Source organism: Telopea speciosissima, chromosome 5 (genome assembly GCF_018873765.1).
Source record: "Telopea speciosissima isolate NSW1024214 ecotype Mountain lineage chromosome 5, Tspe_v1, whole genome shotgun sequence".
Taxonomy (NCBI): Eukaryota; Viridiplantae; Streptophyta; class Magnoliopsida; order Proteales; family Proteaceae; genus Telopea; species Telopea speciosissima.
In genome coordinates, this window is record NC_057920.1 from 65808922 (window position 1) to 65953100 (window position 144179).

The following is a 144179-nucleotide window of genomic DNA, read 5'->3' on the forward strand; positions in this document are numbered from 1 at the left end:
AACCAATCACCTGAAGGATGCCCGCAAAACATCATAATATTGACTTTCGGAGTTGAATACAGTCTATAAATTCCATATATACTAAGATTACTGAATTTAAAATATCCCAAGCAAAATGGTAATTCAAATATTAAAAAAAAAATCAATATCGGTTTCAAAAGCAGCAAGGTGACTCTGTCGTCATACCTAAAATAAATCAGGTTCAGTAAGAATGAACTGTAATAGAGAAAAATAAAAAAACCAAGGAAACATTAAGATTCATATTGAATTTTCAAAATTTTAATATTTTCACAATAGTTTCCTTCCACTGACTTCCTCAGATCCATATCCTAGTTCTGGCAGACCAATCTTCCCTTTGTATACATCCAACAGTTGAGGAACTTCTTTCTCGTACTTCTTCACAAACTTCTCCATGAAGGACTCATTACTCTTTATCAACACACTTCCTATACTCTGATCTCTCTCCACTAGACCTTTCAATTGCAGAACTCGAAGAACTGAACACCTTGGGATAACTCTCTTCTCCAAGCTAAACCCGAGAATTTGTGGGGTCCTCATAATATCTGCCAATTCCCAACCCATTTTATTCAGCAAGAAGTCCATCTGTCCCATTATCTTCTTCTCAGACAGCAACATACACCAGGGATACTTCCTAAACGCCGAGACAGTATCATCTTTAGACAAACCCCAACTTCCAAAAGCTTCCAATTTCTGCTTCCATGTCGATTCATTCATTGATGATAACCCAACAAGAGCAATCACAAACGGGCATCTCGAAGGGTCAAAACCCATTTGCTTAATTTCCCCAACTCGCTGTTTGAACCTATCATTTTTAGGTGTGATAGTTTTGGGATAGTAAGTTAGTAACGTCAGGATATTAGACTCAGGCACTCCATTTTCTCTCAAAGTTCCAATATTTCGAGCCAGATTCTGCATATCACATTTGAGGAAACGGGTTTGACGTTTTAAAGCAATAACAACATTCTCCACAGTCCCAACTAAACTCTTGAAGAAAATAAAAGCAGGGATGATTTGGTTTTCTAAGCTAGAGTACAAGACCCCTGGGTCTCTGGAGAGGATTTTGGCAAGGTCAGAGTTTTGAACACCCACGGAATGGAAGAACTCAAGTTTCGGAAGAAGGGTCTCCGTAGGTTTGGCCAGGAGCAAAGTTGGGCACTTTCTGATGAGCATTGAAATCTGTGTTTCGGTGAAACCATGGTTTCTAAAGAGGGTAAGAATCATGTCTGGTCTGTCGGCTGTTTTAAAACTTATTTTCTTGGATGCAGAGATGGCAGCTGTGGGTGAGAACCCACATGAGCTAATGAGGTAAGAGACCACGAAATTGTTCTGAATCTGATCTATGGGGCTTTTTGAGGAGATGAACCTGAGAAATAAAGAGTTTTGAAGAAAACCCAATTGGGCCGTTGAATCTCGCACAGTCCTCCTGATTGGGAGAAGATTCTTCAAGAGGAGATTGAACATTGTGGATTGGATGTAAATAACTTACCGATTCTGAGTAGATCGATGGAGGATTTCCAGTTGCTTTCTGGTCCTTTTGCTCAGTCCTCTGCAAGACTCAGGAACTCTCGTCTCCCCGAAAGCCGTTGGACGTTCGGACCCTAAAAGTGACGCTTAAGCGCTTTAAGGCTGAGCCCTGAGGTAACCCAAAGTTAAGGGTCCGGTTAAGGATGTTAAACGGTAAGGTTTCAGCTAAACCGTTTAATTAAACGGTCTCCATTTTGAAACTATTACCAAACTATTTCTTATACGGTTTTACGATTCGGTTTCAGTAAACGGTTTTTGTTTGATTTTTATATATTTATGTATATCTAAGAGACTTAAATGGTTCAATTCGATTTAAACCATTTAATTAACGGTCTCAATTTTGAAACATAATCGAACCATTTATTAAACGGTCTCATTGTTTCGAATTACGATTTGATTCAATTTTGATAAACAGTTTCTGTTTGGTTTTTACACCCTTACTTGGTTGGTAAACGGTTGCTAAAATCGATACTCAAAAATAGTTTTCCGCACACGAACGATGTGTCTGTTTCTCTTTCATAAAATAAATACAATTTGGCAAAATGTTAGTTGGATGGTATAAACATGGTTTTAGGTATCATTTTGGTTCATACCCTTTTGACTAAGGATATTTTTGGGATTTCGGACTAGGTCAAGATCCAGTATTGACTAGTTATTAGTATAGGTGTCAGCCAATATCAATACCTAAAACCATGGGTACAATTTGCCACATGGAAGGACAGTCTCATGTATCAAATTCAATCACATATCCCTTGCATGCCATTCACCCTGTCCTAATAGTCCCAAGTATTGGGGTGCACATTTTGCGAGTTAGAGAAGACTGAGATTGTCTCAAGGATAGAGTTTTCCTTCAGCCGGCTAAGGGTGGTTGAAGCCTTTGAATGGTGTTGAAAGGGTATCTCGTGGGTGTTAATTCTGATCATTCGTGAATAAGGGACAAACTTTGACAGCTATTGATGTAAGGGTGTTAAAATCAAACTGAACTGTTTATCAAAACCAAACCAAGCTGTTTATACCAAAATAAATATTAGTAATACATAATGACAATAACTAACCATTAGTGGTAACAAATAAACAATTATTTGAAAAAAACATATAAGAATTTAATTCATAAATCCATTTCTAAAAAAAATTAAATTAAATTAAAGACATGTAATGAAAAATAGTTTTTTAGATAAAAAAGTTTGAAAAAAAATTATATTAAACCGTATAAATGGTTTCAGTTTTATTAAATGGGTTCCGTTTCGGTTTTACCTAAAAATATTGCACCAAACCGTATAATACCATTATATTGATGATTGTACAATTCTGTCAACATACAAGGAAAACTTTCCCCTTGTTTTAACCAAGGAGAAATTGAGAAAGTTTTCCTCCACCATGTTGAAACATTCACCACACCATTTTAGGATTTACAAACCCCTACAGGGTTTTAGTATGTTTCTCAAAATACCATTTCGATACCACTCTATGTAGGAACCTTCGGTTTTACTTGTTGAACAAATTTCAATTCTATATCACATATCATGTGGCACATTGCAAGAGCTTCTCACAATCAAATCTTGTGTAAGAAGAGCAACAGCAGCAACAAGTCTTTTTCACGCAATTTAGAGTTCGAAATCCTAGATTCAAAAAGAAGGAAAGAAATAGAACTCTTGCTACCCTATGTGAGGAGGCGCTGGGGGGTGGTGGGATTTCTGATTTTCATAGGAGGCGGGGTGATCATTTCGCTTCCCACTGTGTTTGAGCATGGGCGGCACACTCCCCCAAGAGAGAAGTTTTCTCCATAAAGAATATTTCATATCAGAATTTATCACATGATAAAACATAGTTTTGAAAGCCAACAATTGCTGACTCGTATCAGTATCGATATCGGTAAAGAGATATTGATCCAATACCAATATATATCATTAGGATCCATAAAAGGTGGTGCATGGTGCTTCTTGACCGATATCTGCGATGACCGAAGCCGACACCCTTCTTCTTTACCCTTTTTTCTGGAGAGGAAAGGTTGCAGAGCATGCGGAGACCTTTGGATCTCCTTCTCCTTCTCTTTTCTCCTTCACGAGGCAGCATGCCTCACGCGATCTTAGCTAATTTTCCTCAACTAGTTAAGGATAGTTTAGAAACATAAAAATTTTGTTGTCAGATGCATAATTTTTTTTAGGGCAAATTTCACAGATACCCCCTGTAACTATTCGAAATGGCAAATACACCCTAAATTTTTGTCAAAATGGCAACCTTCCCCCTGATGTTAAGCAAGGTTACCCACTAAAGATAAAATGACAATTTTACCCTCTTAGTAATTTAAATAAAAATTACTAAGATTTCATCATCCTCCCAAATCGAATTTCCTCATCACCGACCACCAGTGTCTCTCCGACCGCCACTGATTTCAGATTTCTACAATTATTACTCCAACGTTGACTATTGAGAAGATCGATTAGAGCTTAAAAGACTATTTATCTTCCGAGTTCAATTCTCTCGGTGGAATCCACGGTTGATTTCACGGTGCTTCAGACTCCATCGCTCCCTTCTTCTCTGCAACGGTGAATAGGACTGGAGATTTAAAATGGTGAGAGCCCGACGGTGAATAGGACTGGGGATATTGGAGCAGTTGCGATGGTTCAGAGCGTCGAAGGAAGAAGACTGGGATTTGTTAAGGTTTCAGTTCAAATCGATTTTGAATCTAACCATTTTAGGTTTTATGTCTGAAAACCAAACAATTTTGGGTTGCAGAACGACGATGGAACAAGTCTTTGAGTTGCAGAGAGGGATTTGGGTTGCAAGTCGACGATGGATTTGAGTTGGAAAAGAGAGGAGAGGAAGAAAACGATGAAATGAAGGAAAAAAGTTGGAATTTTTCAGATTTCTTTGGGCTCTGGAGAAGCTGAGAAAGATAAAGCTACATCACTACTACTTTTTTCATTTTTTCCCCCTTTTTTATGTCATTGTGATGTGTACCAGGGTTCCTCCGTTATAATGATTCTGACTCAAAACCCGTGAACATTTTCTGAGTTCCAGATAACTTGGAGTTGGATATTTTTAAGCTTGGGATTTTCCTCACGGTGGTGTGTGGTTGCGCCATATGAGACCGATTAATGAATCTTTTCCATTGGATTCACTCTGTTTCTTTAGTGATTTTTTCTTCCGCCTTAGATAAGGGTTTTGCCAAAAAAAATTTAATGGAATCAACCATGAGTAGTTTTGCCCGTAATAAACTTAAAAGCATGATATAATGTGGAAATTTTCTTTGATCTTTATGAACGCTGCGAGAAAGTCTGCTCCGACCACCGGTGTTGCTGGTTTGTATTTGGGATATTGGAGATTTAACCGTAAGGGTATAATAGAAAGTTCACCCTATGGTAAAGATAATTTCACCATTATAAAAGAGTTAACAGCCACTTAACTGCACAGACCTAACAGAGTGGACTAAGTTGAAATAAAAATATAAAATAAGGGTAGTCTGTGCTATTTTGACAAAATTTAGGGTGTACTTGCCTTTTCAAATAGTTATAGGGGGTGTCCGTGAAATTTGCCCTTTTTTTTAATTTCAAAATGAAGCTTTAAATGGCCTATAGTGGAAACCAACCCTTAAGTAGAACCTTGAGTCTATTGTTGCAGACATTCGAACTATAGGAGAATTTGTCTCAAAACTCAGCTTGTAAAATGAGGGAACCCAAGATCATATCAATTACTTACACCAAATCTGTCATGTATCAGGCCATCGAGTCTCTTATTCCGTGCAAGGATTGGGATCGAATATTGACTACTTTGATATACTTTGATACCATTGACACCAACCTAAAGATAACTCACCTTAAAAAGTTTAAAGATAAGAAAATCCAAGACCATATCAAATCTTCCTACAAAACCATTGTGAGATCGACCTACCTCCGCATGACTGATATGGAATCATAAGATATGGTTCAAGAAATCAGTTGGATGGATTTCAAAAAGCACAAAATACCAGGCTGACCCCGAAGTGGAAGCTAACCTTTTTACCTTGACACAACAAGGCCAATAGGTCATCAACCCATGAAAAGCCACTGAGTTTGAGTGTCTTTCCCCACTTGGATGGTAAAGGCTACACTCTTTGGAATTTGGATTTTGGAATATGTAATCTACTTTCACAGCAGAGACAGATCTGACAGTCCTTGCCATAGTCATGATTTTACATCTCCGGTAAAAGGTTATACAGAAGGGTTCAGCACAGAGCCATGGTCTGAGAAAGGGAAAGGGATTCTACTAAAGAAGATTAAAGATACTCCCTACTTTAATGGTTTCTTTTGTAGTGCATGTGGGTTGCAGGGAACCACAATCTTCTTCTCTCTTTTTTTTCCTTTGGGTTTCTTTATTGGTACTAAAGTACCACATAATCTGATAGATAATATTAATCAAAATCTCATATACAGACAAGAAGATGGGGTAGAAACAAAAGGTAAAGGACAGAAATTAAAAAAAAAAAAAAGAAAAGAAAAGGGACCCCCCATTTCTCTGTCAAACAAGCACTTGAATCCAAAAATGAAATCAAAGTCTTAGTTCTTGTAATAGATAACCCCAACCTCCCTTGTTCTTCTTTTCCAATTATATCATTTTTTTTATTTTTGCTTTTCTAGTTCTACAAACAAGTAACAACTTGGACCAACCCTCTTCCCCTCTTGACAACTTCTCTTTTTTTTTCTGTTCATAATTCTGTTATGATCTCTCTCTCTCTCTCTCTCTCTCTCACACACACACACACACACACACAAACACAAACAACTTAGAGGTGGTGGTTATTGCAGGGGAAGCAACCACAGGAGGTGTGGTCTGAGAAATATGAATTGTGTTGGTTCATCTTTTCTACATGTTCAGTAGCTTTTTGGATTTGCTGAGAGTGCCGTAGTTGGGCTTGTGCTCTCCATTCTTCAGCTTTTCTATGAACCATAGCCATCCTCTTCATTAGCTTCTCTTCTAGATTTGATCTCATCTTTTGTATTTTAACCTGGAGATATAATCCAACTTTGCTTAGAAGAGACAAAAATTTAGAAGACAAATCATCTTAGGTGTCACTTCAAATTAAAAGGGCAAGATATAAATTGAAAGGTGGACATTATGAGCCATAATGTTCTAGCTCTTTTCTGTCTGTAAAAGACTACAAGAGAGGGTGTCCTCTGGGTTTAACTAGAAAAAGGACAAGCAAGGAAAGTGATGGGAAAAAGAAATGGAAAAGTGGTGAGAAAGTTGGGGGGCTCGAGGAGGAAACAAGAAAAGAACCCAACAAGGCTTTCCAGCTAGCCAACAACATAAAACGAATATATAAGTACATGAAAGATGGATAAGCTTGATATAGAATATGAGAGCTCTTCTGTGTTTTGTCAATGTGGAAAGATCAAGAAAAAAATGCATCACACTCCTACACAGCCCTGTTCACCAAACCTTAATCTTAACTTCAAAACACCTCAGCCTTTCAATGTGTGTGTTAACAACTCAGAAAGTACAGTGACACCGACCACTAATTAGAATAGAATGTCATTCATGGAACTATTAGCAATTGGATTGTAACTTCAAAGCAAATCAAACAATTTCTCAAGTTTAATGAATTTCTGTTGTTTTCATGTCTATGGTAAGGGAAACAAAGTTGTATAGCATTTAGTAGAAGTGTTAGAAACCAAACATGTGATAGGATTGGTTAGGAAAGATAAGACTCTACTTGAAATATACCTCAAGCTTTTTTGATTGAGCTTCTGCTTTTGCATTTTGAAGGTTCACCCATGCTTGTATCTTTGCTTCTTCTCTCTGATACCTGCTCAAACACATCACAAACCAGATTTAATTAAAAGGGAATGAAGCAAAGAAGAAAAATTAGGAATACTACAACAGAAACCACCAAATTTCTCCAAATTCAAACACCATTAATTATTCACCTGAGACAGCTCTTGGTTTTCTCTTCTTCTTCCCATGCAGAAGCTCTAGAGTCTGCAATGCTCTTGGGACACCCACTGCCCATCTCAAAATGTCTCAAGCTTTTTGATACCTCCTTTTCTTCCTCTTCCCTTGAGCTCCAAGTTGACACAACTGAATCAAACTGTGTCCCAAGCTCAAGCTTTGCAAAATGGCACTCCTGCAGCTCAGTAATATCAATAGTGCTTCCATTTGTAGCCACCAAGGGACCAGACCTGTTAGCAGGAGTGTTGTGCCTTGCAGGCGAGGGGCTCTTGATGGGTGTGTGGCATCTTGAAGTAGTGGAGCTCCCAAGAGGAGTCATTTCAGTCCCAATGTCTCTGTGTTGAACCTCAGGAATAACTTCTGTGGCAGCATCTTTCATAGTCTCACGAACCGAATTTCTGAATAGAAACCCTTCTTTCATTGCTTCAGAGCATCTAAAACTGGGGAAGATTTGCTCTACATCGTCTGTGAACTTATCTGCAGGGTTGGAAATCCAAATGAGTGTTCAAGAAAACATTTTCAAACAGATTCATCATATCAAGAGGTCAAGAAAAATCCCACCTTTTAGAAGTAAACTTGCAGAGACCCCATTGAAAGCCGAATTTGGATGGTCGACAGGCAAGGAACCAAGAAAGTTTGAAGCTGCTTTTGAGACTTTCTCCTCAGAGACTCTGGACTTCTCTGAGAAAACCTCTGCCTTCTGATGGAAAATCACATGTTGTTTGGAGAAGTTTGAGGCTTCAGGAGGTTTAATGGCATGGGCAGGTGAATCATGGCAAGAGCTGTTGATAAGCCATTTCTCCGCATCATCCCATTTGGAAGGGAAGCTCTTTCTGGGGAGATTTCCAGCACTAAAGCTGAAAACAGGCCTACCAGGAGTTGGAGGAGCTTCTAGTCTCCTCTGTGCTACTGAACTCGTGCCCTCTATCCTCCTCTGAGCAGAAGCCTCAAGAACACTTCTGCTTTCCCCATCGCCGTTACCCATTGCAAATGCCTTCACAAACTCAGAGGTTTCTCTGAGATTAACCTTGCAGAGTGGATCAGGGAAAGTATCCTCAAATGGGTTCTCAATACTTCTGTTGCAGAAGCTTGCATTGCCCTCTAGTGCCGATCCCTGAAACAAAATAGCCCAAAACAGAGACCAGAAAAAGCAAAAGATAAGAAAAAATGAATTCAAAAAAAGCGAAAAACATATCAAAGGTGGGATTTTAAACCTTGTTATACGAAAATAGAGATGAAGCTTGCAAGTATTTGGGGCTCTTAAGATCCATTATAGTGAGGTTAGAAGGGATTACTGATTTGGGAATACAAGAATCTCTCCTTTCCTCATCCAGTTTACCAACTTGAATCATTTTGAAATAAGACAGCCCTTTTGTCTCTCTTGGGAAGACTCATTGACCTTAAGAACTAATCCAAAAAAAAAAAAATCTGTAGAACCAACTTCAGAATCAGCTTTCCTTTCAGCCTGAGAGAAGAAGAAGAAAATAATGATGGTGGAGGCCAAGGAAGACTGAAGCAGTCTTCCTCGTGAAAGCATGGAAAGAAACCTAGGGAGGGAAGTCACAAGTCAGTACTGCAGAGAACCCAGAAAACATGAGGAGTGGAGGAAAAAAAAGTGAAAACAATATCAGTAATTTGAATTCTTGGGAAGCTTCTTGTTTGTTTGATTCTTCTTATGAATCAGTCCACAGTCCCTCAAGGGCCCCTCACACTCACAGACTCCACAGTAGAGAGAGAGAGAAAGAGCCTACACAGCTACAACCTCTGTGGTCTCCTGACCTCTAGCTTTCATGCACGGTTTCCACTGTTAGAATATATGATTACTTACTTTGATGCTTACTATTATAATTAGATTAAGTTGAAACTTGCAAGCATGGTACTAATATCAATGATAAATAGTAATAAATAGAAATACAAAATAAGCAAACAAACAAGAAAACCATCACTGGAGATCTGTAGGATTTGGCTTTGGGATACCTAAAATAATATAAATAGTTATAAGGGCTAGTGTGTTTGCATGATGGATGAAAATAGTGTCTTTGACTGCATTGGAAGAGTAAATGTTTCCTACTTCTTAATACCTAATGGCTATTGCCCACCACTCTATCCACCATATGATAGAATGGTGACTAAAGGACTTATTTTTATGAAACTACCTATTAGAAGGCCCCCCAGACTCTCATCCCAACTTTTACTGGCAAGTTGGCATGATTCCCATCCATACAAGGCGTACCTAGTGAACGAGGCTCCCGTCACTATAAGATTTGGGGAGGTTCATAATGTACGTAATCTTATCTTTTTACAAAGAAGTTGTTTCCATACTCGAAAAAAATGTATCTGTGTCGACCGAGTTTGATATTGATACTTGTTTGATCATGTATCAATGGAATGATTTTTATTAACGGTAATCAGAAAAGATTTTTTTATTAAATTTGAGACTTAATCATTCGATTTTTTGTCGATATGGCCAATCCATATCTTGGCCAATACTGATCCTGATTTTGTTTTTTCGTTTTGTTCCCCCTGATCTAATGAGCAAAGCTATAGTTGGGGGGGGGGGGGAAACTTTATTTTTTCCAGTTTTCTATCAGTTTGGTATCGAGTTTAGTCTGGTTTTTGGTTTCAGCCAGTCCAATCCAATTCGCTTTTTACCGGTTTTGCAAAAATACAGCCTACAATTGTCTGCTATTTGGTTCTAAATGAACCGATCGATTTTGATCATTTCAACTGGTTCGGGTGGAAATTTGACAACCCTATTGCACCTTCATGTATCAGAGAGGCCCTCATACTCATGGTTTTAGTGCACGGTATTGGATTGCGTATTGGCTACATTCAAAACTGATACAGTAGCAATATAGATCAGCCTGTATCGGACAAGTTTGCTCTTGTATTTCTTAAAATTTTGGTTTTTTTGACTGCTTTCCCTCGATCACTACAGTTTCACAAATACAATATCGAGATCGATGGCTAGTGACATCGATACAAATCCCCTGATACTGATACCGATACATCAAACCATGCTCATACCAATTGAATTTAAACTTTTTAGAGCTGCATGTTGGGATGGGCCACCCTTAGGCTATCCCCTCATAGGCATTGGGGGTTATGCTTTAAAACCCAAAATGGGGGGTATTCAGAGTGAGTCAGATCCAGTTTGGCCCAGCCTGGACCATATAGCACAAATTTATAGAGTTATAAGCAAGAGTTTTGTTTTTTTTGGGTAGAAAGTTATAAGCAAAACTGGATGAAAAGGAAGGGACAAAGAGCAAACCAGGCTAGACTCTAGAGTAACTACTCCAAATTAATGGGGTCCTCCAAGTAGCTAGCCAACATGCATTATAAGCTTTGTGTATCAACATCATCTAATGTAGCTCATTGTACGTGTGTTCTATAGGAAATAGCCCTTTAATGTCCTTGAGTTGTTGAGGGTTTTTTTTTTTTGCCTACTAATTATTTGTTAATCATAGAGAAGGCTTGAAAAAATGGCTTTTTGGTACCAAAGGAAAAAAAATGGTACATTTTGTCATATAGAATAGCATTCTCTTACAAAGCTGAAAACTTGTCACATGGAAATTGGATCACTTAGAAGTCATAACCCATGTACCAACTCATCTACCACATGTTATGCATTAAGGGAATGAAATTAGTAAGAACAAGGGAGGGGATCATACTATATTGAAATTGTTAGAGTATTCATGTCAAATATATGAAATTTGTAATTGTGTTGGGTCCAAATTTGGTAGTTCAGACTTCAAAGTCTTTAAACCTACCTAGTATGGTGTCCTTAGCTGTTTAAAATTATTTTTCTATGTATTGTTATTATATGTCATGCACATATGCTAATTGATTTAAAATAGATACTACAAATATTAAAAATAACATCCCAATTTTTTGCACGATTTGGATAATTCTTGAATCTAAGTCTGAACCCGAAATTTGTTTTGTCTGATTCCTTAAATTAACCAAACGAATTATCCCGAATAATTCACGAATCCTAATTTGCTAATTATGATGGAGATTTAATATGTCCTGAAGAAAATTGCTCATTTACAACTAATTTGTCCTTAATAATGTAAGAATTCAAGCATCAACCATGTATAGTGAAATATATTTTGTGTTTGGTAATGTTTTGTGGGTGTATTTCTATCACTTTTTACTCCGTGAGAGTACAATAACACCCAAAACATGTTTGGATGTGATGGTTGATTTTTGTAATCCCACGAAGTGAATCGGCCCTCAATAGTGGAAATAAAAAAAGGGCAAGAGTTCTCTACCTGGTCACATGGTCTCTACACAAGTGTCTGGGCCAATGGAGAAGCACATCTGGATATCTACCCAGGGGGTAGAGGCATCATCTCACGGTGCGCGATGAGAGGGCGTAGGAAACACCACCAAGTAGAGGTCTTTTTCCCTAAAAAAAATCATTTTGAAATTGCTACTATACTCCAAGGACACTCATGCAAAGGCAAGAAATATGAAACACTTAAGTTTTGGGAAATCTCAGTTTTGAGTACATACATTTATTCATTTTTTATTTTTATTGTTCAATCTTAGCCGTAAAAACTAAAACTCAATTGAAACCTTAATCTAAACTTCTCTACGATTAAGATTAAACAATAAAAACCTAAATCATACAGTTGAAAATTCGTAGAAAAAATAAACCTAAACAATGTAACCTTTACTAAGATTGGTTCGTTGGCATAAAATATATACTAAAATAAAACTAAATTAAAGGGCAAGTTTTTCAAAATCGTCCAATAGGAGTTGCTCCTTGATTATGATCTTCCAATAAATCAAACTCCTCCTAGAATTAAGAATGGAGATAAACTTTTTGTTAATTTGGTCACATGTAGATATGAGGCTAAAATGGCTTGTCTTTCCATTGATAGATGATAGGCTATTTATACATAAAATAATAAGGATGTGGTGGCATGATTGCCTCCCTAATCTGGGGGATAGGATTCCCTAGGTTAATGTATTGTAGCTATTCAATTCAAATTCAAATATTGTACACTCATGCAGTCCAAAAATATCTACAAGATAAGGCAGAATTTGATGCCATGCGTTGGCATAGATAAGACTCCCCCTCAAGTTGGAGCATGTAGATTGCGAACGCCCAACTTGGATGCTAGGAACCGGAATTGATCCTGACCCAAGGTCTTTGTGAATATATCTGCTATTTGTTGGCCTGTGACAATCTTTGTTGGTTGTCTCAAACCGGCTTGTAATTTTTTGCGAACAAGGTGGCAATCGATGTCGATATGCTTTGTTCGTTCGTGAAACACTGGATTTGCGGAAATGTGGAGGGCTGCTTGATTGTCACAATGAAGTGGGATGGGGAGAGAATGTTGCAGACCAATGTCTCGAAGTAGGGATGTCAACCATGTTAGTTCACAAGTTGCATTGGTCATGGCACGATATTCGGCCTCAGCTGAGGAACGAGAAATCTTGTGTTGTTTCTTAGTCTTCCAAGAGACTAAGCTTGGTCCAAAAAATGTACAATACCCAGTGGTTAATCGGTGAGTCATTGGACAACTTGCCCAGTCGGAATCACAGTATGCACAGAATTGAAGATCTGACTCAGCTTGGAAATAAATGTCTTGCCCTGGAGTAGTCTTCAAGTATCGAAGCAAGCGATTAGCAGCATCAATATGAGGTTTCTTGGGCGCGCTGATGCATGAATTGGCTAAGGATATTCACAACTTGAACAATATCGGGCCGTGTCACTGTGAGATAAATTAAGCGGCCCACAAGTCGACGATAAGCTGAAGGATCATCTAATAAGTCACCATTGTCGTTGGTGAGCTTGAGATTGAGTTCCATAGGTGTGTTTGCTGGGCATACACCGGTATAACCACTGTTTTGAAGTATATCAAACACATACTTGTGTTGACATAAAAAAAAGTCCCTTTTTGGAGCAAGCAACTTCAATGCCCAAAAAATATTTGTAAGGTTCTTGATTTTAAAATCTTGACGGAGCATGTCTTGTACCTTGGTGATCAACGAGGAGCTTGATCCTGTTATCACAATATCATCAACATATAATAATACAAAGATTGTTTTCCCATCTCGGGGTAAGATGAATAAAGAATGATCTGCCATTGAGTGAACAAACCCATAAGCACATAATGATTCTGAGAATTTTGAAAACCATTGGCGAGATGCCTGTTTAAGGTCATATAAAGATTTGTGGAGACGGCATACTAGAGTCTCCCCATTCTAAGATAACTAGGGGGAGGTAGCATGTATACCTCTTTATCAAGATCGCCATGGAGGAAGGCGTTATTGACATCCATTTGAGGTAGAGGCCACTCCTTAGCAGTTGCAATGGTAAGCAAAACATGAACAGTTACCAATTTTGCTACAGGGGCAAAGGTGTCATGATAATCAATTCCTTCAAGTTGGGTGTATCCCTTAGCCACAAGGCGTGCTTTATAGCGCTCAATAGTACCATCGAATTTCCATTTGATTTTGTAGACCCATTTTGATCCAATGGGTTTCTTTCCTGGTGGAAGGGGAACAAGAGACCATGTTTTGCTGGTGGTCAAAGCATCTATTTCAGCCTGCATGGCTGTGCGCCACTCTGCAAATTTCATAGCTTCAGAGAAATTATGAGGTTCACTTTGAGAAATAACAGATGAAAGAAAGGCCAAATGAGAATTCTTGAAACGGTCATATTGGAGAAAAGAACTAATGGGGTAGGGTGTTGCGGTACCTGAAATTGAAGAAGACATTAGTGATATGGGAAGAGCACATTTGTAATCCTTGAGGTGAACTGAGCATTGCCTGGTGCGTTGGGGCCGGGTGGTAGCACTTGGGTTTGGTTGTTGTGGCATTGATGGTGGTGTTGGGGCTGTTTGAGTATCAAGGGCTAGTTGGTTATCAAGGGTTGAAGACATGCTCCGTCAAAATTTTAAAATCAAGGACCTGGAACATTGAAATATTTTTTGGGCATGGAAGTTGATCGCTCCAAAAAAAGACTTTTTTTATATCAACACTAGTACGTGCTTGATATACTTCAAGACAGTGGTTATACCGGTGTACGCCCAGCAAACACGCCTATGGAACTCAATCTCAAGCTCACCAACGACAATTGTGACTTATTAGTTGTTCAAGTTAAGATTACCTAGAAAATATAACTGGTGAAAATATTGCAATTTTCCATAGACCAAAGATATGAAAACATCTTTGATGGGCTTTTCAATTTGCAACCTTGCATTCCATTATACATTAGGATTTTTATGTGATAAAAAAACTATTCACAAAAAAGTTATAAGACAAGCAGTTATAAAAAAAAGGGATAAAGTTTTCCTCCATCCATAGAAGAAGGTACACCCACCATCCTAGGGTTTTTGTATGTTTTCAAAATACCTTCTCGATACCCATTCCCATCTTCTCCTCCTCCATTCATCGTGGGTGGAGGAATACTCGACCCCAAAAAAACAAAAAAAGAAAAAAAAAGGAAAAAAACTACTTATTTTGTAATTAATTTTCTTGTTGTAGGTCTTGGTAATTATTCTAATTTTTTTACTGTTAATATAATATATGGTCTTGTGAACACAAGGTAGCCGATTAGATAGTTAGCTTTTTTATCAAAAAAAAATAGATGGTTAGCTTGTCCTTGCAGCTTAAAATATGGAAGTTGCCTTGAACTGTCACCGCCTTCTCGTATGCCAAAAGCATTTTCTTATTAGACTTCCGCCCTTCAAACTTCCCTCTCTACGCAAAATCAAATCTCTTGTCTTTCATTCGCAACAAAACGTTAGACCTCTCAGGGGTTTTAGTTGCAGAACCATGGCCTCTTCTGGTACCACTCCTTGCATTCAAGTGAAGGATAAGATTGATCTCAACGATAAAGAGAAGGAGATTTTCGACCGATTACTCCAAGTGCTTCGGCATTTCAATCTTCAGACTCAGCTCCGTGTTGCCGGCGGTTGGGTTCGGGATAAGGTGAGAGAAAAGCCCTTTTGATTCCAATTTGTTTTTCCAAAGATTTTTCTTTTTGTTCAATCTGTAATGGGTTTTTGTTGGAAGTAACAGTTTCCACTAGCTTTAATTGCTTACTATTGTACTCTTTTTGTTTACTATGTTGATGGCCGTGTACACTTAACATGTCTAGACTAAGTATATAGACACAACACGGATGCATCTGATGCATACAGTTTTTCCTATTTTGCTGCTGGTTATTCTGTTGATTCCTCATAATTTCCTAGTTTCTTTTGCATTTATTGCGACGATTCTACCTTTACAAACTTTCTTAGTCTGGAAGTTTTATTGCATTTCCAGTTTACCAGTGCGGGAAAATTGCTTGATAGTTGACTGTGTCCCTAATTTTCATTTTCCCCCTTTCTCTTTGTCGATTAATTCCATGCTTTAAATCCATGTTTTACTGTTGTGGCTAAGCCACTACCACCACGACAGACCGGTTTGGCGGGTTTGTGGAGATTGAACACTGAAGCTACAAAATATAAATTTCAGTCAGCAGGACCCAGAGAATGTACATGGAACAATTGCAAGTGAACATGAAGCAAAAATGGTTCAACACGAATAACATGACAGAGTATATGTGGTCTATGTTCAATGGCATTACATCCATCGGGAACCTTTCAGGCAGAGAGTATAAATCATTATTCAAGATAGAAACTAGCAAAAATGGAGGCTAATTCTATTAAAAATAGGGCCAATATGTGCCTTCCCAGAACTGGTGGAACACACCAAATTCCTCTATGTATCTCTAAGCCCAATCTGAGTAAAACCCTCAAATACTGTTGCTTCACAATGTGTTGTGTCCTTGCTCTTGTTGTCAGAAAACTACAACAGTGTGATGCCAATCCCCAGTGACGTTGGTATTTAATGGTTCTAGCAACCATCTAAAGAAGGGGAAGGGGTGGATAGACATTTTGTTAATGCAAACGACTTAACCATCCTCAATAGTAACCCCATGTTGTGGACTATGACATTCATTTATTAAACCCCCTTTTTCTCACTTCAACTTAGTGCAAATGCATTTGTATGTAATACCAATGGAGAGTAATGACACCCAGCAAATCTACGAGTAGCATGGTGATTTGGTCACCCAAATTATCAATCTCCATATTAGTAGAAGATGATTGCCATGCCATTGCCAAGGTAGACGAAACATATTTCAATAATGACTGTACTTGATTCATTTCCTTACGAGTGTCCACTAAGTTCTTGTTGGTTCCCACTTATAACAATCACACCTCAAATTCTCCAAAAATTTCTGTGTTCAAGAAATGATATTGAGCTGCAACGTGCTTTCTTTTAAAGTGAAAAACTGGGGTTTTATTGAAGTAAATAGTGCTCAACTATTGCAAAATAACTCGATTGGTCTAGATTCTAATCCTGTAATGATCTCATCCAAAATGTTATGAAGCTTTGCCACTACCTTATTAGCACTTTTAATGACATTTACTTGGCTTCTGTAGTCAACAATGGTACTGCTGGTTGAGGCTTTAATTTTCAACTAATTTGATAGTGTATTCAATAAAGTACATAACCCATAGTAGATCTCAGTTGCCAATTGTTGTAATATGTGTATAAGGGTAGATTTGTCCTTCGTCCTTGAAGGGTATTACTGTATCTGGACTCATTTCTATTCTATTATAAATAAAGCATGGCTGCTGTCACACTGGCAGAAACCATCATGCCCCAAATCACAACATGATATTAGAGCAAGGATCCACCTTGGGATCCAAACTCTAATACTACAGAGCCACCGTCACCTCCGTAGCGTTGCCACTTTTTCGGCTCCTTTTTTCATCGAGCCGCAACACCCCAGCAACCCTCGGTGGTGATTTCTTCTCCACCGAGGGTCTTTCCCTGTGTTTGTTCTCTCCAGCCTTTTCCTATATGGCTTGAGAGACTTTGTATTTGGCCTTTTTTGATCATTATGAAGATTTGATGCTGCAGCACTGCACTTCGCTCAGGCTTTCAGGATTCTGTTTAGATTGCTGCCCTTGCTTAGCACGTGTTAGAGATATTTCTTCTCACGGTTTGTGGTTCATCTGAGATCAGCAGTCATGTCGGATGTCACTACTGCATCAACTTGAACTGACAGAGTAAATCATGGATCTCACAGTGACTTTGTTTCATATTAGCTCTATCAAATTGGATGGGAGCAATTACATGATTTGCTCTCGATCCTGTTTACTGTCTATCGACTCCCGCGGTTTTTTCGGGTATCTTATAGGTGAATTTGAAAATCGTACTACTGCTGGTTCGTCCCAGAAAAATGGAGTTCTGACAACTCCCTGTTTATGTCATTCCTTATCAATTCTATGCAACGTAATATTGCACGGGGTTATCTTTTGTTGGATACTGCTGCAAAGGATACAAATTCTCAAGTTGGGAATGACGCTCAAGTCTATGAGCTGAGGAAGAAAATTCATGAAACCAAATAGAAGGAGATGTTGTCCCAATATTATTTTGATTTACGTGGGATATGACAGGAACTGGATTTTTATGAGGACTTTCAGGCTACTTGTTCCACAGATGCCGCAAACTTCAAGAAGCGTGAAGACAAGCTCCATGTGTATGATTTCTTGGCTGGTCTCAATGTTGAGTACGATCAGATTCCTGCTCATGTTCTTAGCCATGATCCTTTTCCATCTTTGGAGCAATCTTATTCTATGGTTCAGTTAGAAGACAACCGCCGTACTGCGATGCTGCAACCCATATCACAGGAGTGATCGGCTCTGTACTCTTGGCCTGGATCTCAGTCTCGGGGTTGTTTCACACGCTCGAATGATCGGTCAACTACTGACAAGGCAAGGAACCAGTTAGGTGTGATTATTATGGTAAAGAGTGCCATACCAAGGAGCATTGCTGGAAACTTCATGGTTGTCCAACCACTTCTTCTCGTGGATGTAGTCGTGGTTGATCCAACTAGGCTCATGCATACCATACTGAAACATCCGATGATGCCACCATGGGTGCTTCTTTATCACAAGATGAGTTGCTGCTTCTCAAGTGTCTGATGACCGAGTGAGAGTCCATATCTTCACCTTCATTGTCTGCTGCCTCTGTGCCAGACACATTCAATTCCAACTTTGCCCATTCAAGCATATCTCTTTCAGTGGTCACTATGCCTCAGTTGTATCTGTTCCTTGGATAATTGACTCGGATGCTACTGACCTTATAACTGGGTCTTCCAACCAATTCTTTACATATTATCCGTGTTCAGGTAAAGATAGCGTTCGGGTTGTTGATGGTATTCTCTCCAATGTATTTGGAAAGGGCTCCATTCAGTGCTTCTACTTGTTATTTTTATCATCAATGTTACATGTTCCCAATTTCTCTACTAATCTTCTTTCTATTAGTAGTCTTACTAGGGATCTAAATTTTAAAGTGACTTTTTTCCCTTCCCATTGTGTCTTTTAGGACTTGGTGACGGGAAAAATGGCTGGCAATGGCAAAGTGCATGGTGGTTTATACTTGTTAGACACTGATCTTCCTTCAACTTCCGCTATCAGTACATAGGCTCATCAAACAGATTCCTCTCCATCTGCTTTATCCGAGTTACATCTGTGGCATCGGCTTCTGGGTCACCCTCCTCTTGGCACTCTAGCTTAAAATTTTTCCTAGTTTATTTCAGCAATGTAATCCAAATGATTTTTTTTTGTGATGCTTGTGTTTTTGCCAAGCAAACTCGTAATGTTTGTCCTAGTTTTGATAATAAAAGTTCTGCCCCATTTCTTTTAATGTATTCTGATGTATGGGGGCCCTACCCATTATGTCTCTATTTCTGGTTATCGTTGGTTTATCACTTTTATTGATTGGCATATCCTGACTACTTGGGTCTATTTGATGCACCATAAAAATCAAGTCTTTTGTTGTTTTTAGTTGTTTCACATCATGGTTCAGACACAATTTGATGCCAAGATTATGACCCTTTGCACTGACAATGGTAAATGATATATGGAAGGACCCTTCTAATCTTGTCTTGCCAATAAGGGTATCATCCACCAAACAAGTTGTGTTGATACCCCTCTTCAAAATGGTGTGGCAGAATACAAGATCGGTACCTGTTGTAAGTGGCAAGGTCACTCATGGTTGAGATGCATGTCCCTCCTTGTTATTGGAGTGAGGTTGTCCTCACTGTTGCCTATCTTATCAACCGGATGCCTACCCGGGGGTTGGATTCTCGTTGCCCGCTTGATGAGCTCTTAGGTTCTTCTTCCTTTATAGTTCCTTTTAAAACTTTTGGCTGCGTTTGCTTTGCCAAAAATCATCACCTTCATGGCAATCTTGATCCTTGGGATCTCAAGTGTAGTTTCATTGATTACTTTGCTACCCAAAAAGGATATAACTGTTTCATCTACCCTCTCGTCTTGTTTTTGTAACCATGGATGCGGTTTTTCATGAGTCTGAAGCCTATTATTCTTTGTTTGCACCTCTTTTGGGGGAGAGTGCTATCCATAGGGAAGATGTGCCACTGGTTGTACCGTTTTACAATCCGATGTATTGTTGTTGAGAATGATGTTGAGAAGGATACTATTGTTGAGAAGGAGGATCTTCCAGTTCGGGGGGAGACTAGACCACTACAGGTGTATGTTCGTCCTCGAAGAAAGCAAGTAGATACCACTATCATTGTGCCCATGAAACCGTCACGCTGTGATCAAGGATCCACTCCGCCTTTTGGTAACTTATCCCGTCATAGTGATATTGATCCTTCTCTTGATTTACCTATTACAGTCTGAAAGGGAATTAGGTCTTGCACTCAACACTCTATTCTCATGTTGTTCCATATAAATCTCTTTCACCCTCCTAACGTGTTTTTGTGTCTTCCTTGCCTTTTGTTTCCATTCCTCAGAACTGGTAGGAGGCTCTAGCATATTCATGATGGAAAGACGCTATGATTGAAGAAATGAAGGTACTTAGGAAGAATGACACATGGGAATTGGTTTCTCTTCCTCCAAACGAAAAAACCTGTGGGATGCAAATGAGTTTTCATAGTTAAACAAAGAATGGATGGCACAGTGGACCGTTATAATGCCAGGCTTGTTGCCAAGGGCTTTGCCCAAACTTATGGGATTGACTACCAAGAGACTTTTGCTCTGGTTGTGAAGATGAATACTATTCGATTTATTCTCTCCTGTGTAGTCAACTTGGGTTGGGAACTACAATAACTTGATGTCAAGAATACTTTTCTTCATGCCTAGCTTGAGGGGAGGTTTATATGAGATTCCCCCTGGTTTTTCTTGCAAGGATACTCAAGAGAAAGTTTGCAAACTGAAATGGCACTATGCGAGCTGAAGCAATCACTCAGAGCTTGGTTTGCACATTTCCATAAGGCTATGGTCTCAGTTGGATATAAACAAAGTAATGCCGATCATACATTGTCCATCAAGAAGTTAGGTGATCACATTACCATTTTTATCGTATATGTCGATGATACTGTTGTCACTGGGAGTGACCCCGTCGAAATATCTCAACTAAAGGCTTATTTGGGGAAGAGTTTGAGATTAAACATATGGGAAAACTACGGTATTTCCTTGGCATTGAAGTTGCTCGCTCCACACAAGGTATTTTCCTCTCTCAAAGGAAGTATACCCTTGATCTCTTATCCAAGACTGGGATGCTAGGCTGCAAACCTATAGATACACCTCTTGAAGCTAATGCTCATCTCAAGAGTAAGGATAGTGAACCAGTTGATAAAGGCCGATATTAGAGATTGGTTGGGAGATTGGTTACCTTTTGCATACTCGGCCAATCATAGCCTATGCTATGAGTTTGGTTAGTCAGTACATGCACGATCCCTATTCCACACACTTGGAGGCCGTGTTTCGTATCCTGCGATACTTGAAGTCAGTGACTCAGTTCTAGGCAAAGGTGTGCTTTTCTCTCCTCATGATCATGTGTATTGAGGCTTTTATAGTTGCGGATTGGATTGGTTCTTCTGATGATCGGAGGTCTACATCTGGTTATTGTACCTTTGTTGGTGGTTATCTTGTCACCTGGCGCAACAAGAAACAAGTTGTGGTTGCTCGATCATGTGCCGAGGCAGAGTTTCGTGCTATAGCCCATGGTATTTGTGAACTGTTGTGGTTTCAGAATCTTCTACATGATCTCTGTGTTATTGTTCTATACCTATGATACTTGACGTATTGTGACAGTAACTCAGCCATTAGCATCGCTAATAATCCAGTTCAACATGATAGGATGAAGCATGTGGAGAACTGGAGATTGACCGACATTTCATCAAGGAGGAGTTAGAATATGGTGTTATTTGTGTTCCATTTGTTTAGTCCGGTGATCAATTAGCTGATGTGTTAATAGTAAAGCATTTCATCCTAGTGTGTGCAAGTTTGGCTTGTGTGACATCTATGCACCAACTTGAGGGGGAGTGTTGTAATATGGGTATAAGGGTAGATTTGTCCTTTGTCCTTGAAGGGCATTACTGTACTTGTACTCTTTCTATTTTATTATAAATAAAGCATGGCTGCTGTCGCATTGACAAAAGCCATTATTCCCCAAATTACGACACCCATATCTGTTAAATGCAAGATCCTGCTATATGTGGTTGCTTATAATCTGTAGTTTTTAAAACTTGACCCCAGGCATTGAACTGAAAGGATCCGGTTCCGGTCTGTTCAATACAGTTTTGACTGATCAAACAAAGGGTACCAAAGAAGAATTAAAAAACAATCAATATTTGGTGAAAATAAAGAGTTAAAAAAATGAGAACACACTCAAACTTAATTGGTGGTTTTCTGAAGACCAGATGCCCTGATTCCAGTTTTAGTCCACAGAGGTTCTATGTTCAGACATAACCGAGAAAGGGGACACATCCAATCTAGCCCGGTTCGACCGTCTGGTCTGGTTTATAACACTACGGTTTAGTTAACCATTCAATTGTGCATATTAGGTAATGAAGCACAAGCACCCACCTGGAAGCCTTTCGGTGAGCATTCTTCCATTGTGAATCAAGTATGATACTTATGTTTGAGGAGAGAAAAGCGTACTATCTTTAGGGATGAAAAAGAAAAATTCCAAATCTTATTCAAAGGTTCTTCATTCAGAATTAGGTTCTTAAAATTCTTCATGTTTCTTAGACTATGTAATAGGTCACTGAATATTCTGACATTTGGCCTCGCCAGGGACTATGAAATAATCATACACTGGACAATTATTGATGCTCCTACTTAGACAAATTTTATCTATCATATATTTCTTTTACATACCTCCAACTTGGAATCTTTACAAATCTTGCTCAAATCCGGCAAATTGTTGATGTAGTTATGTTGTAGTATTCCTCAATACCTTGTTCCACAAAGAAATGTAGGTGATTTGAGAAAAATAACCATATTTGTTTTTATTTTCTTTTTAACTTATCCCTTCTTACTGTTTTTTTTTTTTTTTTTGTGAATAAAAAATATATTACCAAAGCGAGGAAGAGCAAAAAAGGGGAAGGGGAGGATACACAGGGAGAGGGGGGGGAGAAACTATACAAAGACTCCAACCCTAAAAGCCCAACAAGGGCGGGCTAGGAGGCTGAAAGAAAAGAAATATCAAGACTCCAGAAAGTAACAATGTGCCTGTTCCTGGGAGAGTCCACGGGAGAACAATGGTGGAGCAAGTGAAGCTTGGAGCCAACATCGAAGAAGATGGCTTTCGAAATCTTGTTGAAAGAACGAGAGTTGGAGGTCCATCTTCTAAGATTTCTCTCCATCCAAATATGAAAAATAGCCGCCCCGAACACAAGCTTGCCCGCTGAGTCACAAATAGAGTTGCCAGAAAAAGACATATTTAACCAAGGCCACTCTCGGGCAAAGGGTAAGGTCTTCTAGAAGGGGGCCAGATGGAGTGAAGGGCTTTTTTTCAGATGGTGGAGGTGAAAGGGCAAGAGAAAAAGAGATGGTTAACGTCCTCAATACCATCCCAGCAAAGGATACAGGCTGGGGAGACAGGAATATGCCGGTGAATGAGAAAGGTTTTTGGGTGGGAAGGCAGTTGTTTAGGGTTCTCCTACTGTTGAAAACCACAAAATATGTGATTGAAATAAAGTTGTTTATAAGCACTGTATTGTAATGTTTCAATCAAAACTAGACTGATTTGGATGAAATGCCAAAATTTTGATCCGAACTTTGCATGCCTAGTGAGTCGACCTATGTTTCGTTTCGACATGAAATAATTTGTGAGATTTCGGCTGTTTTGATGGAAATCTTGAACCATGCATTTCTTCAAATAAGGTACTTGCTTTGGGTGCTATGGCCTGGCCTAGACGCCTGGCAGTTGCCGTGGCGTGCCTTGGTACAATGCCAACTATGTCTACTAGTTCTGTTGTCCTTTTATCAAGTGATGGGTTGATCAATTCATGCTTCTTTTTGATCATCAAAGAGTTTTGGGCATTACGTTCTGGTTGTTTATCCATCTTTTGTGCATTTCTTTGTACATTTTGCTCTTTTCAGTTTGATGGTTAATATCAATCTCCACATTTAGAGGATTTTTTTGCTGTTTCTAAGGATTAGAGTATTGACCTTTCATTTTTTAGTGTATATGATAGTTGGGCATAGTAAAATATTATTTTTTGATTCAGAACACTGCAATCTCAAAGTTTTTGTCCTGTTGACTTCTTGGAAATGTTAAAATACTGAAGCTCTTCCAAAGATTTATAGATGGCCAACTATGGTGGTCTTAATTCATATGTCTACTCTTCAACTCATCAGATGATTTTGAGTATTGTAGTTAAAATTTTTTGCCTTCTTAGTTGTCTCTGGTTTTAATTATTCCCCTGATCCTCTTTCTTTCCTCAGCTTCTTGGAAAAGAATGCTATGATATTGATATTGCTTTGGATGACATGTTGGGCCGTGAGTTCTGTGAAAAAGTCAATGAGTATTTGTCTCACAAAGGGGAAGAAAAGCAAGGAATTGGTGTCATCCAGTGGTATGTACTCCTTTTCTGCTTTTTCGTGATATATGGTCTGATGATGTCTGGTAAATATTATGAATAATATGGTAACTGGACTAAGCATGGAAGTATTGCTCATTTATAGGGTTGCATCTGTAAGTAAAACTTGCATTTGAATCTTCTATATAAGTACGAACTGTTTTTAGTTGGGTTAAGTATTAATTTCTCATGTAGGGATAATGTGGCTGGTATGGAAAATCCCTCAGATGGGGAGACTGCATATCCAATTTCCCCTTTCTCTTTGCCTGTTTGCCTCCCGAAATGGCCAAGTGGAACTCACAGAAAAAAAGTAGACTATTTTGGCAAAATTTCACTCATTTCGGTCTGACCGAAATGGCCTACCGAAATGAGATTTTGAACTATGCTTCCACCTGACCCTTAAAATTCACTACAGTTGGAGATTCCTTGATTTATTATTTGTTTTTTTACGGATGTTTGTTTTCAGAAACCAGAGTACCAGACTCATCAACGGAGAGTTTATTCTCTCTAGAAGATGTTGCCAATGAACTGTTACTCTTGGATTACTCTGTGTTGTGTTGGATGTGAATCATGGTGATGGTTTGACGTTTGCTATATTTGCGAGGGTGGGGGGAGGGAAGACATTTGCTGGCTTGTGCATCTGATATAGTGGTTCAGTTCTGGGCTCTGTGATAAGGTTTGAACTCACTGTGTTTTGTAGTTGACTTGTGGGCCTTTGTGGTTAGGATTTATTGAGGTTTATGTAGAGAAACTTGAACTTAGGGAAAGGCTTGGATGATCTCTTCACCCCAAGCCCCACTTTAGTTATAACAATAGTTGAATCATAAAATAATGTGTACAAGCAATGTGGGACTAAACCCATATACAAAACGAAGACATAAATAAAGGAAAAAAGGTCCAGAATACCCCTCACGGTATTCTAGCCCATATCTAACACTCCCCCTCAAGTTGGAGCATATATATCGTGCATGCCCAACTTGACTAAGATAGGATGAAACAGTTTGCTATTCAGCCCCTTAGTGAACACATCCGCCAGTTGATCAGTAGACTTCACAAAGGGAACACAAATGAGGCCAGCTTCAAGCTTTTCCTTGATGAAATGTCTGTCAACCTCCACATGCTTAGTGCGATCATGCTGGACAGGGTTATGAGCAATGCTAATGGCAGCTTTATTGTGAGATTGGTAGATGGACATCAACACCAATATCCTGTAATAATCCTCTAAGCCATAGAAGTTCACAAATGCCTTGGGCCATCGCACGAAACTCGGCTTCAGCACTGGACCTTGCCACAACATTCTGCTTTTTGCTATGCCATGTGACAAGGTTCCCACCCACAAAGGAACAATAGCCAGAGATAGATTTTATGTCAGGAGAACCAGCCCAATTGGCATCAGTATAAGCTTCGACCTTGAGGTGACCATTGGAAAACAAGAGAATTCCCTTTCCTGGAGCAGACTTCAAATACCTCAAAATACGACGGACTGCATCCATATGAGAGGAATAGGGATCATGCATGAATTGGCTCACCATACTTACAGCAACTGCTATGTCCAGTCTAGTGTGAGAAAGATAGATTAGTTTGCCCACTAACCGCTGATAACTACCCTTGTCAACAGGTTCACCCTCTTTCTCCCTAAGTTTTGTAGTGGCCTCCATAGGAGTATCCGAAGGATGACAGCCTAGCAGCCTTGTCTCAGTCAATAGATCCAGGACATGTTTTCCTTGAGAAAGAAAGATGCCCTTTGAAGAGCGAGCAACTTCTATCCCTAGAAAATATTTGAGAGAACCTAGATCTTTGACCTCAAACTCACAGCCAAGGAGAAGCTTCAAATCCCTGATAGCAACATCATCATTTCCAGTCACCACGATATCATCCACATAGACTATGAGTAGAGTAACCTTGTGACCAACTCGTCTGATGAACAAAGTGTGATCAGCATTGCTCTGCTTATAATCTGCTGAAATCATAGCCTTATGAAATCTGCGAACCAGGCCCTAGGTGATTGCTTTAACCCATATAGAGCTCGTTTCAACTTACAGACTTTGCCCCTAGTCCTGTCATCGGAGAAGCCTGGTTGAATGTCCATATATATCTCCTCCTCAAGCTCCCCATGGAGGAAGGCATTCTTTACATCTAATTGCTGAAGATCCCACCCAAGATTTGCAGCACAAGATAGTAACACCCTGATAGTGTTGAGCTTTGCCACTGGTGCAAAGGTCTCCTGGTAATCAACTCCATAAGTTTGAGTAAACCCCTTTGCAACCAGTCGTGCCTTATACCGATCCACCGAACCATCAGCCTTCAGTTTTACCACGAAGATCCATTTACATCCCATTGGTTTTTTCCCTGAAGGAAGTGCCACAAGATCCCACGTGTTATTTTTGTGTAATGCTCTTATTTCTTTCAACATTGCTGCCTTCCACTTTCCATCTGTATATGCTTCCTGCCAATTTTTAGGAATAGAGATAGAAGAAAGAGAGGATACAAAAGCACGGAAAGAAGGAGAAAGAGAACTATACGAAACAAAGCGAGATATGGGATGTAAAGTGCAAGTCCTAGTACCTTTGCGATGAGCAATAGGTAGGTTGAAAGGAGAGGGATTACCAGGAGATGAAGGATCCGGGTCTGGAGCCGGCAATTGGATGGGTACTGGTGCTACAGTGGGTTGCAGCTTCCCTCTGTTGGATCTATCCCTTGTATAGGTGATGATGTTGGAGTTGTCGATTCTCTTCTGAAATTCACCAATAGTCCTCTGGACAGGAGTCAGCTCCCCCTGGATAGGAACATTAACAACACTATTTTCTATGGTCTCCCCCTGTAAAGGATTCCCATCAGGTGAGGGAGGAATAGCCAGAGGAAGTTGGGCATCCAAAGTAGGCTGGGCAGCAGCCATGGGTGGAGGTAAATTAGGCTGGACAGCAGCCATGGGTGGTGATAAAGTAGGCTGGACAGCAGCCTGAGGAACCTTTGGTAGAGGAATCTCAAAAGGCACATCTTCACTAGAACTCTCCCCTTGAAGAGGTAGCGAAGAATAGTAAGAAAGGGACTCATGGAAAATAACATCCATACTAACCATGGTCCGGCGGGAAGGGGGATGGTAACACCTGTAACCTTTCTGGGTCGGAGAATAACCTAAGAAAATACAACGAAGGCCCCGAGGTTCTAGCTTGCCAGGAGATCTAGTATCCCTAGCATAACACACAACCAAAGACCTTGGGGGCCACAAGAAAGGAGGAATTTCCCATTAAAACATCAGAGGGGCTACGAGAGTTAAGAACCCGAGAGGGCAGCCTATTGATGAGATAGGCAGCAGTGAGTACCGCATCTCCCCAATATTGAGATGGGACATTCCTCGCATACATCAAAGCCCTGGCCATCTCTAGCAAGTGGCGATTTTTTCTTTCTGCCACACCATTCTGGGCAGGGGTATCAACACAACTAGTTTGATGAAGGATGCCATGGTCAGCCAAATATTTTTGAAATTGTGACTCAGTATACTCGGTTCCATTATTACTTCTCAATACTTTGAGAGTAGCCTGGAACTGAGTTTGAATCATTTTATGAAAATGCTGAAAACATGAAAAAACTTGATTTTTTGTATGCAAAAGATATACCCATGTATGCCGAGAATGACAATCAATGAAAGAAACAAACCATCGGTGGCCAGAAATAGAACGTTTACGACTAGGGCCCCAAACATCAGAATGCACCAAATTAAAACAAAAAGAACTCCTTTTATTAGAAACCGGATAATTTGAACGTGTCTGTTTGGCCAGAACACAAGCCTCACAAAAAAAGTCATCCTTAGTACGAAGGGTGACCAGACTAGGAAATAAATGAGCTAAGATTCCTAAAGGGGGGTGACCTAACCTAGAGTGCCACTGGTAGAGTTCAGAAGAAACCATGGAGTTTTGGTGTAGTGGAGAATGTAATGGTGGGGGAGAGAAGCAACCGTCATCAAGCAGATACAGCCCACCATGCACTTTACCCAATCCAATCGTCTTCCCAGACTCCAGATCTTGAAACACACAATGAGAAGGAAAAAAAGTGACTTTGCAGTTAAGATCACGAGTAATACTACTAATGGAAAGAAGGCTAGTAGTAAAATTAGGAATGTGCAAAACAGAAGTCAAGGGAAGAGAGGTAGTGCAGTGGATGATTCCCTTTCCAGATATGGAAGAAAGAGAACCATCAGCCACTTTGACCTTATCTCTCCCAGAAGTGGGAGAGTATTTATGAAACAAGCTAGAGGAACCGGTCATATGATCTGTAGCTCCAGAGTCTATGATCCAAGGATGGGAAGCTACAGAAGCACAATGACCTCCATATGGAATACCTGACCGGGCAAAGTGTGAACCTGAAGGAGCAGAGGAATTGGCAGTAGCTGATGTAGTAGAGGCTGCAGCAGCGGAAGACCTTAGCATACGTAGGAGTGCCTGTAGATCATCCTGGGATAGACCAGGGTCAGTAGCAGGGGCTGTAGTAATAGTCTCAGTCTAATGGGCCTTGGTCTTTGTCTTATTCTTGGTCTTGACAGCCTTTTTTGCTTCAAAATCAGCTGGTTTCCCATGAAGTTTCCAGCACTTCTCTTTGGTGTGATATGGTTTGTGACAGTGCTCACAAACAACATTCCCTGAAGTAGAATCACCAAGAGAAGCAGTGCCACTAGGAGCAGGAGTGGCAGGGGCAGCAGCCTTGAGAGCTGATCTGTCTGTAGGAGGGTGCAACATAGCAGTTCGCCGGTTCTCCTCAGAAGACACCAATGCATATGATTGTTCAAGTGTGGGAAAAGGCCTATGACCCAACACCTGAACACGGATCTGATCATACTCCACATTCAAACCAGCCAAGAAGTCATATACTCTGATCTTATCCACGTGCTTCTTATAGGAAGCAATATTAGCCACTGTAGTAGGGTGAAAGTCTGAGAAATGGTCCAACTGTTGCCACAGACTGCGGAGAGTAGCATAGTATTTTGACACTGAAAGTTCTCCCTGAGTGGTGTGAAGGACCTTCTTCCGGATTTCATATACTTGGGCATCATTGCCAAGCTGCCCATATGTTTCCTTGCATGCAGCCCAAATCTGAGAGGCAGTGTCAAGAAGAAGAAAGTTATGCTGTAAATCTGAAGTCATAGAGCCTATCAGATAAGACATCAGAACACCATTATTGGCAAGCCACTTCTCCTGAGTAGGCCCTTGGTCTGTAGGCATAACACAAGTGCCAGTAATATGACTGGTTAGACCACGACCTGCAATGGCAAAAGAGGTAGATCTGGACCATAGAAGATAATTCGAGCCATCCAGTTTAATAGGATTTGGTGGGAAGCTGTGGTACTCTGTCTTGCTGTGACCATCATTAAGTGCCTGATCTGAAGTAGCTGAAGAATTAGTCGAATCACCCATACTGGCAGCAAATAAGTCCAAGAATAACTTCAAAGTAAAGGCTGAAACACCTCTCAAAAAATCAGAACCAGCAGCCGAAAGAGACCCCTCTATCGATAGTGGCAGGGTTTTGAAAAAAACCCTGAATTGGTGAGATCGATAAAGGGACAAGTGAGGGACAGAACTTGCAGATAATTGTCTGTAACTGAAGTTGAATAACACTTTATAATGGAGAAAATATTCTGCAGAAATTCAGGTCCAAAAAACAGTAGTAACCCTAAGATCGATTGGTGTCAGGGTTTTTTAACAAAACTTGTTATGGTGGAGGATCGATCTAGGGATGTCTTCAAAAAAACTGAACTGATGAAGCCCAAAGTACAGTCGAGTGATGCCTTAGAAGTGGAGAAGCAGCTTCCAAAAAATCAGAAATAACAGAGGGCACAAACTCCTAGATCGACAATTATCAGGGTTTTGAAAAAAAAACCTGTTTAGTGAATATCGATTGGAGGAGGTCTTGCAATGCTGTGAGATAAGAACTGAAGCCAATAAAAAAAAATCCTGCTGCAGGTGTGGTCTTCAAAAGGAGGAATTGATTCCTTGTAACTGAAGTAGAAACAATTCCCAAAAGACTGAAGTTCCAGAAATCGCAGAAGGAAGTTGCTGGTTCCTATCGATCAGAATTATCAATCATGGTTGAGGTAATAAGGGCAGCAGCTGGATTGCATGATCACCTCATCAGTGCTGCCCTATATGGGAAGGGAGAACAAGGGAGAAGAGAGAGAGGGGAAGAAGATCGAGAGAGAGAGAGGGAGGAAAACTGAAATCGAAAGAAGAAAAAGAGCCCCTAGTTCGAAATTTGCTCTGATACCATGTAGAGAAACTTGAACTTAGGGAAAGGCTTGGATGATCTCTTCACCCCAAGCCCCACTTTATTTATAACAATAGTTGAATCATAAAATAATGTGTACAAGCAATGTGGGACTAAACCCATATACAAAACGCAGACATAAATAAAGGAAAAAGGTCCAGAATACCCCCCACGGTATTCTGGCCCATATCTAACAGAACTCACTGTGTTTTCTAGTTGACTTGTGGGCCTTTGTGGTTAGGATTTATTGACTTCTACATCACTTTGCATGACACATTTTTCAGATTACATAAGCATTAAATGTATTCTATTCTATAGCATCTTCCCATATTTTACTTTTCCAAGGTATTCGTAGTTTTACTTTTTGTTTATCTATATCACCATAAGAGTCTTACATATGATGCCAATTCTGCATTGCTGCTTAAAACATACTAAAGGAGTCTTTGGTGTGAAATTTTTTATTTTGCAGCAATCCTGACCAATCCAAACACTTGGAAACAGCGAGAATGCACCTTTTTGATGTATGGATTGATTTTGTAAACCTGAGATCTGAACACTATAGTGAGAACAGCCGCATTCCTACAATGGTAAGTGCTTTATCTCAGTAACACCAGCGTTTATTGGAGCATGTTATGTTCCCTCCTTCCCACAGACACTGTCTGTTTTGGAGTTCTATTTCCCAATTTGTTTGCCCATGACATCAATAAAATTCTTTCTTGTTTGCCCATATTACCCGTAACATGCTTAATGCATTACAGAGGGAGAGTGGATAGGGCATTAAAATAAGATTGGATTGTGCATCACACTGGTAGAATTATGAAGGACATATTGAAATAATTAATCTAATTAAAAACCGTTCTTCAAAGTGAGATTTGTCAAACATGACAGTCTTTGTAGGACAGGAGTATGTGGTTATTGCCAGTGACATTATGATAACGATCTTTAAAGGTGGCTTTATATTACGTTATAGTAGTGGTTATCTGTTATCTTCCTATTGTTTTATCAACTGTAGAGCATGCTTGATGAGCATTTGTCGGAATGCATTTTTTTAAAGCTTCTGGCCATTATTTCGTTGCAATGGCATGTGGAAATATAGATCTGCAGTAACTTTAGTTCATCAACTCTTCTTTTTATGATATGCAAAGAATTTCCCTTTGCTTTTATGTTAACTATGACAAGCAAACTTGCAAATTACTTGTTGATAAAGTCAGGTCATCATCACTTGTTCCCATTACATGATTCTTGTTTGGTTACTTAAAACTTTGAACTTTAGATCTTCTTACATTAAATTTATCCTCTTATATGGAGTGCAGCTTTTCATTCCAAGCAAAGTTTAATGAATTGGTCCCATTGAGTGGTTCTTATTTGGTTTCTTAAATTTTTTTTTGAACTTTGAAACTTCTAGCATTAAAACTTATCCTCTTATACGGGGTGCAGGTTTTAATTCCTAGCGAAGCAATTCAAAGAGATTTCTTTTGTTTTCTTTCTTCTTTTATGATTAACATATTTTATTAAAAAAGAACCTTAGAAAGAATGATACAAAGCCGGCCCAAAGAACTGAGGCAAGTATCCTTTTCAGGCCAGACAGAACACAGTATTGGTGTGGGATATGTGTGATCCTCCAAATACACATTCAAATTTTTCCCACTATTTATTTATTTATTTTATGGTTCATGTGAGGATTAAACATAGACAAACAAACACATAGTCGCATACCATGGAGTTTCGACTGGTATTTGACAATGCTATGCCTATTTAACCTTACATATTATAGATTTTCAGCAGACTTACATTTGGAGTTAATGTCATGTTGCAAGTTCATAATTGCATGCTAATTTTTCTGAAGGCTTCTGCGTTTGGATATGAAAAATGGGAACATCCTAATTATTAACTTTCTTTTCTTTTTTTGCTTAAAAATTATATCTAGTTGTCATATGATATCGATAACTCAATTTAACCCTTGTTAGATCCCAGATCCGTATCCTCTGAGTCCATTTATTTTATTATTTAACAATTGCAAAGGAGAGAAGTGTTCTGAAAGAAATTGTTTGCAAGTTCTAGGCTTCTGGAGGCAAAGTTATAGTCACCCAGTTGATAAGATGATCTTGTCTCCTCTTTGCTGCTTCCCAAGGTTTTAAGTATCGGTATTGGGTATTGTATCAGAAGGGTTTTTGTAAGTGACTTATCATATCATATCAGAGAGGCTCAAAATACGCTAAAGATTTGCATGGAAACACTTCAGAAACATATAGATATGCTTTAAATACATGCAAAATATTTTTTGAAGCATAATACACTTGAATAAACAGTAATTAGCTTCAACTTTTGGACATTAGGTAGTCGGACCCAATATCTTCCACGTGGCAGATTGGTGAGAGCCTTGGGTATATGTCAAACATATTTAATTCAAAAGAAGACATATTGTGACATGTGATTCTCTTTCTTACTTTGTTATTTGTTATGTACATTGAGATGCATGGAATAGTTGTCACAACATCTAGGCGACCCAAGGCGTTAAGGGGGCTTGGACAAAAGGCAACACCAACAAGGCACCCGTCTAGGCAACCAAGGCGCCTGGACGCCTTGACAACTATGATGTGTGGAATCACATACTCGTGAATAAAAAAAGGGTGAAGGTTGAAGTTGATCGAAACTCCAGAGTCCCTCTCCCATAACCTTCCTCTGTGAGAGACCCAGAGCTCTTCCACTGTGAGAGCTGCAAGGCAGGGACTATGATCCCATTGGCGGCGACCCAACTGGTGCTACATGGCAGTGCCTATGGCCGCCGCTGCTGCTAGCCACTGCTTTCTTCTTCCTCCTCCGCTTCTGTTTTTGGTTTCTGTTTACAGGGCCATATCGAGGGTATCGATAGTATTGGTGCTGTATCAGTACCGTATGATATGGTTGATACATATATAATTATTTAAGTATCATATCAGCACTGTATTGTATCAAGACCTTCCAATACCGATACGTATTGGCCAATATGATCCAATACAATACAATACTTTAAACCTTGCTGCTTCTTTTACCAAGTGTCTACATTGTTCGGAGAATTTCTATCATTCTCCAATACGTAGCCTAAATTTACTTCTCCCCTATGAATATACTTTGTTTTCTATCATCCCCAATAAAGCATACTTTCACTTCTCCACCTACCTTAAATTATATATTTTACCCTTGGTAGGATGTTTATGGGAATAGAAAAACACGTTACTTTTCCTCATTACTTTGTGGACTGCTTTCATCGTCTTTAACTTCGGCATTTCTGACCACCAGGCACCATGATGAATCATAATACAAGGTTGGTTGATACCCAATTACACGCTGGTTTGGGAGTTCATTGAGTATGCTTTTTTATATTGCAGTCTTGGAGAAGGAAAGAATATTGTGTGATGTACAAAGAGGAAACTAGGTGACCAAAGGCATTGAAGGGGCCCTTAGGCGACAAGATGCCCTAGGCATGCATTAATGATTATATGTAGTATTGCGATACTAATTTTATATAAGTATGTTTATATGTAACATAGAAGCTATATGAATGCAATATGGTATAATTATGCTTGTAATGGTCTTATATGAGAAAGCCAACATATAATAAACAAAGCATAGTATAGAATGTACACATATTCATCAAAAAACAAAGCAATAAGCATAAATCAACGTAAACTCGTGGTGTCAACAAGGCATGCTGTCGCCTTGGACCCAAGAAAAAGCTTGGACACCTAGGCGACACTTTGATGACTATGGTTTGCTGGTCTTATCTGTTTCCAACTTGGTGAAATTTTTTGATGGATCAAATCTGGGAGAGATTTGTTATGATTAGAGATAAGAGAGTATCTGGGCATTGAGACTCATCTTCCATCACCAACATCATTGGTCGTCAATGATGTGATTTTCCAGAGCCAAAGAAGATGACCATGAAACTTCATTGAATGATAAAACCTGTTTTATCTCTCGTCATGATAGGTCATGAATCATGATAACAAAAGTCTAGAAGTAGTAGATCTAAACTTGACTTAAGATCTGAAACTAGTTGGAAGTACCAGAAGAATGTAGAGTTATGCCTGCTATTCTAATGGCACTATCAACTCCAAAAGGAAACTTTGATCAAGAATCAATACCATGGGTAATCACCCCAACATGGAACGACAGCTTCATATGCATTGTTGACATCGATTGAGATTCTTTAGATTGCTATTTCAGGGAGGACAGCAAATCCTCTTCATGATTCATGGTGTTATTTCAAATCGGGCAATTGTTGGATGCACCCTTAAGGGTTCCTGAATGTTGGGGTCAAGATGGTGGATGGCTTGGTTTATTTTGGAAGCTGTGAATGCTGGATTTGAGGTTCATCGAGTTGCCGGAGAGTTGCTTCTTTTTTCCCCTTGTTTTCCCCCTCCCTTGGGTAGAAGAAACCTTGGTAAAGGAGAAAAATAACCAATATCTATCTCTCTTCACCTGCTAGACAAGAGCAAAATGGTATTTTAGAATAACAATGGAATAGGAGATGAGAAAATTTGCTTCATTGGGGTGAGAGAAAGCAAGTACTCATAGGGGAGTTTGGGTGAATATGGGCTAACTATATATTTCTTCCAATTTTTCTTCTCAAAAATTTCAGCCCACAATTTCTGAATTCTTAGGATTGATTGAGTAGTAGGCATAGTTATCAAGGCAGGAAGGCGACCATGGAGTTTTAGAGGGTCAAAAAATCAAGGCGCCCGCCTAGGCGTCCAAGGCGACCAAGGAGCCTGGATGACATGGCGTCGTCTTGATAACTATGGTAGTAGGTAAGGTTATAATTGCGACAAAGTAGGACAAAAGAAAAGAAGAAGAAGAATAAAAGAGAAGAGAGAAGAGAGAAGTTGATAGAAGAACAAGAAAAGGTAGAGAGGGAGACTACAGATTAGAAGGAGAGAAGTTACTCCCCCACTGATAGTAAAGAGGATTTATAACAATAACAATCTAACAATAATCAAGATTACAAGTATACCCTTGGTTTATGTACCTCCTTACATAAACCTAAAGCAGTAACATATAAATACTAAAATATCCCTATGGTAGACAATATCTAATAAATATCAACCATAGCTCATGAACACTAATAACCAGCAACTTTAAAATAATATTCTTAACAATAATTTATAAGGTTTATTAGCCCATGCAATGAACTTTAGTTCTTTCTCCATGCAGCCAGCTTTTCAAAGTACTTTATCAAGAGATCCATGAAAGAGGAATTTTTGGATTCTCCTAAAGGTAATTTGTCTCGAATAATTTCAATTCCCACAACCATTTGCTTTTCCAACTTAATCTCCAACCTCTCTCCTGAAGTATCTCAAAGAGCCCCAAGTTTGATAATATATTCCACAATTGGTTTGTAGAAAATTATAACGTCCCCTGTGGATTGGAGGTGTGATATCTCCACTCTTTATGTTTTTCACCCTAGGTAACTCTGTTCAGCAGGACAATACCTCATAATTAAGAGTTCTTGAGTTCAAATCTCCTTGGGACCTACCTATCAAAAAAAAAAAAAAAAAAAACTCTGTTCAGCAACATGCTTAGGACATCGTTGAGGTAAAAAGTAAAGGGGATAGTGAATCTCCTCGTAAATACACCACACCTGTGAGCAGGACAGAAACTCCTTGGAATTCCATTGACTTGGATAAAGTAGTGACCTGTATCAGCACATCCTTGGTTCCAATTTCCCCATGTATTCTTAATTCTTTCTTCTAAAGGGTGTAGTTCGAAAATCCCACAATCATAGATCTCGTGGTTTCTTCAAATCCATCTTAGAGATGACTCCTTTTTCTCCCCTTGCTTTGATCTCTTCGCCACATTCATTAACAATCACCATGCCATCAAGGGTTTGCCTCTTCCTTACAAAATCCTCCTTGAGTGGGGGATATGGCAGACTCCAAACCTTATCTGATATTCTGATTCTTTTGTTTCTAAGCTTATTGCCCTATTGCAGTTTGGTTGAGAGGATCCTTTTCCCCAAGGTATGGCAGCAATGAAGATTGGTTTCAGACCTTTCTTAAGATTCACATAGAATACTTAATTGTTCATCTTTCGCTACCTTCCAAAGTTGCTGATACAAATTCATCAAGAAACCATTCATTCTAGGGGTGTTGTGTTGACTTTGGGAAAATGTTGCTCTTGCATTTCCATTTCCTCAAAGGGCGTTTGGAGCCAGTTAGCTTAAGCTTCTGGATGGAACTTACTTGAAACCTTGTACTCCCACAAAATACTGCAGTGAGAATCTGAGGAGGTTTGAGAATAACTGATATAAATTCCCTCAGTTTCCTTCTCATCTCAGCCAATTGATTATCCACACATAGGTTGGCTATATGATCCTTAGTGCTCTCATTTGGCAATTGGGGATTTTTTTTTTTAATATGTAACACCATTTTTTATCCATATTCTAACACGACTACTGATGCAAATTATTTCCTCCCTTTCAAGAGTCTTCCTCTTGTTCTAGTTCTCTCTCAGATAATTATTTCCGAAAATAATCTATCCTAAAGAGTCACCCAATATGCAATTTTTTTGCAGGAATTTGGCACTGCAAAAGAGGATGCTTACCGAAGGGATTTAACTATCAACAGGTGGTATCTCTTGTTTTGAGTTTTACCCTTATGGTGCTCATGCCTTTAGATATTATGTTCTATATTATTGATAGTCACAGAATTGCAGTTCAGGAGCTTTGATTTGTTCTATACCTGGTTGCAAAATGAGAAAAAATTATTCTTACCCGTTATCATTGGTGTGCTAATCCATCTTTAGCGATATCTTTTTCCATTTCTATTAGACTGTTGCTATGTTTTATTTTAAGGTTTATTACGTCATAGTATGTATTTTAGACCTGATGATGCAGGCCTCGAAGTTTGATTTTCATGGGTATACTATGAAATCAATCTAATATGACATATTGTTTGATAGTTTTGTAAATAATGTTTATGCAAACTAGGTATAGAAGGTAATGGAGGCTTTGGAAGGAGAACTGATTAAACAATTAGTGCATACAGTATTTGACGAGTTACGACTTGGAATGTGTGTGTGTGTGTGTGTTTTCCTTATTGAGGGGTTCTTTGTTTGTGTTCATTGGGATTGCAATTTAAGTTTCTTGTTTATTTCTCTACCAAATTAGCTAAAATATGGTGTTCCGTAAATGCTTAAGCCCTAGATTATTTCAGCACTTACAACATAGATTGATTAATAAAATAAAATTTTGATTGCATTGGTGTTATAGTTAGGCATTGCTTAAGATTATGCACTGCTTTGAAAGGTCAGTTGAGATAATGTCTTTGTGATTTTAAAGCCATGAGTCCATCCTCTACAAATGTATCATTTATTTCTTAACTTCTTAGTAAGTGAGACCGTAATATCACTTGTTGGTTTTTTTATTCTTTGATCTGTAATTGCCTGTTCTGCGGCTGAATGCTACAAGAGGATGTGGAAACATGATCTTCTCACATCTTTGATTTGGTAATCATATGTTCAAATTGACGACTTGTTCAGACATTGTGAATCCCCGGTGTTCACTAATTGTCTCGTACATTGATTCGCTGAAAATATGAAAGGTGATCGTGTTTGTCAGTTCCTTTTTGTGTAATCTGATTGCCTTGATCTTTATGTTCTACTATCCTGGTTTTTTATGTCCCTATATTACATAGTTATCATGGTGTTGCCTAGGCGTCCAGGCTCCTTGGTCGCCTTGGCGGGCGCCTTGCTGCCTTGTTGGTGTCGCCTTGATTTTGACCCTCTCCAACTCCATGGTCACCTTGCTGCCTTGATAACTGTGCTATATTATCATATGGGTGTCATTGGCTCGACTCTGTTTTGAGTTTCCTGTTTTCTTTGGCAGTTTGTTCTACAATATCAACACAAGTTCAGTTGAAGACTTTACAGAAAGAGGTTAGAGTGGGTGAACCCTCATTTTATTTCTATCATATCTTATATCTCAATTACTCATATTGCATGTCTTCACAGATATATTTTTTTCTATGGTGCAGGTTTAACAGATTTAAAATATGGAAGGATAGTGACTCCTTTACCTCCTTTGGAAACTTTTTTGGACGATCCACTCCGTGTTCTCCGAGCTATTCGTTTTGGTACTTACAATGCTCTATTTTTCTTTAATTCCTTATCCATATAATGTCTTTGGTAATTCTTATCACTAGGAAATAAGTGAGAAACAACTGATGTCTTAAGTTTATTTCCTTTGAATTCAAATAATACCTTTAAGATCTTCCATGGATACAGCAATGAACAATTCAAAACTAACTTGAAATAGTACTGAAATAGTGAAATTGTCTTTATTAAAGTTGATTTATCCAAAAATAATAATATATATATATATATATATATATATATTTACTTTCAGATCCAAACCTAGATGAAACGGTTAAACCTAAAATACCAAAATATCATCGCTGTTACTCGACATTTCTTTAATTTGCCTTTAGTTGCTTCTGTATCTGTTTTTGGTCACCGTTCTATATATCGTTTTTCATATCCATTAGTTTCCATTTGGCATCCCTAATAAAACATATTCTTAAACCCCTCAGGTGCAAGGTTTGGATTTGTGCTAGATGAGAAGTTAAAGGAAGCTGCAGCCAGCGATAAAGTGAAAACTGCTATTGCAGATAAAATCAGCAAAGAGCGCATTGGTCATGAAGTATGTTTCGCCACTAGCATATGTTTGACATAATCTCAGAATTACACATTTTAATGTTAGGGTTGATTCATTGTGATGGATAATTTTGTTCTAAATGGGTACAAGGGTAGAATTGTCTTATTGTCTTATAGGGGTAATTTGGTCTTGTATTCATTCTAGAATATTCTCCTCCATATTATAAATAAAGAGGGCCTGTGTCACATGAGACACAAGTCATATTTTCCCAATCTCGAACATGGTTTCAGAGCAGGATCTCCCTAGGGATCCACAACCCTAATTGGTCCTCCTGCTCCTCCCCTCTCTTCCTCTTTTTCCTTTCTCTTCATTACCGCCCCTACCAAAGCCTCCATCTAGACCTACCACCACCTATAAACAGTGCCTCCCTCCCTCTTGACCTCTCCCGGCGACTCTCTCTCCACTTCTAGCAACACCGAGAGTCGGCTGGAGGTAGCACTACCATCACCGCCACCCTCGATGGCTCTCTTTTAGGCCACCGGGGGCGTTATCCCTCTTCCTTGGTTCGACAAGCTCTGCCGTGATGCATTAAGAGAACTGCTTTGATTTTTTTTTCTTGTTCTTCTTCCTAGGGGCTAGGATTGGTTCATGCATTGAATCTTCAGCCCCTTATGTTGGTTTCTCACATCCAATCCCTGCTTGGTTGTTGGAGAGTTTCAGAGTCAATCCTTGCTAGTTCGACTTTTTTTCTGGATACCTTTACAATTATTTTGTCTCTCTTGTGATTAAAAGCCACACGCTCTATTATGCCTGGGACTTCTGAGATCTCTTCTGCATCTACTGGGATGGACGTTTCTACTTAGGGAAATTATTTTTCCTTCCCAGCATGTTCTTTCAAATTGGATGGTACAAATTATTTGATGTGGTCATGCTCGTGCTGTATTTCTATCCGCTCTCGTGAATCTTATGCTTACCTTACTGGAGATGTAGCGAAGCCTATTTCTGTCAGGGCAACTCTTGATAAATGGGAATGTGAGAATTCCTCTGTTATGACTTTTCATATCAATTCCATGCAACCACAAATTCCCTGGGGCTATCTCCTTCTTAATTAAGCTGCCAAGATTTGGAAATCTGCCAATGACACATACTCCTAAGTTGGGAATGATGCCCAGGTTTATGAATCCGCAAGAAAGTCCATGAACTGAAACAAAAGGAACTTACTCTATCACAATATTATGCTGAGTTTCGAAGCTTGTGGCAAGAGTTGGATTTTTTTGAAGAGTTTCAGACAACAACAATGGTTGACGCAACCAATTTCAAGAAATGTGAGGACAAGCTGCGAGTTTATGACTTCTTGGCTGGCCTTAATATTGAGTATGATCAGCTTCGTGCATAGATTCTGAGTCGTGACCCCTTTCCTACTGTTGAGCAGGCTTATTTATGATCCAGCTGGAGGACAACCCTCTTTCTGTTATGCTTCCACAGCCTATATCGGCAACCTTAGAGCAATCAGCCCTTTTTTCTGGTAACCAGCCCCGTGGCGAGGCCTCACGGACTGGTGGTTCTCATCTGAGAAGCTTCCTGTGAAATGTGAATATTGTTGCAAGGAGCGCCACAATAAGGAATATTGCTGGAAATTACATGGTGGGCCGGTTGATGCTTTTGGTTATGGTCATGGTCGTGGTCGTGGTCGTGATCCTGGTCGTGGTCGTGGTCGTGGTTGGTTGTTCCAACCCAACCCAAGCTAATCACACTGAGACAGCCGAACCTCCTTCTCCTGCTCTTGCTGCACTTGGCTCCTCTTTGTCTCCTAATGAGCTCACTGCCTTCCGGTGTCTTCTTCCTCGTATGGATCAGCCTGCATCCGCTTCTTCTGCTTCTATTGCTGCCCCTGCTGCTCCTCACAGTGCCAATTTAGGTATTCATTTTCTTGGATTATTGATTCCGGCACGTCTGATCACATGACTGGTTCCCCTAACCTATTTTTTCAATATTCTCCATGTTTTTGTAAAGATAGGGTTTGTGTAGATGAGTCGCCTCTATTGCTATCCTTAGTTTCAGATCCTCCAGAGATTGTTCCACAAGACACTACTCAGTCTAGACTAGAGACGTGTGTCTATGTTCAAAAGCAGCATAAACAGTCCATTGTACCTGCCCTACTTAGTCAACCGCCGCCCCTTGATCCTGATCCCGGTCTTACTATGGAAGGTAATTCTTCTCTCTCTCCTGTTGTTGACTCTTTGGTTGATCCCACACTTGATTTACTTATTTCTGTCCGCAAAGGTACTTGATCTTGCACTATTCATCCCATTGCTCAAGTTGTTTTTTTTGATTCCCTTTCTCCTTCCTACTTCACTTTTGTGTCTTTCCTTTCATCTGTTTCTATTCCCAAGAACTGGCAAGATGCTTTTAAGGAGTCACAATGGAAGGCAACTATGGTGGAAGAGATGCAGGCTCTGAAGAAAAATGATACGTGGGATCTTGTTAGTCTTCCTCCTCTTGGTTGTAGGTGGGTCTTCAAAGTGAAGCAAAAGGTTGATGGTACGATTGACCGGTATAAGGTGAGACTTGTTGCCAAGGGATTCACACAAACATATGGGATAGATTACCCGGAGACCTTTGCTCCAGTGGCTAAGCTCAACATAATCTGTGTTCTTCTATCCATAGTTGTTAATATGGGCTGGGACTTACAACAATTAGATGTAAAAAAAATGCCTTTCTTCATAGGGTGATTGTAGAAGAGGTATTTATGAATGCTCCACCAGGTTTTGATTCTCTTAAGACTCAAGGAAAGGTGTGCATGCTGAAATGTGCTTAATATGGATTGAAGCAATCACTTCGGGCCTGGTTTGGAAGGTTTTACAAGGCTATGGTGTCTGTTGGCTACACTCAAAGCAATGCTGACCATACACTATTTATCAAGCGGTCTGCTGGTAAGATTGCTGTTTTGATTGTTTATGTTGATGATAATGTTGTCACTGGTGATGATGTTAATGAGATTGCTTGGGTACCGAATTTAAAATCAAAGACTTGGGACAACTTCACTATTTTCTTGGCATTGAGGTGGCCAAATCTACCTGCTGTATCTTCTTGTCTCAGAGGAAGTACACTCTTGATCTTCTTGGGCTGCAAACCGGCTGACACTCCTATCAATGCAAATGTTCATCTCCTAAGCAAAGAAGGTGAGCCTGTGGATAAAGGAAGATATCAGCACTTGGTTGGCCTCAACCTTGCTCATACCCATCCAGACATTGCCTATGCTGTCAGCTTAGTTAGTTAGTATATGCATGATCCATACTCCACACATATTGAGGCAGTTTATTGTATTCTCCGTTACTTCAAGTCTGCTCCAGGCCGTGGATCCTTTTTTCTCTTCATCATCATCTTAGGGTTGAGGCTTGTACTGATGCTGATTGGGCTGGCTCTCCTTATGATTGTCGGTCTACCATAGGTTATGGAATCTTTGTGGGTGGTAATTTGGTTACTTGGAGAAGCGAGAAGCAGATTGTTGTGGCTCGTTCTAGTGCTGAAGCAGAGTTTTATGCTATGACACATGGCATTTGTGAGCTCTTATGGCTCCGTGGGCTTCTGCTTGATCTGGCTGTTCTTGTTACTCTTCCTATGATACTCTATTGCGATAGTAAATCCGTCATCAGAATTGCCCACAATCTTGTTCAGCATGATAGGACTAAACACATAGAGATTGACTGTCACTTCATCAAGGAGAAGTTGGAGTCTGGTCTCATTTGTGTTCCCTTTGTCCCTTCTCATGATCAGTTGGCTGATGTATTTACTAAGGGGCGTAGTCGTATGATTTTCCATTCTATTGTTTCCAAGCTGGGCATGTGTGATATCTATGCACCAACTTGAGGGGGAGTGTTGTAAATGGGTGGAAGGGTAGAATTGTCTTACAGGGGTAATTTGGTCTTGTATTCATTCTAGAATATTCTCCTCCATATTATAAATAAAGAGGGTCTGTGTGACATGAGATACAAGTCATATTTTCCCTATCTCGAACAAATTTGCTATACTTAGCATGTATGCTTAAATCAGTAATTCTTTGCTTCTTCTTTCTTCTATGCAGATCGATCTCATGATCTCAGGAAATCAGCCACTTAAGGCGATGAACTATATTTGTGATTTGCAGTTATTTTGGGTTATCTTCAGTCTTCCTGATAAATATACGCCTGCATTGTTAGAAGGATGTGACAGGTTTGCATCATCAAGTATCTTTGTGGTCATATAATAAATTTCTGTAGGTAATGAAGAAGATTTTTTTTAATCAAAATAAATAGAAACTATGCTTTTTAATAATAGAAGGAACTGGAGCAGTCTTTTTTTTTTTTTTGCCATTCAGAGGGATTATAATCAAAATAGGGAGGTCTATTGGTGTAGCTTCTTACCATCCTCCTCCTCCTACCAATTTTGATAAATTAACATGCAGTTGATTTTTTTTTTTCTGGCAAAACGTAATCCCAATGGTAAAGTGGCTTTTATATCCTTGCGAGAAGCCCCCTTTCTCCTTGAAAGAGTCAATTATTATGTTTGTGTTTCTATTTAATTCTGCAAATGGGATTCTTAAAAATGAGGGCATAGTTTCAAACTTTTTCAATAGGTTCCTGTCTCCCTGTATCCTGTTTCTAGTTTCACAAGAGCAAAAACAAGCCCTAAATATGTTTACCAAAAGATGGAAATGTGAAAGCTTCCCTTTTTCTTTGGGAAGGGGGGGGGGGGGGGTGAGGTTTTTGAGGGAGGAGGATGATTTTGGTATTTGTAAACTTTTTACCATGCTTTTGAGTTTTGCTAGTGTTGTACTTGGAATTTACTCCTCTTATGTTTTGTAATCAGGCTTTGCATTGCTTTCATGGATGCTGGATGGAACCTGTTGCAAGAAATTGGGTTTTCAACCTTTAATGTGAGTCCTCTGAAGTGTACAACAGTGAACCATTCTAATAGTGCAACTTATTGCTAATTGAAGTGCTTTAAATTTATTTCTTTCATTTTTGTTAAATCTTTGTTTCTTTCCATTCCCTGCTATAGTTTTGGTATGTTCATAAGAATCCAATCTTTTGCCTTCCGTATCTTTTCTGATTTTTAAGGGTGGATTTTGGAATTGTGATGGGAAAGGAACCATAACTGTTGGAATATGTACTCCAGAATACCGTGGGGGTATTCTGGTCCTTTTAGGGTAGTTGTTATGTTATTAAGTGTAAGTCGGCTATGTGGGTTTTAGTCCCACATCGCCTATTTTAGTCTCTTGTAACTTTCCCCTCTATTATAAATAGAGGGGCTTACCTATCAATTAATACAAGCAATTATTCTCTCATTCTCTCTTTTTTAGCCCACGATTCTACCAACATGGTATCAGAGCTGGCCTGATCTCGGTTAGAAAAAGAGAAAAAACCCTACTCCATCTCTCCAATCGACCTCTCTTCTCTCTCTCTCTCTCTCTCTCGGCTTCTCTTTCTCTGGTTTTCTTCTTCTTCTCCTTGTAAGGGGGCAGCACTAATGAGGTAAAATCTCTGACCAATGATTTAGTTGCTGCCCTCCTCCATTCTAGCTACTTTTTTTATAGTAAAATACTGCTGGAATCATCTTTGTGATTTGGGGTTTTCCAGAATTTTTTGGAGTTCGACTTCCTATTACTATTGAAGACTGACCTTTCATCATTGGAGCTCCCTATGCACCCTTCTCCAGCCCCTTTCTACCCTATTCCATTATTCTCATTCCCTATTTTCTTTTTCTCCAAGCTTTAATTAATTCTAGCCACCATACCCTAATCGATCTCAACTTGTCAGGGTTTTTCAAAACCCTAACTCTAATCGATTTTGGTGTTTCCTTTTTCAAATGCAGCTGATTTTTTGGGGGTGATTCCCTACTATTACAAGCCCTACTTGACCTAAGTTTGGACCCTTTCTGATGGCTGGATTTATTTCTACAGCAAAAATTCCTTAACCTGCTAATTTGGTTACCTGCCAAAAACCCTGACTTTCAGGTTTCAGTTTTTGCTAATTTTTTGAGGGCTGATTACTCCCACTTCAAGGACCAATGGACCTCAATATTGCACCTATCCAAGTTTTTTGAAGACCCCTACTAATGTAGTCCTAGGTAGGAGTAATCCGACTAGGAGCCAGGGTAATGGGTTCACCTAACAAGGCTGGCCGATTGGGATAGCTTAGGCTAATTAGGGCAGAATGAGGGCTAGGGTTAGGGTTTCGAGCTAGGGTTTTATTTGGTAATGATGTGCAGGTTTTTATGAGTCTATTGGTGTAGGTTTGGATCAATTTGGATGAAGTTGGAAATCTAGGGTTTCTGGTTAGAGGCCTTATGAAAATGGACTGTTTGTGCGATCTAGGGTTTAGGGGTGGATTTTAGGAAAGGGGTTTATAGGGTATTAATGGGCAGGTCTAGGGGTTATTTTGGTATAAAGAAGTTAGGGTTTGGGAAGGTTTTAAAATTCTGCAATTTAGGGCAGAATTGGATGTAGGGTTTTAATGGAGGTTAGGGTTTGATGGATGGAGGGGAGTTTGGACTAGGTCTAATGAAGGGGAATGGCTGGACAGATTAGAAGAAGAAGGTTTGAAATCAAATCTCAGATTCAAACTTACTGGATTTGAAGAGATCTTCAATGGTAGCAACTTTGAAGATGGACAATGGGGTCTCCCGATCTACAAGATGCAAGGAGATAAGTAGCAGCCCTCCCGATCTTCACGATGCAAGGAGTCGATTGGAGATCCACCAATCCCTTCACCTTGATATTACTCACAAGGCAACCTTGATATTACTCACAAGGCACACTCACGATGGAGCAAAGGCAGCAAGCATAAAGCTGAGTTTTTATTAATCAAATTCGTATGTAATGCTGGCCTACCTTACAAATTTATATAGAAGACTCAAAAATAGACTTAGACACTAAAAAGGAATGGCCTAACCTTATCCCTAACCTATTAGGTAACTTAAACCAACTAGGAAACTAAAATACTGAAAGAAATAGACTTAAAACATGGCTGGACTTATAGAGTCCTAATCCAGCCCAACTTATATCACATGACCACTTAAGTTGTCACCTGACCACTTAACCAAATCACATGATCACTTAAATTGAACCAATTAGATGCAACCAATTTGAACCGGTTCAATTAAAAAACATAAAAATAAACTAAGTATTGGGCTAATCCCGTTTGCAACCTACGTACCCCTAGTTTAGGCTAATTAAAGTGGCCTAATACATAGAAAACCCTTGGGAACAAAGGCCTAACATGTATGTAACTCAACTCTAGACTTATTCCCAATGAAACAAGCCCTATTTGGTGATGAATCTGCATCAACTCTCCCCAACTTGAAAAAATTCGTCCTCGAATTTTGTGATGAGGGGGAATCAACATGTGATTAGCAGCTTTGCCCATCCCCAAACAGAATTCCGGTGAAGCAGGAACATTGGGGATAAAATCTCCAAGGCGTGGAGCTCTCTTCGAAGAACCATGGTGGCATAACAAAATCTATGTGTTCGTTTTCTGAATCAGCAGCAACTGTGAATGTCTTATCCATAGAGTCTTCAGTGTTAGCAACCTTCGCATCTAATACTTGAGACATAAGCTCCACCTCTTCAAAAACAGCATCTTGAATGCCAATAATTTCTTGTGGAGTGCTCTCAACCACCTCTTCATCTTCTACTGTTTCATCTTTTTCTACTTTGGTTTCTTCGACATTGACCACTTCAGTAGGGTCTTCTACATGTCGACTTTCCATCTTTGAAGCTATAGGGGCTGTCTCTTTCTTTTCATCACAATTCACTGCCACTTCAGCTTTATCTTTAACTTGTGCTCTCTCAACTTCCTTTGGTAATGGAAATTTGTATTCAGCCGCTGTTTTAATACTGGTGAAGTTGATTTCCCACACTCTTCAACTTGCAAACGGAACCTCATTGATGGAGGCTTCAAGTTGTCTTCAGATTTGAAGGCCTTTTGGTGGTGATGTTGTCGATGGGAATTTAAGTTACCTTATTGTAGAGCTCTAAACGTTCGTGGGAAATATTTCTTACTCAGATCTTCTTTCATCTCTGCCCATGTAACAGGTTCTCTACCACTGTAGTCAAGATAATCCATCTGGGTTCTCCACCAATTATGTGCTGGTCCCACTAGCTTGGTATGTGCTAGTCTCATTTTCCTATGCTCAGGCAAATTATACCAATTAAAATAATCATCTAAAGCAGCTAACCAATCACAAAATACCTGTGGATCTGGTCTGCCATCAAAATCTCTCAACTCATACGCCTCTGTAGGTCTATGGCGTCTCCTGTAGTCTCTGTATCCTTTGTTCCTATCTCCACTATGATCTCTGTACCTTTCTCTGTCTTCTTTGTATTGATCTCTCCTTGGGGCTCTTTGTACTACCGGATTGACTTGATATCTGTCCTTTTCTAGGGGAATGTTGCTTACAAGAGGCACAATTGGCCTTTGTTCCATTGCTGTCATTCGATCACCAACGGCTTGCTGGTTTGTTGAAATCTTCTGCAGCATAGTCATAATTGCAGCAAGGGAATTGGGTGGGGGTGGTTGTGTGGGGTCCACAGCAGGGGTGCCATGCTCAGCCATGGCTCTGATACCACTTAATGTAGTCCTAGGTAGGAGTAATCCCACTAGGAGCCAGGGTAATGGGTTCACCTAACAAGGCTGGCCGATTGGGATAGCTTAGGCTAATTAGGGCAGAATGAGGGTTAGGGTTAGGGTTTCGAGCTAGGGTTTTATTTGGTAATGATGTGCAGGTTTTTATGAGTCTATTGGTGTAGGTTTGGATCAATTTGGATGAAGTTGGAAATCTAGGGTTTCGGGTTAGAGGCCTTATGAAATTGGACTGTTTGTGAGATCTAGGGTTTAGGGGTGGATTTTGGGAAAGGGGTTTATAGGGTATTAATGGGCAGGTCTAGGGGGTTATTTTGGTATGAAGAAGTTAGGGTTTGGAAAGGTTTTAAAATTCTGCAATTTAGGGCAGCATTGGATGTAGGGTTTTAATGGAGGTTAGGGTTTGATGGATGGAGGGGAGTTTGGACTAGGTCTAATGAAGGGGAATGGCTGGACAGATTAGAAGAAGAAGGTTTGAAATCAAATCTCAGATTCAAACTTACTGGATTTGAAGAGATCTTCAATGGTAGCAACTTTGAAGATGAACAATGGGGTCTCCCGATCTACAAGATGCAAGGAGATAAGTAGCAGCCCTCCCGATCTTCACGATGCAAGGAGTTGATTGGAGATCCACCAATCCCTTCACCTTGATATTACTCACAAGGCAACCTTGATATTACTCACAAGGCACACTCACGATGGAGCAAAGGCAACAACAAAGGCAACAACAAAGGCAACAAGCATAAAGCTGAGTTTTTATTAATCAAATTCGTATGTAATGCTGGCCTACCTTACAAACTTATATAGAAGACTCAAAAATAGACTTAGACACTAAAAAGGAATGGCCTAACCTTATCCCTAACCTATTAGGTAACTTAAACCAACTAGGAAACTAAAATACTAAAAGAAATAGACTCAAAACATGGCTGGACTTATAGAGTCCTAATCCAGCCCAACTTACATCACATGACCACTTAAGTTGTCACATGACCACTTAACCAAATCACATGATCACTTAAATTGAACCAATTGGATGCAACCAATTTGAACCGATTCAATTAAAAAACATAAAAATAAACTAAGTATTGGGCTAATCCCGCGTGCAACCTATGTACCCCTAGTTTAGGCTCATTAAAGTGGCCTAATACATAGAAAACCCTTGGGAACAAAGGCCCAACATGTATGTCACTCAACCCTAGACTTATTACCAAAGAAACAAGCCCTATTTGGTGATGAATCTGCATCACCTACCCCAATCGATCTCTTCTTTTCAGGGTTTTCCAAAACCTTAATAAAAATCGATTTGTGCTACGGATGTTTGCTTCTGTTCGAGTGCTTTGGAGGTGGTTCTAACATTAAAAGAGAACTCTCCTTCATCAGTTCAAGGCTTGAAGAAGGTCCTTTATGCTGGTGTAGTGCTGTAATGCTGCCCTGCTCTACTTCTGCGATTTTTTGGAGTCTCTCCCCTTTGAAGATCAGGTCTCACTCTTACTGGAGATTGATTGTTCACCTTGGAGGTTCCATTATAGCAGCCTTGGTCATCATCTATTACATGTCTACATCAACAATTACAACCCCCTTTCCCTAAATCGATCTCAATTTCAGGGTTTTCTAAAACCCTGACAACAATCGATTTTAGGGTTAGGGTTTTCCTATCAAGCTCATATTTTGAGGAGAGTCTTATACATATCAGAGGAGTATTCAACCCATATTTCAGCATCATCCATCAGTTATTTTTGGAAAAAATTCAAGTTCATTCTTATGGCTCGATATTTCCAATTATCAACCTATTTTCCTTGTTCTTATGTGGCTGGTTGCTTCAACTACCTATGGATCTGTTGGGTTATTTAATCTATATTTGTTGGTTTTATTGAGCTTTGCTACATATATTGCTGGTTTTATTGATTGGCTTCTGTAAGCATGACTGGTTGACATGTTATTGCTGCCTTTATGTGGACTACAGCTGCCCTATTATTGAGACTGAGTATCCTACTATTGGAGATCGAATTTCTTTCATTATTGAAGACTCGAATCTACTACCCTGGAGATCAGCTTATTTGGGATTACAATAGTGTGTTCCAAGGTTATTGGTTGCAACTACGAACCTATTCAGTTATGTGAAGCTTTTCTGGTTCATATCCGGCTTACTTGAGAGCTTGATCCTAGCATTGTTCACAAATTCAGATCTGATCCAAGTTTTCTGTTGAAGCTTCTTACATCCATTGCTGTCCAGATATCTTCGTTAATTCTATTTAGCATGTGGGAGTTTATAGTTTGGAATTTTGCACACTGGTTCTTCCTTGTGTGAAGATCAATCAAGTTTTTGAAGACTGGTGCCTTCTCCTTCTAAAAATCAGACCTGTTTTTTTATAATTCAGATCTGATCATTGGAGATTGGTGTTTTGGAATTAGTTTGATCGATTGAATAAGGTTGAAGATTGCTTTGTTGCATTGTTTTTGTCCATGGTTCATTATCCCGCTGCTCTTTTCACTTCACCACCTTCCAAAACATACCTTTGGCATATACCCATAACCACTTTGGAAGTTTATGGTATTCTCTAAATTGCCATTTCTTCTCTTTCCATTACCCTTTGCACCTTTTGGAAAATTCTGGAATATTATGTTTTTGCCCTATCACTTACATCATCTCTGTTATGTCCACGTGTACTACACGTGAGGGGGGGGGATTATGTACAATATACTGCAGCCATTGCAGAAAGCAGAACTTGCAGGAACACTTGGTGCAAAACATAGAAGATCAGAGTTTTCACCATTGCCAACGGGTATCTACTTTGTTATTGGGGTGAGTTTGCGGTAAGGGGGAGATTGGTATTAAAGTATTGAAGATGTTTGGTTATTGCCTGCCTATATGAGGTTCTACAGTTGGATTGATTTTTTCTGCTGCTTGATTCATCTGCTCTCTACCCTAGTTACTTATCTGCAATATTATCATTCAGAGATTCATCACTGGATAGCAATAGAAGATTGGTGAAAGTTGCCTTTTTTGGAAGACATTCCAGTCTCGGTTTGCTGATCAAGTCTGTCCAAGTTTTGAAGATCTATTTTTTCAAGTTCTTAAAGGTTTATTTGGGAGCTGCATTCGTCTTGAAGCTGGATTCTACTACAAGTTATTTTTTCCCATTTTGAGGGGGAGTGTTAGCATTATTATGGAGTTCTTTTTTATCTTTAGTTCAAGCTGGATTTTCTTTCTTTAATTCTTTGTATAATCCAGCTTGAGGGGGAGTGTTGGAATATGTACTCCAGAATACCGTGGGGGTATTCTGGTCCTTTTGGGGTAGTTGTTATGTTATTATGTGTAAGTCGGCTATGTGGGTTTTAGTCCCACATCGCCTATTTTAGTCTCTTGTAACTTTCCCCTCTATTATAAATAGAGGGGCTTACCTATCAATTAATACAAGCAATTATTCTCTCATTCTCTCTTTTTTAGCCCACGATTCTGCCAACAATAACTCTTATCTGTTGTATCTTTTAAGAGGTGTCATTACGTCTTTGAATGTGTTTCTTGGAATTCATTTGTGATTGAGCATCCATTGAAAGTTCAATGTTTGTAATTTTTTGCTTCATACATTTTTTAGCTGCAACTTTTGATTAATGAAAGTTTTGTTGAGAAGTAAACGGAGAATAGACTTAGGTGGGTCCTGACCAGAGGTCTTAGGAAACATGGAAAAGGTTATACCTATAGTTGTGGCGGCGTCTAGGCGAACATAGGCATTGGAGGAGGGGAAAAAATCAAGGTGACACCAACAAGGCGTTTAGATGATCCTAGCCATTGGAGGAGGGAAAAAATCAAGGCAACATTAACAAGGCGTTAAGGAGATGCCTTGATAACTAGAGTTATAACAGGATTGAAGACTTCACATGCAAGATCTCTTTTGAAATCTGGCAAAGGAGACTCCAATCTAAGCTCAACTCAACTAAGCATTATTCCAACTAAATGGGGTTGACTACACTAATCCTGTTTCATCACCACCACCACCACCAACAAACTCTGCCTTATCCCAACTGAATGGGGTCTGCTACATGGATCCAAACAAAAGAAAGTAGGGAAAACTGTGTTCTAACCAAAAAGGGAAAGAAGAGATGGGAAAAGAGAGATGGGGATTAGATATGAAAAATGAAAAATGGAAATTTAATAAGAGAAAAAAGAATGAAAGGTGAATGATGAAAGATAGTGAGAGGAAAGAAGCACAACCCAACACGTTAGGAGAATCTCAGCTAAATGGGGTTTGCTACATGGATCCTTGCCCTCCAATAGGCTCTATCCAAGGTCATACTTGGTACAAGACCTAGGCTAAGCATGTCCTTTGACCATTCAACTCTATTCAGAGCTATACTTGTGGTCAATTCTATGTCATGCATTTTTTTTCTTCCTCACAACTTCTTCCAAAGTCGTTTTACGCCTGCCCCTTGTTCTTTTAGCTTCTTCAATTTGAACTATAACTTCTTTGGCAATTTTATTAGTCCAATTGAGAAGGATGTTTTTATTGGGAACTAAATCCATGGCCTTTCCAAGCTAAAGGAGTAGTCTCGAAGAAAACCCTTCCCCTTGTAATCATGCATCCGCTCGAAAATGACAAGATCAATTGTTCTGTTTAATATTTCCTATACGGCTGTACCCAACTAGGTTGCCAATAGTTACTGTTGTATGAGAATATAGCTGCTTTAATTTCTAGACTCACCTACTTTTTGTGTTCCGCAATTACCAAGGTGATATAGACTAGAACTCTGTTTGATGAAATTCCCTATCCAGGCACATCAGAGAGGAATAGTCCTCATCGTGGTTTACTGCATGCCATCTTAAACTAAGCAAACTGTACTATAAATAGCTATGCTAGGAGCATGTCCCGAGTTAATACCTAGCAATAAGCCAAGTTTTGGACACTATCACATTTTGCTCCTTTTTTCACCTATGTTCCTAATGCAGCATGGAGTAAGCAGTTCCACAACATATTCCCTCTTTATCAATTCTCTTAATCATCATTTGAGGTTAATTGCACTCACTGATTGAGAGTTGGCCGGGAAATGTAAATCACCAAGGAACATCTGATCTTTTGGGCATTTTTTTTTAGATGAATGAATATATTACCATACCCCAGGAGGGGGCAGGGAGGGAAAAAAGGGGGTGGGGATATACAAGGGAAGGAGAGAGGGGGGGGAGGGAAAGACGACCAGCCCAGCCTACGCAGAGGAGGGGGACCTCAAAAGAAACAGATCAAGACCCCAGGAAACAACAATATGCCTGTTCCTAGGGGAGTCCAAAATACGACGAATGCGACCATAGTTGACTTTAGAAGAGACGTCAAAGGAGATGGCCTTCCAAATCAGATCGAAAGATCGGGAGTTGGAAGTCCATCTCCTTAGGTTTCGCTCCATCCATATATGATAGATAGCAGCACAGAAAACCAGCTTACCAATAGTGTCACAGACAGACTTCCTTGAGAAAGCTTTCACCAACCAACGCCATTCCTGATCAAAATCCAACAATCTTCTATTTCTGGGCCAAATGAGGGAAAGGGCTTTTTTCTAGATGGTGGAGGAGAAGGGGCAGGCAAAGAAAAGGTAGGCTATATCCTTATGACCACTCCAACAAAAGATGCAAGAAGGGGAGACAGGGATGTTGCGGTGCAGCAGGAAGGCTTGTGTAGGAAGGCAAAGTCTAAGGGATCTCCAGGCAATAAAGCTATGGCGGGGGATGTGGCCCTTGAACCAGGTTAGGGTGTGCCAGGGGACAGTGGGACTGGGATCACACACAAAGTTCCAGGCAGACCTAGAGGAGAAGGAGCTAGTAGATGAAGGAAGCCAAATTATTCTATCAGCAAGGGGAGGGGGGGGGGGGAGGGACTGCCAAAAGGAGGAGGACAAGGTAGAGGGGTTGAGGGAGGGAGGGGGAATCCAAGACCCAGAGACAATAAGGCTAGAAAGGGGGGAGGCTTTTGGGAGACCTGAAGAGTAGATCGACCTGGGGCCCAAAAGATTAAAGAGAATACCAAGCAGGTGCTAGGGATCAAGCCAGAGAGAGATGGTGGAACCATCAGCAATAGAGACAGAGGTGCCACGGAGAGCAAGAGGCCTGAGGAGGAGGATTTTACGCCAAATCCAAGAGCAATCGGAGGGAATCCTAACAAGTCCAAATGGAGTCAGATTTGAGAAGATGGGAGTAGACCCAAGAGTCCCAAATGGAGTCCTGATGGGAAGAGAACTTCCAAATCAGCTTGAGGATACCCGCAGTGTTGGAGTCGCAGATGTGACAGATACCCAAGCCGCCTTCGGATTTGGGAAAGCAAATGGATTTCCAGCAAGAGGGATGGAGGAATTTGGAAGAGTCGGACCCTTTCTAGAGAAAAGCGCAAAAGAGGCGCTCCATAGCCTTGATTGTGGCTTTGGGGATACCAAAGATGCCAGTCCAATAGATGTAGGAGGCTTGGAGGACAGACTTGACGCATTCCAACCTGCCAGCGTAGGAGAGGAGTTTGCCTTTCCAAAGTTGGAGTCTCTTGCGAAAGTTGTCAAGCATAGGAGCACAATGATGGCTGGATAGCCTTGCAGGAATGAGAGGAAGCCCGAGATAATTGACGGGGAGGGAACCAATGGAGAATCCCGTCAGATCCAAGAGAGAGGCTTTAGCAGATTTAGGGATGCCAGTGAGGAAGATTTTGGATTTGAGGAGGTTAATGCGGATGCCAGAAAGGGATTCAAAGAGGTGGAGAGAGTCCATGATGGCAGAGATAGAGGAGGTGGAGGCCTTAGAGAAGATCATCAGATCATCTGCAAAGGCCAGATGAGTGAGGTTGATATGCTTGCATTTGGGGATAGGGGAGATGAGATGGAGATTGGTTTTGGATTGGAAGCTTCTAGAGAGGACTTCCAAAGCCAGGGAGAAAAGGAAAGGGGATAAGGGGCATCCTTGTCGAATGCCTACTTTGGAGTGGGAGAAGCCAATAGGGGAGCCGTTGACAAGGACAGAGAAGGAGGGGGAGGAGATGCAAGCGTAGATCCAGCGAACGAAAGTAGGGGGGAAGCCCATTTGGGCGAGCACGTCGCAAATGAAATCCCAACGAAGGGAGTCAAACGCCTTATGGAGGTCGATTTTCATGAGGCCGCCGGGCTGTGAGCTTTGCGGTCAAAACCTCTCACAATCTCAGAGCAAAGAATTATGTTGTCAGCAATGCTTTTACCTGAAATGAAGGCAGATTGATTAGGGCTGACAAGGGAGGGGATGACAGCCTTAATTCTGTTGGTAAGGATTTTAGCAACGAACTTGTAGGTGAGATTACAAAGGGAGATAGGTCGAAAATCAAACAGGGAGGTGGCTCGATCTTTTTAGGGATGAGGTAGATGAAAGTTTGATTGACCTGAGCAAGCTGGCTAGGCTTGAAGAAGAAGCTGCGGATAGCTTTGAAGAGATCGCCTTTGATCACGTCCCAGCAGCTGAGGTAAAAGCCCATGCTAAAGCCATCAGGGCCAGGGGCTTTATTGGATTTATGAGAGAGGATTGCTCTGGAGATTTCGTCATCAGAGGGGATGGCAAGGAGCGAGTCAAAAAGATGGGGAGGGACAAACTTATCAATGAGGCCAGGGGGGAGGGGGGAGGGGTTAAAGGGGGGGGGATTGAACAGATTGGAGAAGTACGAGCTGGCAGCCGATTTGATGTCCGAGATAGAGGAAAGAGGAGTGCCATCGGGAGAGAGCAGAAGAGTGATGGAATTGGAATTCAACCTGGCTTTTAGAGATCGATGGAAGTAGGCTGAGTTGGAGTCCCCAAGGTCCAGCCACTTGATGCGGGATTTTTGGCGTAAGAAGCTTTCCTCAAGAGAAGAGAGGGAAGCGAGCTCTTGAGCGAGGTTCTTCTCATCGAGAGCGAGCGAGGGGTTGAGGGGGTCCGACTGAAGCCTAGATTGGATAAGGGAGAGATTGGAACGGCAGGAGGAGAGCTGGGAGGGGATGTTGCCAAAGGTGGAGATGTTCCAACTTTTGAGGGCAGACTTGGTGTGGCGGAGTTTCCTAGCCAGGGCAATGAGGGAGAGGGAGGGGGAGTAGACAAGGATACGCCAGGCTGTCAGAACGGTGGACGAGAAGAGAGAATGAGAGGTCCACATGTTAAAGAATTTGAAAGGCTTGGGACCGAAGGAACCATAGGGCTGGATAAGAATGTGACAAGGGCTATGGTCAGAGATACCAGAGAGAAGAAAATTGGCAGAGGAGAGGGGAAAAGAGGTAAGCTTGGCCTCATTAGAGAGGAAGCGATCTAGTTTGCAGGCAATACGGTCAGACCCTACCCTACGGTTGTGCCAGGTAAGAGGGGAGCCAGACCATCTAAGGTCGTCAACAGCAAGATCTTCAATGCAGTCATTGAAGGCATTAACCGAGATAGGGTCAATTGGCCTCCCACCCAATTTCTTGGTTTGGGAGCGGACCACATTGAAATCGCCCCCAATCCCCAGGAGTGGTGTCCAGACCAGCCTTAATGAGAGAAAGGTCGGCCCACAAAGGTAAGCCATCAATAGCCTGGTTACAAGCGTAGACAACTGAGAGGAAGAAAGAGGAGGGGGAGTTGGGAAAGGAGAAGAAGAGATGGAGGAGTTGGGAGGAGGAGTGGGAAAGAGAGACATGGATCTTGGAAGGGTCCCAGAGAAACCACATACGACCATTAGGGGAGTGGCTGTAGTTGGAGAGCAAGGACCAAGAAGGGGCAATGGAGGAAGCAATGCGGGAAGCATTCTCCTGGAGCACACGGGTTTCAAGAAGAGCAAAGAAGGAGGAGTGAGTGGATTTTATGAGGGATCTGATGTCCTGGTGTTTGGCCAAAGAATTTAGACCCATAACGTTCCAGAAGAAACCAGAAGACATGACACCTAGAGGGAGGGGGCAGGGACCTGGTGGGGGGTACTCCTATACCGACGGCGGAAATAGGAGATAGCCGGATTGCGAACATACATGCGGCAAGGGGGGAGGATTAAAGAGGGGAGAGGGGTCAGAGGTAGGCGGCAAGGAGGAGGGGAGGGGGGTTGGGTGGAAGCAATAGAGGGTGCCTCAAAAGAGGAGGCAGAAATGGACCGGGTAAGGGAGGGAGAAGGAGGGTTGGGAAAGTGTTTGTGGTAGAGATGGGCCGGGGGGGGGGGAATAATAGGGAGGTTATAAGTAAAGAAAGAATGGGCCAGGGTATGGGCTTGGGCCAGGGTGTGGGTTTGGGTCAAGAGAGGTGGTCTGGGAATTTAAAGGGAGAGGGGTGGGCTGAGATGGGCCGAGAAGGGGGCCAGGGGGAGTGGGCCTGGTTGAAGGGATGGGCCGGTTATGATTGGGATAAGGCAGTCCGATGGGCCTGGGATTGGGAAGAAGAGGGGGTAAAACAGGGAGAAGATTAGGAAGTTCAAGACATGTCCAACCTGGTCATATGATTTCTGACAAAATAGCCAATGGATATTAAGCCTCTGGATATTGCATAGTGGGCCTTAGACTTCTATCTTTTGCGGCCTCCCCCTTCTAGGATGGCCTGATTCTCTTTCCCCCCCCCTTTTTTTTTCTCCGGCCCCCTCCTGGGGCTTGGTAATATTCTTATTCACCAAAAAAAAAGGACACTTGGCTGCCTGAATTTATTCATCAAATAATTCTGAGGTAAGTTTATGTATACCCTGTTTTGGAATTTTTTTTTATCAGATTTGTAGTGTCAGATCACAATATCTAACTGTTGGACCACAGCGATCTTCTGGAACCCGATTCTTTTCATATTTGTCACCTTCAACCAGAAATCCAGTTTGTTCTGAAGATCTGTTAAATCTCCTAAAAAATGGTATCTCAGTTTCAGATTCTGTTATTGGGCCATAAGCTCATCATATCCAGTGGTTGGATGTCATTGAAATTTTGGGGCTTTGTTCCTTCATCTAAACACTATACTCGACCAGAATCTCAGGGAGAACTAAGTTTCCGATCAAGAGATATCAATTCCACCTATAATCTTTTCTTGGTGGTTCCTGCGATCCTCACTGGTGGTTTGGATTTTTAGCTTGTTTTGCTTTTCTGGTATTTTTCATCATTGTTACTGCTGTTTCTCTTCTCCACTTAGTATACCTTGTGTAAACTGTTTTGGGGTTTTCTCCTTCAATCTCCTCAGTCCCTTTACTAGCAGACATCAGGGGGAGATTTTCGATCTCGTGCCTACATCATATGTTTTCACCAGTTATCGCATAATTAAAAGTAAAAAAAATGAAGGCATACAATATAAAAGGACGTTCCAGTGCATGAGGTTCCCTCTTCTCCAGGGTATTGGGAGGGGCAGATGTAAACAGCCTTACCTCCGCTCTGCAGACAGGCTGTTTCATAATTAGATGTTGATGCAAATTAAAATTTCTGTGATTGGAATTAGAAACTCCTGGTGTAGAGATTTGACAAGAAAATATTCTACATGCAGTGATTTTGAGATTGTGGAAATATCTTGAGCTTTGAAGACATTAAGAGGCTCAAGTTGAATCCATTGGATCAACATTAAATATTAAAAGGAAAATTATGTCTGCCATCCCTGGGGTTTCAAGCAATTACGTCTACCACCCCTGGAATTTCAAAAATTACTTCCATACCCCTGAGTACTAACTCTGTTAGTTTTGGAAGGAAATGACAATTTTGCCCTTTCTTATTTCTTATAAGAAATAAACCCACTCCACCCCACCCCTATTACCGTTGCATATCCTGAGGTTCCTAGAGTGACTAGGGTTGGGACGTTCCGATGCCGTCAACCTTCCATTGCTGCGCCGGCGACCACGTGCTGCTCTGGAAGACGACCCTTGCATCTCCGGTTTGAAAACTAAATCAGAGTCCCACAAGATGATATTTGGAGCCCTTTCATTTATACAAGTTTGAAAACTTCTCAGCTTCAGTGTAATATCATGTTTTGGGTAACCGGAAACGGGAAAAAAACCTTAATACATTGTCTACAAAAAAAAGAAAAGAAACGGAATCACTGTCTATCTCCCACCTAATCAGCTTGGTTTCGTTAGGATTTGGAGGAACATACACATAAATCCTACCAGCTTGCTCCTGTTGCAACCCATTTCATTACCTTGCTCTTTTCTGGTCACTGCTTTTCATTTATCCTATTGCAGCTCCAAAGAGTTGAGAGACATCCCTGAGATTTCACCCACAGTTAGGCCCCTCCTAGACCACCACTCGACTGAAGTTTCAGCTCCATCCAAGCCCTTAGTTCCAATTTCTCCGAATTTCCTTGTTTCCATCCTATTTCTGACTTCTCAGTTTATATTCATTGATTATCTTCAGTTCGAGATTTTCAGTACTCTAGAACTAAACCCTAATCAGCCCTCATTAGCTACAAGCACCTTGAGCCTAAAAAACCTTATTGGGGTTAGGGTTTCCATAATGTACCCCTCAAATAGGTCATACGCCTCTCTCTGTCTTGCGGCTGTGGGCCTTGTGGCCCTTTCTCGGTTTCACCTTTGGTGGTTTTGCCTCTGGCTGCGAAGGATATCTCTGCAGATTGCCGTCGAAGAAGATCACTGCCACTGCAGATTTTGGTGGTCGGAGGTTGAAGCAGTGGAACAGAAAGAAATGGAGAAGAAGAAGTGGTGAGTCCCACCTTTTTATATTAAAAAAATAAAAAAAAACACATTATAGGATGGTCGGTGATGAGTTTGAAGCAAAAACAATTGAGGGTAAAATTGTTAACTAATATTTATTTCTAAAAGATGTAAAAGCACCTTTATTAAGGTTATTATTGGCATTTAGTTAATATTTGCCCGATGACATCATCACTTAACTGTTCTCAGGTAATGGTAGCAGTATGTTTGTAAGAATCGTTCAAAATATAAGGGAAGTTTATGAAATAGATGAAACTCCAGGGGTGGTAGATGTAATTTTTCCATTTTAAAAAGTTGTCTTTGTATGGATTCTCTTTGTGATAATATTAGAATGGATTCTAATTTCTCTTGTTTACTCCTTTTTTGTTTTGTTATATCATACTACCATCTAGCTTCAGTAAGTTTTTTTTTTTTTTCCTGTTCATGATGTTTGAAATTGCAATGTACCCAAGGATTTAAATCATGGTATTGGGGGTCAGACTGGTGGCTGGCAGTACTAATATGGATTGACTGATCTGTATGGTTGTCAGCCAGATATTGGCTGGTATTGCCTAATATCAGCTGGATCAGTGAGCAGTAATCTCATTACTGATTAGCCAATATACCTGATCAGATCCAGATTTTTAAGACATTGAATTTACCTATATATTTTAGCATGTTATTTGAGTATTTGGATTTTAACTATTTGTTTTCTGTGAATTTAGGATGAAGAGAGAAGGCTTTACTTTTATGGGCTGTTGTTTCTTCCTCTAAGAAAGACTGATTATGATATCAAAGCCAAGAAGGTAAGCACAGTTTCTCTATCTCTTCTCAATGATTTATTTTAGCTTTGTGTGGGGAATGGAGTCAGCCATCTATCTTGGTTTTTTCTATAGTCTTCTTGTGTTAACTGAACTTTTAAGTGAGTATTACATAATAATACAAGGAATGGATGGTATTAGAAATGTATTTTGGATTTCTTGATCCTTGTGCCCAAGTTACATGAGTAAGTTTAATAAAGGATTCTGAGAATAATACAGCAATTGGTGTTCTTATCAGTGTTTGTTATCATTGTCTGTCATATTTTTGTGAAGCTTGATATTGCAATCAAGCCTATGGTTGTTATTGTTACCTTCCCACCCTCCCCTGACACCCCTGACACCTCCCTCCATAAATCAAAGCTCCGGGATGTTTTACACTTTTCACATTTAGAGATTTTCATTCAATGATTGGTTGATTCTTGTAAATGTATGTTGGCCTCTGGATGACTGTTGTGGTTACATGATTCCAAGAGTACATTTTTATTATTGCAATCCTTAAGGAAGTGGGTTTAGTAAAACTCATTTAATCTTTTGCTTCTTTAATTTCTAATCAAGGGCACAAAGTTTCTGGTTGTGCTTTAACTCTTATCTGTTGAATCTGGCTTTTCTTGGATGGTCAAGTGTTTATGTTCTTTTTGGTAATTAAATAGATTTTGCTATATACTTGTTTAGTTCTCTAGAATTTCTTTGCAGTTTGCAGTTTGAATGAGGCATTTATTACTTTTTACAGTTTCCCATTGTCAACCATATTTTCCGGAATTCTCTCAAGCTTAAAGCCAATGATGCAGAGATGGTTAGTTCAGATTTCTTTTTGTTCTCTCGGTATCCCTAATCTACGAACTGAAATATGATTTTTTAGACCTTAATTTTATTTAGGAGATGCAATTAAATATATTATCTCTTCATGCCAGGTTGTGAACTTACACAAAGCATCAGAAAGATTTATATCATTGATTCATTGCGTAGAGTCTAATGAGGACATCAAGCTTGCTAAAGGTTATTTAGGACGAGAAACTCTTGATGTACCTGTGGATTCAAGAAAGCGAATTCTAGCAGGTAGCGAATAAATTTCTTTATGATTTGGAAATTTATTAAATTCCTAATAAACACTTGGACCTTGATATGCATGGTAACCTTTTGATTATTGCTATCATATTAGGTCAACAATATCTCAATTCCTAACATAAGATCTGATGTTAATAACTTCTTTCAATTTTTTCTGGGTGCCATTAATTGTTCTTTAGACCATTCAAAATTCTAACTTGTCCAAAATATTTTTAAGAGAGAAGGACATCTCGGTATTGTACTACAATTCATTTTACTTAAAACATCTATTGGCCAGCAGTATACTGCATTGAAATTCAGTTGGCTAAATGAATTCCTTGTATTGAAGGCTTTGAACATGTGAAGTTCATTCCTATGTTTTGGTTGCAGCTGGATTATATCCTCTCCTTGGAACATGTTTTCCTGTGGCACTGTTCCGGGTGCAAGAACATGCTATTCTGTTTGGTCATTATAACATTACCTGAAAGGTCCTATACTGTTTTATGCATGCCTTGGTCAATAAGGTCTTGCCTTGGCCGCTGCCTAGTTGTCTATGCTCCGAGGCTCTTAACCATGCATTGGCTCACCTTAGCACCTTAAAAACTGTTCTATGATGAATTTGATGGGTTGTAAAGTTGTTTGATGGCTAACGTGTTTGGTTTACTTGACCAGGGTTACTTCTAAGGGATATTAAAAGTTTTTGGCAAGTTGCCTTGATGATGTCGACATTGATATACCCTAGTGACCATGATCAAATCGAAGATTTCTCAGGAAGGCACTTTGAATTGGACAAGAGAAAAGAATTGTTCCGTGGTGTTGAAAATTTGATTATTGAACTAGGTACGATTAGTTGGCCTTTGTCTTTGTTCTACCAGAGTTTAACTTAACTTTTGTTACGAAAACCTCTCTGGTTTTCTTCTTTTTGACTCTACATGGTATCACAGTCTGGTTGCACACAGTATCCAACTTCAATATCCAAAGACATTATTTATCTATGGTTGATTTCATAAATTGACAGGACAGGTGGGGTTGATAGGCCTGTATCTGATTATTCTTATGGAAGCATAATTGCAGTTTATCTGGGCCTCTAATTGATGGCATATCAAATATTTTCTGAAAATCCTAAACAAAATCAACATTGCTCAGAGAAATCATGCAATTATATATTTTGTTTTTGTTTTTGCAGTGGAGTCATTTATGTTTCTGTGGCTTTAAAATTCTAGGTTATATGAAAATTAGTTTCATATGATCTGCAATCAAGTGGAGAGTTTCCTTTCAAAGGGTCACAGAACCTCATGCCTGGAGCAGCGGTCACACATCTAAAGACACTTTCATTTTCTAAAATAGAGGTGCTATGACTAGAATTTTTAAAATACCTAGTTGAACATAGGCAATTACTTGGCTGGTCAAGCTTAGGTGTGTGCCTGAGGATTAAAGAATGAATCAGAGCTTGAATGTCTCCCAGGTGATATCGGTCCTATGACTCCTATCAATATCAGTTAAAAAAAATGACCACGGCCAATCTTCGTCAAAAAAAGATTACTATAAAATCTGAAAAAAGTACTAAAACAATCACCAATACAGATTGTTCCAATCGGGAGCTGATTGTTTCTCTTTGTTCTATACATGTCCATGTGACAAAATGATGGTATGGCACACATATTCTTTATGTTCAATACAACAAATAAAAACCAGAAATAATATCTAAAAAAAATTTAAATGTTTGTTTCACACTTGTAAATAACTAATTTAATATAACATAAATAAAAACCAATAAGTGCATCTATAATGTACCTGGTTAAAATTCATACCTAGGCATTTTGTTGCCTAGACCTCCTTGAACAGGATCTTGCTCACTCAGTCTAGCCCATATGAAGCATAGACAATGTCTCCATAGCCGTGGTCTTGACAGAATAAAATTGGTGTCATTTTTCTTTACTTTTTATATTCTAGTGGTTGGATAAATCTTTTTTCCCCTCATTTTTCTTAATATGCACTTATGCCCCAGTGAGCACTATCATACTACAAGGTGAAATGGGACTCTCTATTCTGGATATGTTGTACTATGCTCAATGACTTCACTAGCAATGCATGATGGAATGCGTGAATAAATATGTTTTGCATTGTTTCTTTCATTTTTCCTTTGTCCCTTTGGCTTATTCCTTTCACCCCTAATATTATTTTATTTATTTTCTGTTTGAATATCTCATAATTTTTTTTGGCCTATTTATGGAAAAAGGGCTCCTCACACACTGTTGTTGGAATCCATTCCACAAGCCCACTACTTCTTTGCCGCATGGATAAGATGATTTTGCATTCCAACCCTTGGATAGACAGGGAATTCCTTGAATATGCCACATGTTAAGTCGGCGGCCTATTTCAAGCAAATGAGCCATGGTGTATGCTGGAGAGGGGCTCCCACATTTTTTTTCTGAATGGTCACTTCTGTTCATGCAGTTTCACAAGCAATTGTGTTTCAAACAATTTTGAAGCTATTCCAGCATGTGGAGAAATCGGATTGGTCTAAAATCTAATACATGACTAGGTGATTTTACTAAAAAAAATTTACCAAATTTGTGCACCTTTAAAGCTGGCAGATGGCAGTTATTGGCAGTTGAAGTGGGTATGTTGGAAAGGTTTCCTACAACGGGTGTGTAGGAATCCTGTCCAAACCAAAGGTTGAGATTAAATATGAGAATTCCAGTATATGCCATGAAGTTTGTGAAGCTCATATTTCTCATGCAATGATGAATTCTATAGTCATGCTTTATATATTCCATGTCATATTCTTCCCCAAACCTTAGGCTGATATAAAGATTTGTTTTATGTACTGCAGGACTTGAAAATGTATGGGAAATGAAACCATTAGTGAATGGGAAAGATATAATGAACATTTTACAGATGAAGTCTGGAGGACCCCAAGTTAAGGAATGGGTAAGTTATTCTGCATTCTACACCTGGTACCAAAAGAGTAAATTCTAATGCTAACCAATTTCCTTCTTGGCAGCAACAAAGATTGCTCGAATGGCAGCTTGCTCACCCATCTGGGACTGCAGAGGAATGCCATGATTGGTTGAGGGAGACTTATTCCAAACGTGCAAAGCTGGGATGACTATTGAACTTGAGTGCTCTCATTTTGCTTATTCCAATTTCTATATCCAAGGGTATGCCTTTGTTACATGAAGCAGGATTGTACAAAGTAGAAGCAGCAACCTCCTCGAATGTTCTCACATCAATTTTGTGCAGAAAACTTGCTTCTCCTGAAATGTTTTTAGATTACCATGCCTCTGTAATCCGCGGGATATGTAGCTCCCTTGAATTTTTTTCCCACTTTTAAACAAAAATTTTGACTTTGTAATTTGGGAATTTGAGATTGATGGGCAACTTAAAAGTTGTGAGGAAGTTCTCCATCATTGGCAAGGCCCTTAGTCTAGAGGAGTAACAGGTTCAAAGTGTTTCCCAGGTAGTTTGCATTTGGGTCATTTTCTTTGTCTTATTTTAAGAATCCGTAAACGAAAAAAATGTGATGCAGTCTGTTTGTTTTAGCCATTAGTCACATTTTTTAGTACTCATGGTTTCTTCTGATAGGGTAATTGGTCATATTTGATTTACATGTTTGCATTTGTTATCTACTTAGGAAAATTTCTCGGACTAAATAATTTGGGGAAGGCGTCAACTTGTTATTGTGGATTCTTGATTACATTCTGATTCTAATGATTCAATTCTCTGGGCCATTGAATTACATATACATGTTGAAGAGTAAGTATGTTCATCCCAGAGAGTTGGGAGTTCGGTTCCTCTGCACGTACCAACAGGTGAACGTACATGTGAGTCAACCACCTGTCATATTTTTGTCATTTACAAGGGGAGAAGGGTTTTTTATGGAAATAAAATTAAAATGTGATTGGCTCTGAGATGTACGTTCACCTGTTGGTACGTGTAGTTGATCTCTCGAGAGTTGGGGGTTGTAATAATTGTTGGGTTCCCCTTTTATTTTTATTTTTTTGGTAGTAAAAGAAAGTGTAAATTAAATGGACCACCCTTGTACTTTAATCCATACAACATCCCCTCGATTATCAAAGATCACTTCCAAATAAGGTGATTTTTATGCCATTAGTGCCTGTAGGCTTCGTGGTTGCAATGGAAATGTAAATTTGTTATGTAAATTATATTTAGCCAATCTCCTGTAAGGGTCTGTATGGAGAAGTGCATTTTACTTGTAAAATAAGGTCCACTAGTACATTAAGGGTCTTATGACAATGTTTCTGTTCCAAATTAAAGTTTCTGAGTTGGAAACAATATTTGTGTTTCTGATATTTTGGGTTATTATTGTACCAACAAATGCTGTATGGTAAAACTGGAAAAAAATGTCACTACCCCAGAAAAAAAAGAAGAAGAAAGAAATATGTATGGAATGCATCTTCACAAGAGAATGGATCATCTGCATGTAACAACAGGTGAACGTACATGTGAGAGTCAACCACTTGTTTTATTTTTGCCATTCACAAGGGGAGGAGGGGTATTTTTTGGAAACAGAAATTAAAATGTGATTGGCTTTCAAATGTACGTTCACCTGTTGGTACATACAGAGGAACTGAACTTTCTTCACAAAAGTATATCTTCTGGTGGACGGTGGTAGACGTGGTGGGGGGGGGGGGGGCGATGGTTGAAGTTGCATGGGAGGTGGTGGTGCGGTGGCGGTGGCGGTTTCATGCATGTTCTTGTCCTAACTTTGTGTTTTTGTTCTTTTTTTTTTTGGAGCTTTTTTTAGTTGTTTCTCAAAACTGTTCCAAATGTATTTTTTAGCCCAGTTAATTCCTGCCCCCCCCCCCCCAAAAAAAAAAAAAAAAAAAAAAAGGCTGGACGACAAATAGTCTGTTCCATTTGTATTGTAAAACAAAATACAAAAACACCATAAACAATTTTTTTGAAAGTTGCCACACAGACCCTAAGTTTCTGGACCGAATTTTTCTAAAGCCATGGTGAAATGACTCACTAGCCTTGGATGGACGCCAGGGAATAGTGAAGGACATTTCGAACCTCCAACAAATAGGGAGGAGTAATAAACAGGGTTTTAGATATTGGAAGTGGAAATCAAGTGCAATATATGCTACGGGTGGGGGGTTGGCAATGATTTGAATGGTATAGTGACTTGAATTTGACAATGCAAGAGTGCTAATACCAAGGGCTAATTAAGTCCCAATTTTTGTTCCCATTAAACTCTCCTATTACTCACTTATCTGTACACCATGTTCATCAATGATTAGTCTCTGACTCTCCACATATACTTGTTTTTTTGTTTTGGTAGAACACATATGGTGGTTGACAGGTTTGAGCAATGCAAGACTAGACCTGTAATAGTATCTCAGACCTAATCTCACGGCAGGATCTCAAGAAATAGTCAAACTCTCAAAAATCAACCCAAAAGTTAAAGTCAACAGAAAAGTCAATCTTCTCGGATACAGGTCAAACTTTAGATTTCAATCCCTCACAATGAATACTAACACCCTTCCGAAGATGAGAGTGATTGGTTGGGTAATCTGAGAGCAATTAGAGAGTTTGGGTTTCAAGATATAAATCTAAGAATAGTCAAACTGAATAATTCAAATCAGGCCAGTAGATTTCCCTAATACTTCAACTAGGAATGAAAATAAAGCTAAATAAGCTATTAAAACTAAGCCCATCCATTCTACATCAATGACTGTAGGATTGCTAGGGGGATGATATAGCACAGAAGCCATAACTTGAGCTATATAATCAAATATCAGCTTCTTCACAGACCTCCTCCTTGGTGGGAGTACTTATACATTTTTCTGCTGCAAATCTATCAATGATACCTTGGCTTAATGAACCACTCCTTCACCAGGTTTCCCCTCCATCTCTAATAGTTTCTACCAATCTTTCTCTTCTCTGAGTTTAAGGATAATAACGAGATCGATTAGCTAAGTTAGTGAAGTGAAAAGGCTAAAGATCTGTTTTATAGATGAAAAATTATAAAGGGAATTTCAAATAGTTATAAAAATGATACTTCCTTGGGCGTGAAGGCGAAGCCTATTCTCAGCAGATTCCCTTGTGTTGAGTCAACTAGTGACACAAGCTTTGGTGTCACTTTATGATTTTTAAAACTTGGTAGTTAAGCCAACAACAGGTGCCCTAGGCCAAAGAAAGGTTACATTTTTCAGGGCATCTATTGCCCCTTGGCACTTTAAAACTGTTGATATCCAATGCTAATCAACTTTTGAGCTGATTAGCTTCTTACAGTTACCTACTCTAAGCTGGACAGGTCCATATTTTTCTGGCCATTCTATTCCTTTGTCTGTTTATTGGTGATGCATATCATTAAGACATCAAAGATTTGACTTTATTCAAAATATCCATTTTCTTTTTTAAATTACAAAACACATCAGACAGAATGCATCCATAGGAAATATTATGTTGACCTGAACATAGGTCACTCTTGACTAAGCTATTCAGTTTTTTTTTTTTTTTTGGGGGGCAGGGGGGGGTTGGGGGGAGGGGTCTTCTATAGCTTCTGTGTTTTAGATTTGATCTTTTGAGAGATGTTCATGCTTAGGACTGCAGAGTCCTATTTCAATGGTTACACATTTAGTTATGAAATGACCATTGACGAAGTCCTATGAAGAGCAAAGCCACTTGTGAAATGTAAAGGTGACCAAATCTTTCTTTAGAATTTTGTAGGCTGTTAACCTGTGATTTACATGGTAATGCTAGCTGGTTGTATTTCTGTTGATTTCCTAGATTATTTAGTTCTATTGGCTTGTGGATATATAACCTAGATGTATTCTACCTATAGAAAATATTTGCTTCTTCTATATTTTGGTTTTTAATTAGTTTTGCCTTTGTGCTTTTAAACCTAACCAATAATAGTTCTGACATGAGTTCTAATTGGCTTACCCTTTCATACACAAAATATAGTAATTGCTTGTACTCTTGGGTACCTCTCACCAATAGAGATTCTACTTGCTGCTTAAGTATATAAGGTTGAGATAGTGGTAGTCGAATCAGATCATTTACTTTAATTTGAATACTCTTTTTTCTTTGATAAATGTAATCTGAACATTTGAGAGCAATAGTCGAATCAGATCATTTACTTTAATTTGAATATTCTTTTTTCTTTGATAAATGTAATCTGAAAATTTGAGAGCAATGATTCTGACATTTCTCCTTGACAGAATATTCAAATCTATGTGTTAATAGATAATTTACTGGTGAATTCAAGTCTGGAGCAGAACAACTTCTAGCATTAAGCCAATGTAAATCTGAGGCTGCATATTAGTAATCTTAAATAGTTTTTACTTTTTCTCATCTTATGTTCTTTCTCAGTCCCAATTGTCGCTTGTTCATTGGGACCTATACTTACCTTATTTTCAAATACTCATGGGTCCCTGCTGTCATAGAACTCATCTACCTACTGATAAAAGTGCCAGAAGATGTCTGTAGGATTCTCCGGTATCATATGAACTTCTGGGCTGTAGTGCTGTTCTCTTAATGGTGCATTCACATCTTTGCATATCAGCTGCTCCTTTTTTCCAGTTCTAGATTTGGTTGGAAAACCTGATGTCAGATATACAGAGCCAGTAATCATGCTGTACCCAAGAAATGTTAACTTATTATGTGGATCAAGTTTGGAAAATTTTATTTTCTGAATCTTTTTGTCCACATAGATGATCTGATAGTCTTGAGTAAATTGCAACTCTACAAGTGGGAAGTATTATCCTAAAATTTACTGTAGTTCAGACTTTAATGCGACAATAGATGGTTAAAAGCCAGATTGCAATCTTCATTTCGAAAGTTAGTATGCTCTGTTTGATTATATGAATGATATATTGCTTTCTTCAATTCTTGGATAACTTATTGTTTTCTGTGCCTTAATTCAAAAAAAAGGGCATACCCAGTGCCTCAATCCAAACATTTTATTTATTATCCATGCCACTGCATCTTGTTGCATCCTTAATGGTTCTTCACATCTACATTGTTTAAAAGCTCAAATAGAGCTAAGTTCCTGGATCTGCTGCATGCTTACCAGAACTTCTCAATGTAAAAAGTAGAAATTAGAAACAAGTGATGAAGAAATAAAGATTGCCTTCCTGTCTTACATGGCAGCCTATGGATGATTGATGCTAGTTTTGTATAGAGAAGGGCAGCTTAAGAATTGTTAGGCCTGGGGCTTTTCACTTTTTAATCATGGGCGTTGAAAGAGGGAAATGGAAGCGATTTGAACACTATATCCAACTTAAATCCTTTCTATGTTCTTGATGTCATATGAAAGAAAAGGGGTCTTCTTGAGGATTTATTTGTTTACTGAACATTTTGTTTGCTTTGAAATTTACATTATCCAATGGTTTGATCTGTTTACTTTTTGAAAAGAGGACCTTATATGTGAAGTTAGATTCAGATGTTTTAGTGAGGTGTCTATGAACATGCTGTTAGACTAAATGATGTCTTGAATCTTCATTGTATTGCATGCCATAGTTGTCACAAGAGACTTCATAAGTGTTGACATCAACTCCCTCACCAGTCACCATTGTTGATGTAGTTGAAGAATGCAGCTGAGAAGGATGAGAAGAGGAGGAAAAGGAGTTAATTGACCCACGTTTAACTTGTTTTGGAGACCTAAAAAATTACTATAGCTCTCTAATTGCTTAAATAGTAGGACATTAGGACATGGTTCTTGATATCATATACAAGTTTCTGTGTAGAAACACTCACTATCGTGGACCGAAATTACTAATTTGTTGTCATTTAAAAAAAAAAGTTTTTTTAATAACAATTTTCTAATTACTTTTGATGGAAAAAAAAAGCTTCCCAAGTACTTACCACCAACCTCTCCCTCTTAAATAAAAGTCCAATCTAAGTATGTAGTGGTTCACTTTCACGAAAGGAAAGCAAAACTTACAATTGAGTCATGACCAGTACTTACATTTAATAGAATTTGAGCAGCAACAGATTATAGATGGGGTTCATGAGTAACAAAGGAACAAGACATGGTGTGTCGATTACAATGAACTCCTCAAGGCTCAATGATGTGTCTTTCCTTTCTCAAATCTCAACTAGTTTCTTTCTGTAACAAATAAAATGAGTCAAAACTATTGGAATGTTTCAGGAACTTAAGTCAAAAGACTTGAGGAGGGGAGATTGTCTCTGCATGTATATTACAGAGAGAGAGGGAGGTACTTACAATTTAAGAGTAGGACACTGGCCCAATCACTATTCTTGTCCACATCTGCCAATGGAAAACAATTACATTTTACTCCTGCAGCATGATAGAAAATATTAATCAAAGTTGATTGTTCTTGTCCAGAGAGAATTTTTTAAGGCATATTGAAGGCTCCAAAGATAATTATTTTAGGCAATTAGGTGTCTATCATGAAGCTAGTCTTTTTTTCCCGTAAGATCTTGAAACTAATTCATATTATGTTATAGTACTCATCAATTCAAAATTTAAAAGGGCTCAAGCATGTAGATAAGATTTTATACATGTTTGATGTTTATCAAGTTGAGAATTATTGTTCCATTGTTTTATGAAGAGCAATGGAATTACATTTTGAAAATTTGGAAGGTAATTTAGGATGACCATAGCGTTGACAAGAGGCAGAGCAAGGTCCACTAAGGAGATGAGGAAAAGACTTTCTTATAATGTCAGGGAATCTATAGCAGCCATGCACCATCTCTGTCATTGCTACATTACAACACAAACAATGAGGTTGGTTCCTCCCCTTTGACAAAATTGAAAGTCCAATTTTTAAGCGGCACAAGTCTTTATTGAAATGTATTAAGTATCTTGAAAAAATTCCATTGGTTTAACTACCTTTCTCATATTTCTTTATTTCCCTTTGATGTAGAATTTCAGCAGACGAAAAAAAGATAAAACAGGTTAGAATAGCATGCGGGTTGGTCTGCTTCAATTCTGAACCTGTTCTCTGGTTTCAAATTTAGCATGAGTTAATGTTCACGTTTACTATTCATGCCTAGTTTTTATTTCAATTGTTATTTAGTGTTAATAGTTGGTTGGATATGGAACTTTATGAGTCCAGCCTTGTTTTAAATTGCTTAACTTCATTTTATGTAGAGTTTTAATTAGTTTATACTACCTCCATAGCAAGCTATTGGCTGGAAGAGTTTTAAGCTCAGTTTGAGTCTGTTTTTGTCTCTCTTATACAAGGTTGTAAGGGGATTCAGCACTGTATCCAAATTTGATGAATAAAAATTGGCTTTTGCCTTTGGTTCTGTGATATTCAAAGCTCTATTTGCAGTGAGATGTAATAAAGTTTGGTGGGATTCTTGATTCATATCTTCTCTTCCTCTTATCTTCTTCTTCTATTGATTTAACAGGTCAGATTTCTTCTTTCTTTCCTATGCATGTCTTTTCTCTCCTTCTTTTCTTTAGTTTCTGTTTGCTGAAGATAATATAGCCACTGTTTATTGTATCCTTAATATTCTATTTTGAGGTAGTTTAAGTTCTAACCTGAATATTAGTTTAAGAATCTGGTTTTTCCAATCGATCTAGAAGTACTATTACTATTATACTTCTTCTTGATCTCAATTTTCAGATCTAAATATTTCAACTCTGATTTCAGTATGGTTCGAGGTCTCGAGATCTCGGTGATTTTCTTGGTTTCGATAAGACTCAAATTGAAACCACATGCGATACCAAAACATTACATGGTTTTGATCTTGCCGAAATCTTGGTCCAATATCTCATTTTGGCAAAAAAGATACCAACTTGTTTGATATAAATACAGTCTCGACGAGATCTGGTTGAAATTTCGACTTGTCTCGCTGGCTCTCGGTGGTTTCGGTAAATTTTGAAGGAAAACACCTCAAAACCTCATTTTTTGTCCAAATCTCACCAAATCTCGTCTGGAACAAGTAAACTTGTCACTCAACAACAACATTTGAGGAGATTTGCTGCACATCAACATCATTTTGAGGAGACTTAAAGTTGAGACAATACATCAACATCATTTGGAGGAGATTTAAAGTTGAGGCAATACATCAACATCATTTGGAGGAGATTTCAACTCAACGAGACTTGGTCGAAATTTTGACCAGTCTCGGTGGGTTTTGACTGTGAATGCACAACCCCCTCCCCCCCCCCCCCCCAAATGCTGATTTTTTTACCAAATCTTACACATCCAAGCCTGGAACAAGTGGATTTAAAAAAAAACTAAGGGTTTTACTTGCTTTATAGAAATTTCATTCTTATTGCTTATTTAAGCTGTTTAACTTGAATTATATGTGTTCTAATACTAAAGATTGTGTGGGATTGGTCATATCAGTATATATATACAACATACACTACCAACCTAGGGTCCTAAGTCAAACTACCATTTGGAGGGGTGATTTTTTAAAAACCGAAGGGTTCTACAATGTTTATAGGGCCTAAAATAGGCTGTCCTGCAAGTTTCTTGACCTATGGCCACCAAAACCAAGGGCCAAAATTTGACATTAAAAATGCACCAACTGGGCCAAGATCTAGCCGAGTTGCTGAGACAACTCGGTTTTTTGGCTGACCAAAACCAGCCGAGATACCGAGACCTCGAACCTTGGATTTCAGAACACTTTTCTAATGCTATTACTGAATAAACTCTGGTAATCGTGACTTGAATTATTCAGTTTCTACCATCGGTTTCCTAGAGTTCTAATTCAAGTCTGACTTCTTAAAATATCTCTGTTTTGACTTGATTTCTGAGATATGGTTTTAAATTATTATTCTCTTGTTTCTGTTGAGTCTTTGTCATTGTTTATCTATTAATTTGTTCATCATTGATTGCTGTTCTGAATCCTCTAAATTTAGTCATTGAATTCCTATTTTTGATCTGTCCTATTTCAAGTAGGATTCTTCAAGAGCTTGGGATTTGATAGTTGGTTTTCTTTCAAACTTAACTATTTTATTCTCCTAAGTGAACTGATCAATCAACCTGAGTTCTGTCCATATGAGACTTATTTTGACTTCCCTAATTGAGTTTCTCCAATCAGATCTGTTGTTCCCAATCCTTCAACCCTATCTGAATATAGAAGAAATGCCTCAATATTAGCTGCAATACAGCTCTGCTTTTTATTGTGGTTTTGCATAGTAGACACTCTGTCTGTAGTCCTCCATCCATACAATTTATTACAAGAAGTCAGACCCACTTGTGGTTTATAGGCTTTATTGCCATACGCCATCTATTATTACCTTGGGGATTTGGGCAATCATGGACCACTCTTCTCCTTCCTTCTTTTGGTACCATTGTGTCAGCATTGGACAATTCTGGATCTCCAAACGTTTAAGAGAGGTCAGGTCAGAGAGTCCATCATATAGGGATTCAAGAATTGGGCAGTCCTTGATGCAAAAATCCCTAAGGTTGGTGGGAAGCAGGCCCTTTGGAATAGATACGAGAACATGACATCCACCAATGGTGAGCTGTGAAAGAGATACAAGCTTATGAAGGCCTGATGTATGTAGGGGTTCAAGATTTCTGCACTCCATAAGAAAAGAGCACTCCACAATTTCCAGTTGTTTAAGATTTGTGAGTTTGTGCAGCCCCTTGGGAAAGGAATTAAGCTGCCCACAATTTAGAATTGATACTTCCCGAAGCGTTGAGGGTAAATCCATGTCTGGAATGGATTCAAGAGCAGGGCACTCTTTGATTTCTAATCTTTGGAAGGACGTGAGGCTGTGCAGTAGTCTCATGGGCAGGTACTCCAAATTCTCACAATCTATGATCTCCAATTCTTCAAGCGCAAGAGGTAACCCTATTTCCTAGAAGGACACAAGAGCAGGGCAACTATCAATTACAAATTCTTTGAGAGACGTTAGAGTGTGTAGCTCCTTGGGTAGTGACCTCAGATTCTCACAATCAAAGATCTTCAATTCTTGAAGCGCAGTGGGTAACCTTGTTTCTTGGAAGGACACAAGAGCAAGACAACTTCCGATTACTAATCTTTGAAGAGACGATAGAGCGTATAGTTCCTTGGATAGTGACTCCAGATTCTCACAGTTTGATATTCGAAGAACTCGGAGTGCCGTGAGGTTGTGCAGCTGTAGTCCAAGAATGTGTGGCTTGGCCACCATGGCTTCTGCCTCATTATTGAAGGATTTGGAACAACAGATCTGCCTCATTTCCAAATTTGAATTGTCCAGAGTCCCACAGAGTTGGGACAACTTTTTTCTTGGCCCCGCATCGAGTGTGGCCAACAATTGAAGATTAGTCAAGTTACCCACTCCTACTGGAATTTTATGGAAACCCCAATGTGCGGGGAGAACAAGATATCGAAGGTTTAAAAGGTTACCCATATCTTTAGGCAACTGTTTAAGCCTCCCACAGCCAATAAGGGTCAACAATTATAGATTGTAAAGATTTCCAATTGAGTCGGGCAACCTCACAATATCAGAAAACGAGAGATCAAGAAACCGTAGATGTTTCAACTTGCCAACTGAATCAGGCAATTCACAATTGCAACAATTTCTGAAACGAAGCACACGCAGGAAGTGGAATTGGAATTGCATGGTGGGCAAAAAGTACCTGGGACTACCTACAATATCATTTAGAGTTAGAAAGGTGCGTAAGCTTTTCATGGTCTCAAATTCTATCTTCTCAGCATCATAATTGTCCATAACATAGGACAAGTGACGGGCTGTAGTAAGAACTTGGGATGGCTTATCATACTCTCTCCTACAATATATTCCACCCGAAACAAATTGCGCTAAATCATGGATCAGATCGTGCATCACAAATCCTGATCCCGTGATACAGGATGACTCAAAAAATGATCTTGTGCTAAGCTCTTTTGATAAGTCAATAAACAACGGGAGTCCCGCCAAAGCATGACGACGATTAGATAACTCAAAGAAAGACCTCATAAATAGTTCGTCAAAATACCCAGCCCCTACATCTTCCAGCCGTTTTCTTTCTTTTGGTTGAACAGTACCTTCCGCCATCCACAAGACGACTAATTCCATCTTGTTGAATATATAGTCTTTCGGAAACAAAGCACAGTATGCAAAGCATCTCTTCAGAAGTGGTGGGAGATGATGGTAGCTCAACATGAGTGATGGAAGGATCTCACTTTCGCTGAAATCCCATATTTTATTCTCCAAAATAGCTTTCCATTGACTACTCTCTCTTTTATCCCGCAAGAGGCCAGCAAGTGTCTTTACAGCCAAAGGTAAACCCTTACATTTTTTCACAATTTCTTGTCCAAATAATTCCATCTTTTGATTTGCATCAGAGGTATTTTCTTCCATGAAAGCGTGCCTTCTAACCAATGCAAAACATGCCTCGTCTGACAGAACTTTTAGAGAATGATCGTTCGGAACAGTGTGCACAATTGATGCAGCACCTTTGTTCCGTGTTGTAACCAATATCTTGATTCCTGGTGTACTGAATGCAAACGCGGTGCTGAAGGCATCCCATCTCTCGTAGTTCTCGTTCCACACGTCATCTAGGACCAATAAGAATCTTTTCTCCCTTAAAGCTTCTTGAAGTTTCACCTGTAGCAGGTCCAGTGAATTAGGAGGGGATGACCCAGTAACTGACTCGAGAATTTCTTTGGTTAACCTTACCACATCAAAATCCTCTGATACACAGACCCAAGCTTTCAAATGAAAATGCTTCTTAACTTTCACATCGTTATAAACAAGTTGAGCAAGGGTAGTCTTCCCAACTCCACCCATGCCGACTATGGGTAGCACTGAGAAATTATTGCCATTGTCACTGGGACATTGAGTTTTGTCTGATAGCAACCATCCAACAATCGTCTCCATATCTTCCTCTCGGCCAAAAACTTTATATTTATTCACCAAAGAACTCGTTGGTGGCTTTTGACTGAATACCATGGGCCTTGAGGACCCAAATCCCATGCTCGAGTTCAAACCAAGAGCAACACCTTCTTGTGCTACACTTTTTAACCTCTGGTTAATTTCCCTTACTTTAGATCCAAATCTTTTAATTTCCGGCAGCTCTTCAGCAATGTTATAAACCTTAGGCCCAATGCCTTTTATTCCTTCTAAAGTTCCATTGATGCTCTTAACTGCAGATTCCATGCCTGAGTTCAACCAAGAAGAAACACTACTTTCAGTTGATGGAGTGAGAGGAACAGGATTGCGTACCTGTTGGGTTTGGTGAGCAGATTCCATTTTGAGGCGTAGAAGTTCAGTGGCATACTCATCCAGTATGTCCTCAGCATCATAGAGGAGTTGTTTGAGATGGTCGAGCCAGAGTTTCACAGCACCGTTGGTGAATTGCTTCACTTCAGCTTCATCAGCTAATGCCTGAATCATGGCTGACGTCCGCTTCAGTGACTCCACTTCATCCAAGTCCATTTTCCATCGAAGTAAGAATTCCATAATCTCAGGAGAGGCAAACCTGTCGAAGGCCACCTGAAGGAAGGCCGAGAGGAAGGACCCTCCAATGAGTTGTCCCATAGCTGACATCTTCTTCTTTCAGATGGAGAAAAAGTTGTAAAGCAAAGAGAGTTCGGTAACAGAAGCAGAAATATTCAGAGAGAGACAGAGACAGAAAGATCAGAAAGAAAAGAGGGAAGTGAGCAAACGTTCTTCGATGTCGGTACTGTAGATAAAACTGTAAGTTGACAAACACATTTTTTTTGGTAGAAAAACACAAACACACATTAGGTGGGAGTGGGACCCTTACGTTCTTTGTTCTTTTCCTGTGCCCTTTTTCTTTCTTTCTTACTTTGTTTTCTTCTTTTTTTTTTCTTTTTTTTTTTTCTTATTAACTTTTTGTCCTTTCCTTTCATAAGACATCAATGAACATAGGCCCCATCGTGCACACATGGGCGCTGCTGTGCGCATCAATACTGTGGGTGTACCGGGGGCGATAATTTTCCGAATAATGGATAGTGGTTGCACTTGCTTGTTGGTCTCACCCAGATGCATTCTACCAATAGAAATTGTTGCTTCTTCTATAGTTGGGTTTTTAATTAGTTTTGTCTTTGTGCTTTCAGACCTAACCAATGATAGTTCTCTGATTGCTTTATCTTTTAGAGTAGAAACAGATTATTTACTTTACTTTGATTTTTCATTTTTATTATGTGGATTGAGTTCAGAAAAATATATTTTCTGAATCTTTTCGTCCACAAATGATCTAACAGTCATTAGAGTAAATTGCAACTCTGCAAATGGTGAAAATCTTGATTGCAATCTTCGTTTTGGAAATTAATATGCTTTGTTTGATTATATGAATGATATATATTTTGTTCTTCAATTCTTGGATAACTTGTTTCATGTGCCTTGATCCAAACATTTTATTTGTTGTCCATGCTACTGCATCTTGCTGCACACTTGATGGTTCTTTACATTTACTAGGAACCCCTTTTGCTGGCAGAATAACCACAACATTTTAATTTTTAAAAGCTCAAAGCAAGCTTCTTTTTATTTTTTTGGATGAAACAAACAAGCTAAGTTCTTGGATCTGCTGCACACTTACCAAACCTCTTTTATGTAGAAACTAAAAACTAGAAACAAATAATGAAGAAATAAAGAGTCCTTCTTGTCTTACATGCCAACTTATGGATGATTGATGCTAATTTTGTATAGAGAGGGACAGTTTAAGGTCTGTTAGGGTCTGAGGCATTTCATTTTTTAACCATGGGCATTAAAAGGGCAAAATGGAAGTGATTTGGACACTATATCCAACTTAACTGCTCTCTATTTCATTAATGTCGAATGAAAGAAAAGTGGGGTCTTCTTAAGGATTTATTTGTTTATTGAACATCTTGTTTACTTTGACATTTACATTACCCAATGGTCTGATTTGTTTACTCTTGTGAAAAGGACTTCATGTGTGGATCTCATGGTCCGTGATCTTGGTATCGGCTGAATCGGATTGGATCAGCCGATATGGATCGGGATCGCCCAAACTCGGGCAAATATGACACTTTTGTCACTGTTTTCTTATAAAAAAACTATTTTTTTTACATTTTTACCTGTCCATACAGCTGGATCGGATCTGTGTCGGGATCGGTCTAGACCGATACCGATCCGATCCAATACCTCAAACCATGGTGGAGCTAGGTTCAAATGTTTTAAGTTAAGTGTCTATGAACATGTTGGACTGAATGATGTCTTGAATCTTCATTGCATTGCATGCACTAGTTGTCACAAGAGACTTCATACATGTTGATATCAACTCCCTCTTTGTCATTGTTGATGCAGTTGAAGAATGCAGCTGAGAAGGGTGGGAAGAAAAAGAAAAGGATTTAACTGACCCAAGTTCGGTTTGTTTTGGAGACACAAGAGATGACTAAAACTTCAAGTGCTTGAATACTAGGACATTAGGACCTGGTTCTTGATATAATCATATACATGTTTGTGTCGAGAAACACTTACAATTGTGAATGGAAATTACTTTTCTTTCTCCATATTCTGAAATTTTCTTCCAATTTGTTGTCATTTTCTCATTTTTTAAACAGCCATCTTCCAAGTACTCTAATGAAAAAAAGAAAAAAAAAATCTTCCCAAGTACTTGTTGCCGACCTCTCCCTCTTAAACAAGAGTCCAACCCAAGTATGTAGTGGTTCTCTTTCACGGAAGGAAAGCAAAACTTACAACTGGGTCACGACCAGTACTTATATTTAATAGATTTGAACAACAATAGATTACAGATGAGATTCATGAGACATGAATGAATAGGACTTGGTTCTACTTGGTAAGATCAATGTGTGTAACTGGGTCGTGACCAATATTCATTTAATAGATTTGAGCAGCAACAGATCACAAATGAGATTCATGAGACATGAAAGAATAGGACTTGGTCCTACTTGGTAAGATCTGTGTGTGTGTGTGTGGGTCATGACCAGTACTCATATTTAATAGATTTGAGCAGCAACAGATTACAAATGAGATTCATGAGACATGAAGGAGAACAGAGTGGGAGTTCCGGAATCAAGTGGTAATTGGATGCATAAAATAAACTATTAAGGAAAAGCCTTAATAAGTGGACTAGAGCAACTGGGGATGGGTCTAGTTGGTTACAAGTTAGTAAAGTAGGCTGTATTACAAATTTTTTAAATTATAACATAAATTTTACATCCAACCAAACAGCTCTGTTAAACTAATTTCACTTCACTTCCATTACAACCAAACAACTCAAAAGAGAGAAAAAAAATCCCCTTCACTTCCCTTGCAACAAAACGAAGCCAGTATGTTGATTACAATGAACCGTTCAGAGCTCAATATGTGCATTTCCTTTCTCCTTTCTCAAGTAGTTTCTATCTGTAACAAATAAAATGAAAGTCAAAGCTATTGGAATGTTTCAGAAACTGAGTTTAAAGACTTGAGGAGGGGAGATTTGTCTCTACATGTCTATGAGAGGAGAGAGAAATAGAGAGATGCTCACAAATGCAGAGGAGGACATTGGCCCAATCGCTATTCTTGCCCACATCTGACAATGAAAAACAAATACACTTTACTCCTGCATTTATGTTAGAAAATCATACCCTAAGTTGATTGATCTTGTGCAGAGAGAATTTCTAAGGCCTAATTATTTTAGGCAATTAGGTGTCTCTTGAATCTAGTCCTTTTTTTCGTAAGATCTTGAAGCTAGCTCATAATATGTTATAGTACTACAACAACAACAACCTTAAACTTATCCCAACTTAATGGGGTCGGTCACATGGATCCTAGAAGAGACAATAGAATAAAGAAGTAAAAGGGGGCATACAAGGAAAGAAGTAAAAAAAAAGGGGGGGGGGGGCTTACAACATCGACACAAATTAAATGGGTGTCGATAGATACATAGTTATCAAGGTGGCAAGGTGTTTGAGAGGGCCCAAAATTCAACGCAACACCAACAAGGCGGCAAGACGCCCAAGGCGACCAAGGAGCCTAGATGCCTTGTTAACTATGGATAGAATAAAAAAAGGTAAAGGGGGGGGGGGATTCATAGTTATCAAGGCGTCGTCATGGCGTCCAAACCCCTTGGTTGCCTTGGACCCCTTGGTTGCCTTGGACACCTTGCCGCCATGGCGGTGCCGCCTTCCCGCCTTGATAACTATGGGGGATTACATCGACACAAACTCTAGGGCATCGACCCTTCTTAGCTATGTACCGCTTCTTAGCCGCCCAACATGCAACTATACGTCTCAAAGTGTAGTGTAAAACAAAAAACAGCAACACAAAATCAAGTCCAACTAAATGGGATCAACTGCATGGATCTTTGATCTCCAATCAGCTCTATTTGAGGTCATATTTGGAACAAGGTGTAAGCTAAGCATGTCTTTCTTTACCACTTCTCCTAAGGTTATCTTAGGCCTTCCCCTGATTCTTTTGGTTCCCTCAATCAAAATCATGTCGCTCCTATGAACTAGGGCCCCTGTAGGCCTCCGTTGCACATGGCCAAATCACCTCAAACGACTCTCTCTAAGTTTATCATGTATCGGAGCTACTCCCAACCCAGCTCTAATATGATCATTCCTTACTTTATCCTTCCTAGTTTTCCCACACATCCTTATCTTTGCAACACCAAGTTTATTTGTATGACATTTCTTCACAGCCTAGAATTCCGCCCCGTACTACATAGCTGGTCAAATGACAGTCCTATAAAATTTTCCTTCAAGCTTTAAAGGGATACGCCGATCACACAATATTCCAGTCGCACCTATCAACTTCATCCACCCTATTTTAATCCTTTGGGCAACATCGTCATCTATGTAGCCCTCCTTGTTTACGATTGATCCTAGATATCTAAAGTGGTCAATTTGCGGGATCTCCCTCTCATCAATATTCATCACTTCATTAACCGTCCCAATGCAGCTAAAGTTACACACCATGTACTCGGTCTTAGTTTTACTTATCTCCAGACCTTTTGAATCCAAGGTTGTCCTCCATAGTCATAATATGTCATAGTACTCTTCAATTCAAAAGTTAAAGGACTCACGCATATAGATAAGAAGTCACATCTGTCACTCGGTCTTAGTTTTACTTATCTCCAGACCTTTTGAATCCAAGATTGTCCTCCATAGTCATAAAATGTCATAGTACTCTTCAATTCAAAAGTTAAAGGACTCACGCATATAGATAAGAAGTCATATATGTTAACTGATGTTTATAAATTTGAGACTTATTGTTTCATTAGTTAATGAAATAATAGCATGTATATAGTCTTGAACCTGTATATTCCCAGAAAAACAAATAAGCAATTTTGGCCAACAATGAACAAGTAATAGTCTTTTATTTCAGAAAGTTTTGACTTAAACTCAATACAATCCATTACTCATAATCAACAAATCCATTATAGAACCAGAAAATAAGGACTTATTACTTGTTCATTATCTCCCGTGGGAACAAATCCATATCTCCCGTGGCTCATGGTCCCCCCCCCCCTACCCCCTTCCCCCCCGGTCTCACCCAGGTCTGGGCCTCTCTCCCCCCCCCCCCCCCCCCATCCCACTCATTCGGACAAAGTTACCTGGCTCCCCTCCCGCATTAGTGTGTTTTGTTCCCGCTCAGCTTGGGAATTTGTTAGATCCCATGGTCCTCTTGTCCCTTGGCGCAATCTTGTTTGGTTCAAAGGCCATATCCCTAGACACTCCTTCAACGTCTGGAGCGGAACCATATGAAGCCTAGAGCTGACATCACAAAAGATATTGTTAACAGAATAGGATTAGAGAATGAATGCTTGGATGATTTAGTCATCCCAAACACATCTTTATTTATCATCATAATGAAGAATGAAACAATTGTACATTAGCAATGTGGAACTAAACCACATGTACGAAATAAATAAAATAACAAAAGAAAGAGGACCAGAATACCCCCACGGTATTCTGGCCATATAGCTAACACTCCCCCTCTAGTTGGTGCATATATATCATGCATGCCCAACTTGACTAAGATAGGATGAAACAGCTTGCTACTCAGCCCCTTAGTGAACACATCAGCCAATTGATCAGTGGACTTCACAAAGGGAACACAAATGAGGCCGGCTTCAAGCTTCTCCTTGATGCAATGACGGTCAACCTCCACGTGTTTAGTACGATCATGCTGGACAGGGTTATGAGCAATGCTAATGGCGGCTTTATTGTCACAATAAAGCATCATAGGAAGATGGACAACAACACCAATATCCTGCAATAATCCTCTAAGCCACAGAAGTTCACAAATTCCTTGTGCCATTGCGCGGAACTCGGCTTCAGCACTAGACCTTGCCACAACATTCTTATTTTTGCTACGCCATGTGACAAGGTTCCCACCCACAAAGGAATAGTAGCCAGAGATAAATTTCCTGTCAGGAGAACCAGCCCAATCGGCATCGAGTATAGGCTTTAATCTTCAGTGACCATTGGGAGATAGAAGGATTCCCTTTCCGGAGCGGACTTCAAATACCTCAAAATACGATGATTTGCATCCATATGAGAGGAATAGGGATCATGCTATGAATCGACTCACCAAACTTACAAAGAATGCAATGTCGGGCGTGTGTGAGAAAGGTAGATTAGTTTGCCCACTAACTGCTGATAAGCACCCTTGTCAACAGGCTCACCCTCTTTCTCCCTAAGTTTTGTAGTAGCTTCCATAGGAGTATCTGAAGGATGACAACCAAGTAGCCCTGTCTCAGTCAATAGATCAAGGACATATTTTCTTTGAGAAAGAAAGATGCCCTTTGAAGATCGAGCAACTTCTATCCCTAGAAAATATTTTAGGGGACCAAGATCTTTGACCTCAAACTCACGGCCAAGAAGAATTTTCAAATCCCTGATTGCAGCATCATCATTACCCGTGACCACAATATCATCCACATAGACTATGAGAAGAGTAACCTTGTTACCAAGCCGTCTGATAAACAAAGTGTGATCAGCATTGCTCTGCTTGTAGCCTGCTGAAATCATAGCCTTATGAAATCTGCCCAACCAGGCCCTAGGGGACTGCTTCAAACCATAAAGGGCACGCTTCAATTTACAAACTCTGCCTTTAGTCCTGTCATCAGAAAAACCTGGTGGAATGTCCATATATACCTCCTCCTCAAGCTCTCTATGGAGGAAGGCATTTTTGACATCTAACTGCTGAAGATCCCACCCAAGATTTGCAACACAAGATAATAACACCCTGACGGTGTTGAGCTTTGCCACTGGTGCAAAGGTCTCCTGATAGTCAACTCCATAAGTCTAAGTGAACCCCTTTGCAACCAGACGTGCCTTATACCTATCCACCGAGCCATCAGCTTTTTGTTTAACCACGAAGACCCATCTACATCCCACTGGTTTTTTCCCTGGAGGAAGAGCCACAAGATCCCACGTATTATTTTTGTGTAGTGTTCTCATTTCTTCCAACATTGCTGCCTTCCACTTTTCATCTGTAGATGCTTCCTGCCAATTTCTAGGAATCGAGATAGAGGAAAGAGAAAATGCAAATGCACGAAAAGAGGGAGAAAGAGAGTTATAAGAAACAAAATGGGATATGGTATGTAAAGTGCAAGTCCTAGTACTTTTGCGAAGTGCGATAGGTAGGTCGAGAAGGAGATGGATTACCAGGAGATGTAGGATGCGTATGCGGGCCGAGCAATTGGATGGGTGCTTGGTGCTCTGATGGGATGCAATCGCCCTCTGGTGGATCTGCCCTTGTATAGGTGATCATGTTGGAGTTGTCAATTCTCTTCTGAAATTCACCAATAGTTCTCTGGACTGGAGTCAGCTCCCCCTGAATAGGAATATTAACAACACTATTTTCTATGGTTTCCCCCTGTAAAAGATTCCCATTAGGTGAGGGAGGAACAGCCAGAGGTTGTTGGGCAGTCTCCAAAGTAGGATGGGCAGCATCCAAAGTTGGATGGGAAGCATCCAAAAGGACTGGCAACAGCCGTGGGTGGTAAAGGGGCTGGACAGCAGCCGAGGGTGGTAAAGATGGTGGCAGCAGACGAGGCACCTCAGGTAAAGGAATTTCGAAAGCCACATCTTCACCAAGTACTCTCCCCCTGAAGAGGTGGTGAAGAATAATAAGAAAGGGACTCATGGAAAATAACATCCATACTAACCACGGTACGGCGGGAAGGGGGATGGTAGCATTTATAACCTTTCTGGGTTGGAGAATAACCCAAGAAAATACAACGGAGCCCCTGAGGTTCAAGTTTGCCTGGAGATTTGGTATCTCTAGCATAACACACACAACCAAACACCTTGGGAGGCACAATAAAGGAGGAATTACCAATCAAAATATCAGAGGGGCTACGGGAGTTAAGTACCCCAGAGGGCAGCCTATTGATGAGATAGGCCGCCGTAAGAACCGCATCCCCCCAATATTGAGATGGGACATTTTTCGCAAACATCAAAGCTCTGGCCATTTCTAACAAGTGGCGGTTTTTCCTTTCTGCCACACCATTCTGGGCAGGGGTATCAACACAACTAGTTTGATGAATGATTCCATGGTCAGCCAAATATTTTTGAAATTGTGATTCTTTATACTCTGTCCCATTATCACTTCTCAATATTTTGAGAGTAGCCTGGAACTGAGTTTGGACCATTTTATGAAAGTGCTAAAAACATGAAAAAACCTGATTTTTGGTGTGCAAAAGATACACCCATTTGTGCCTAGAATGACAATCAATGAAAGAGACAAACCACCGATGACCAGAAATAGAGGGTTTACGATTAGGGCCCCAAACATCAGAGTGCACTAATTGAAAGCAAGAAGAACTCCTTTTATTTAAAATAGGATAATTTGAACGTGTCTGTTTGGCCAGGAACACACGCCTCACAAAAAAAAGTCATCCTTAGTACGAAGGGTGACCAAACTAGGAAATAAATGTGCTAAAATTCCTAAAGGGGGGTGACCTAACCTAGAGTGCCACTGGTAGAGTTCAGAAGAGACCATGGAGTTCTGGTGTAGTGGAGAAGGCAATGGCGGTGGAGAGGAGCGGCCATCATCAAGCAGGTACAGCCCACCGTGCACTTTACCCAATCCAATCGTCTTCCCAGAGTCCAGATCCTGAAATACACAATGAGAAGGGAAGAAAGTGACTTTGCAGTTAAGATCACGAATAATACTACTAATGGAAAGAAGGTTAGTAGTAAAATTAGGAATATGCAAAACAGAAGTTAATGGAAGAGAGGAAGTGCAGTTGATGATTCCTTTTCCAGATATAGAAGAAAGGGAACCATCAGCTACCTTGACCTTGTCTTTCCCAGAAGTGGGAGAATATCTATGAAACAAACCGGAGGAACCGGTCATATGATCGTAGCCCTGGAATCTATGATCGAGGATGTGAAGCTACTGGAAGCCAATGACCCCCAAATGGAATACGGCCGGGCAAAGTGGGAACTGAAGTAGCAAAAGAATTGGCGTAGCTAATGTAGTAGAAGCCGCGAGCGAAGACCTCGCATACGAAGGAGTGTTTGTAGATCATCCAGGATAGACCAGGGTCGATAGCGAGGGCCGCGATATGATCTCGATCGATGGGCCTTGGTCTTAGTCTTTGTATTGGTCTTGGCAGCCCTTTTAGCTTCAAAGTCAGCCGGTTTCCCATGAAGTTTCAGTACTTCTCCTTGGTGTGGTAAGGTTTGTGACGATACTCACAAACAACAGACCCGATAGTAGAATCACCAAGAGAAGCGAGTGCCGCTAGGTGCGGGAGTGGCGGGGCAGCGGCTGGAGTGCCGATCCGTCCATAATAGGAGGGTGCAACATGGCAGCCCTACGATTTTCTTGAGAGGAGACCAGGGCATAGACTGTTGAAGTGTGGGAAATGGCTTATGACCCAACACTGAATCGAATCTGATCATACTCGACATTCAAACCTGCCAAAAAATCATAGACTCTGATCTTGTCCATATGTTGTTTGTAAGAAGTAATATCAGCAGTTGTACTTAGGTGAAAGTCAGAAAAGTAGTCCAGCTGCTGCCAAAGGCTGCGCAAAGTAGCATAGTACTTGGAGACTATCAACTCCCCCTGAGTAGTGTGAAAGACCTTCTTCCTGAGTTCATAAACCTGGGCATCATTGCCAAGCTGTCCGTAAGTTTCCTTACAAGCAGCCCAAATTTCCGAGGTCGGTTCAAGGAGAAGAAAATTGTCTGCAGATCCGTAGTCATAGAACCAATTAGGTAGGACATAAGAACTCCATTGTTGGCAAGCCACTTGTCTTGAGCAGCTCCAACCTCGGTGGGCATAACAGTAGTGCCCCTAATATGACCCGTAAGGCCACTGCCGGCAATGGCAAAGGATGCAGACCTAGACCAAAGCAAATAATTACTGCCATCCAACTTGATTGGATTTGGAGAAAAAGTGTGATAATCTGGCTTGCTGGTTCCATCACCAACAGAAGTAGCAGTCGAATCTACAGAGTCACCCATGAAGACAGTAGAGAAGCCCAAATCGCAGAAGGGGGCTGTTGTGAAGAAAAACCCAAGAAATCCTCCAAGTTAAGGGCTGAAAATTGGAGGAGAGCCTGCTGGTAGTGGTAGAACAATGATCTCCAAAAATCAGCAACAGCAGCCAAGTAAATCCCTTAGATCGATTTTTACAGGGTTTTGGAAAAAACCCTGAAATTGATGAGATCGATGTAAGGAAGAAGAAGAGCAAAATCTCAGCAGATGGAGCTGAAACTAGGATCGAGTGGTGCTCTAGTAATGCTGAATCACTCTGCCAAATATCAGCCGCAACAAGAACCTGCAAACCCTAGATCGATAATGCTCAGGGTTTTGTAAAAATCAGGTCAAAACCCTGATTTGGTGGAAGAATAATCTAGGATGTCTTCAAACTTGGTGGAGATAGGAACTAATCCAGAATAGTAAATACTGCTGCAGTTCTTGAGTCTTCAATGATGTAGATTGCTTCCTTGGACGGGAGTGAGAGCAGTCCACAAAAAACAGAATCTTCAAATATCGCAGGCAGCAACTGGAGCTGAAATTGTCCCTATCGATCAAATAACTTGATCATAGAATGAGGTAATGGAGGGCAGCCACTGGATCTATTGATCACCTCATCAGTGTTGCCCTAATAGGGGTGAATGAGGAACAAAGGGAAAGGAGAAGAAAAAAACTTGCGAATGAGAGGGGAGAAGGCTGAAATCGAGAAAGGAAGAGAAGGGGGGGTCCCTAATTCGAATTATGCTTTGATACCATGTTAACAAAATAGGATTAGAGAATGAATGCTTGGATGATTTAGTCATCCCAAGCACATCTTTATTTATAATCATAATGAAGAATGAAACAATTGTACATTAGCAATGTGGGACTAAACCACATGTACGAAATAAATAAAATAACAAAAGAAAGAGGACCAGAATACCCCCACGGTATTCTGGCCATATAGCTAACAGATATCTATGGAGAAGCATACGGTTCAAAGGCCATATCCCTAGTCAGCTCTGTGCATCTCTAATGTAGATCAAAGCATGAAGAAGAAAAGGAGGACCAGCAGTCATTCAGACCAGCCCATCGAGCCAGTCCAACCATTCAGCCCATTATTTGGTCCTTAGAGAAATCCTTACGTGGAGTATTTTCCTGCTGATATGGAGCTGCCAAATCTGCTGTGCAAGTATAAGATTATGAAGAGATTTGATCACTATTTTAGGAGTTAACGACAATGTAAGGTTTTTTTATTTAGTTTCTATTTCAGTTATAGATATTAATTAGTTTTCAGTTACTATTTTAGAGTTTCTATTTTGTAATGCAACTTTAGTAACTATCCAATAGCCATAGGGAATTACTATTTTCTTGTAATGGTTTTATCCATTATTAATAAAAGGATAGGCCAATGTAGTGTCCACGATTTGAGTTGATAATGAAATCTTGTTTATACCAAAAAGCTTGTGATGCGGCTGACTGTGAGATGCAGTAATCTTTCATGGTGTGATGCTAGTTGAGGCTTGAGTGGGAGACTCAGGTCATATCCTTTTCCTTCTTTACTTCTTTATTTACTATCTTCTTCTTTCATTTTCTGTTTCAGTTCTTCTTCTCATTTACTGTTGTTTCCAAACCCATTCTGAGAATCAGTTTGTGTTATTAAATTCTGGTTTCAATTTTCTATTTGCGCAGGGTTAACAACCACTACTACTCAGTTCGGTTATCAGTGTTCATCAAATTAGTAACTTCAGTTTCTTACTTACTATTCTGGGTTGCTTGTTTTTCTGTTAACCATTCAAATACTCTTTGTCCAGATTGTTATTTCTCAGTTTCTATTCTGTTTTGTGTTACTTTCTAATTCTGGTTAGATAGTTACTAATTCTGTGTTACTTTCTAATTCTGGTTAGATAGTAACTAATTCTGTGGTAGTGATATAACTCTCAATCTAACCATCGGATTTGGATCAAATTTTAATATCATGCTGAGCATTCAAATAGGTAACATCGACTAGTACTCCAGTTTTATCTGTCCAGTTATTGTCAGTTATAGAATTGACTTTATTGCTGGATTCTATTAGCCCTGCGATTCTGGATTCTTTGGTTTCCTGGTTATTTCTATCCTGTGACTAGGACACCATCAATGTCTTTTTTTCTCTTTCTTTTCTTTAGTTTCTTTTTGCCTCAAGTTAATATAGTTGGCTACTGTATTCTCCTTAATATTCTGTTCTGAACTGGTTTAAAGTTCTAGCCTGAATACTAGTTTAAAAATCCGTTTTCCAATCGAACTAGAAGTCCTACTACAATTTTCTTCTTGTCTTAGTTCTCCGATCTTTCAACTCTAGTTTCAGAAAACTTTTCTAATTTTATTAATTAATATTGAATAAACTCTGTTAATCCTGACTTGAATTATTCCGTTTCTGCCATCGGTTTCCTAGATCTAATTCAAGTCTGACTTCTTAAAATCTCTCTGTTTTGACGATTTCTGAGATAAGGTTTTAGATTTAATTCTCTTGTTTCTGTTGAGTCTCCATTGTTTTGTTCATATCATTAATTGTTATTCTAAATCCTTTAAATTTAGCAATTGAATTCCACTTCTTGATCTGTCCTATTTCAAGTAAAATTCTTCAAAAGCTTGGGATCTGATCATTGGATTTCTTTCAAACTTAACTATTTTATTCTCCTAAGTAAACTGATCACTTGACCTGAGTTCTGACTATATCAGACTTATTTTGACTTCCCTAATTGGGTTTCTCCAATTAGATCTGTTGTTCCCAATCCTGCGATTCTGGAAAACCTCATGGGTTTCTAAACCCTAAGCTTTAGATGGTTAGAATCCCATTACCCTTCTTGCTAAAATGGTTGCCAAAGCTTTCCCCAACTCATAATAATGCAAAATTCGATGATTCAAACTTCAAAGACAGTCATCCATTATGAGTTTGTATGTTATACAAAGGTTCTACAACTGATGTTTCTACCATAATAAACAAATAACTCAATGTCAAAGCTGGTTGACAATATAATGGAGAAGGAAAAAGGTTGACATAGAATTGACAATAAATTTCGAGAGGAAGGAGGTATTTACAAGGTTCACTTTGGCCCTGGGAGTGCAGGCTTTAGATTCATTAGATAGTAGATACAATCCATCGCTTATATGAAGCTTTTTCCCACCTTGAGTAGCTTCTAGCTTATACCAACTTACAATAATTAAAATTCAAGTATACCACAAAGTGTCAATATCTAGAAGTCAAACTGGGGTGGGGGAATTTATTTATTCATGTTTCCTACACACACACACACAGAGAGAGTATAGAAAATTTAAAGGGCTTTTTAATAGTAGTTTTCTTTCCATTGCAAACCAAGAAAACTGTTCCTAGTTGATTTTGTTTTTCTGTTATTGTTGCTTTCGACATGTTTGACAACCATAAATTGAATATTGATTCTTTGAAAACTCACTCTAGCCCAATACAAAGATTATTCGTCCTCAATTTAAGCCCACTTTGGCCTAATCTTAGGTTGGTATCTCAAAGTCCAAACTTAACCGATTTGGGCTTAGCACAGGCTCAGGTTGGCCTTCGGGGGGGGGGGGGGGGGGGGGAGTGGGAGAGAAATAAATTGATGTTGTTTTGTATTTTAAAGTGAAATGGCATTATCCATCCATTTCCCCAGGTGCAAAATTGTGTAACTTAAGACTTAATCGACATGCCCCTTTTGGTTGGTTCTTGAGCATTTTCAAAGAAAGGCATTCCATCTCATGATTTTCCTATGAAGAAAAATTAAATTAAAATCACATATGGCATAACATGAAGTATAGATAGAAATCATACATATCTGATTATGGAAGAAATACCTCAATATTAGCTGCAATGCATCTCTGCTTGTATTGTGGGTTTGAAAAATATACACTTTCTGTCTGTAGTACTCCACCGTAGATTTTATTTTAGGAGGCCAGACCCACATGTGGTGTTTAGGCTTTATTGTCGTATGTCATTTATTATCACCTTAGGGATTTGAGCAATCTTGAACCACTCTTCTCCTTCCTTCTTTTGGTACTGTAGTGTCAGCATTGGACAATTCTGGATCTCCAAACGTTTAAGAGAGGTTAGGTCAGATAGTCCATCATATAGGGATTCAAGAATTGGACAGCCCTTGATGCGAAAAACCCTTAGGTTGGAGGGAAGCAGGCCCTTTGGGATGGACACGAGAGCATGACATCCACCAATGGTGAGATATGAAAGAGATATGAGATTATGAAGACCAGAGGTATGTAGGGGTTCAAGATTCTTGCACTTCATAAGAAAAGAGCACTCCACAATCTCCAGTTGTTTAAGATTTGTGAGTATGTGCAGCCCCTTGGGCAAGGAATTCAGCTGCCCACAATTTAGAATCGATACCTGCTGAAGCGCAGTGGGTAAGCCCATGTCTGGAATGGATTCAAGAGTAGGGCACTCTTTGATTTCTAATCTTTGGAGGGATGTGAGGCTGTGCAGTAGTCCCATGGGCAGGGACTCTAGATTCCTGCAATCTATGATATCCAATTCTTCAAGTGCAGTGGGTAATCCTGTTTCCTGGAAGGACACAAGAGCAGGACAACTTTCAATTATAAATTCTTGGAGAGACGTTAGAATGTGTAGCTCCTTGGGGAGTGACTCTAGATTCTTGCAATCCAAGATCTTCAATTCTTGAAGCGCAGTTGGTAATCTTATTTCCTGGAAGGATACAAGAGCAGGGCAATTTTCGAGGACTAATCTCCGAAGAGACATTAGAGTGTGTAGCTCCTTTGATAGTGACTCCAGATTTTTACAGTTTGATATTCGAAGAACTCGGAGAGATGAGAGGTTGTACAACCGTAGGCCAAGCAGTTGCAGCTTGGAAACCATGGCTTCCATCCCATTATTGCCTACATTTTCCAAATTTGAAATGTCTTGAGTCCCACAGAGTTGGGAAATTCTTTTTTTCGACCCCACAACGAATGTTGACAACGTTTGAAGACTAGTTAAGTTTCCCACTCCTAATGGAATTTTATGGAAACCCCAATGTACGGGGAGAAGAAGATGTCGAAGGTTTACAAGGTTACCTATATCTTCAGGCAACTCTATAAGGTTCCAACAGCCAGCTAAGTCCAAAGTTTGTAGATTGTAAAGACTTCCAATTGAGTCAGGTAACCTCACAATATCAGAAAATGAGAGATCAAGAAGCCTGAGATGTTTCAACTTGCCAATTGAATCCGGCAACTCATGATTGCAACAATTCTTGAAACGTAGCACACGCAAGAATTGGAATTGGAAGTGGGATCGCATGGTGGGCAAAATATACCCAAGACCACCAACACTATCATTTAGAGTTAGAACAGTACGTAAGCTTTTCATGGCCTCAGATTGTGTCACCTCAACGTTACGATTGTCTGTAACATAGGACAAGTGACGGGTTGTTGTAAGAACTTGGGACGGTTTATCATACTCTCTCCTACAATATATCCCACTTGAAACAAATTGTGCTAAATCATGGATCAGATCATGCATCACAAATCCTGATCCTATGTTACTGGATGACTCAAAAAACGACTTACTGTGAATCTCCTTTGATAAGTCAAAAAACAACGGGCCTGCAGCCAAAGCATGACGACGATTAGACAACTCAAAGAAGGACCGCATAAATAGTTCATCAAAATACTCAGCCCCTATATCTTCCAGCCGTTTTTTTCCTTTTGGTTGAACAATACCTTCTGCCATCCACAATGTGACTAATTCAATCTTGCTAAATACATAATCTTTGGGAAACAAAGCACAATATGCAAAGCATCTCTTTAGAAGTGGCGGAAGATGATGGTAGCTCAACATCAGTGACGGAAGGATCTCAGTTCTCTCTTTTAAATCCCATATTTCATTCTCCAAAATATCTTTCCACTCATTGTTCTCCCTTTTATCTCGTAAGAGGCCAGCAAGTGTCTTTACAGCCAAAGGTAAACCCTTGCATTTCTTAACAATTTCTTGTCCAAAAACTTCCAACTTTCGATTTGCGTCAGATGCATTTTCATCCATGAAAGCGTGCCTTCTAACCAATGCAAAACAAGCCTCGTCTGATAAACCTTTTAGATAATAACCGTTTGGAATAGAACGCACGATTGATGAAACGCCTTTGTTCCTTGTTGTAACTAATATCTTGCTTCCCGGTTCACCAAATGCAAAAGGGGTCCTTAGGGTATCCCATCTCTCGTAGCTCTCGTTCCACATGTCATCTAGAACCAATAAGAATCTTTTCTCGCTCAATACTTCTTGAAGTTTCACCTGTAACAGGTCCAGTGAATTAGAAGGAGGGGATGACCTAGTGGCTGACTCGAGAATTTCTTTAGTTAACCTTATCACATCAAAATCTTCCGATACACAGACCCAAACTTTCAGATGAAAATGCTTCTTAATTTTCTCATCGTTATAAACAAGTTGAGCAAGGGTCGTCTTCCCAGCACCACCCATGCCGACTATGGGTAGCACTGAGAAATTATTGTCATTATCACTGGGACTTGAAGTTTCATCTGATAGCAACCATCGAACAATCTTCTCCATATCTTCCTCTCGCCCAAAAACTTTATATTTATTCACCAAAGAACTCGACGGTGGCCTTTGACTGAAAACCATGGGCCTTGAGGACCCAAATCCCATGCTCGAGTTCAAACCAAGAGCAACACCTTCTTGTGCTACACTTTTTAACCTCTGGTTGATTTCCCTGACTTCAGATCCAAATCTTTTAATTCCCCTCAGCTCTTCAGCAATGTTATAAATCTTAGGCCCAATGCCTTGTATTCCTTCTAAAGTTTCATTGATGCTCTTAACTGCAGATTCCATGCCTGAGTTCAACCAAGAAGAAACACTACTTTCACTTGATGGAGTTGGAGGAACAGGTTGCGTACCTCTTGGATTTGGTGAGAAGATTCCAATTTCAGCCGCAGAAGTTCAGTGGCATACTCATCCAGTATGTCCTCGGCATCATAGAGGAGTTGTTTGAGGTGGTCGAGCCAGAGTTTCACAGCACCGTTGGTGAATTGCTTCACTTCAGCTTCATCAGATAAGGCCTGAATCATGGCTGACGTCCGCTTCAGTGACTCCACTTCATTCAAGTCGATTTCCCATCGAAGTAAGAATTCCATAATCTCAGGAGAGGCAAATCTGTCGAAGGCCACCTGAAGGAAGGCTGAGACGATGGACCCTCCAAAGAGTTGTCCCATAGTTGACATCTTCTTCTTTCAGATGGACAAAAAGATGTAAGCAGAGAGAGAACAATACTAGCAGAAATCAGAGATAGATAGAGCTTACAGAGAGAAAAGGAAACACTCTTTGATGTTGGAACCCTGGATAAATCTGAACTAAAATCCGAAAGTAGAGTTCTAAAAACCAGGAATGAAAACCATACACACGGCCTGGTGTTAGAAACCAGAGCTCTCAATATACCCAAAAACAAAAAAACTGAAAAAGAGAAATGTTTGTGATGGAAATCCCTCTCCCTCGTTATCAAGGGGGAATGAATTGAATGGCTGCTTTTTGTTTTTTTGTGGAAAATTCATGGTTGTTTGGTTTATAGTCACTGGTGCTTCTACTTTTGCGTCTCATTTTTTCCATTTAATGGTGGACGTTGTGTTTTCAAGGAAAGAATTTTCAAAGAAGATGTTTTAACTAATGCTGTGTTTGATTTTCTAAAGATGAATGGGAAAGGAAAGAAAAAAAAAATGGTAAGCAGTTTTCTGACGGGAGTCTGGCTTACGCCTGCACTCCCATGTGACTATCTCTCCTCCTTAAAACAAGGGGGCAGAGGTGTCTTTTCACATGGGGAGGAGAGTTAGACTCGTGAGACTGCTGGCGTCGACCACACTCCCGAACAGAGAACTTTCTCCCTGTTGAAAGAAAATAGAAATAGGTGGATCCCACATACAAAACTGAAGTGTTCGTGGTCTTTGTGAGTTTATAGCGTCAACCGCGGGGTAATTTGATCACTGTACAGTTTCAAGAACTATGAATATAATTTGTAGGGGCATTTTGATCAATTTACACTTATAAGGGTGTGGGATAGTCGTAAAGGGCAATCTGGTCATGTCAATGTATTTTGTGATTGTGTGTAGTTTGGATGCCGTGGCGAGGCCGCATGGCACAACTTGGGTGAGGACGTGAGGTGGCATCACTCATAAGCAAGAGGGGCAGCAAGGTCTCACAGTATGTACAGGGGTACTTTGATACTTCCAAGTTCTCATAATGGCAGAGGGTTAATTGACAATTGAACACAAGGGCAAAATGGTCTTCTTTGATGGTTGGATGGCGTGGCTCATAATGGGTGAGGTGGCAACACTCAAAATCAACTGGGCTAGCAGTTTGCGGCAATGGGCAGCAGCAAATGACCCCGAGCGCGGGCGCCCAGCCATGGCATGCCTTGAGTGTGCGAAGGTGATATGCCTCTCACATGATCGATTCTATTCCCAAGTCAGTGGAATATGAAGGTTGTTTCTTTGCTTGCATTATGAGTCTCAAGTTTTTCCAAACCCGAAGGCAAAGAGCCGTTCGAGGGGATCTGGATCGTCTCCAAGGAGCAGGGAACATCTAGGGCGTTGCCAGCCATTGGGCTGTGTCGCACACATCTCTAGGCATGCGCCGAGATGTGTGCGGCACAGCTCAACCATTGGATGCCCCCTGGCAGCACCCTAGGCACACGCCTCCCTAAAAACAAGCTAAATTCTGTTCGAGGTAAGTGGTTCTCAGATTCCATGGATGCTCAAGGGAGGACGGAGATGATTCAGCCGCTGGCCATTTAATTGGTAGAATGCAGCAACTCGGGTAATCCTCGACACACTGTATCGTGCCCAACCTCTTAAAACTAGGGGTGTAAATGAATAGTCAAAATCCGTTTTCGTATCCGTGTTCGTATCCGTTTACCACTACTCGAATCCGTCAGAAAGCTAAACATATGCGGATACAGATAGGCTATAGCTATCCGAATAGATATATTTACATGTAAACAGATAAAATATCCGATCTGTATTTGTGTTCGTATCCGTTTAGCACTATCTGAATCCGTCCGAAAGCTAATCGGATGCAGATGCGAATATAGCACTATCCGAGCCGAATCCGATCCGTTTACAACCTTACTTAAAACGTATATGCATCAGTTGGATTTTAATGATACCCTTTTTCTCAAATTTGGACTATCCAATTGCTTTCTTAATCGGGCGGTCTTCATTCATGATCGAATTAGGAGCTGATACATCAGAAGGCCACTTTTTTAGTGACATATTATTTGTCACGAATAGATTCTCATTCATTACCTACTAATGCTACTTCAAGGCTCAAGTTTCCACTTACCAAAGCTACTTCAAGGCTCAAGTTTCCCTTGTTCCAAGGTAGGGATTAAACAAATTGGATTCGGCTCGGATACAGATCAGATGTGATCGGATTCAGATATTCTCTGGCTAGATACGGATACTTCTAAACGGATTTGGATACGGATCGAATTCGGATTTTCAACCATCCATTTACATCTTTGCCTTGTGCAACCTAAGCCTTCCTCCCCCTAGCGGATACAAATCACTCTCAATCCATATCTCATAGATCATATTCTCTTTTCCTCATATTCTAGAACCTGTTGAATCTTCAAAAACCCTCAAGACCGTTATTTAATTAATTTTTATTATTAAGTATTCGGAATTTTTTTTTCAGACGAATTTTTATTGGGAGTATTTGGATTTTTTTCAGATATCTCTAAATAAATACGGATGTCCCTAAACGGAAACGAATGCGGATCAGATTCGATTTTTCGAATATCCATTTACATCCCTATTCCAAGGTTACTTGATAATTCCCGTGATTACCAGGAATCTCTACCAAATCATTTATGAGCGTGTTTATTTTTGTAAAACATAGATTGTTTATTGTTGATAAACCTAAGGTTCAAATTGTATGGGATAGGGACTTGCATTTCTTTTGAACCTAAGGTTCAGATTATATGGGATGGATGGAGGAAGGGCAGGTGCCATTGCCTGAGTGAGTGTTTTGGTGGAAGTAGGTGTTGCATCACCTGGACTGTAGTTGCAGATGAATACGCAGTCTATATTGAGTAAATACAAAACTCTGTGTAGGGTATTACTACGTGGATGTAGGTAATTTGTCGAACCACGTATATCTTGTGTATTGTCCTTGTATTTGTTTAAAAGTGTTGTGTGATGCAGGATCGGTATGCACAATCTGGTATGCCTAGCCACATGGTGGTTGCAGTGCGGGTGTACGTGAGGAGAATGTGTGATTGTTTGTGCAAGCAAGCTCAGTGGCAAACCGTTGTGTGTTGAGAGCTACAGATCATCAGTTACACCAAGTGCAATAATAGTTGGGAGCTAAAATTGGAAAGAATTTTTAGGCCCGGACTCAACCCCTCCCCCTCTTAGTATCTATCTGGGAACTAAACTTTTTATTTATGACGGCAGCCCAACCTTGTATGGTAGTCCGGTAGAGCACTTGGTTCTCAAGAGGTCTCGATTTTGATTCTCTTGGTCTTCACCTTGTCCCCAACCTTATTGTATCCCCTTGAATTACAATCCGCATTGGCCCACGCCCCAAGACAATCGGCGGATTGATCGTATGTCGTTATACATTAGCCTAGGACGCCACACTAGGTCCATCTGCTTTCCTCCCGACGATTTCAAACAATCTTTGATCCTCTTTTCAAAGTCCTTTGAAGGAGAAATAAAGAGACCCCAACCCTCAAAACAAATTGTGCTAAATCATGGATCAGATCATGCATCACAAATCCTGATCCCATGTTCCTAGATGACTCAAAAAATGATCTTGTTCGAAATTCTGTTGATAAGTCAATACACATGAGGCATCCCACCAAAGAATGAGGACAATTAGATAACTCAAAGAATGACCTCAAAAATTGTTCATCAAAATACTCAACCCCTACATCTTCCAGCCGTATACTTTCGTTTAGTTGAATAATACCTTCTGCCATTCAGAAGACGATTAATTCCATCTCGTTGAATACATAGTCTTTGGGAAACAAAGCACAATATGCGAAACATCTCTTTAGAAGAGGCGGAAGATTATGGTAACTCAACATGAGCGATGGAAGAATTTCACTCTCTTAAATCCTGTATTTCATTCTCCAAAATAGCTTTCCATTGATTACTCTCTCTTTTATCCCGCAAGAGGCTAGCAAGTGTCTTTACTGCCAAAGGTAAACCCTTACATTTCTTCACAATTTCTTGCCCAAATAATTCCATCTTTTTATTTATATTAGAGGTATTTTCTTCCATGAAAGCATGCCTTCTAAGCAATGCAAAACAAGCCTCGTCTAACAGAACTTTTAGACAATGATCGTTCGGAACAGTGCGTACAATTGATGCATCACCTTTGTTCCATGTTGTAACCAATATCTTGCTTCCTGGTGTACCGAATGCAAAAGCGGTGCTGAAGGCATCCCATCTCTCGTAGTTCTCATTCCACATGTCATCCAAGACCAATAAGAATCTTTTCTCCCTTAATGCTTCTTGAAGTTTCACCTGTAGTAGGTCTAGTGAATTAGGAGGAGGGGATGACCTAGTGATTGACTCGAGAATTTCTTTGGTTAACCTCACCACATCAAAATCCTCTGATACACAGACCCAAGCTTTCAAATGAAAATGCTTCTTAAATTTCACATCATTATAAACAAGTTGAGCAAGGGTCGTCTTCCCAACTCCACCCATGCCGACTATGGGTAGCACTAAGAACTTATTGTCATTGTCACTGGGACATTGAGTTTTGTCTGATAGCAACCATCCAACAATCTTCTCCATATCTTCCTCTCGACCAAAAACTTTATATTTATTCACCAACGAAGAAGCTATGTACTAGATTCTGTTCTGGGCATTTTGGTTGGTCGGGTGGACTGAAGGAATGGTGCACTATCAAGCATTGAATCAGAGTTTGAGCGGCCCCGATTTAGCCTTGAAGAATATTCTTTTACAGTGGCTGAGATGAGAGTGGCTAAGGCGCTGGTGAAGAGATTTCTTTATGCACGGCGGTGTTCCGAGGTAAGTCAACAGATTGATCCAGGTCCCAGGGCTTACAACCTTTCCCACCTTCACCGACAAAATCTGACGGCTCGTAGGCCGCCGTATGAGACAGCCAATAGGAGCTCGATACGTCAACCTGCCACTGTCAAGCTTTGACATTGACTCTATCACGTGATGCCGATATGACGGGTAAGATCTTGAGCAATCTGACATACGAAAATAATGCAGATTTTAAAATCACGATCTGATGGACGTTGATAAGTGCACTGATGCACTGGCGCTACATGGGATCAAGAGCCGTTTAAGTACAATGCATGCACGCGTGAACCTGCCTTAAGATTCCATTTCAAGCTCCACAGTTCGCCCAACTTCAAAACACAATATTTCTCTCATCCGGTGGCCAAATGAGGTGTTCCAAATTGGGTTTTTCTCATCTCTCCGAGCTCTATCCACTAGAATGACCAAAAGACTGAGGTTACAACCTCTATGGAGCGAAAATCATAAAAACCCTTTTCCCCTCTTGTTGTGTGCATTGAAGGCTTCACCAACCCCATCCTTGCACTCTTTGAAGTCCATTAAGTTGCCATAATGGAGTGTGTGCACTATTCGTCGAATCTATGTTGGTGGTTGAATAAAAATGGAGTGAAAGAAAGGGGAAGAAAAGTGAAGGAAGAAGGAAGAAAGAAAAGAAAGGAAGAGAAGGAAGAAGGAAGAAAGAAAAGGAAATAAAAAGAGGAAGATGAAGGAAGTTGGAAGCTCATCTCATATTTGGTGGAGGTCTAGTGCAAAAAGAAAGAAAGGAAAAAGGAAAGGGGAAAAGGAGAAGAAAAGAGAGGAAAAGAAAGGAAAGGAAAGAAAAAGCAAAGAAAAGAAAGGATAAGGGAAAAAGAGAGTGGTTTCCCACACTGCCAGGAACCACTCTAGGACACCAGTGATTGAGCACACACTTGAAGATTCTAGTTCTCCATCAAATTAGGAGAAGTTGAAGATTCCAGTGAGCCATCAGAGTTGCCAGACTCCATCTACGGATACCAGGAATCAATGACACTGCATGGTTGTGAGAATTTCTATCTCTTGACTTTGTAATTTTTGTATTTCGGTATTCATTGTATATGCTAGTGGGATGCATGTTGAGACCTATGCTAGATGTGGTTTAACATTGTAGGGCATTCATATAAGCCCAACTATTTTTGTTGAGTTGTCCAGTTGCATCTGGACACAATGAGGGTTACCAGTGGGTGCTAGGAAATCATTGGGGGTAATACCCTTGTCTCTATATTTAGGGACTGAAGCAGGTTAGATGTCCTGAGTCATGGGTGTGACTAAAACATCATCTGCCGTGGGTGCGACCTCTTAGTTTCATGTTTGAAAATTAGTAATGAGTAGATGCAGAGGTTTGAGTGACCATTACTCCGTGCACGTAGGCAAACTGCTGAAGCACATGATTTTTTATGTTGTGAATGCTTTCTTGCTTTGGTTAGGAGTGCTTTTCTGCAGGATGGGTGTACCCTGGTAGAGCCTTTGACAATCAGACTGGGGTGTGTATGTGTGTTAACGATGAGGTCATCCAATAGTGATTGAGTTAGTGTACTTGAGTGAGGGATCTCCAGCAGTTGACATAGCAGCTACAGCATTGTGTTCATCAGCTCTTGGCAGTAGGGGTTGTGTGTGCCTGAGTCAGGGTTGTCAGACTCTGTATGATGATATGATTGTGCAGTTGAGAGGATTACTTCAGTGACTATGCAAAGTGCTTGGGATATAAATAAGTGAACTCTGAAGTGAGCCACAGAAAAGTTTTAGAGGACACTGATTCACCCCCTTCTCACCCCCCTCTTAGTGGTCATCACTGTCAACCGCTCTTCCGCCATGTTATAAAACTTCGGCCTATGCCTTTTATTTCCTCTAAAGTTTCGTTGATGCCCTTAACTGCAGATTCTATGCCAGAGTTCAACCAAGACGAAACACTACTTTCACTTGATGGAATAAGAGGAACAGGGTTGCATACCTGTTGGGTTTGGTGAGCAGATTGCAATTTCAGGTGTGGAAGTTCAGTGGCATACTCTTCCAGTATATCCTCAGCATCATAGAGGAGTTGTTTGAGGTGAGCGAGCCACAGTTGCACTTTCACAACACTGTTGGTGAATTGCTTCACTTCAGCTTCATCAGATAAGGCCTGAATCATGGCTGACGTCCGCTTCAGTGACTCCACTTCATTCAAGTCAATTTCCCATCGAAGTAAGAATTCCATAATCTTAGGAGAGGCAAACCTGTCGAAGGCCACCTGAAGGGAGGCCGAGAGGATGGACCCTCCAAAGAGTTGTCCCATAGCTGACATCTTCTTCTTTCAGATGGACAAAAAGATGTAAAGCAAAGAGAGTTCAGTAGCAGAAGCAGATAAATTGAGAGAGATTAGACTTTGACGTGTAGATGGAGGAATGAATTGGATGATAGATAGTGGTGGCGTCTACTATGGAAAATAAATTGGGTTAATCAGGTATTGCCGTGTTGGTAAAGGGTAAAATTTTCTTGGTGAGGGAGGGTTTCGGCACTGTAAGGGTGGACGGAAAATGTTGGCGGAGGAGTTGACGGAGAAGGGGTGCCCCTAACCCTCGTTCCTGACAAGTTTGTACACACACCCGAAAAGAATTCCAATGTGGGAAGAGCCGTCCCCTGCAAGAATGTAACCAGGAGAACTTGTCACCATCTCTTCCTCGATCTATGTGTGGGTTAGAACGTTTGGTGCCGTGAGTTTTTCTTCCGTCATCACTGACAGCTTCGTTGTTTTGAGTTGCAGGAGTAGTAGGGGGTTCCATTGTCACCAAACCCTAGAAGTTACAATAGAATCTTCCTAAGGATTTGATCTATTGGTCTCAACTGAATCTTTGAATATTTATGGGATGAGATTGGACAGATTTATGATGAAATATGAAAACAAGGCAATGCATGACATTAGACAATAGAGAAGAAAAAAATTAGATTCCCATAACCAGATTCATGGAGAATGTTAGTAGAAACTAAGATGCAAAGTATGGTTGTCGAGGCATCCTGGGCGCCAAAGCAGTTTCTAGTGGGCAAGGTGAGTGGTTGCGATGGTGTTCAAGGAGCCAGACACAAAAGAAGAAGAAAGAGGTTACCACCATCGCCAATACCAAGGTAGAGAAAGGGCGTTGCAGCTCCTCTCTGTTTTGTAACCAGGCTTTGCATTGCTTTCATGGATGCTGGATGGAACCTTTTGGAACAAATTGGGTTGTGATCTTAAACGTGAGTCCTCTAAAGAGTACGACAGTGCTTCAACTTACTACTATTTGAAGTGCTTTAATTTTTTTTTTCTGTGTTTCTTTCCATTCCCTGCTGTAGTTTTGTATGTTCATAAGAATCTAATCTTTTGCCTTCCCTATCTTTTCTGATTTTTTAAAGGCTCGATTTTGGAATTGTGATGGGAAAGGAACCATAATGCTCTCTGTTGTATCTTTTAAGAAGTGTATCAAATCTATGAATGTTTTTCTTGGAATTCGTTTGTGATTTAGCATCCATTGAAAGTTTAGTGTTTGAAATTTATTGCTTCATAGACTTTTTAGGAGCCACTTTTGATAAATGACAGTTTTATTGAGAAGTAAACAGAGTAGGTACTTAACCGAGCCTTGAAAAGGTTATAACCATAATCGTCACCTCATCTAGGCAATCCTGGGCATTGGAGGAGTGGAAAAATCAGGGCGACACCAATAAGGCGTTAGGATGATCCTAGGCGTTGAAAGAGGGAAAATATCAAGGTTATACCTGAGGCGTCAAGGTGATTGCCTTAACAACTATGGTTTATAAGGCTTGAAGATTGCACATGCAAGATCTCTCTTGAAAACTAGCCAAGGAAACTCCGATCTGAACTCAATTCAACTAAGCTTTATCCCAACTAAATGGGTTTGGATGGACCAATCTTCTTTCACCATTCAAATCTATTCAGAGTTTTACTTATTGTCAATCCTAAGCCATGCTTTTTTTTTCCCCTCACCTATTCTTCCAAAGTCATTTTACATCTGCCCCTTGTTCTTTTAACTCCAATTTGAACTACAAATTTTTTTTTTTTTGGCAATTTTATTGGTCCAATTGAGAAGGGATGTTTTTATTGGTCACTAAATCTATAGCCCTTCCAAGATAAAGGGATTACCTCGAAGAAAACCCCTCCCCCTGTAAACATGCATCCACTAAAAAACAACAATATCAAACGTTCTGTTTAATATTTCCTGTACCCAATTTTCATATTATGACTGGGTTCTCAATTGTTAATGTGATGTGAGAATATATGTATATAACTGCTTTAATTTCTACTCTCCTATCTTTTGAGTCCTGCAATTATTAAGGTGATATCCGCTAGAACTCAGTTTGGTGAGCACTCCCTATCCGGGCACATCAGAGTGCAATGGTCCTCATCGTGGGCTTACTGCATGCCATCTTGAAATAAGCAGACTATCGTTAGACTTATGGCATTGTGGCAGTGTACAGTGTGTGTTCAGAGTGTATGCTGTTGAGGTGTTTGAGCAGTGTTTGCAGTAATTTGGAAGTTTGTGTGTCATGGTTCAGTGCAATACAGACAGCTGGTGATATGTTCAGGCTTGTTTGACAGCGTCTGAAACTGTTCTTGAGCCAATAGTCACATTTTTTAGTGCTCTTGGTTTCTTCTGATGGGGTAATTTGTCATATTTGATTTGCATGTGTTATCAGCTTAGGAAAACTTTCCTAGAGTACATAATTTGGTGAGGGCATTAACTTGTCATTGTAGATTTTTGATAAGATTTTGATTCCAATGTTTCAATTCTCTGGGCTATTGAATTACCTATATATGTTGAAGTCCTAATGCTGTGCACATATAGAAGAATGAGTATGTTCATCCTAGAGAGTTATGGTTGTAATGATGGTTGGCTCCTTGATTGGTGCCAAAGGTTTACATGTTGAGACCAACTTAAGGCTAATGTAGTAGGGAATGTCTGTGATTCCCAAATGGTTTCAGGAAATGACATGTACTAAGGTCTAAACTTACAATGAAGTAGCTATTAAAATATGATTGTAACATAGTAAAGAAGGCCCTCCTGTAAATAATAATCATGGTGGAAAGAACTCTTATTTTTCTTAGAGATTATTAGGTTACATAGGTAATTTCATTGAGTGATAAACCAATTAATTCCTCCAACTACTATTAGCTAGAAGAAAATTATCTGTTTATAAGACATGAATCAGGAATAGGTCAACTTTTAGGCTTTATTTAGTCATGGAGAGGCTTCCTTTCTGCAGCTAGATTAGCACAATAGACTTTTATAATTTAGACTGATTAATATAGTCACTAACGGAGATGTAAGATGATAAAGAATATTAAGCTAGTGATGTAGCAATAAATTTTACTTCCTACCACACTGATGCGATGTAATCAGTGCCTGTAGGTTTTGTTTGGTTGCAAGGGAAATGTAAATTTTTTGTGTAAGTGAAATTTATTTTTCAGGGAAAATAGTTTTGGATGTTTTGGATCCTTACTAATATAGTCACCCTCTTTGTTTCTTTCCTCCTCTCACTTCTTTTCCCCTTTAGGCTGCTATCAGATATCTTAACTCTCTGATGCAGATAAGTCACTTAGATGGCTTATTTTATTGGGATTAAGCCTTGGGTTTGGTTATTTTCGTGTTAGGCCTTTGATCCCATAGGGTTACTTTGTAATCGGCCAATTTGATAAGCCTAAAATATGGGTAGAAAGTAGGAAAACAGGATTTACTTCATTAGTTTAGTTAGAGTCCTATTTTTGAGTCTGTTTTTTTCTTTATTATTTAACTTTCCTAGTCAATTTAGGATACCTTATTAGTTAAGTATTGGGTTAGGCCTTTTCTTTTTAGTGTCTAAGTCTATTTTTGAGTCTTCTATATAAGTTTGTAAGGGAGGCCAACATTGTACACAAATTTGAATAAATAGAAAAGTTTGCTTATGCAGTGTTGAAATCCTGAGATAAGATAGGTGAGAGGCCTAGGGTGAGATGTCCATTCCATTCCCCCATCCCCTTTCATCGGTTCTTGAATCCAAACCCTAATTTTGTTCAAATTGATCTCAAGAGTGCTATCAGCTTCTGGGAATTCTTTCAACTGATTGTCATATCGAATTCTTGAAGATTACCACATCAAGATCATTGCTGCTTCAACATGTTACAAATTTGTGGGTTTTTATTTGTTACTTCAGCCCGGGAAATTTTTCCCTCATTTGAGTTCCCATTGTTCTCTTGGTTCCCTCATTTGATTTCTTGTTTATTAGAGCGTTTTCTATTTGATCCTGCTTGGGATTAGACCTATTCTGGTTCTAGTCTTACATTTCTCTCTCTCTCTCTCTCTCTCTCTCTCTCTCTCTCTCTCTCTCTCTCTGTGTGTGTGCTGTATTATCATCTTCATTTTATTAACCCCCATCTCCCACCCCTCAAAAAAAAAAAAAAAAAAAACCAAAAAACAAAAAACACCATCATGTTTGTTTATATCTCACTCTCTTCTAGGATTGAAGTTTGTCTCTTTTGTGCATACTAGTTGACATAGTTAAAAGTTTTCACAGGTTGAGAGAAGACGTGTGCGGTCTCAAATCTCAAGACAATCTTCGCAGCGGTAAAATTCTGAATCTTAGAAAAAGGGTATGGAAGAAATTCAAATTCATTGCGTGATTACTTTCTGTTTTTTCCAATTCCTTTCTTTATCGGTTTTTGAAGATTTCACTCACATTTCAGCACAAACCATTGATCTTTGTTTGTGTACAATATGGTGTATTCAGATGAACGGTTTGATATATTGTGGAAATGGAGGAATAGCTAAAGCTTCTATCTTTGGCCTGATCTATGAATCATACCCATGTTTTTTCTTGACCCCCCCCCTAAAAAAAAAAAAAAAACACTTCGTCACATGCTTAGTACAAATTCTTGGGTTTTATTCGTTAATTTATCTATGTGCCTAGGCAGTCTTAAATCTCTATATATTTGTTCCATCTTGTGTTTTTATGAAATGGGAGCAAGCCATTCCATTATAACCTTCCGTTATTTACCATTCTGCCTTTGCTCCTATACAACTTCAATATTTACTGTTTTGCCACTTGTGTTTATGATTTGATTTATCTAACACTTGAATGGGCCCATAAGCGATCTGAGCCGGGTTTTCGAGCCCGGACCCAAATCAATGGGCAGCAAGTTGAATCCATTGAATCAACACTAAACATGAAAAAGGTCTATGTATGGGTTTTCTTTGTGATAATATTTGGATGGATTCTACTTTCTCTTCTTTATTATTTTTTGTGCAATCATACTAACATCTAGATTCTAATCCCCCTCCCCCTGTTCATGATGTTTGAAATTGCAAAGTACCCAAGGATTTAAATCATGGTATTGGGGGTCAGATCGGCGGCTGGAAGTACTAATATGGATCGGCTGATCTGTATGGATAATTGGATATCACCCAGATATTGGCTGGTATTGCCTAATATCGGCTGGATCAGTGGGCAGCAATCCCATTTCTGATTGGCTGATAAACCCGTTCAGGTCCTAATTTTTAAGACCTTGAATTTACCTATATATTTTGGTATGTTATTTGAGGATTTGAATTTTAACTATTTGTTGCCACTGAATTTAGGATGAAGAGAGAAGGCTTTACCTTTACAGGGTGTTGTATCCTCTAAGAAAGACTGTAGATTACGATACCAAAGCCGAGAAGGTAAGCAAAGTTGCTCTCTCTCTCTTCTCAATGATTTATGTTAGCTTTGGGTGGGGAATGGGGTCAGCCTATCTATCTTGGTTTTCCTATTGTCTACTTGTGTTAACTGGGCTTTTAAGTGAGTATTACATCATAATACAAGGAATGGATGGTATTAGAATATTATTTTCGATTTCTTGGTCAAAGTTGCCCTCTCTCTCTTCTCAATGATTTATGTTAGCTTTGTGTGGGGAATGGGATCAGCCTATCTATCTTGGTTTTCCTATTGTCTACTTGCGTTAACTGGACTTTTAAGTGAGTATTACATCATAATACAAGGAATGGATGGTATTAGAATATTATTTTCGATTCTTGGTCCTTGTGCCTAAGTTGCACGAGTAAGTTTAATAAAGGATTTTGAAAATAATACAGTAATTGGTGTTCTTATCAGTTTTTGTTATCATTGTCTGTCGTATTCTTATGAAGCTAGATATCAAGCCTATGGGTGTTTCCTTTCCACCAACCCCCTGGCACCTCCCTCCATAATTCAAGCTCAGAGATTTTTTACACTTTTCACATTTAGAGATTCTCACTCAATGATTCATGGTTTCTTGTAAATGTATGTTGGCCTCTGGATGACTGTTGTGGTTACATTATTCCAAGAGTACGTTTTTATCATTGCATTCCTTGGGGAAGTGATTTTAGTGAAGTAAAAATTACTTAATCTTTGCTTCTTTAATTTCCAATCAAGGGCATAAAGTTCCTGCTTGTGCTTCAACTCACTATCTGTTGATTCTGGCTTTTCTTGGATGGCCTGGTGATTATTTTCTTTTTGGTAGTTAAATAGATGTTGCTATATGGTTGTTTAGTTCTCAAGAATTTCTTTTCAGTTTTCAGTTTGAATGAGCATTTATTACTTTTTACAGTTTCCCTTTGTCAACCACATTTTTGTCAGAACTCTCCCAAGCTTAAAGTCAGTGGTGCAGAGATGGTTAGTTCAGACCTCTTTTTATTCTCTAGGTATCCTAATCTCAAGGTTCTAAATCTAGTTTTCGAGGCCGGTTTCGACCCTGTTCGAAACGACCTTAATTTTTTTGCCCACTTTGAAACAAAAATTTTGACTTTGTAATTTGGAATTTAGAGATTGATGGGCAACTTAAAGTTATGTGTGAAAGTTCTCTATCATTGGAAAGGCCCTTAGTCTAGAGGAGCAACAGGTTCAAAGTGTTTCCCAGGTGGTTTGCTGAGTCATTTTCATTACATCTTATTTTATGGATCTGTAAATGGAAATATGTGACACAGCCAATCTGTTTATTTGAGCCATTAGTCACATTTTTGAGTTGTCATGGTTTCTTCTGATGGGGTAATCGGTCATATTTGATTTGCATGTTTATTTTACATGTTTGCATTTGTTATCAGCTTAGGAAAAATTTTCAGGCTAAATAATTTGGTGAGGGTGTTAACTTGTCATTGTGGATTCTTGATAACATTTTGATTCTAATGTTTCATTTCTCTAGGCTGTTGAATTACCTATGTAACAAGATCAGAGAATAGAACCAGCACTGGAGAACTAGAAGAGAACCGAGTGGGGAGGCTGCCAGCGAGCCTAACAACCGATGGTAGTCTCCCCCCTTTCAAATCTTATTTATAGTTAGCAAACATAGCACAGGAGGGTACAACACATGGCAATCTAATATTATGGGAAGCCATCAACACTCCTCGTTTGAAGTTTTTTCATCTGCCACTAGGTGTGTTTCATAATCTAATTATTATAAGCATTATCAAATTTTTTATATGTGAGTGAACCTGTTGAAACTTTAACTTTTAATCTTAATTGTGTAGGAAAATACTATCTTGTTGATTCTGGATACACATATGCTTGGGTATATGGCTCCTTTTAGGAATGTTTGATATCATCAAAATGATTTTAGACGTAGATAACCACAAGGAATAGAGGAGCTATTCAATTTCACACACTTTATTGAGTAGTCATTTGGCATCTTGAAGAAGCGTTTCCCCATTTTGAAGATGATGTCTTCATATGACTTATAGAGACAAGTTTTGATTGTGATTTTGCTTGTATGGCAATACACAACTTTATTAGAAAGCAAGCGACATTAGATTCTTTTTTTTTTTTGAAAAAGCAGAGTAGGGAATGTTCGATGATAAATGTGAAGACAGTGATAGTGATAGTGACGATGACAAGGTCGTGAATTTTGCACATGTGGTAGATGGTATGCAATAGCAACAATAGGAAGCATATCGTAGACAAATTGTAGATAAGATTAGAAAAGCTTATCACGATTGATGATGAAAAAAATGTGGTTATTATGTTTTTTATTTTTCATTTAACTCTTTGGTAGAGTTTTGTTAAAGATTATTTTTGATGTACTTGTATTTTTTATTTTTCATATAACTTTGGTATGACATTATTAATACCAAATATTCAGGGTTATACAATACTAAGACACATTAGGACTCTTGCCCCATTTGGCTACCATGTGTAAGTGTTACCATAAGGTGTAATTGCTGTAGTGAAACATGTAAAACCCATTTCAGGTTTTGCAGACATGTCAGACCCGTTCGGTTTAAGGAACTCATCATCTAATCAATTACAGTGATAAAATCAACTAACCATAAGTGTACGCGACAAACAAAGTGATGGTTTTTCTTTTCCAAGTGTAAGTGTTTGATTGCTCACCCATCCATATGACTTGCCACAAGGTTCTCATGATAGTGAGAAAGTTATTTATCGTTGTACTCCATGATATGTGTTTATAAAAGGTCCAAGAGAAGCAGGATGTGGTGGCTGGGGGGATGAGGATGGCCAGGAATCCTATGTTCAACTATGTTATAGACTTTAATAAAAGTTCCAAGGTTATGTAATGTAAGTATATCAATTTGGAACCCAAAACCGAAACTGACCATTTAAAATTGTACCAAATTGAACCGAATAAGAATTGGTATGATTTCGGTATCAAGAAATTGATTCTTATTGGGTACTATTTTGGTATCTATGGCAAAACCGTCCAGTGCGAACTGTATTGTGTTGGCTACTCCTGAACCTAAACTGAAACCGAGTATACGGTATGGTTTTGGTTTTTCCCTTCTCCTGTACCAAATTGAAACCGTATTGATTGACAACCTTTGTAATATATTTTGCACATAGGCATACCAAACATATTTCTCCTTATATTCGCTGTTCTCTGTGCCGCAGCGTAGACTGCGCCCAGGCACATGGGCGTGGGCACAATGACCACCCTGCCCCCTGAGTGGCAGGCCCATGTGCCTGTTCGTAGCCTGCGCTGCGGCATAGAGAACATTCTCCCATATATTATATAAAAATAATTAAACGATTATTATTTATGGTCCATCATTTTATTATCATAAATGATTTCTCAAAAATAGATCATAAATACAAATATAAACTATACCAAGGAGAGCCTAACATAACACAACTAAAAGACCAATCAATAAATACAGCAAAAATGTGGCTGGGTAAAATTCATGCCTAGGCATGCTGTTGCTTAGACCTCCTTGAACAAGCAGGTCACTCAGTCCAGCCAAGATGAAGCCAAGGGGATGTCTCATTTTTCTGTTATTATTTTCTAGTGTTTGGATAAATCAATTGTAAAGTTGATATACATGGCAGTTATTGGCAATTGAAGTGGGTCTGTGGGAAAGGTTTCCTACAACAGGCATGTAAATATGAGAATTCCAGTTGTATACACCATGTAGTTTGTAAAGCTCATACTTATATGTCTCCAGCAATGATTAATTATATAGTCAATCAATTCCATGTCTAATTCCCCTAGTTGGCCATGTAAGTGAATCTCAACAATTTTGGATCTTCTATGGCGTGCTGCCTGTTCTGCACCGCTACGCAGACACAGGGCCGCATGCAATGACTGCCTTAACTCTGCCCGAGTGCCTTGTCTAGGTGGGGGTAAGGTGGTCATTGCACGAGGCCCTGTGTCTGCACAGCACGGCGCAGGATGGGCAGCGCACCATAGAGGATCCGGATCTGAATCCCAATCTGCTCACCAGTATGGGTACTATGAAAGGTCAACATGCATTTTGACTTGCTAGGCCAAAATAGGTTTCAGAACAATGGCGAAGAAACAATAAAAACTCTGAAAGGAAGATGTTAAGTACAACAAAACTCTGCAATGTTAGGCAGTGCTAATTAGCTGAAAATTAATTATATTAAATTCACACATGGCATAAAACAAAATAAAGATAGAAATCAAACATGTTTTTTGTTGTAGAAGAAATACCTCACTAAATAATGGCTGCAATGCATCTATGCTTCCGTCTGAGAGGGCGGGCAGGAACCAAAGGTGGTGATTTAAGCTTCATTGCCATACTTCATCTATTTTTACCTTATGGATTTGGGAAATTTTAGACCACTCTTCTCCTTCCTTCTTTTGGCACTGTTGTGTTAGCATTGGACAATTTTGAATCTCCAAACATTTAAGAGAGGTTAGGTCAGAGAGTCCGTCACGTAGGGATTCAAGAATTGGACAGTCCTTGATGCAAAAATCCCTAAGGTTGGCAGGAAGCAGACCTTTGGAATGGACATGAGTGAAGGACATCCTCCAATGGTGAGATATGAAAGAGAGGTGAGATTATGAAGGCCCAAGGTATGTAGGGGTTCAAGATTCTTGCACTCCATAAGAAAAAAGCATTCCACAATCTCCAATTGTTCAAGATTTTTGAGTTTGTCCAGCCCCTTGGGTAAGGAATTCAGCTTCCCACAATTCAGAATCGATACTGCCCGAAGCGTGGTGGATAAACCCATGTCTAGAAAGGACCCAAGAGTAGGGCAGTCTTTGATTTCTAATATTTGGAGGGATGTGAGACTGTGCAGTAGTCCCATGGGTAGGGACTCCAGATTCCTGCAATCAATGATCTCCAATTCTTCAAGCACAGTGGGTAACCCTGTTTCCTGGAAGGACACAACACCAGGGCAACTTTCGATTACAAATTCTTGGAGAGACGTTAGGTTTAGCTCCTTTGGTAGTGACTCCAAATTATCGCAATCGAAAATCTTCAATTCTTGAAGCGTAGTGGGTAACCTTGTTTCCTGGAAGGACACAAGAGTAGGACAACTTTCGATTACAAGTCCTTGGAGAGACGTTAGAGTGTGTAGCTCCTTAGGTAGTGACTCTAGATTCTCGCAATCGAAGATCTTCAATTCTTGAAGCGTAGTGGGTAACCTTGTTTCTTGGAAGGACACAAGAGCAGGGCAACTTCCAATTACTAATCTTCTGAGAGACATTAGAGTGTGTAGCTCCTTGGGTAGTTCCTCCAGATTCTTACAGTTTGATATTCGAAGAGAACATAGAGATGTGAGGTTGTGCAGCCATAGGCCAAGAAGGTGCGATTGGGCCACCATGGCTTCTGTCTCATTATTGCTTACATCTTCCAAATTTGAATTGTCCAGAGTCCCATGGTGTTGGGACAACTTTTTCTTTGGCTCCGCATTGAGTGAGGTCAATAATTGAAGACTAGTCAAGTTACCCACTCCCAATGGAAATCCCAATGTACAAGGAGAATGAGATATCGAAGGTTTACAAGGTTACCCATATCTTTAGGCAATTGTCTTAGGCTCTCACAACCAAAAAGTACCAACGATTGAAGATTGTAAAGACTTCCAATTGAGTTAGGTAACCTCACAATATTAGAAAATGAGAGATCAAGAAGTCTTAGATGCTTCAACTTGCCAACCGAATCAGGCAACTCACAATTGCAACAATTTCTGAAACATAGCACACACAAGAATTGGAATTACATGGTGGGCAAAAAGTACCTGGGACTAACTCCAATATCATTTATAGTTAGAAGGGTGCGTAAGCTTTTCATGGTCTCAGATCCTGTTGCCTCAACATTATAATTGTCCATAACATAGGACAAGTGACGGGTAATTGTAAGAACTTGGGATGGCTTATCATACTCTCTCCTGCAATATATTCCACCTGAAACAAATTGTGCTAAATCATGGATCAGATCATGCATCATAAATCCTGATCTCATGTTACTGGATGATTCAAAAAATGATCTTTTGTGAACTTCTTTTGATGTGTCAATAAACGATGGGCGTCCTGCCAAAGCATGACGACGATTAGATAACTCAAAAAAGGACCTCATAAATAGTTCATCAAAATACTCAGCCCCTATATCTTCCAGCCGCTTTCTTTCTTTTGGTTGAGCAATACCTTCCACCATCCATAGTACGACTAATTCAATCTTGCCAAATACGTAGTCTTTGGGAAACAAAGCACAATACGTGAAACATCTCTTTAGAAGAGGCGATAGATGATAATAGCTCAACATGAGCGATGGAAGGATTTCATTTTCTCTTAAATCCCATATTTCATTCTCCAAAATAGCTTTCCACTGTTTGTTTTCCCTTTTATCTCGCAAGAGGCCAGCAAGTGTCTTTACAGCCAAAGGTAAGCCCTTACATTTCTTCACAATTTCTTGCCCAAATAATTCAATCTTTTGATTTGCGTCAGATGAATTTTCATCATTGAAAGCGTGCCTTCTAACCAGTGCAAAACAAGCCTCGTCTGACAGACCTTTTAGACAATGATCGTTGGGAACAGTGCGCACTATTGATGCAACGCTTTTGTTCCGTGTTGTAACCAATATCTTGCTTCTTGGTTTACCGAATGCAAAAGCTGTGCTTAAGGCATCCCATCTTTCGTAGTTCTCATTCCACATGTCATCCAGAACCAATAAGAATTTTTTCTCACTCAATGCTTCTTGAAGTTTCACCTGTAGCAGGTCCAGTGAATTAGAAGGAGGGTATAAACCAGTGATTGACTCGAGAATTTCTTTGGTTAACCTCATCACATCAAAATCTTCCGATACACAAACCCAAGCTTTCAAATGAAAATACTTCTTAACTTTCTCATCGTTATAAACAAGTTGAGCAAGGGTTGTCTTCCCAGTGCCACCCATGCCGACTATGGGTAGCACTGAGAAATTATTGTCATTGTCACTGGGACATTGAGTTTTGTCTGATAGCAACCATCCAACAATCTTCTCCATATCTTCCTATCGGCCAAAAACTTTATATATATTCACCAAAGAACTCGATGGTGGCCTTTGACTGAAAACCATGGGCCTTGAGATCCCAAATCCCATGCTCGAGTGCAAACCAAGAGCTACACCTTCTTGTGCTACGCTTTTTAAATTCTGGTTGATATCCCTTACTTTTGATCCAAACCTTTTAATTCCTCGCAACTCTTCGGAGATGTTATAAACCTTAGGCCCAATTCCTTTTATTCCCTCTAAAGTTTCATTGATGCCCTTAACTGCAGATTCAATGCCGGAGTTTAACCAAGAAGAGCCAAGTTTCAGTTGATGGAGTGAGAGGAACAGGATTGCTTACCTGTTGGGTTTGGTGAGCAGATTCCAATTTCAGGCGTAGAAGTTCAGTGGCATACTCATCCAGTACGTCCTCTGCATCATAGAGGAGTTGTTTGAGGTGGTCCAGCCAGAGTTTAACAGCAACGTTGGTGAATTGCTTCACTTCAGCTTCATCAGATAAGGCCTGAATCATGGTTGATGTCCGTTTTAGTGACTCCACTTCTTCCAAGTCGATTTCCCATCGGAGTAAGAATTCCATATTCTCAGGAGATGCAAACCTGTCGAAGGCCACCTGAAGGAAGGCCGAGAGTAAAGACCCTCCGAAGAGTTGTCCCACACTTGACATCTTCATTCATTCATTCAGATGGAGAAAAAGATTTGAACTTGTTGGTTTGGTCATTGGTGGCGTCAACTTACCAAGTCTTAATTAATGGAAAATAAAATTGGGTCCGTACTTGTTCGTTTGCTGGCGTCCACTTCCCGTCTGAGTTAATGGAAAATAACAATTGTTTTTATAAGATAATGGAAAATAAATTGGGTTCACATATCCATCCAAGATTCACTTTTTTATTTTTATTGATTTAAGTATATTTTATGTTATTTATCAAACACTTTTTTTTTATAGGACTACTATATTAGGAATTGAATTCAAAAGTTGAATTGGAGAGATCGACAGCATCACTTGCAAAATCCAATTTATATATGTCAATCAGGTATTAATTTTGTATTAATTTTCTGTCATGCAAATAATATTAAGTATTAATATCCCGTATGGCCATATGGGTACTATGATGAATTTTTATCCTCTCCTGTTCGCTGCCCGAACAGGACCGTGCTGTCCCCTCATATGGGGTGCGAAATGACGAAATAACCTCCCTCAAGCAGTATGTTTGGGCAGGGGTTAGGTCGTCATTTCGTGCCCCTATATGAAAAAACAGCACGATCCTGTTCGGGCAGCGAACAGGAGAGGATGTTCATACAATTAAGACAATAGGAATGATAACTGATCTTTTGTATCCAAATATATGAGACATTGACAATTACTGAGATTCTCACAGGATAAAAGGTTTGGTAAAAGAAATATTTCAAAAAAAACTGTAATCAGATTTTGTTGTTGGACACTCATTTGTACATTTAGTTCAGTTTCTGAAAAGTTTTCCAACATATGCCAGATATCTCCTCCGCCACTGTTTCCTGGATTTCCGCAGCTGGAGCTGTCTGTATTTCACTTTTTCTTTTCTCTAGGTGGTTTAAACCATCTCAGCAGCCGCATCTGTTTACGGGTAGAGATCAAATCCACTAAGATTAGAACTTCACATCATTTATCTTCCGATGTCTTTTAGCCAATTTAGCAACTTCATCTGTAGTTGAATTGGATTAGATGATCTTCCTTCAAAGACCAAATGGTTTCTTTTATTCCTGATCATCCATAAAGCGATAGACAGAGCCAACGAAGCAAGAATGCTCAATCTTGAGTGAGATCTGAATCTACTCCACCAGTTACAGCACCTCTGTATCAAGGATTCATTATCAATTAAGCCGAAGCTAAATACAGCTGTCAACCAACTCCAGATCATTTTAGCTTTAGCCAAGTCATTGCCTATGAAAAAGTGATCAACATCCTCAGACCCTTTATTCAAACAATATCTGCAGGCCGAGGGTAATGCAATTAATGTAGGTCTGCTTTTGTTTCTGCTAATTTGAAGTCCAAAAGTGAGATGAACTCAACAAATAACATCAAGCATCTTGCAACCATCTTCATTACTTCAAAAATCTTTCTACCCAGTAATGACACAATGTAAGCAGTGGCAGGGCCTTGCAAAATACACAGTTGTCCAAACGGTCTGTTACAAACAAGGAACTATTCAAGGCTCAATGATCTATTTAAGTGAAAACAATCAGAATATTTCAGCAACTAAGTCCAAAGACTCGAGGAGGGGAGATTTTCAGAGAGAGAGAGAGAGAGCTATAAGGTACTCCCAAGTATAGAGTAGAACACTGCCATAATTGCCATCCTTGTCCTAATTTGAAAATGAAAACAGAGACATTTATCTCCTATGTTATGTTAGAAAATCTTGGGTCAAAGTTGATTGCTCTTATCCAGAGAGATTTTTATGACAGATTGAAGGCTCCACAGATAATTATTGTAGGTAATTAGGCATCTATCCTGAAGCTAGTTTTTTTTTTTTTTTTGGGAAAACATCTTGAAGCTAGTACATATAATGTCATAGTACCCTTCAATTCAAACCCTAAAGCTCTGAAGCATGTAGTTAAGAAGTCATCTATGTTAATTGATGTTTATAAAGTTCAGAATTATTATCCCATCAGTTCATAACATAATAGCAAGTATATAATCTTGAACATGCATATGCCCAAAAAAAAAAAAAACACCAATATTTAGCCAACAATAAACAAGTAATAGATTTTTATCTAAGAAAGTTCCGACTTAAAAATCAATACAATCCGATACTCAAATAAACGAACCTATTATAGAACCAGAAAATAAGGATTTATTAGGAAGCTACAAAAGAGCAATGGAACTACATTTTGAAACTTTGAAAGGAAGTTTAGGATGACCATAGTGTTGATCAGAGGTTGATGCAAGGTCTACTTGGGAGATGAGGAAAAGAATTTGTAAAGCATAAGCCATGCACCATCTCTATCATGTGCAATATATACAATAAAAAGAGCGAGGTTGGTTCTTCCCCTCTGATGAAATTGAATGTCCAATATTCAAGCGGTATATGACCTTATTGAAATGTAAAGTATCTTACAAAATTCCATTGGTTTAACTTCCTTTCTCTCATCTTCTTTTGTGTCCCTTCTTGCTAAAATGCTTGCCAAAGTTCTCCCCAACTCATAAATAATGCAAAATAGATGCTTCAAACTTCAAAGACAGTCGTCCATTATAAATTTTCTATGCCATACAAAAGTTCTGCAAATGGTGTTTCTACCATAATAAACAAATAGACTAGATGCTAAAGCTGGTTGACAATATCAAAGGAGAAGCAAAAAAAATGACAAAGAGATATATCTCATAGGATTGTCAATAATTTCTGAGAGAAAGGAAGTATTTGCAAGGTTTACTTTGGTTTTGGGAGTACTGGATCTAGATTCATCAAATACAGTCCATGGCTTATATGAAGCTTCTGCCCAGCTTGAGTAGCTACTAAATTATACCAACTTACAATCATTAAAACTGTTGAGGTTTGGTGTCTTGACTTCTGATGATTGGACTGTTTTTAGGAGCCTCCGTCGGCCGCAATTTACAATCCATTTTCGGGGGTTATTTTTGTAACTTCGTCCCTATTCTTGTTGCCCTGATTTTGTAGTTGCTTGGGGTATTTAGGGTTAAGGATTGTAAGAGAGGCCCTCAAGCCGAAAAACACTCTGTATCCTGTTTACTCCATTGATCAAAGAAGAAACATCATCCCCATGGACGTAGGCACATTGGCCGAACCACGTAAATCGTTTTGTCTTTGCGTGTGTGTTCTTCCATTACTGTTATCGTTTGCAAGTTCCACAAAACAACAAAAACTCATAAAGACCCCAAACTGTCAATGTCTAGAATTCAAATTAGGTAGGGTGAATGTGTTTAAGCATGTCTCCAAAGAGAGAGAGGTGGGATAGTTTCATAGTTTGCAGTGAAGTCACATTATTTCCTTCTATTTCCCCATGTGCAAAATTGTGTAACTTAAGGTTTTAGTATGAAAACAAAGAAACTGAATAGAACCTGTTTTTTTCTATTTTAAAAAAGGTAAAAAATAAAAATTGCAAAATAGTTTTTCAAAATAAGGTATTATTAAATTTTTATTTCTATTTTTAAAAAAAAAACTAACATTTTTTTGAAATGTTATCAAATGATTCCCTTTTTCTTGCCTTTTTATATTTTTAATGAACAAAATAAAGCAAGTCACAATTTCACATAGAATAGCTGCCTATAATGCCACAGTCAACATTCCATTTAAAATCTAAAATGAAGTAAAGGTTATTTAACTTATGCATTATAATAGATAATCTTAATGAAGAAGAAGATTGTAACCCACAGAGAGTTGCCCACTATGCCTAATCAGATATACTGGAAAGGGACCACGAATTAGGATTACGAAGAAGGAATTTAGGAAGTAGTCCACAATATCAAGGAGGGTTACACTAGCAAGGTAAATTTAGGAAGGTTAAAAGGCAAAAATATATTGAGCATTAAACCTCAGCCTCACATGCATAATACAGTAAAGCAAGGAGAAAGTTGATAGAAATAAGACACAGTTGTGTACTCACTTATAGTGGAGGGCGCAAGTGAGAGAGAATTAACTAATCCTGCAATTCTGACTTTCCAATAATTCTGCAAAGAGCTGAAAAGTAAATGTGTGTGTGTGAGAGAGAGAGAGAGGGAAAGAGAGATGGAAAGGTTAAACTTACCCACTTGTGGAAGTGTGTGCTCTGCATAATAAATGCTTTAGGGATGGCACCAACTAATATGCAAGGTTAGGCGGCGCTAATTAGCTGAAAAGTTTCATACAATTGCCATGTCACTTTGTGTCGATTCTTGAAAATTTCAAAGAGAAGCATTCCATCTGAGAGAAATTCCCATTATAATAGCCTGTCTTGTACATCAACAAGCACTCATGTTCTTCATGTCTCATCATCCTCCTACAACGATTAATTAAATTAAATTCACATGTAGCATAAAATAAAGTAGAAAAATCAAACATTTCTGATTGTAGAAGAAATACCTCGGTTAATATTGGCAACAATGCATCTCTGCTTTTATTGCTTTTTTTTTGGCATGATAGACACTATCCATCTGCAGTACTCCATCCATGGGATTATTATGAGAGAGCAGGCCCAAAGGTGGGTAGGCAATCCGGGTTCCAAAGGTGATGGTTAGGCTTCATTGCCATTCGCCATCTATTATTACCTTAGGGATTTGGGCAATCTTGGACCACTCTTCTCCTTCCTTCTTTTGGAACTGTTGTGTTAACAATGGACAATTCTGGATCTCCAAACAGTGAAGAGAGGTTAGGTCAGAGAGTCCATCGTGTAGGAATTCAATAATTGGGCAGCTTGATGCAAAAATCCCAAAGCTTGGTGGGCAGCAATCCATTTGGAATGGACTCAAGAGAAGGACATCTTCCAATGGTGAGATATGAAAGAGAGGTGAGATTATGAACACCCAAGGTATGTAGAGGTTCAAGATTCTTGCAATCCATAAGAAAAAGGCATTCCACAATCTCCAATTGTTCAAGATTTGTGAGTTTGTGCAGCCCCTTGGGCAAGGAATTCAGCTTCCGGCAATTTATAATCAATACCTCCCGAAGCATGGTGTATAAGCCCATGTCTAGAAAGGACCCAAGAGTAGGGCAGTCCTCGATTTTTAATCTTTGGAGGGATGTGAGACTGTGTGGTAGTCCCATGGGTAGGGACTCAAGATTCTTGCAATTGATGATCTCCAATTCTTCAAGCACAGTGGGTAATCTTGTATCCCGGAAGAACACAAGATCAGGGAAACTTTCAATTACAAATTCTTGGAGAGACGTTAGAGTGTGTAGTTCCTTTGGTAGTGACTCCAGATTCTCGCAATCGAAGATCTTCAATTCTTGAAGTGCAGTAGGTAACCTTGTTTCCTGAAAGAACATAAGAGAAGGGCAACTATTGATTACAAATTCTTGGAGAGACGTTAGAGTATGTAGCTCCTTGCGTAGGGACTCCAGATTCTTGCAATCGAAAATCTTCAATTCTTGAAGCGTAGTGGCCTAGTGGGTAACCTAGAGTTCTAATTCAAGTCTGACTTCTTAAAATCTCTCTGTTTTGATGATTTGTGACATAAGGTTTTAGATTTTATTCTCTTGTTTCTGTTGAGTCTCCATTGTTGTTTATCCATTGTTTTGTTCATCATTGATCATTGTTCTAAATCCTCTAATGTAGCCATTGAATTCCACTTCTTGATCTGTCCTATTTCAAGTAAGATTCTTCAATAGCTTGGGATCTGATCATTGGATTTCTTTCAAACTTAACTACTTTATTCTCCTAAGTAAACTGATCACTTGACCTGAGTTCTGATTATATCAGACTTATTTTGACTTCCCTAATTGGGTTTCTCCAATTAGATCTGTTGTTCCCAATCCTGCGACTCTGGAAAAACTTATGGTTGCTAAATACTAAGCTTTAGGTGGTTAGAATCCCGTTACCCTTCTTGCTAAAATGGTTGCCAAAGCTTTCCCCAACTCATAATAATGCAAAATTTGATGTATTCAAACTTCAAAGAAAGCTGTCCATTATGAGTTTGTATGCCATAAAAAGGTTCTACATCTGATGTGTCTACCACAATAAACAAATAACTCAATGTCAAAGCTGGTTGACAATATAATGGAGAAGTAAAAAAGTTGACAGAGAATTGACAATAATTTCTGAGAGGAAGGAATTATTTACAAGGTTCACTTTGGCCCTGGGAGTGCAGACTTTAGATTTCATTAGATACAATCTATGGCTTATATGAAGTTTTTTTCCACCTTGAGTAGCTTCTAGCTTATACCAACTTACAATAATTAAAACTCAAGTATACCACAAAGTGTCAATATATAGAAGTCAAACAGGGGTGGGGGAATATATTTATTCATGTTTCCTAGAGAGAGAGAGTATAGAAAATTTTGGGTGCTGTTTAATTACAGTTTTCTTTCCATTGCAAAACAAGAAAACTGTTTCTAGCTGATTTTGTTTTTCTGTTATTGCTGTTGCTTTCAACATGTTTGACAACCATAAATTGAATAATGATTCTTTGAAAACTCACTCTATCCCAACACAATGATTATTCATCCTCAATTTAAGCCCACCTTGGCCTAATCTTAGGTTGGGATCTCAAAGTCTAAACTTAACCGATTTGGGCTTAGCATAGGCTCAGGTTGGCCCAAAGGGAGAAGTTTGGGGAGAGGGAGAGATAAATTGGAGTTGTTTTATATTTTAAAGTGAAATAGCATTATCCATCCATTTTTATTGCTATTTTATTTTTATTATTATTTTTTTTTAATCCCAAATCTTACCTGGGACCCGGGCTAGCCCTTGAAATTTTATTAATATCCAAAAAATGAATAAAGAATACAAGGGGGGGGGGGGGAATACCACCTTACCCCAACTCATAGGAGCAAACTCTCTCATCTAAACTCTAGCCCCAACCCATACAATTATGAGGGAAGAAGCAAAACTAAAAACCTATTTCCTTAGGACTGGCAGGCCAGCCCTGTCCTCCCAAAGAATACGCAGCAAATCACCCGGCAGCTGGCTGCCAAAGTGGCAAACAGTAGAGGAGCTAGTATCACAAGCTAAGTTGGCCATCCAGTCAGCCGCCCTGTTACTTTCCCTGTAAACAAAGGAAACCAAAGCCCGAGTAGAACAAACTAAGGCCATGACTTCCAGGAAGCAGTACCAACCCCTCCACCTCTTGAGATTGACCATTCTAACAATGGAAGCAGAGTCTGAATTAACCACAAAATCAGCAAGACCCAACTCATGGCACAAATTCAACCCGTCCCTCAAAGCTCTCAGCTCTGCCATTGAATTTGTGCACTCACCATAGTAACTTGAAAAGGCTGCCAAAATAACACCGTTCCTGTCCCTGATCACACCTCCACCCCCACCAATTCCTGGATTGCCTCTACATGCTCCATCCATATTAAGCTTTACTGAGACGAAAGGTGGGCACCAATAAACAGGGAGAGGACATTTCAACCGGGTCGGAGGAGGCGATAAACCAAACACCTGCAAAATTAAGCAATCCCTAGGAAAAGAACGCCCAATTTTAGAGGGGTACAGAAGCCCTCTCACCCAGAGCTTAACGCTTTCAACAATAGCACCTGCAGACCACATTCTTTCACCATGTCTTCTATTATTCCTCTCCTTCCAGGGCTCCCAAACAATTAGGGAAGGTAGAAGCCCTGTATAATAGGCACTTAGGCTGCTACTACCCGCCGACCCATGCCATAGAAATATACCACTTCTGATGTCCTGTGATGGCAACAAATCAATATCAAAGACACGTGAGAAGAAGCTCAAAACCTTCGTCATAGTGCCTCCAGCAACCAGACAATGGTCAGTGGTCTCCCTCGTAGGACTCCCACAACAGCAACACTTGGAAGCCAGGGGAAACCTACAGACATTAAGGAGTCATCAGTGGGGATCTTCCCATTAAGAAGCTGCCAACTAAAAAAGGCTATCTTCGTGGGTAGAGGTTTGTTCCAGATCCATCTAGCGTAGGGAGCCTCAGGCGACCAGTACCGCACTTCATTCCAGGCCGATTTAGCTGTAAAGCAACCATCACTAGTAACAGTCCACACTAAAACATCATTCTTTTCTAACAAGGCAAAACCACCTTGTAGGATGCTTTGCCTAACCTCATCCGAGTCAATCCGATTCAACAAAACCTGCCTCCAAGAGCCATCCTCATCTACAACATCTCTAACTCGCAAAGTTGTGTCAATCTAGAGGGCGTTGTCCACATAATCAATCAACGGGCCAACCCCCACCCAATTATCTAACCAGAAAAAAATATTTCCAGAGCCAAGCAACCATCGTGCCTTATCCTGCATGAACTCTTTAAGAGCCAGGGCATTTCTCCAAGATTTTGAAACTAGTCTACTCAACCCTGCCAAAGTTATATGATTACCTTTAAAGACCTTAGCCCTGAAGAAAGCACTCCACAGCGAGTTTTTAGAGAGGACCCTTCATAAACCTTTGAGCTTGAGAGAGAGACCAAAGTCCTCCAACAGTCTAACCCCCAGCCCTTCCTCTTCCAGAGGCCTACAAATCTTCTTCCAATCACCTAGTGCCTGCGCTTTCCCCACTCCGAACTTCCCCAAAGGAAATCAGGAAAAATGTCATAGATTCTTCTTAGGACAGCCTTGGGCGGCTCCAAAGTGGCAAGAACATGGATGGGGATGGAGGTAAGCACATGTTTTAACAGTGTTACACAACCCCCTGTAGATAAGAGCTTACCTTTCCAACCCGCAACCTTGTTCCTAATCTTTCCAACCAGACGTGCAACCTATTTCTCTCTTCCGCGCGGATGTCCAGCCATCTCCCATTGTCTATATGCGGACGACACTATCATCTTTACCAGGGGGCTAAAAACCTCCCTAAAGCAGATCAACAGTTTTATTAGCAGGTATGAGGGCTTTTCAGGGCAGCTAGTCAGTAAGCAAAAAAGCTGTTTTGTGATGGGTGACAAGACCTCGGGTGCTAGAGCCCATATGGTAGGTGCGGTTACAGGGTTTTCTAGGCGAGCTTTTCCTCTAACTTACCTAGGGGCTCCGCTGCATTCTGGCCAGCTGAAAATTAGCTTCTTTGATGATTTGATTGGAAAATTGAGGGTCAGAGTAGCAAGGTGGAAGGGTAAGCTGTTATCCTCAGGGGGACGGGTTACTTTGTTGCGACATGTATTATCTTCCATTCCCCTTCATGTGCTTGCTACCTTGGAGCCTCCAAAGGCTGTTTTTCGACGGATCTATGGTATTCTGGCTGACTTTCTCTGGGGCAGATTAGAGTGGGGTAAACGCAGGCACTGGGTGAGTTAGCACAAGGTTTGCAGACCTTTGGAGGAAGGAGGGTTGGGGATCAGACTTCTGGAGGAGGTTGGCCTCTCTCTGAGGCTAAAGGGCCTATGGAGGGTCATGTCGGACCACTCACTTTGGAGGGATTTTTTCATGGCAAAGTTGCTGAAAAATTCCTACCTCGCCTTGGCTTTTTCGCATGGTTTGGGCTATAAATCCTAGAGGAAATACTTTGGTTTGCAAGGACATCCTGCTGTCCAGGTCTAGGTGGCTCATTGGCACAGGTGACATTCTTTTCTGGTTAGATGATTGGACAGGCAGGGGGCCTTTGATGGATCACGTGGATAATGCACTTCAGATTGACACATCTCTTCGTGTTAATGAGGTGTTGGGGATGGAACGCACCTGGGACCAGGCTATTGTAGAACGAATAGACTCTGATGAGGTACGACAGAGTATCACCCAGGGTGGCTATGCGCTCTCAGGGAAGGAGGACAGGCTGGTTTGGACTCCCTTTAGTGATGATCGTTTCTCAGTAAAGTCGGTATGGGATGAGGTGAGAGGTCGCTCGATGGAGGCTCCCTATGCCAGATGGATTTGGAACTAGACTCTGCCAACCAAAATTGCTTTTTTCACTTGGCAGCTTTTTAATGGTTCAATACCTACGGATGAGTCTGTGATGGCGGTTGGTATTCCCCTGGCTTCTATGTGCAATTGTTGTGGGAGCCCTAGACGCGAGTCAATGGATCATTGCCTTGTGGCTGGTGGGACTGCCTCTAAGGTTTGGAGGTTCTTCTCAAGGGTTTTTGACGTCCCTGTTATCCTTGCTTAAGATGTTAGAAGCCGGATTTTACTGTGGCAGGAGTCGGCTAGTCGTAAGAGTCTCTCGAACTACATCGCTGGGTTCCTGCCCTCTTTGATTTTATATAGAAGGCATGGGGAGAGGATGAGATCAGCTCTAACTATTATTGATTGCATCCGGGCTTGGGTGAGGTGCTTGCCGTTGCCGTCCAAGATTGGAAGCACTACAACGATGAGGGGGCAACAGATTCTATGCGCCCTTGGAAGCGCAGCTCCATCTCCTAGGATACCTTGGCCTACTCCGGTTTATTGGTGCCCCCCTTTTGTGTCGCTGAAACTGAATGTGGATGGTGCATGTAGAGGGAACCCTGGTGAGGGTGGAGGGGGAGGGGTGATAAGGGACAGGGAGGGCATTGTCTTGGCAACCTTCGCTAATTTCTATGGCCCCTGCACGAACTCTATTGCTGAACTGCGTGCTTTAAGGGATGGGTTGCAGCTATGTTATGACCTGGGCCTTTCTGGGTGGTAGTTAATTCTGATTCAGCCTCCACGGTGCGCATGTTCAACCTTAAGAGGTGTGGCTTATGGCAGGGCTGGTACTGGTTTCAGGAAGCTTTGGAGCTGCTAGGCTGGGTCAGGCCTTGCATTTCTTTTGCATATAGGGAGAGCAATAGGGCGGCCGACTGGCTAGCAAATCATGCTTGCGAGGTAGGGCTCTCCTCCACGTTTGGTCATGGCAATCTGCCACAGGGAGATTTCCAACGTATCCTGAGGGAGGATAGATCAGGTTTGCCTGTTCTCAGGCTGTAGTGTCCAGGTTCTCATGATTATTTATTCTTTATTGGATAAGGGGTAAGGCGGCATGTCCCCCCCGTGTATTCTTTATTCTTTTTGGAATTTAATAAAAGTCTAGGGGCTGCCCCGGGTCCCAGGTAATATTCGGGTTTAAAAAAAAAAAAAATTTAAATCTTTCCAACCAGGTCATCGAAAAAACCAACTTTAAGCCTTCTTGCATAGAGCGGTGCACCCAAATAAGAAATTGGTAAAGCCTTTCTCTGAAAACCTGTAACAGACCCTACCATTAGAGCCCTAGCCACTGAAGCCTTCTTACCCAACACAAAACAGCTTTTTTGTCTATTCACCAGCTATCCCGAAAAACTTTCATATCTACTAATAAAACCCAAATTTTGCTTCAGAGAGCTCTTCAATCCCCTTGTAAAGATAATGGTATCATCTGCAAACAAACAATGGGAGATTCTAGGACACCCTCTAGGAAGCAGGAAATACGATGCCCACCCCTCTGAGAACAGATTTTTAAGCCCCCTGCTTAGAACTTTTTCCGCCAAGATGAAAAGAGCAGGCGACAGAGGATCCTCTTGCCGCAAACCCCTAGTAGACTTGAAGAAACCCCAAGAACAGCCTCCCAGTACTATAGAAAACCAGCAATTCTCTACAGTCTTCTTGATCAAATTAATCGAAGCATCAGAAAAGCCAAACTTAGAGAGGACCTAATAAAGAAACTTCCACTCCATGCGGTCATAAGCTTTCGCCATATCCAACTTAAGAATCACATTGCCTCCCCCGGCCTTCCTGTTCAAGTCCTGGGCGACCTCTTAGACTATGGAAATATTATCGTGAATACACCAGCCCTGAACAAAAGCACCCTGCTCTTCCGCTACCAAGGAGGGGAGATAGTAGCTAATTTAGAGACAAAAATTTTGGTAATAATTTTGTAGGAAAAGTTACAGAGGCTAATGGGGCAAAAATCAGACATTACCTCAGGGTTGTCCTTTTTAGGAACCAACACCAAATTGGCAGAGGTGAAGCTCCTAGGAAGGTTGCCCCCTTTAAAAAAATCCTTCACTGCTTCCCACATATCACCCCCAACAACCTCCTAGCAAGCCGTGAAAAAATGTCCAGTAAAGCCATCAGGACCCGGTGCACTGTCACTAGACAAAGAGAATACAGCCACCCGTACCTCCTCCAAAGAGGGTGGAGCCAATAGTGCAGCATTGTCTTCCTCCGTCACAATTTGGGGAATTTGAGACGGCAGATCCGCATCAACCAAGCACCCCTGGGAGGCAAAAACATCCGAGAAATGACTCACCGCCGCCGCCTGCACCCCCTCCTGGTCAGAGATCCACGAGCCATCACCAGCTTTTAATTTTGGAAAACCACCCAGCTTTCTCCTTACATTAACCATCGAGTGGAAAAATTTAGTGTTCCGATCCCCCTCCTTTAACCAGGTCACCTGGACTTTTGCCTCCAAAAAATTTCCTCCTGTAGCAACACACTCTCCAACACTTTCCTGGCATCCACAAAGGCCCCCAGACTCGGGGTCAGCCTGGTTGTCAATGTCCGCCTCTGCTCTACTAACCGTATCCTCAGCATCCCTGACTTTCTGGTGAACATTGCCAAAAACCTCCCTATTCCACATGCAGAGAGCACCCCGCAGTCATTTAAGCTTCGAGAATAACACAAATAGAGGCGAGCCGAAGACAGGTAACTTCCATTGGCTCCTGATAAAATCATGAAAACATGGATGCAAAATCTACATCTGTTGGAACTTGAAAGACGAGAAAGAATGGGTACTAGGATCAGAAATAGAGAGCCATAACAGTGCATGATCCGAACAAGCCACACCTGAGAAAAGCTGTTAACTAGGCTGAGTTAACCAGGAACCGATCTAGCCTAGCCAAAACCCTTCCCGCACCCTGTTGATTATTTGACCAAATATAAAAATTGCCAACATACCCCGCATCAATAAGTGCAACACTACTGACAAAATTACCAAAATCATCCAAAGACAGTGAGCATGCAGACCTACCACCTACTTTCTCTAATGGGGCCAAAACAGCATTAAAGTCACCACCAAAAGATCAGGGGAGGGAGGAAGACCTAGAGAACCGAACAAGAGCCTCCCACATCTCCCTCCGATCAATCGTCGTGCAAAGCCCATGGACAAAAGTGAGATGGAAGTGGAACACATTGGCCGCCATGCATTCCAGCGTGACAAACTGCCGATTCTCCTCTACCACCTTAACTTGCAACGTACTCCTCCAAAAAATCCAGATTCTCTCTGTAATGTACTCCAACTCTTCTCATTACTACTTGCGCCTTAGAGGGTTGCGCTTTCAGCTCTGCAATAGCTACAATATCAACCTTATGCAAGCTAACCAACGCCTTCAGGCACCTGGACGTAGGCTTGTTCCCCACACCCCGAGCATTCCAAAATAAACAATTCATTTGGAAACAGAGCAAATGGTATCCACCGGTCCCATGGACCTCGTAATATGCCTCTGGAGCCCCCCCTTCACCTGCCGAACACGCTTTAATTTTTTCCTCTTGTACACCTGGGCAGCACTTAAAACAGAGGACGAGGAGACTTGCGCTTCACCCTGGGAAGCTTCCCTGGCTCCCTCCCCCTACCCTCTTCTCCCAATCTCTCAAAGGTTTTGCGAACCCTCTCCCCGAGAGTGGCATTAAAAGCTCTGAAACTTTTCATTATCTCTATACGGTCTAAAGGACCATCAATCCTTAAATCCACATGCAAGTCATCTCGAACACAAAGATCGCCCACACTGTCCCCAAAAAAAGGTGATGAGGTGCCATCAACAGACTGCGAACCTGCCACCACCAAGCCCTCATTGTCCTCACCTTTGTTTTCTACCTCACGAATCACTCCCAGGCACACCTGCGAAGGCGCACTAACAGCTGCTCCCCCCAACACACTTTCCCCTGACTTCTCAGCATCACTGGGCCCCGCAAACACCTGCGAAACTAAAGCACTGCCAACATCACAAAGCACCTCACCCTCTTCCAAGACGTCATTGGGCAACCCCTCAACCGCCACAGCGCTCGTCACCTGAACAGGAACAGCGCCTGCACTAACAACACGAGCAGCTAAACCCTCATCAGCAACCTCACAAAGCCCCCCCCAGCTCCTGCAGGCCTTTGAAGCACGGTAACTCTCTGGGTAGCAGACCTCCAACGACCTCCCCTCCTGGACAAGGCGTGACCAGCACCTCCAAAGCCCGAAGAACCACCGCGCGACGAGCCCTCACCCCTTGGGATAAAAATGCCATCAGGATTTCTATCACCAGCCCCAACTCCACCATCTGCCGCCAGAGCAATCTCGGCCCCCTGTGCGTCAACCTTCTCACCTGCAACTGTCGGGGCATTCTCGACTCCCTGTGCAACAACCTTCGCGCCTGCCTCTGCCCTATCAGCACTGCCTCTCCTCTTTAGTGATTTTCTGCAACTTTCCTTGGCATGCCCAAGCTTCTAACAGTGATCACAGTACAAGGGGAGCCTTTCATAGACGACCTTCTGATGAAACCCCTCCGCACCACACCCAATCCATATCTTCGAAGGGAGCTCCGCCCTAAGGTCAAGTTCGACGCACATACAGGCCGCCACCGTGTGCGCACAGTTGGCTGTTGCACTGTCTACTTTCAGATTCCTTCCAATCGCACCAGCAATAGAAACCAGGAAATTCCCTTGGTAAAAATTAACAGGCAATCCAGGTACGGAAACCCATACTGGCGCAAAGGGCGACTCCCAACCAGGGACAAAATCCAAAGTCCACTTCATGAAACGAAGAAAGAAACCTTGGACATGAACCTGTTAATCCATCCATTTCCACGTGCAAAATTGTGTAACTTAAGACTTAAGCACAAGAACAAAGAAATTAAAAACCTAGTTTTTCATTCAAAAAAAAAACCTTCAAAAATTATCAGAACATTAAACAGTGCCCTTCGCTTCTCTATTGTTTTTAATGACCAAAATAAAATGACTTGTCATTTTTTCACATAAAACATTTGCCTAAAATGCCACAAGCAAGATTTTATTTAAAATCTAAAATGAAATAGAGGTTATTTAACTGATACAATTATTATAGAAAATCTTAATGAAGAAGAGGACTATACCCCATGAGAGTTTCCTAGCATGTGAAAGGTTCACTGAATTAGGTTTACAGAAAAGGAACTTAGGTAGGAGCTCATAAGACCAAGGAGAGTTACCACTAGAATTGTAAACCTAGGGAAAAAGGAAAAAAATATTGAGCATTAAATCTCTGCCTCACATGCATAAGACAATAAAGCAAGGAGAAAGTTGATGGAAAAAGATAAGAGTTTTGTATTCCAAATTCCAATATTTCTGCAAAAAGCTGAAAAGTAAATTAAGAAAGAGAGATTTGGGTGGTTTTTATTTCAAAGTGATTTGACATAATTTTCCTATTTCCTTATGTGCAAACTTGTGTATCTTAAGGATTGTAGGATATGTGTCCATCAAACCCAAAATCAATACTTTTATATGTGATGGTTTGTGCTCTAGACTTTTAAACTGTTCACAACTAGGGACTGATTTAGGCAATCCCCAATATTTAGCACAAAAACACAGAAACTATGTAAAAAATCATTTTTTCTATTTTCAAAATAAAAAATAAAATGTAATACTGTTTTACAAAACAAAAATATTCTCAAACATGTTTTTTGTAACAAAAATGTTTTCTAATTAAAAAAACTTCGAAACATTATTGGATAGTGCCATTTCCCCGTCTTTGCTATGAATTTGAGTGAATAATTGCATAAACGCACAATCAACATTCGATTTAAAATATAAAACGAAATAGAGGCTATTTAACTTATGCAGTTTTAATAGAAAATCTTAATCAAGAAGAGGATTGTACCCCTATGGAGAGTCGTTGCCCAGCATGTTAAATAGATTTGATGGAAGGGATCAAGAATTACGATCACTGCAGAGAAAGAATTTAGGTAGAAGTCCATAAGATCAAGCAGGGTTACCACTAGCATGGCAAACTTAGGAAGGTTACAAGGTAAAAATATACTCAGCATTAAATATTTGCCTAACATGCATATTAAGCAAGCAGAGAGTGGATGGAAACAAGTGAGAGTGGTGTACTTACTTAAAGTGGAGGACAAAAGTGAATATAGAATTAATTAACTCCAAAATTTCGACTTTCCAATAATTCTGCAAAGAGCTGAAAAGTAATTTAAGGAGAGAGAGAGAGAGAGAGAGAAGAGAGATGGAACAGTTAAACCTACCCACATATTATGGATGTGTACCCTCTGGATTGCATAACCTGCTGACTTGTAGAACAGATTCCTCCTGTACTGAACTTCCATCATTTTTGGTGACCAACTGAAGCTTTGGGGATGCTGTTAAGTGATACCTTATACATACAATACTAGGTTGCATTAATTAAATTAAAATCACATTTGGCATAACATGAAGTATACATAGAAATCATAGAAATCTGATTATAGAAGAAATACCTCAATATTAGCTGCAACTCATCTCCGCTTTTATTGTGGGTTTGTCTGTAGTCCTCCATCCATATATTTTATTGTAAGAGGCCAGACTCACAAGTGGTGTTTAGGCTTTATTGCAATTTGTCATCTATTATCACCTTAGGGATTTGGGCAATCTTGGACCACTCTTCTCCTTCATTCTTTTGGTACCATTGTGTCAGCATTGGACATTTCTGGATCTCCAACCGTTTAAGAAAGGTTAGGTCAGAGAGTCCATCATATAGGGATTCAAGAATTGGGCAGTCCTTGATGCGAAAATTCCTAAGGTTGATGGGAAGCAGGCCATTTGGGATGGACATGAGAGCATGACAGCCACCAATGGTGAGATATGAAAGAGATATGAGATTATGAAGACCTGAGGTATGTAGGGGTTCAAGATTCTTGCACTCCATAAGAAAAGAGCACTCCACAATCTCCAGTTGTTTAAGATTTGTGAGTTTGTGCAGCCCCTTGGGCAAGGAATTCAGCTGCCCACAATTTACAATCGATACCTCCCGAAGCGTGGTGGTTAAGCCCATGTCTGGGATGGATTCAAGAGTAGGGCACTCTTTGATTTCTAGACATTGGAGGGACGTGAGGCTGTGCAGTAGTCCCAGGGGCAGGGCCTCTAGATTCTTGCAATCTATGATCTCCAATTCAACAAGCACAGGGGGTAACCCTGTTTCCTGGAAAGACACAAGAGCAGGGCAACTGTCGATTTGTAAACATTTGAGAGATGTTAGAGTGTGTAGCTCCTTGGGTAGTGACCTCAGATTCCTTGGGTAGTGACCTCAGATTCTCACAATCAAAGATCTTCAATTCTTGAAGCATGGTGGGTAATCTTGTTTCTTGGAAGGACACAAGATCAGGGCAACTTCCGATTACTAATCTTTGGAGAGATGTTAGAGTGTATAATTCCTTGGATAGTGATTCCATATTCTCACAATTTGATATTCGAAGAACTCGGAGTGATGTGAGGTTGTGCTGCTGTAGCCCAAAAAGATGCAGCTTGTTCACCATGGCTTCTGTCCCATTATTGCCTATATTTTCCAAATTTGAATTGTCTAGAGTCCCATGAAGTCGGGACAACTTGTTTTTGGGCCCTGCATCGAATGTGCTCAACGATTGAAGACTAGTCAAGTTACCCACTCCTATTGGAATTTTATGGAAACCCCAATGTGCAGGGAGAACAAGATATCGAAGGTTAACAAGGTTACCCATACCTTCAGGCAACTGTCTAAGCCTCCCACAGCCAGAAAGGGCCAACGATTGTAGATTGTAAAGAGTTCCAATTGAGTTGGGTAACCTCACAATATTAAAAAACGAGAGATCAAGATACCTCAGATGTTTCAACTTGCCAACTAAATCAGGCAATTCACAATTGCCACAATTTCTGAAATGTAGCACATGCAGGAATTGGAATTGCATGGTGGGAAAAATGTGCTTGGGACTACCTACAATATCATTTAAAGTTAGAAAGGTACGTAAGCTTTTCATGGCCTTAAATTCTGTCGCCTCAGCATTATAATTGTCCATAATGTAGGCCAAGTGACGGGTGGTAGTAAGAACTTGGGATGGCTTATCATACTCGTTCCGACAATATATTCCACTTGAAACAAATTGTGCTAAATCATGGATCAGATCATGCATCACAAATCCTGATCCCATGTTCTTCGATGACTCAACAAATGATCTTATGCGAAATTCTTTCGATAAGTCAACACACATGAGGCGTCCCACCAAAGAATGAGGACGATTAGATGACTCAAAGAATGACCTCAAAAATAGTTCATCAAAATACTCACCCCCTACATCTTCCAGCTGTATTCTTTCTTTTGGTTGAAAAATACCTTCTACCATCCAGAAGAAGATTAATTCCATCTTGTTGAATACATAGTCTTTGGGAAACAAAGCACAATATGCGAAGCATCTCTTTAGAAGCGGTGGAAGATGGTGGTAACTCAACATGAGCGATGGAAGGATCTCACTTTCTCTTAAATCCCATATTTCATTCTCCAAAATAGTTTTCCATTGACTACTCTCTCTTTTATCCCGCAAGAGGCCAGCAAGTGTCTTTACTGCCAAAGGCAAACCCTTACATTTCTTCACAATTTCTTGCCCAAATAATTCCATCTTTTGATTTGCATCAGAGGTATTTTCTTCCATGAAAGCGTGCCTTCTAACCAATGCAAAACATGCCTCGTCTGACAGAACTTTTAGAGAATGAACGTTCGGAACAGTGCGCACAATTGATGCAACACCTTTGTTTCGTGTTGTAACCAATATCTTGATTCCTGGTGTACCAAATGCAAAAGTGGTGCTGAAGGTATCCCATCTCTCGTAGTTCTCGTTCCACACGTCATTTAGGACCAATAAGAATCTTTTCTCCCTTAAGCTTCTTGAAGTTTCACCTGTAGCAGGTCCAGTGAATTAGGAGGGGATGACCCAGTGACTGACTCTAGAATTTCTTTGGTTAACCTCACCACATCAAAATCCTCTGATACACAGACCCAAGCTTTCAAATGAAAATGCTTCTTAACTTTCACATCGTTATAAACAAGTTGAGCAAGGGTCGTCTTCCCAACTCCACCCATGCCGACTATGGGTAGCACTGAGAAATTATTGTCATTCTCACTGGGACATTGAGTTTTGTCTGATAGCAACCATCCAACAATCTTCTCCATATCTTCCTCTCGGCCAAAAACTTTATATTTATTCACCAAAGAACTCGTTGGTGGCCTTTGACTGAATACCATGGGCCATGAGGACCCAAATCCCATGCTCGAGTTCAAACCAAGAGCAACACCTTCTTGTGCTACACTTTTTAATCTCTGGTTGATTTCCTTGACTTTAGATGCAAATCTTTTAATACCCCTCAGCTCTTCAGCAATGTTATAAATCTTAGGCGCAATGTCTTGTATTCCTTCTAAAGTTTCATTGATGCTCTTAACTGCAGATTCCATGCCTGAGTTCAACCAAGAAGAAACACTACTTTCACTTGATGGAGTGGGAGGAACAGGGTTGCGTACCTGTTGGATTTGGTGAGAAGATTCCAATTTCAGCCGCAGAAGTTCAGTGGCATACTCATCCAGTATGTCCTCAGCATCATAGAGGAGTTGTTTGAAGTGGTCGAGCCAGAGTTTCACAGCACCGTTGGTGAATTGCTTCACTTCAGCTTCATCAGCCAATGCCTGAATCATGGCTGACGTCCGCTTCAGTGAGTCCACTTCATCCAAGTCGATTTCCCATCGAAGTAAGAATTCCATAATCTCAGGAGAGGCAAACCTGTCGAAGGCCACCTGAAGGAAGGCCGAGAGGATGGATCCTCCGAAGAGTTGTCCCATAGCTGACATCTTCTTCTTTCAGATGGACAAAAAGACGTAAAGCAAAGCGAGTTCAGTAACAGAAGCAGATATATTCAGAGAGAGAGAGAGAGATCAGAAAGAGAAGAGGGAAGTGAGGAAACGTCTTGGATGTCTGAAAATGAATTTGTATTTTTGAAAATCAGACACATGGCCTGTTGTTAGAAAGTCGCTCTCCATATGGGATATTAGAACCTTACGTTATTGCAGCTTTTCCAGTCCTGTTTTTTTGACTTCTCACTCATCTTTAACGTTGAACCTTGAATTCTACACTCCCTTCGTATGTGGTTTCCACATATGCCTAACTGCAATAATGGAAAAAAAAATTGGGTCTGTACTTTGTTGTAGATCGATCCAAGTCTTTGGTTAAGGATTTTTTTATGTGTGGTTTCCACATATGCCTAACTGCAATAATGGAAAAAAAAAATTGGGTCGGTACTTTGTTGTATATCGATCCAAGTCTTTGGTTAAGGATTTTTTTATGTTTTTTATCTTAGACTTTTTGATAGGATGACGGTTGGAATGTTGAATTGCAGAGATCGACCACACCACTTTCAAAATCTATATATGTTGATCAGGTATTGGTAAAGGGTAAATTTGTCTTGGTGAGGGAGCGTATCGGCACTGTAAGGGTTGACAGAAATTGTTGGCGAAGGAGTTGAAGAAGGAGGAGGAGGTCGTAACAGCAACTGCTACAACCTCAAGGAAGAGAAAGGGCATTGCAGCTCCTCTCTGTTTTGTAACCATGAATTGTGAGAAGATACATGGTAATTACATCAATGTCAATTTAGTTACAAAATTATAACGCGACTTTATTTGATAATATATCAAAACCATCATTAGTGGTCACGGGAGCCTCGTGCACTAGGTACACCCTTCCCTTCTGAGGAGTTCAATGGTCTAAAACTCAGTCTGCTCGGCCAGTGAATTTTGTTATTGGGCAATGAACCAACCATAATTAACTTGGCACCCATAACAAACTAAGAATGGATCCAGTAGATTTTGTTATTGCATCAATGCACCCATATGGGTACTATGATATTGATAGGTCAACATGTTGACTCACTGGGCCAAAACAAGTTTCAGAACATTGGTGAAGAAACAAAAACTCTGAGAAAGGAAGATGTAAATACCTCATTGAAAACCTTTAAAACTAAGTATTAGAGGAGTACTGCATCCTCATTTCAGACTCCATTTTTAAGTAGCAGAACTCATCCATATGTTGCCCTTGTTTATTTTTCACCCATATAAGTTACTACATTTATTTTGTGAATTGTGATCCAACACCTCTTAAGAGTATTTAGTGTTAAAAACAAAACATAGGGTAGGAAAGGTTCATACACTTAAGACATTAGGAATGATAACTGATCTTTTGTATCCAAATATACGAGACATTAACAATCACTGAGATTCTCAAAGGATAAAAGGTTTGGTAAAAGAAATATTCCAAAAAACTGTAATCAGATTTTGATGTTTTCGTTTGTACATTTAGTTCAGTTTATGAAGGATATAACCACTGCAGAAAAAGTGTTCCAACATATGCCAGATATCTCCACCACTAATCCCTGGATTTCCACTGCTGGAGCCGTCTGTATTTCACTTTTTGTTTTCTCTCGGTGGTTTAAACCATCTCAGCAGCTGCATCTGTTTACAGGGAGGGATCGAATCCACTATGTTTGAACTTTACATCATTTACCTTCCGATGTCTGTTAGCCAATTTAGCAACTTCATCTTTAGTTGCAACGGATTAGATGATCTTCCTTCAAAGACCAAATGGTTTCTTTCTTTCCAGATCATCCATAAAGTGATGGAAGGAGCCAACGAAGCAAGAATGCTCAACTTGAGTGAGATCTGAATCTACTCCACCAGTTACAGCACCTCTGTATCAAGGATTCACTATCAATAAAGCTGAAACTAAATACAGAGGTCAACCAACTCCAGATCATTGAAAAGGATCAACATCCTCAGTTCCTTTATTCAAACATCTGCAGGTCAAGGGTAATGCAATTAATGTTGGTCTGCTTTTGTTTCTGCCAATTTGAAGTCCAAAAGTGAGATGAACTCAACAAATAATATCAAGCATCTTGCAACCATCTTTATTACTTCTACCCAGTAATGACACAATGTAAGCAGTGGCAGGGCCTTGATAAATACACAATTGTCCAAACGGTCTGTTACATACAAGGAACTGTTCAAAGCTCAATGATATTTAAGTGAAAGCAATCAGAATATTTCAGAAACTAAGTCTAAAAACTTAAGGAGGGGAGATTTTCAGAGAGAGAGAGAGAACTAACTACAAAGGTACTCCCAATTATAGAGTAGAACATTGCCACAATTTCCATTCTTGTCCTAATCTGACAATGAAAAACAGAGACATATATCTCCTATGTTATGTTACAAAATCTTGGGTCAAAGTTTATTGCTCTTATCCAGAGAGATTTTTATGACAGATTGAAGGCTCCACAGATAATTATTGTAGGTAATTAGGAATCTTTCCTGAAGCAAGTCTTTTTTTGGGTAACATTTTGAAGCTAGTCCATATTATGTCTTAGTACTCTTCAATTCAAAACTTAAAGTGCTGAAACGTGTAGTTAAGAAGTCATCTATGTTAATTGATGTTTATAAAGTTCAGAATTATTATCCCATCAGTTCATAATATAATAGCACGTACATAATCTTGAACATGCATATGCCAAAAAAACAAACAAATAACCAATATTTAGCCAACAGTGAACAAGTAATAGTTTTTATTTAAGAAAATTCGGACTGACTGGTTGGAAAGCTACAAAAGACCAACGGAACTACATTTTGAAACTTTGAAAGGAAGTTTAGGATGACCATAGTGTTGATCAGAGGTTTATGCAAGGTCTACTTGGGAGATGAGGAAAAGAATTTGTAAAACATGAGCCATGCACCAACTCTATCATGTGTAATATATACAAAAAAAAGAGCGAGGTTGGTTCTTCCCCCTCATGAAATCGAATGTCCAATATTCAAGCGGAATATGACCTTATTGAAATGTAACAAGTATCTTGCAAAATTCCATTGGTTTAACTTCCTTCCTCTCATCTTCTTTTGTGTCCCTTCTTCCTAAAGTGCTCACCAAAGCTCTCCCCAACTCATAATAATGCAAAATAGATGCTTCAAACTTCAAAGACAGTCATCCATTATAAATTTCTATGCCATACAAAAGTTCTGCATATGGTGTTTCTACCATAATAAACAAATAGACTAGATGCCAAAGCTGGTTGACAATATCAAAGGAGAAGCAAAAAAATGACACAGAGATATATCTCATAGGATTGTCAATAATTTCTGAGAGAAAAGAAGTATATGCAAGGTCTACTTTGGTCTTGGGAGTGCTGGATCTAGATTCATCAAATACAATCCATGGCTTATATGAAGCTTCTGCCCAGCTTGAGTAGCACCTAGCTTATACCAACTTACAATCATTAAAACTCATAAAGACCCCAAACTGTCAATGTCTAGAAGTCAAACTAGGTAGAGTGAATGTGTTTAAGCATCTCTCCAAGAGAGAGAGAGGTGGGATAGTTTCATAGTTTACAGTGAAGTGACATTATTTCCTTCTATTTCCCCATGTGCAAAATTGTGTAACTTCAGGTTTTAATATGAAAACAAAGAAACTGCATAGAATCTATTTTTTTTATTTAAAAAAACAAAGGTAAAAAATAAAAATTGCAAAATAGTTTTTCAAAATAAGGTATTATTAAAAATGTTTTTCAATTTTTCAAAACAAGAAGTCACAATTTCACATAGATAGATGACCATAATGCCACAATCAACATTCCATTTAAAATCTAAAATGAAGCAAAGGTTATTTAACTTATGCATTATAATAGAAAATCTTAATTAAGAAGAGGATTGTAACCCACAGAGAGTTGCCCAATATGCCTAATCAGATATACTGGAAAGGGACCATGAATTAGGATTATAAAGAAGGAATTTAGGTAGTAGCCCACAAGATCAAAGAGGGTTACACTAGCAAGGTATTTTTAGGAAGGTTAAAAGGCAAAAATATATTGAGCATTAAACCTCAGCCTCACATGCATAATACAGTAAAGCAAGGCGAAAGTTGATGGAAATAAGACACAGTTGTGTACTTACTTATAGTGGAGGGCGCAAGTGAGAAGAGAATTAACTAATCCCGCAATTCTGAATTTCCAATAATTCTGCAAAGAGCTGAAAAGTAAATGTGTGTGTGTGAGAGAGAGAGAGAGATGGAAAGGTTAAACTTACTCACTTATGGAAGTGTATGCTCTGCATAATAAATGCTTTCGGGATGGCAACAAGTAATATGCAAGGTTAGGTGGCGCTAATTAGCTGAGAAGTTTAATGCAATTGCCATGTTACTTTGTGTCGATTCTTGAGAATTTCAAAGAGAAACATTCCATCTGAGAGAAATTCCCATTATAATAGCCTGTCTTGCATGTCTGTTGCATCAACAAGCACTCATGTTCTTCATGTTTCATCATCCTCCTACAATGATAAATTAAATTAAATTCACTTGTAGCATAAAATAAAGTAGATAAATCAAACATTTCTGATTGTAGAAGAAATACCTTAGTTAATATTGGCAACAATGCATCTCTGCTTTTATTGCTTTTTTTGTCATGATAAGACACTATCCATCTGCAGTACTCCATCCATGGGTTTATTATGAGAGGGCAGGCCCAAAGGTGGGTAGGCAATCCGGGTTCCAAACATGATGGTTAGACTTCATTGCCATTCGCCATCTATTATTACCTTAGGGATTTGGGCAATCTTGGACCACTCTTCTCCTTCCTTCTTTTGGCACTGTTGTGTTAACAATGGACAATTCTGGATCTCCAAACGGTTAAGAGAGGTTAGGTCAGAGAGTCCATCATGTAGGAATTCAAGAATTGGGCAGTCCTTGATGCAAAAATCCCTAAGCTTGGGGGGAAGCAATCCATTTGGAATGAACTCAAGAGAAGGACATCCTCCAATGGTGAAATATGAGAGAGAGGTGAGATTATGAACGCCCAAGGTATGTAGCGGTTCAAGATTTTTGCAATCCATTAGAAAAAGGCATTCCACAATCTCCAACTGTTCAAGATTTGTGAGTTTGTGCAGCCCCTTGGGCAAGGAATTCAGCTTCCGACAATTTATAATCAATACCTCCCGAAGTATGGTGGATAAGCCCATGTCTGGAAAGGACCCAAGAGTAGGGCAGTCCTTTATTTTTAATCTTTGGAGGGATGTGAGGCTGTGCAGTAGTCCCATGGGTAGGGACTCAAGATTCTTGCAATTGATGATCTCCAATTCTTCAAGCACAGTGGGTAACCTTGTATCCTGGAAGGACACAAGACCAGGGCAACTTTCAATTACAAATTCTTGGAGAGATGTTAGAGTGTGTAGCTCCTTTGGTAGTGACTCCAGATTCTCACAATCGAAGATCTTCAATTCTTGAAGTGCAGTAGGTAACCTTGTTTCCTGAAAGGACATAAGAGCAGGGCAACTATTGATTACAAATTCTTGGAGAGACGTTAGAGTGTGTAGCTCCTTGGGTAGGGACTCCAGATTCTCGCAATCGAAGATCTTCAATTCTTGAAGCATAGTGGGTAACCTTGTTTCCTGGAAGGATACAAGATCAGGGCAACTTCCAATTACTATTCTTCGGAGAGTTAGTAGCTCCTTGGGTAGTGACTCCAGATTCTTACAGTTTGATATTCGAAGAACTCGGAGAGATGTGAGGTTGTGCAGCCGTAGGCCAAGAAGGTGTGGCTTGGCCACCATGCCTTCTGTCCCATTATTGCCTACATCTTCAGAATTTGAATTGTCCAGAGTCCCATAGAGTTGGGACAACTTTGTTTTTGGATCCGCATCGATTGAGGTCAACAATTGAAGACTAGTCAAGTTACCCACACCTAACGGAATTTTATCAAAACCCCAATGTGTGGGGAGAACAAGATATCGAAGATTTACAAGGTTACCCATATCTTCAGGCAACTGTCTAACCCTCTCACAGCCAGCTAGGACCAATGTCTGTAGATTGTAAAGACTTCCAATTGAGTCGGGTAACCACACAATATCAGAAAATGAAAGGTCAAGATACCTTAAATGTATCAACTTGCCAACTGAATTAGGTAACTCACAATTGCAACAATTTCTGAAACGTAGCACACGTAGGAATTGGAACTGGAATTGGAATTTCATGGTGGGCAGAAAGTACCTAGGACTACCTGCAATATCATTTAGAGTTAGAAGGGTCCGTAAGCTTTTCATAGCCTCAGATTCTGTCGCCTCAACATTATAATTGTCCATAACATAGGACAAGTGACGGGTTGTTGTAAGAACTTTGGATGGCTTATCATACTCTCTCCTACAATATATTCCACCCGAAACAAATTTTGCTAAATCATGGATCAGATCATGCATCACAAATCCTGATCCTGCGACACCGGATGACTCAAAAAATGATCTATCGTTAAATTCTTTTGATACTTTAATAAGCACCGGGCCTGCCACCAATGGACGACAATAATTAGATAATTCAAAGAAGGACCTCATAAATAGTTCATCAAAATACCCACCCCCTATATCTTCAAGGCGTTTTTGTCCTTTTCGTTGAATAATACCTTCTGCCATCCACAAGATGACTAATTCAATCTTGACAAATTCGTAGTCTTTGGGAAACAAAGCACAATATGCGAAGCATCTCTTCAGATGTGGTGCAAGATTATGGTAACTCAACATGAGTGATGGAAGGATCTCGCTCTCTCTTAAATCCCATATTTCATTCTCTAAAATATCTTTCCACTCACAGTTCTCCCTTTTATCTCGCAAGAGGCCAGCAAGTGTCTTTATAGCCAAAGGTAAACCCTTACATTTCTTCACAATTTCTTCTCCAAATAATTCCAACTTTTGATTTGCATCAGATGAATATTCATCCATGAAAGCATGCCTTCTAACTAGTGCAAAACAAGCTTCATTTGGCAGACCTTTTAGATAAAGATCATTCGGAACAGTGCGCGTGATTGATGAAACACCTTTGTTCCGTGTCGTAACTAATATCTTGCTGCCTGGTTGACCAAATGCAAAAGGGGTCCTCAAGGCATCCCATCTGTCATAAATCTCGTTCCACATGTCATCCAGAACTAATAAGAATCTTTTCTTGCTCAATGCTTCTTTAAGTTTCAGCTGTAGCAGGTCCAGTGAATTAAAAGGAGGGGATGATCCAGTAGCTGACTCGAGAATTTCTTTGGTTAACCTCACCACATCAAAATCCTCTGATACACAGACCCAAGCTTTCATACCAAAATGCTTCTCAACTCTTTCATCGTTATAAACAAGTTGAGCAAGGGTCGTCTTTCCAACTCCACCCATGCCAACAATGGGTAGGACCGAGAAATTATTAACATTGTTACTTGGACTTGGAGTATTGTCCGATAGCAACCATCCAAAAATCTCCTTCATATCTTCCTCTCTGCCAAAACAATTAGATGTATTCACCAAAGAACTCGTCGGTGGCCTTTGACTGAATACCCGGGGCCTTATGGACCCAGATCCAATGCTCGAGTTCAAGCCTAGAGCAACACCTTCTAGTGCTACACTTTTTAACCTCTGGTCCATATCCCTTACTTTTGATCCAAACCTTTTAATTCCCCGCAGCTCTTCGGCGATGTTATAAACCTTAGGCCCAATGCCTTTTATTCCCTCTAAAGTTTCGTTGATGCCCTTAACTGCAGATTCTATGCTGGATTTCAACCAAAAGGAGATACTACTTTCAGTTGATGGAGTGAGAGGAACAGGGTTGCGTACCTGTTGGGTTTGGTGAGCAGATTCCAATTTCAGGCGTAAAAGTTCAGTGGCATACTCATCCAATATGTCGTCCGCATCATAGAGGAGTTGTTTGAGGTGGTCGAGCCAGAGTTTCACAGCACCGTTGGTGAATTGCTTCACTTCAGCTTCATCAGTTAAGGCCTGAATCATGGCTGACGTCCGCTTCAGTGACTCCACTTCATCCAAGTCGATTTCCAATCGAAGTAAGAATTCCATAATCTCAGGAGAGGCAAACCTGTCGAAGGCCACCTGAAGGAAGGCCGAGAGGATGGACCCTCCGAAGAGTTGGCCCATAGCTGACATCTTCTTCTTTCAGATGGACAAAAAGACGTAAAGCAAAGAGAGTTTAGTAACAGAAGCAGATATATTCAAAGAGAGAGAGAGAGATCAGAAAGAGAAGAGGGAAGTGAGGAAACGTCTTGGATGTCTGAAAATGAATTTGTATTTTTGAAAACCAGACACATGCCCTGTTGTTAGAAAGTCGCTCTCCAAATGGGATATTAGAACCTTACGTTATTGCAGTTTTTCCAGTCCTTTTTTTTTGACTTCCCACTCTTCTGAAAACCAGACACATGCCCTGTTGTTAGAAAGTCGCTCTCCAAATGGGAAATTAGAACCTTACGTTATTGCAGTTTTTCCAGTCCTTTTTTTTGACTTTCCACTCTTCTTTAACGTTGAATTCTACACTCCCTTCGTATGTAGTTTTCACATATGCCTAACTGCAATAATGGAAAAAAAAAATTGGGTCTGTACTTTGTTGTAGATCGATCCAAGTCTTTGGTTAAGGATTTTTTTATGTTTTTTATCTAAGACTTTTTGATAGGATGACGGTTGGAATGCGGCCATAACTCCAACATCTCCTACTTGGCCATGTTGGCCATTGCACATTCTCAATTCCCATTTTCCAGAATAATCATTAAAAAGGATGTCCATTGTCATGACGATGAACAATCAGTTCCTATTCCAGACTTAGACTGTCCCATATATATATATACAATAGTAAATATGCACGTGCAAATGCACGTACAAGCATTTGTTAAGTGGTGGAGAACAAATTCTTTTGGTTTTATAAGATAATGAAACTTTCTTAATGTGTAAAATAGTATTAAGTACTTGGCTCTTTTCAATACAAGTTAATGCATATCATAAAACATTATGGTATAGAAAAATAAGAGACAATATAGTATAAATAAATATTAATAAATACACAATGAAGGAGCAATGGTACATAGCTTTGTAGTTGTAGCAAGTGATTCTTTAGACTTGGTAGATAGAAATGGCGATTGAATTGACACAAGACTAAAGCATTTAAAGATCATCAAAACTTTATATTCATTGAAGATTGTTTTCTTAAAATGGGTTGAGATTTTTAAGGCAAGAAGAGAAATTACCTAAATTAAAATTTAAAAAAATGATAACCATGAGTTAAAAGAAAAAGATTTAATATTTTAAGACTTTCATAAATGTTCTGAAATAATGTAAAATCATAACCTTCACCATTCTCTTTTTTAACTCTTTCTAGATATTTTAACAGTTCACAATTTCACAACATTTGAACCAAATAAGGTCTAACAATGTTTGATCCAATTAGGAACTGAGTCTTCTATACTTATAAGGAAAATTATCAGTGTCACCCATTGACGTTTGCCTATATTTTAAAGCACACCCACTGACTACCATAATATCAATGCCGCCCCCTACTTTACCAAACTAATTCCATACAGACCCCACCCCCTATCGTTAGTTAGGAGGTGTTAAGCGGTGATGTCAGCCATATATTATGTTTTAAAAGACAATTCTACCCTTCTTAGTGGGTGAGTACCTAATCTACCTTTTCAATTAAAACACTCACAAACCCTTCTTCTTCCTCACACTCACCCACAACCTCTCTGCGAAACACTATCATCATCAGGATCAAATCGACACCTGTCTCCATGATCAACACAGAGTTATCTTTGAGAATTTGAAACAAAAGGACCATTCAATGCAATTTATCAATTTATATATGGCCGGACTAAAGGGGTTAGTTTTCTCGGTCCAACGTCCTCCAGAACACCGTGAGAGGACCTTATTCTTGTAGCAGGCGATCTCGAAGTGCATTCCATGATTATTCAATCGAATCACCGCCACATTCGTCGATCTCTTCTACCCTATGAGCTGCACCAATGACCTCGACATCTTTCTCTCTCTCTCTTCGAGTCTTTGATGCAAGGAAAAATTATTATGAGTGCTATTCAGAAGTTCCAAAACCTTCAGTCGATTTCTGATGGTTTGATTTCCTCGCGAGTTTGGATTGAGCAACAATAATACTGAGGGCAGTTAATTGGCATCAAAAGTAAAACATGAGAAGATTGAGGGGCATTGGTTGGGCTTTGATGATCCCCAAATTGATTTAGGGTCAAAATTTGGTGCTGCCGATGGCTTTGAAGATAGAGCTGATGGGCACAATAGGAATTAAAGAGCTGATGGGACAACGGAAATTAAATTGCCTGAAGACGACAGCTTGATCACAGTAGCTGATTCGATGAACCCCCAAAACGCCACATTTATGCCTGCTTTCAATGCAACTAAAAACAATTTGTTAACCCAGCATGGTGGTGGGTTCGATTGC

At 39.9% G+C, this 144179-nt stretch overlaps 8 protein-coding genes across 11 annotated transcripts; 1 reads left to right on the forward strand and 7 right to left on the reverse strand.

The window, feature by feature from the left end:
- Positions 1-288: 288 nt before the first annotated feature.
- LOC122663300 (transcription termination factor MTERF15, mitochondrial-like) lies at positions 289-1242 on the reverse strand. Its single transcript, XM_043858983.1, has one exon. It carries the CDS (start codon positions 1240-1242, stop codon positions 289-291), a length of 954 nt encoding a protein of 317 aa, XP_043714918.1.
- Positions 1243-6054: 4812 nt separating this feature from the next.
- LOC122661094 lies at positions 6055-8896 on the reverse strand. Its single transcript, XM_043856409.1, has 5 exons — positions 8688-8896; positions 8035-8587; positions 7452-7950; positions 7249-7330; positions 6055-6529 (listed from the first exon to the last, which is right to left on the reverse strand). Exons 1-5 carry the CDS (start codon positions 8823-8825, stop codon positions 6308-6310), a joined length of 1494 nt encoding a protein of 497 aa, XP_043712344.1. The 5' UTR covers positions 8826-8896; the 3' UTR covers positions 6055-6307.
- Positions 8897-15086: 6190 nt separating this feature from the next.
- Positions 15087-64664, forward strand: LOC122661191 (tRNA nucleotidyltransferase cca2). 2 transcript variants are annotated; one of them, XM_043856531.1, is made up of 15 exons: positions 15087-15423; positions 24252-24382; positions 31110-31227; positions 37193-37245; positions 38505-38554; positions 38653-38751; positions 39208-39317; positions 43357-43484; positions 44121-44187; positions 60201-60281; positions 61027-61089; positions 61208-61352; positions 62013-62180; positions 64177-64274; positions 64348-64661. In XM_043856531.1, the coding sequence occupies exons 1-15, from the start codon at positions 15109-15111 to the stop codon at positions 64450-64452; spliced, it is 1731 nt and encodes a 576-aa protein (XP_043712466.1). In that variant the 5' UTR covers positions 15087-15108; the 3' UTR covers positions 64453-64661. The 2 variants fall into 2 exon arrangements, with proteins under 2 accessions (XP_043712466.1, XP_043712467.1); XM_043856532.1 differs by lacking the exon at positions 62013-62180 and having other exon boundaries at positions 64348-64664.
- A 10024-nt stretch (positions 64665-74688) lies between these two features.
- On the reverse strand, positions 74689-76844 carry LOC122663301 (putative disease resistance RPP13-like protein 1). The gene has a single exon (XM_043858984.1). The coding sequence runs from the start codon at positions 76777-76779 to the stop codon at positions 74689-74691; it is 2091 nt and encodes a 696-aa protein (XP_043714919.1). The 5' UTR covers positions 76780-76844.
- A 13508-nt stretch (positions 76845-90352) lies between these two features.
- LOC122661190 (putative disease resistance protein RGA3) lies at positions 90353-113997 on the reverse strand. Of its 3 annotated transcripts, XR_006332842.1 has the most exons (3): positions 113757-113997; positions 90489-93545; positions 90353-90401 (listed from the first exon to the last, which is right to left on the reverse strand). XR_006332842.1 is itself a non-coding variant. In XM_043856530.1 (2 exons), the coding sequence occupies exon 2, from the start codon at positions 93478-93480 to the stop codon at positions 90613-90615; it is 2868 nt and encodes a 955-aa protein (XP_043712465.1). In that variant the 5' UTR covers positions 93481-93482; positions 113757-113997; the 3' UTR covers positions 90353-90612. The 3 variants fall into 3 exon arrangements, 2 of the variants coding, with proteins under 2 accessions (XP_043712465.1, XP_043712464.1); XM_043856530.1 differs by having other exon boundaries at positions 90353-93482; XM_043856529.1 differs by having other exon boundaries at positions 90353-93545.
- Positions 97746-98476, reverse strand: LOC122663302 (putative disease resistance protein RGA3). The gene has a single exon (XM_043858985.1). The coding sequence runs from the start codon at positions 98445-98447 to the stop codon at positions 97746-97748; it is 702 nt and encodes a 233-aa protein (XP_043714920.1). The 5' UTR covers positions 98448-98476.
- Positions 111918-113707, reverse strand: LOC122661194 (putative disease resistance RPP13-like protein 1). Its single transcript, XM_043856534.1, has one exon. It carries the CDS (start codon positions 113411-113413, stop codon positions 112148-112150), a length of 1266 nt encoding a protein of 421 aa, XP_043712469.1. The 5' UTR covers positions 113414-113707; the 3' UTR covers positions 111918-112147.
- Positions 113998-131883: 17886 nt separating the features above from the next.
- On the reverse strand, positions 131884-141885 carry LOC122661193 (putative disease resistance RPP13-like protein 1). Its single transcript, XM_043856533.1, has 3 exons — positions 140186-141885; positions 134655-134659; positions 131884-132056 (listed from the first exon to the last, which is right to left on the reverse strand). Exons 1-3 carry the CDS (start codon positions 141869-141871, stop codon positions 132035-132037), a joined length of 1713 nt encoding a protein of 570 aa, XP_043712468.1. The 5' UTR covers positions 141872-141885; the 3' UTR covers positions 131884-132034.
- Positions 141886-144179: the final 2294 nt, after the last annotated feature.

Bases quoted from the DNA above. Each gene is read 5' to 3' on its own strand.
- LOC122663301 (XM_043858984.1), bottom strand. From the start codon at position 76,779: ATGTCAGCTATGGGACAACTCATTGGAGGGTCCTTCCTCTCGGCCTTC.
- LOC122661191 (XM_043856531.1), top strand. From the start codon at position 15,109: ATGGAAGTTGCCTTGAACTGTCACCGCCTTCTCGTATGCCAAAAGCAT. The intron at 44,188-60,200 runs GTGAGTCCTCTG...CTGTGAATTTAG, and splicing joins TTGGGTTTTCAACCTTTAAT to GATGAAGAGAGAAGGCTTTA. The intron at 61,090-61,207 runs GTTAGTTCAGAT...TCTTCATGCCAG, and splicing joins AAGCCAATGATGCAGAGATG to GTTGTGAACTTACACAAAGC.
- LOC122661194 (XM_043856534.1), bottom strand. From the start codon at position 113,413: ATGGAGAAGATTGTTGGATGGTTGCTATCAGACAAAACTCAATGTCCC.
- LOC122661193 (XM_043856533.1), bottom strand. From the start codon at position 141,871: ATGTCAGCTATGGGCCAACTCTTCGGAGGGTCCATCCTCTCGGCCTTC.
- LOC122663300 (XM_043858983.1), bottom strand. From the start codon at position 1,242: ATGATTCTTACCCTCTTTAGAAACCATGGTTTCACCGAAACACAGATT.
- LOC122663302 (XM_043858985.1), bottom strand. From the start codon at position 98,447: ATGGAGAAGATTGTTGGATGGTTGCTATCAGACAAAACTCAATGTCCC.
- LOC122661094 (XM_043856409.1), bottom strand. From the start codon at position 8,825: ATGATTCAAGTTGGTAAACTGGATGAGGAAAGGAGAGATTCTTGTATT. The intron at 7,951-8,034 runs GTGGGATTTTTC...CCAACCCTGCAG, and splicing joins TGCAAGTTTACTTCTAAAAG to ATAAGTTCACAGACGATGTA. The intron at 7,331-7,451 runs GTGAATAATTAA...GTGTTTGAGCAG, and splicing joins AAAACCAAGAGCTGTCTCAG to GTATCAGAGAGAAGAAGCAA.
- LOC122661190 (XM_043856530.1), bottom strand. From the start codon at position 93,480: ATGGAATCTGCAGTTAAGAGCATCAATGAAACTTTAGAAGGAATACAA.